At 33.3% G+C, this 131282-nt stretch overlaps 20 protein-coding genes and 1 pseudogene across 36 annotated transcripts; 5 read left to right on the plus strand and 16 right to left on the minus strand.

Annotated features, from left to right (window-relative positions):
• Nucleotides 1-1653: 1653 nt before the first annotated feature.
• Nucleotides 1654-7674, plus strand: LOC107929546 (serine-rich adhesin for platelets). Of its 3 annotated transcripts, none has more exons than XM_016860997.2 (9): nucleotides 1654-1872; nucleotides 2032-2892; nucleotides 3118-3491; nucleotides 3889-5019; nucleotides 5130-5288; nucleotides 5424-5739; nucleotides 5853-5923; nucleotides 6042-6164; nucleotides 6825-7674. In XM_016860997.2, exons 1-9 carry the CDS (start codon nucleotides 1863-1865, stop codon nucleotides 6828-6830), a joined length of 3051 nt encoding a protein of 1016 aa, XP_016716486.2. In that variant the 5' UTR covers nucleotides 1654-1862; the 3' UTR covers nucleotides 6831-7674. The 3 variants fall into 3 exon arrangements, with proteins under 3 accessions (XP_016716486.2, XP_016716482.2, XP_016716484.2); XM_016860993.2 differs by having other exon boundaries at nucleotides 6851-7674; XM_016860995.2 differs by lacking the exon at nucleotides 6825-7674 and adding an exon at nucleotides 6497-6815.
• Nucleotides 7675-8126: 452 nt separating this feature from the next.
• Nucleotides 8127-14696, plus strand: LOC107929557 (ubiquitin carboxyl-terminal hydrolase 9). Of its 3 annotated transcripts, none has more exons than XM_016861015.2 (14): nucleotides 8129-8243; nucleotides 8551-8720; nucleotides 8891-9151; nucleotides 9489-9633; nucleotides 9950-10009; nucleotides 10077-10172; nucleotides 10254-10646; nucleotides 10766-10906; nucleotides 11448-11618; nucleotides 12062-12319; nucleotides 12413-12561; nucleotides 13105-13623; nucleotides 13733-14003; nucleotides 14102-14696. In XM_016861015.2, the coding sequence occupies exons 1-14, from the start codon at nucleotides 8160-8162 to the stop codon at nucleotides 14264-14266; spliced, it is 2883 nt and encodes a 960-aa protein (XP_016716504.1). In that variant the 5' UTR covers nucleotides 8129-8159; the 3' UTR covers nucleotides 14267-14696. The 3 variants fall into 3 exon arrangements, with proteins under 3 accessions (XP_040939548.1, XP_016716504.1, XP_016716506.1); XM_016861017.2 differs by lacking the exon at nucleotides 8129-8243 and adding an exon at nucleotides 8250-8456; XM_041083614.1 differs by lacking the exon at nucleotides 9950-10009 and having other exon boundaries at nucleotides 8127-8243.
• Nucleotides 14697-14826: 130 nt separating this feature from the next.
• LOC107929558 (glucan endo-1,3-beta-glucosidase 11) lies at nucleotides 14827-17357 on the minus strand. Of its 2 annotated transcripts, XR_001692849.2 has the most exons (4): nucleotides 16783-17357; nucleotides 15600-16687; nucleotides 15253-15408; nucleotides 14827-15043 (listed from the first exon to the last, which is right to left on the minus strand). XR_001692849.2 is itself a non-coding variant. In XM_016861018.2 (3 exons), exons 1-3 carry the CDS (start codon nucleotides 16832-16834, stop codon nucleotides 15340-15342), a joined length of 1209 nt encoding a protein of 402 aa, XP_016716507.1. In that variant the 5' UTR covers nucleotides 16835-17357; the 3' UTR covers nucleotides 14827-15339. The 2 variants fall into 2 exon arrangements, 1 of the variants encoding a protein (XP_016716507.1); XM_016861018.2 differs by having other exon boundaries at nucleotides 14827-15408.
• Nucleotides 17358-21856: 4499 nt separating this feature from the next.
• On the minus strand, nucleotides 21857-25221 carry LOC107929513 (granule-bound starch synthase 1, chloroplastic/amyloplastic). The gene is made up of 12 exons (XM_016860950.2): nucleotides 24564-25221; nucleotides 24412-24492; nucleotides 24139-24327; nucleotides 24002-24065; nucleotides 23817-23917; nucleotides 23619-23728; nucleotides 23280-23523; nucleotides 23021-23197; nucleotides 22746-22937; nucleotides 22567-22653; nucleotides 22354-22482; nucleotides 21857-22257 (listed from the first exon to the last, which is right to left on the minus strand). Exons 1-12 carry the CDS (start codon nucleotides 24897-24899, stop codon nucleotides 22141-22143), a joined length of 1827 nt encoding a protein of 608 aa, XP_016716439.2. The 5' UTR covers nucleotides 24900-25221; the 3' UTR covers nucleotides 21857-22140.
• A 3162-nt stretch (nucleotides 25222-28383) lies between these two features.
• Nucleotides 28384-31129, minus strand: LOC107929515 (polyadenylate-binding protein-interacting protein 5). 6 transcript variants are annotated; one of them, XM_041083615.1, is made up of 4 exons: nucleotides 30724-31068; nucleotides 30523-30627; nucleotides 29544-29951; nucleotides 28384-28774 (listed from the first exon to the last, which is right to left on the minus strand). In XM_041083615.1, the coding sequence occupies exons 3-4, from the start codon at nucleotides 29928-29930 to the stop codon at nucleotides 28610-28612; spliced, it is 552 nt and encodes a 183-aa protein (XP_040939549.1). In that variant the 5' UTR covers nucleotides 29931-29951; nucleotides 30523-30627; nucleotides 30724-31068; the 3' UTR covers nucleotides 28384-28609. The 6 variants fall into 6 exon arrangements, with proteins under 6 accessions (XP_040939549.1, XP_016716444.2, XP_016716442.2 ...); XM_016860955.2 differs by having other exon boundaries at nucleotides 29544-29938; nucleotides 30523-30604; nucleotides 30724-31061; XM_016860953.2 differs by having other exon boundaries at nucleotides 30523-30604; nucleotides 30724-31057.
• A 1693-nt stretch (nucleotides 31130-32822) lies between these two features.
• LOC121211171 (uncharacterized) lies at nucleotides 32823-33876 on the minus strand. Its single transcript, XM_041083618.1, has 2 exons — nucleotides 33513-33876; nucleotides 32823-33165 (listed from the first exon to the last, which is right to left on the minus strand). Exons 1-2 carry the CDS (start codon nucleotides 33627-33629, stop codon nucleotides 33055-33057), a joined length of 228 nt encoding a protein of 75 aa, XP_040939552.1. The 5' UTR covers nucleotides 33630-33876; the 3' UTR covers nucleotides 32823-33054.
• A 5792-nt stretch (nucleotides 33877-39668) lies between these two features.
• Nucleotides 39669-42831, minus strand: LOC107929610 (beta-1,6-galactosyltransferase GALT31A). 2 transcript variants are annotated; one of them, XM_016861098.2, is made up of 12 exons: nucleotides 42449-42822; nucleotides 41671-41767; nucleotides 41526-41587; nucleotides 41212-41423; nucleotides 41062-41125; nucleotides 40893-40965; nucleotides 40618-40738; nucleotides 40438-40525; nucleotides 40235-40360; nucleotides 40050-40159; nucleotides 39791-39959; nucleotides 39669-39708 (listed from the first exon to the last, which is right to left on the minus strand). In XM_016861098.2, exons 1-11 carry the CDS (start codon nucleotides 42550-42552, stop codon nucleotides 39811-39813), a joined length of 1206 nt encoding a protein of 401 aa, XP_016716587.2. In that variant the 5' UTR covers nucleotides 42553-42822; the 3' UTR covers nucleotides 39669-39708; nucleotides 39791-39810. The 2 variants fall into 2 exon arrangements, with proteins under 2 accessions (XP_016716587.2, XP_016716586.2); XM_016861097.2 differs by having other exon boundaries at nucleotides 39669-39959; nucleotides 42449-42831.
• Nucleotides 42832-50924: 8093 nt separating this feature from the next.
• On the plus strand, nucleotides 50925-54776 carry LOC107929577 (subtilisin-like protease SBT3.8). Of its 2 annotated transcripts, XM_041083619.1 has the most exons (11): nucleotides 50926-51237; nucleotides 51318-51409; nucleotides 51500-51597; nucleotides 51683-51838; nucleotides 51925-52598; nucleotides 52694-52779; nucleotides 52868-53113; nucleotides 53191-53305; nucleotides 53384-53576; nucleotides 53667-54124; nucleotides 54558-54776. In XM_041083619.1, exons 1-11 carry the CDS (start codon nucleotides 51139-51141, stop codon nucleotides 54579-54581), a joined length of 2241 nt encoding a protein of 746 aa, XP_040939553.1. In that variant the 5' UTR covers nucleotides 50926-51138; the 3' UTR covers nucleotides 54582-54776. The 2 variants fall into 2 exon arrangements, with proteins under 2 accessions (XP_016716533.2, XP_040939553.1); XM_016861044.2 differs by lacking the exon at nucleotides 54558-54776 and having other exon boundaries at nucleotides 50925-51237; nucleotides 53667-54348.
• On the minus strand, nucleotides 54370-56134 carry LOC107929578 (caffeic acid 3-O-methyltransferase). The gene is made up of 4 exons (XM_016861045.2): nucleotides 55506-56134; nucleotides 55109-55419; nucleotides 54955-55019; nucleotides 54370-54844 (listed from the first exon to the last, which is right to left on the minus strand). The coding sequence occupies exons 1-4, from the start codon at nucleotides 55931-55933 to the stop codon at nucleotides 54542-54544; spliced, it is 1107 nt and encodes a 368-aa protein (XP_016716534.2). The 5' UTR covers nucleotides 55934-56134; the 3' UTR covers nucleotides 54370-54541.
• A 430-nt stretch (nucleotides 56135-56564) lies between these two features.
• On the minus strand, nucleotides 56565-58544 carry LOC107929580 (caffeic acid 3-O-methyltransferase). The gene is made up of 4 exons (XM_016861049.2): nucleotides 57834-58544; nucleotides 57438-57748; nucleotides 57254-57318; nucleotides 56565-57045 (listed from the first exon to the last, which is right to left on the minus strand). Exons 1-4 carry the CDS (start codon nucleotides 58241-58243, stop codon nucleotides 56743-56745), a joined length of 1089 nt encoding a protein of 362 aa, XP_016716538.1. The 5' UTR covers nucleotides 58244-58544; the 3' UTR covers nucleotides 56565-56742.
• A 1434-nt stretch (nucleotides 58545-59978) lies between these two features.
• Nucleotides 59979-61651, minus strand: LOC121203455 (caffeic acid 3-O-methyltransferase). The gene is made up of 4 exons (XM_041083620.1): nucleotides 61010-61651; nucleotides 60612-60922; nucleotides 60477-60541; nucleotides 59979-60386 (listed from the first exon to the last, which is right to left on the minus strand). The coding sequence occupies exons 1-4, from the start codon at nucleotides 61429-61431 to the stop codon at nucleotides 60084-60086; spliced, it is 1101 nt and encodes a 366-aa protein (XP_040939554.1). The 5' UTR covers nucleotides 61432-61651; the 3' UTR covers nucleotides 59979-60083.
• Nucleotides 61652-69744: 8093 nt separating this feature from the next.
• Nucleotides 69745-71005, minus strand: LOC121211173 (mitochondrial import inner membrane translocase subunit Tim13). Its single transcript, XM_041083621.1, has 2 exons — nucleotides 70656-71005; nucleotides 69745-70128 (listed from the first exon to the last, which is right to left on the minus strand). The coding sequence occupies exons 1-2, from the start codon at nucleotides 70770-70772 to the stop codon at nucleotides 69982-69984; spliced, it is 264 nt and encodes an 87-aa protein (XP_040939555.1). The 5' UTR covers nucleotides 70773-71005; the 3' UTR covers nucleotides 69745-69981.
• A 1369-nt stretch (nucleotides 71006-72374) lies between these two features.
• Nucleotides 72375-77608, minus strand: LOC107929502 (mitochondrial inner membrane protein OXA1). 2 transcript variants are annotated; one of them, XR_001692837.2, is made up of 4 exons: nucleotides 76498-77608; nucleotides 73419-73482; nucleotides 72929-72983; nucleotides 72375-72837 (listed from the first exon to the last, which is right to left on the minus strand). XR_001692837.2 is itself a non-coding variant. In XM_016860939.2 (4 exons), the coding sequence occupies exons 1-4, from the start codon at nucleotides 76515-76517 to the stop codon at nucleotides 72646-72648; spliced, it is 318 nt and encodes a 105-aa protein (XP_016716428.1). In that variant the 5' UTR covers nucleotides 76518-77589; the 3' UTR covers nucleotides 72375-72645. The 2 variants fall into 2 exon arrangements, 1 of the variants encoding a protein (XP_016716428.1); XM_016860939.2 differs by having other exon boundaries at nucleotides 72375-72824; nucleotides 76498-77589.
• A 9431-nt stretch (nucleotides 77609-87039) lies between these two features.
• Nucleotides 87040-89667, plus strand: LOC121202990 (B3 domain-containing transcription factor NGA1). Of its 2 annotated transcripts, none has more exons than XM_041083624.1 (2): nucleotides 87040-87244; nucleotides 87499-89667. In XM_041083624.1, the coding sequence occupies exon 2, from the start codon at nucleotides 87527-87529 to the stop codon at nucleotides 88757-88759; it is 1233 nt and encodes a 410-aa protein (XP_040939558.1). In that variant the 5' UTR covers nucleotides 87040-87244; nucleotides 87499-87526; the 3' UTR covers nucleotides 88760-89667. The 2 variants fall into 2 exon arrangements, with proteins under 2 accessions (XP_040939558.1, XP_040939557.1); XM_041083623.1 differs by having other exon boundaries at nucleotides 87088-87244; nucleotides 87454-89667.
• Nucleotides 89668-96994: 7327 nt separating this feature from the next.
• LOC107929583 (uncharacterized) lies at nucleotides 96995-101360 on the minus strand. 2 transcript variants are annotated; one of them, XM_016861052.2, is made up of 5 exons: nucleotides 101196-101345; nucleotides 100499-100947; nucleotides 98499-99946; nucleotides 97698-97859; nucleotides 96995-97578 (listed from the first exon to the last, which is right to left on the minus strand). In XM_016861052.2, exons 2-4 carry the CDS (start codon nucleotides 100920-100922, stop codon nucleotides 97710-97712), a joined length of 2022 nt encoding a protein of 673 aa, XP_016716541.1. In that variant the 5' UTR covers nucleotides 100923-100947; nucleotides 101196-101345; the 3' UTR covers nucleotides 96995-97578; nucleotides 97698-97709. The 2 variants fall into 2 exon arrangements, 1 of the variants encoding a protein (XP_016716541.1); XR_001692854.2 differs by having other exon boundaries at nucleotides 97698-99946; nucleotides 101196-101360.
• A 1921-nt stretch (nucleotides 101361-103281) lies between these two features.
• Nucleotides 103282-106679, minus strand: LOC107929555 (heavy metal-associated isoprenylated plant protein 30-like; annotated as a pseudogene).
• A 540-nt stretch (nucleotides 106680-107219) lies between these two features.
• On the minus strand, nucleotides 107220-111771 carry LOC121211174 (NAC domain-containing protein 14). Of its 2 annotated transcripts, none has more exons than XM_041083626.1 (9): nucleotides 111332-111771; nucleotides 110747-111024; nucleotides 110285-110566; nucleotides 109776-110174; nucleotides 109058-109594; nucleotides 108776-108982; nucleotides 108436-108642; nucleotides 108086-108286; nucleotides 107220-107929 (listed from the first exon to the last, which is right to left on the minus strand). In XM_041083626.1, exons 1-9 carry the CDS (start codon nucleotides 111495-111497, stop codon nucleotides 107624-107626), a joined length of 2583 nt encoding a protein of 860 aa, XP_040939560.1. In that variant the 5' UTR covers nucleotides 111498-111771; the 3' UTR covers nucleotides 107220-107623. The 2 variants fall into 2 exon arrangements, with proteins under 2 accessions (XP_040939560.1, XP_040939559.1); XM_041083625.1 differs by having other exon boundaries at nucleotides 108035-108286; nucleotides 111332-111764.
• Nucleotides 111772-113485: 1714 nt separating this feature from the next.
• On the minus strand, nucleotides 113486-117144 carry LOC107929597 (E3 ubiquitin-protein ligase MARCHF2). The gene is made up of 8 exons (XM_016861075.2): nucleotides 116879-117144; nucleotides 116120-116518; nucleotides 115246-115380; nucleotides 115120-115162; nucleotides 114605-114661; nucleotides 114384-114498; nucleotides 114144-114270; nucleotides 113486-113816 (listed from the first exon to the last, which is right to left on the minus strand). Exons 2-8 carry the CDS (start codon nucleotides 116434-116436, stop codon nucleotides 113801-113803), a joined length of 810 nt encoding a protein of 269 aa, XP_016716564.1. The 5' UTR covers nucleotides 116437-116518; nucleotides 116879-117144; the 3' UTR covers nucleotides 113486-113800.
• Nucleotides 117145-119662: 2518 nt separating this feature from the next.
• LOC107929470 (uncharacterized) lies at nucleotides 119663-120549 on the plus strand. Its single transcript, XM_016860901.2, has one exon. The coding sequence runs from the start codon at nucleotides 119829-119831 to the stop codon at nucleotides 120315-120317; it is 489 nt and encodes a 162-aa protein (XP_016716390.1). The 5' UTR covers nucleotides 119663-119828; the 3' UTR covers nucleotides 120318-120549.
• A 409-nt stretch (nucleotides 120550-120958) lies between these two features.
• LOC107929469 (WAT1-related protein At3g30340) lies at nucleotides 120959-123260 on the minus strand. Its single transcript, XM_016860900.2, has 6 exons — nucleotides 122909-123260; nucleotides 122723-122785; nucleotides 122527-122643; nucleotides 122027-122441; nucleotides 121395-121546; nucleotides 120959-121286 (listed from the first exon to the last, which is right to left on the minus strand). The coding sequence occupies exons 1-6, from the start codon at nucleotides 123097-123099 to the stop codon at nucleotides 121109-121111; spliced, it is 1116 nt and encodes a 371-aa protein (XP_016716389.2). The 5' UTR covers nucleotides 123100-123260; the 3' UTR covers nucleotides 120959-121108.
• Nucleotides 123261-125101: 1841 nt separating this feature from the next.
• Nucleotides 125102-126010, minus strand: LOC107929522 (uncharacterized). The gene has a single exon (XM_016860965.2). The coding sequence runs from the start codon at nucleotides 126008-126010 to the stop codon at nucleotides 125102-125104; it is 909 nt and encodes a 302-aa protein (XP_016716454.2).
• Nucleotides 126011-131282: the final 5272 nt, after the last annotated feature.

Genomic DNA, 131282 nt, shown 5'->3' on the forward strand with positions numbered 1-131282 from the left:
ATGGCATGTATAAGCTAATAAAGTAAATGTTAACGTGAAATGAATGTAAAGTTAGCCATTGGTATGGTTAACAAACCTGGTCTTGGTATGTGATGATGTTATCTTATAAATATACGTGAATCTATATACGTTAATCTATCTTGAAAATATGTTGAATTGGATTGGTTGATGTGATTGTTTTTGGTTTAAAATTACAGGGAATGTTAGATATCTATAAATGGGTTATATTGAGTTAAAAAAATTAATTCATAAACTCCGGTAATACCTCGTACCCTATTTCGGCAATGAATACGGGTAAGGGGTATTACATTACTAATGATAAGTGCGTAACTTCTCAATTATTTGTGATATTTCTCCTCTTAAATTATGATGTTTATGTTCTTAATTATATTAATATTTATACTTTTTTTTATTATAGATTTAGGGAATAATTGGAGAAAATGAGCTTAATGTTTATTTTTAGCAAGCCTTTGCAGTTTGGACTTTTAATACAGTGCAGTTTTAGTATTTTGATTATGACTTGAGCTACAAACCTCCATTTTGGGCTCATAATATACCGATTCTAAGTGAATTGAAAGATCTAATTAAATTTATTTCACAACTCAAGGCCAAAAATATTAAAAAGTCACAAAAAAACGACTTGAAAGTTCGACGCAAGAATTCCTACAAAACCTAGAAAAATTATGCTTTATATTCATTGACACTTTTGTATTTTCTCTTATTTTTACACTATAAATTAACACTAATAGGGGGAGGCAGAGACATCTCCGCCCTCAAGATTTTTTTTATTTTGCGTTTTATTTTCTTTATGGCTTACTAAACTCTTCTTTTCTAGTTGAAGTAATATTTGAAGTTTGATTCTACAAGTTTGTGAGGTCGATTTGCTTCTAGTCTTTCTTTGCTCTTTAGTATTTGCATGTCTTCTAGTTTAGATACAATTGTTCAAGTTTGTTAAATATTAGATCGGTATTTGATAGCTTAGAATAATTGCTTTGTCAATTAGATAATTAGTTGATCGATTGATTTCTAATATCTATGTCGAGTGCATGATTATTATTTATTCTATTTAATTTTTAGGGCACTTGAACCTGAGTTCGGTGTTGCAATAATTTTTTCATTTTTCAGAGAATTATTAGTTATTTTATTTCATTTCCAAAGCACTTGGGCTAGAGTCTCGTACTAAAATAATTTTTTTTGAAATAATTATAATAAATATTATTTTATTTTATTTCATTTTCAGTGTATTTGGGCTAGAGTCTAGTGTTGAATAATTTTTTTTTTATTTTCCGAAAGAATCATAATTATTTTATTTCATTTTTAGGGCATTAGGCTTGAGTTTGGTGATGCAATAAATATTTTTTTTATTTTTTGAAATAATTATAATAATTATTTATTTTATTTATTTTTTTGAATATTTGGGCTTCTACAGTAGTTTTTTATTTTCTAGAATAACTATAATAATTATAATTTATTTTATTTGATTTTTGGATACTTGTGCTTGAGTCTTAAATTAGTATGATTTTTTTCACAAGGATTAATTTGCTAATATTAAAATTGAGAGTAGAATGAGGGCTTTTCATAGTTTTTGTAACATAATTTCAGTCGCAAATCTGCTAAGTTAGGGGTGAATGGGCTCGGGCCACTAATCGAAAAGGGGCTTGGATATTTTGAAGCCGAGCCGAAGAGAAAAGAATGAGAGAAAAAGAGGCGGACGCCAAAAGATTTCATAGTTGTAGTTTTTTTTTCATATTTTATTCCCTTTTAGTTCCGGTCCGTACCTGCGCAAGGAACAAAGCCATTCTCGTCTACCCCTGCGAACGCCGAGAAAGTCCCTCAAACCATCGCATCAGCAAAGGGTTTTAATGTTTCCAGGTACTCATTCTTCAATTTCAACTCAATTTCGGCAAAAAAGGTAGCGCAAAAGATGTTAAATTAGCCCAACAGTTTTAGTTCAATGTAAATTGGGGGTGGTTAGGATAGGAATTTAGGATTTTTTTAGGTTAGGTCTTTTTGATTTTTTTTTCTAATTAGGGTTTAGGATAACAAGTATGAAAGGCCGGACGCAGCGGGCTGATACCCATGATGATTGGGGAGACGGTTCATGGACCGTGGACTGCATCTGCGGTGTCAATTTTGACGACGGTGAAGAGATGGTGAAGTGCGATGAGTGCGGCGTCTGGGTGCATACGCGCTGCTCTCGTTACACCAAGGGAGAAGAGTTGTTTGCCTGTGACAAGTGCAAGAACAAAAGCAACCGTAATGACAGCGAGGAAACGGAGGTGGCACAGTTGTTGGTTGAACTGCCAACGAAAACAGTTAGGATAGAGAGTAGTTCTACCCGACGGCCCTTTAGGCTTTGGACTGATATCCCCATGGAAGAGCGTGTTCATGTTCAAGGGGTTCCAGGAGGGGAACCTGGTTTGTTTAGTGGGCTGTCTGGGGTTTTTACGCCGCAACTATGGAAGTGTACTGGGTATGTGCCTAAGAAGTTTAATTTCCAGTATAGGGAATTCCCTTGTTGGGATGAGAACAAAGAAGATGATAACAAAAATGGTAAGCAAAATGAGTTTGAGAGTGGGAATCCTGCTGATAATGGTGCCGGAGTTCTATTTTCTTTGTCTAAAGAGAGGGTGTTTAGTGCTCCGATGCATCCAAAGAAGGATGTTTTAAATGAAGGGAAGAAGAGTGAGAGTGAAGATTTTGATGGAAAGCATTGGCAGAATGGAGTAAGGAAAGATAGGGGTGTACTTCAGCCTGTTACGGCACCCTCCAGTAAGCAGAAAAAAGATGAGCCTGGGGTGTTCAAAGATAGGGGTACAAGAAAGAAGTCTAGAAGTTCTGCTGAGAAAGAGGCTTACGAGAAGAAGAGATCTGTACAGCCCCATAAAACAGGTTATTTAACTTTGCAATTGATTTAATGCTTTATAAATATGTGCAAATGGAGAGATTCAGTTATTATATTTTTTATTATATCATGAGAAATGTAGTTATTTCTTCAATAACTCTTGTTTCATACCATTGGAATGAACGGTAATGGTGAGCCTCATCTTTACCAGAGTTGGCATATGCATGTTGACTCCAGATTCTTTCTGTTTTTGTTTGCATTCTTATTACTAGTGTTTAGACCCAGCTGTGATGCAAAACAATTGGAATTTTATGAAGACAGAGTTCCAAAGTCTTTCGCGACTGGTGTCCAGAGTGGAAAGAACAAAAATTTGAAGGACAGTGTGCATCAAGAGCCAACTTCAGATGGTAATCTTGCATCGAACCATGCGGTTGAAAGACCCAAGAACAACTCAAGTGGAAAAGAGCATGCTTCAGAGGTCTCCACTTCTAGCATGTCTGGACATGATTCGATTAGAATTGATGGGAAGGACGAGAAGGCCGATGATCAACTTCCCGCAGCTATAACAAGCACTCCAAAAACAGAAGATCTCGCTCAATTGCCATTAGGGAACAAATATACTGGGATAACTCCTATTAAAGAAGAGGTATCTTTGTTATGCTTTTCATTCATTGGTATCATGGACTGGACTTTGTTTCTTTTGTCATTTTGTCTGATATAATGGCCGATGGGTACTTTTTAAAAAAATATATATATATAGTGGAAGAAGTGCTATTAGTTGGTGTCGCTAGGACTGTCATGGCTCCACCATCTTTAATTTTCTAGAAGCAAGTGTCAGGTGATGTGAAATCAAAAGCAAGTCTCTGATGATGTTGTCAGGACCTTCAAAACTAGCATGTGCAGTTTCCATGCACTTTAAGGATGCATGCAATCCTCCATCTGCCTTTGTGTAGTAAAATATTAGAGGGTTATTTGACAAGTATTTCTGATATGCTTTTGGTTTCACTTAGCATTTTATATAACCTTCCTTATTCTTGCAACAGGGTGATGGTGTGGCAATTGACAAAGTAGATGGTGTTGTAGTAGAAGGTTCTACAAGAAGTCCTCGGGACAATCAGGTTGATGCTTTGGCTAGTACTGCCCTGAAAGTTCAGGGAAATAATATTCTTAAAGATTCTAATAGCGGCATCTCTTGCAGCTTTGATAAATCTGATATTGAGGTGAAAAGAGAAATGAATGATGATGATTCTAATGTTGTCTTAATTAATCAACGTTCTAATCCTGATGATACTAAAGACACAGAAATATCTTTTCATCAGACATCAGAAACCTCCCAAATGAATGATTTGGTTGGAGGATTTTCACATTCGTCTGACAGTAAGGCAAGAATCAGTGAATCAGAAATTGTTGCTGATTGTCATTCTGATAAAGCAAATGAGTTGTCTGGCCATTGTTCGTTGCTAAAATGCGATTTGGAGGGTTCAGAAGTTTCTGAGACTGTGAAGAAAATTTCTCCAGAATCCAACTGTATTCCTAGATCTTCTGAAGAGTCTAAACCAAGTATAAATGTTCTGACCCCTGAAGAACAGTCTAACCAGCGTAAAATGGTAGCATGCGTTGGAAAGTCATCTTCCACCTCATCCGCTTCCATATTTTCTGTATCATCTGTTCCTGATAGCTCTAAACCTACAGATTCTCAGAATAACTCAAAGCAACAAGTAATGCCTGACAACAATCTGAGCAGTAAGAAAGGTCACGCTACAAATGATGTGCCTAGGGATGAAGACAGACATGACTTATCACGTAAGGCAGTAAAAGAGCGACCAAAATCCTCTTATAGTTCTACGTCAAAAGTCCCACACCAAAGCAGGATTTCACATGCTTCCATTTCAAAAAGAAACATATGCGAGTCAAAAGACTCTGTGCCTTCCTCATCTTTAAAGGCATCTTTGATGCAGAATAGTACAGTTACGTCAGTCTCTGGTGAGTCTGCCGGCTCACTGCAAAGTCAGTCTGCTTCATACATTCAACAAAACAAGACATTGGCTTCAGGTTTCCCACAGAAAGGTGAAAAGTCCACTCAGTCAAGTTCCCAGCCAGCATCTAAGGCTGCACATGCATCATCAGTACATCCCTTTGCAACATCAAATTCCACTACTCTAAGTGATGAAGAGGTGTGAGATCAAGTTCCATCTTCTAATAAGATTTATACCTTCTCTTTCTAATTTTTTATGAAAATTTCAGGAGTTTCCTTTGACAAGATTTTCTCCCTCTTCAATTTCAGCTTGCTTTGCTTTTGCATCAAGAACTTAATAGTTCTCCAAGAGTACCTCGTGTTCCACGTGTGCGGCAGGCTGGGAGCTTTCCTCAGCTGGCATCTGCAACTGCCACAAGCATGCTAATGAAACGCACATCTAGCTCAGGAGGAAAAGATCACAGTATGGTAATATGTCTACTTCATTATCTTACATTACTATTCCAACTTGTAATTCCCGTTTTAAGTGTTAGTTGCATTGATAAAAGAGGTTTAGGAGAAGATTCTGCTTTGATGAATGGTTCTTAATTGATACATTTGTAGGTCCCTAGAAGAAAAAACAAGGATGCATCTAAAGATGGGTCCCGTGGATCTCGTGAGCTTGATCATGATGCTAAAAGAACTGATAAAGTTCTATCTTCACTTGATCAGAGACAAGATCTTGGTTCTGCCATGGATGCTTCTGCTAAAAGGAATGACAAGAATGTACATGCCACACCCTCCACAGCCACAAACACTGGCCCTTCTTCTTCAACTGAAGCTAATGAGCAAAATTTGTCATATGTACGTAGTTCACCTAGAAATTTATCTGATGATGACACAGGCACAGCTCGTGGTTCTGTACCTCGTACTTTACCTGGTAACTGCCTCTCCAAGCAAGTCTGGTTTACAAAGTTTTCTTGAATTGGGACCAATCTCATGTTTATTTGCATAGCATGTAATTAACCATTTATAATATTCTTCATATTTCAGGCTTGATAAATGACATTATGAGCAAAGGCAGGCGAATGACTTATGAAGAGCTTTGTAATGCAGTCCTGCCAGTATGTTGCTTCTCTCGTGCTGAGTGCCTACTGTCTGCTTTATGCCATCTTTCACTTCTGCTAGTTCTTGGAGGAAAAATATTGCTTCTCATTCATTTCTTTTCTGCTTTTATTCCAGCATTGGCCTAACTTGAGGAAACATAATGGAGAACGATATGCGTATTCTACTCATTCTCAAGCTGTTCTTGATTGCCTAAGAAATCGACAAGAATGGGCTCAGTTAGTTGATCGTGGCCCCAAGGTATGCACATAGGTTGTAGCTGAGCATCTTTTATTATTTCTTTTGTGCATTGTTTTCTGCTGAGAAAATCCTTATGGGACCCAAAACCATAAAATCAGTATGGTGTGGACTTTTCTCTGTGGTTAATAATCATAACTTGCTGCATGGCTTGCAATTTTTTCCTTGTGGATTGTCCTTGCTTTCTCCTTTTGGTTTAGCCAATGAAAAATGAGATGTTCTGAACAAAATGGAAAGAAAATGTATGCCAACGCAGCCTTTTGGAAAGTTTGAACTATCAATGTGAAATCTAAAGTTTATTCATCTATTGGCATGACAATGGCATGGCTGTGAAGGGAGATGGATTTTTGCTTCAGCTCTTGTGATTATGAGGTTTGGTGTTCTGGTCTTTTATGCCAGCATTGTTAAGCACTTTCAGTGATAATATGGAAGCCAAAAGTTGTATAAAATTAAACAAAAACTAATAGAAAGAAAGGGAGCAAAGATAAGGGGGAAAAATCATGGGGTCTTGTTGTGAATATCTCCTGGACTATGATTCAGATTTTCTATCCTGTACATACTAGAAATGGCGTGCGTTTGTTTTTGTTGTTCCTTCCATATACATAATTTTCACTGTTCTTGTAAGTTTTAAAGAATATTCTTATTGTTGGTTTTTTATTGAAGATCTAAATGACATTAGTGTGTACCAGACTAATTCAAGTAAGAAAAGGCGCAAGGCAGATGCTGAAGATTCAGACGATAATGAATTCGGCAAGGGAAGAAGTACGAAAGAGGTAGAAAGCAAAAGCCTCGAGTCACAGAAAGAAGAGTTCCCCAAAGGCAAAAGGAAAGCGAGGAAGCGCAGGCGATTGGCTTTGCAAGGAAGAGGAATAAAAGATGTCCGCAGGAGAAGGAAAGTAGATTTCAGTGATGATGATGCCGGACCCTTCTCTAACTCAAGTGAGGAGAGCATGTTCAGTGACGATGAGATCCAAGGAAGCGGAGCTTGCCCAGTGGGAAGTGACGCCTCAGCAAGCTCTGATGAGATAGGGTCCATGTAACTTAAAAGCCTATAGAGTCATGGTTTTCAACTGATTTTCCAAGATGAAGAAATGGACTCTTCGGCTTTAAACATTTGGATAGTGCTCTTCTGTTCCTCATCTCCTATCTGCAGATCACGAGATGATTCTTGTATTGTATTTGTATCCAGTGACAATCTTTTGTGCAGCAATGGGTTCATGCCAGATCAACAATTCCCTATTCGCCTTCGTCCATAATCAGATGCTTGGTCTGCTCACCTGTAGTTCCTGCCGGTTTGTCTATGGGTGTGATTGATATTTAGTCCTAGTCCTAGTTCTGTACATAGACGGATATTTTTGGTAGTATTATGTTAGAGACTGCCACAAGTTTTAGCACAAGTTCCAACAGCATTGGCTCCTTTTAATTATTATTTCCTTTATAACAAGTATAACTTGCTGTCAGATTTGATCATTCCTTCTTCAATATAATGAACAAAACACCAAATATTTCTAAATCATTTGTGATTTAATATTCTTTGGTCTTACTTTTGGAGTTGAACAATTTTTTTATTCTGTGTATACTGGAATTTTGAATCATTATTCGATCGTTTAATAAGTAAATATCCCAAGATGTGGGAGATGAATTTATATTTATAAAAGCAAATAATAATAATAATAATAACTCAAAAAACGAGAGAAATCGAAGTCTTATTTTAATTTTCTTTTCGACCAATCAAGTTTTATGTTTATTTAGATATATTCTTTTTTATTATATTGAAAATATAGAAAAAAAAGGAAAAGAACGGTCATTTTCTATAATTAGCAAGTGCAGTATTTGGGGATTTTTTTACCTTTCTCTTTACTTTGTTAAAACAAGAAGTTAAAATATATGATTTAGATTAAATATAATAATCTAATCTTCACAGGAGAAAGGAAAACAAAAACAAGAGAGAAGAAAAAAGAAATAAAAAGAAAATATAAAATAGTTTTTCAATCTATTATGATTTGGGTAATATCCCGTTTTATTGTTGAAGCCTATAAAAAGGTGAGTGACTCAGGAAAAGACAAGATCGTTGAAAAGACGGTAATTGGCTGCCTTTTGTCCAATTAACTCCATTTCTCCTCCCCCAATAATCCCTCTCTCATTTCCCGATCTGCTTTAGCTTTAGGGTTCTCCACAATATTCAATTTTCCCTTTTTTTTAAAGAAAGAAAGATATACTTTGTTTTCTAATTTTCTTACATTTATTCGTCGACGAACAAGCGATTTATCTGTGCTTTGATTCTGATCTCTCTAGGTGATACAAATCTGCTTGATTTTTGGATTGGAGATTTAATTGTTATAATTTTCTTTTTGGTTTAAAATGAATTTGTGATTTGGTTGATGTTTAGGGTGTTAATTCATCGATCATGACGATTCCAGATTCGGGATGCGTGATGGAGAACGGCGCGAGTTGCTTGCCGTGCACGCCCGAAGAAGAGAAAAAGATCGTTACTGATTTAAGAAACGAATCCGAACGTAATTTGAAAGAAGGCAACTTGTATTTCGTTATTTCTAGCAGGTACGTTTTAGAGGATTTTCGACCTTTTCTTCTTCTTTTTTTTTCCTGGTTCCTATCTGGAACTTGAAGAAATGATTTGATTTTTTATTAAACTTAATTACCTGTTTTTTTAATCATTGTATATTAATTAATTGTATGATTCAGCTTTTTTTCTCTTCATTTTCTGGCAGCTGGTTTCGAAAGTGGGAGAGGTATGTTGGAATAGACGGTGATGAAAATTTGATTGGGAACCAATCTTCTGATTCTCGGCATATCAATGGAGCTTCTTCGGTCGTGGCAGAAAGGCCTGGCCCTATGGATAACTCTGACATTGTTGAGAATGGAAGTGATAGCGATATCAAGGGAAATGACATACAGCTGCGGAGAATGTTAATGGAAGGGCAGGATTATGTTTTGGTACCACAAGGAGTTTGGGAAAAGCTTCACGGATGGTAATGCTTCACCTCTTCCAATTTCTTTTGCTAATATACATACTCTGGTTATAAATTTTCAAGTTACCAAACAGCGTGAATATTTATAGCCTTTTAATGAGTTATTAGCCTTTTTAAGTGGTATCTATTTGATGCATTCATGTTAATTGAAATGGACGGACATACAAAGGATATGTGCATGCATTATCTGCCACTGTAATTGTTTGATATTTTCTTCCTGGTTAAAGCAGTATATGCTACTGACCTGATTATATACCATACACCTGAATGTACCTATCTTTGCTTTACTTATTTGAGAAGATATCTTGTAAAATTTACTTTTTATTTTAACATGTAGGTATAAAGGAGGGCCAGAATTGCCTAGAAAGATGATTTTGCAGGGTGTTTATCATAAAAAGTTTGATGTGGAGGTTTACCCCCTTTGTCTTAAGTTGATAGATTCCAGGGATGAAAGTCAGTCAACTATATGGTTAAGCAGAAAGGTATGGCTTTCATTTGCATAAATTGGTGGTTTGTCCATTCTTTTGTTGCCTTGGTCTGGCCAAATGGAGGATAATAGTGATAAAGTATCTTGTTTAAACAGGTTTAGTATTATTGTAAGTTTTGATGTCTAGGACAAAACTGGAAATCCTTCCATTTCAAATCAATTGTTAAAATGATCTGGAAAAGCCTTTTGGTTTCTTAAGTCTTATTTTTTTAATGTCCTTGAAATTATGCATTGTTGTTTTAGTTAGGCCATGCAGGTTCTAACTCCCTTTTTTCCCCACTTCTATTCTTTTGGTTGGATGTAATGTTTAGGCTTCTTTAACTGAGCTTTTCCAGAAGGTCTGTGCACTTAAAGGAATAGAGCAGGATAAGGTGAGCATTTTTTTTTAATGTATTCCGAATAAAATTGTTTGCTTACATGTTTTGGTTATATTGTTAGGTTCGCATTTGGGATTACTTCAACAAGAGAAAGTATGCACAGTTGTCTGTTTCAAACAAAACCCTAGAAGAATCAAACTTGCAGATGGATCAAGATGTGAGCATCCTTTTGTTTTCCCTTCTTGTTTTGCTTCCTAATTGTTCTCCATTTACCTGTATGTTTGCTGAAACATTACAGATTCTTCTGGAGCTAGTTGATGGACATCAATCGTCAAAAATTGGCATGGATTCTACAGGAAATGACCTAGCTTTGGTTTCCTTGGAACCTTCAAGATCCCCCTTGACAATTGCTGGGGGCCCAACCTTGTCCAATGGCCACTCAGGTTACAGATCAAATCTGTATCCAGGAAGTTCCTTAGGCTCAGGATTAGCAGATATGGATGATGGTTTTGAAGCATGTAACTCTGCTAGAAAAGTAGAGAAGGGGGGCTTGGCTGGATTGCAGAATCTAGGAAATACTTGTTTTATGAATAGTGCTCTTCAATGTTTAGTGCACACGCCCCCTCTTGTTGAGTATTTCTTGAAAGATTACAGAGCTGAGATCAACACAGACAATCCTTTGGGAATGCATGTAAGTGTGCTTCTATCAATCAATTTCTTTTGTAGTTTAATGTGAATTATGGTTTGGACAATTTTGATATCTATTCTTGAGCACTCCACAAAGTCTCTAACATAAGTTTACTTGTGCAGGGAGAGCTTGCTCTTGCATTCGGAGACTTGTTGCGAAAATTATGGTCTTCAGGGCGAACTGCTATAGCTCCACGTGTATTTAAGGGGAAACTTGCTCGGTTTGCACCCCAGTTTAGTGGTTACAACCAGCACGATTCTCAAGTAAGTTTTTTCTGATGTTTGAATATTTTGTTCTTCTGCAATGTTGGGAATTTAGTAGTATAGAGTAGTGGGAATTGTATGTTAAGAGTCTGTTTAGGGTTTACCATCTCTGTTACATTGGGAAGACACTGGTACAGGTGCAATATATGTGTTGGACATGGCTTGGAGCTTTCCAAGTCGGCTTTTTCATGTTTTGGCTTTATTTTGTTGCAATCAAAAGAAGCAGCAGCAAAATAGATGAAGGGGGCTGACTTGTTGTAAGAGAAGAAGAATGGCGCATGCTTAAAAAAAGGAAGAAAAATGAGAAGTTAAGCGCAAATTAGGGTAGTGAATGCTTGAAGGATCCTAAGTAATTTTTAACTTCTAACTCTTCCAAGGCTTAGCATGGAGTATATATATTTTGCATTATACTTTAAATGCAACTTAAGAGTGACTTATGAATGTTGTTTGAATGGTATCTATATGTAACTTTTCAGGGTTACATTTTTTTTTATCATATTTATGTTTTGTTTTCCCTAATGATGGAGTGTCCCTTTTTTAGGAACTTCTGGCTTTCTTACTAGATGGGTTGCATGAAGACTTGAATAGGGTCAAACAAAAACCTTACATTGAAATGAAGGACTCTGATGGTCGTCCTGATGAGGAAGTTGCAGCTGAGTGTTGGAAAAATCATAAGGCACGGAATGACTCAGTAATTGTGGATGTTTGCCAAGTGAGATATTTCTTGTTTTGCTTGAATTCTTAGATTTAGAGTTGCATATAGTAGTCCTTTTTAAAGTTATGTAGGAGAGTCAATAGTGGTATCAGGGTTTTTCTTGGGAGATATAATTACTATCTACGATTTGTTGCCAGTGCCATTCTAAGCAGTTTATGATCAATTACTTTTTCTTTTTGGGACAAATTAGAAGTGCCTTTTTTTACATATCTGTCATTATATAGCTTTTCCCATTCTTTAATATTAGGTTATATCTCAGATTTAGGTGCCTAATGCTTTTATTGTTCCATGTTTAATATATCCCATGCCTATGTAATTGTTTTCATTCATCTAGCATATCTATGATACTTGACTTCAAGTTTCTGTTCCTAGCAATTAGGTTGATTTTCCACTTGGTTACTAACAATTGGAACATTGGTAATAATGCTTCTGCTCCTCAGGGTCAATACAAGTCTACACTGGTTTGCCCAGTTTGCAGCAAAATTTCTATCACCTTTGATCCCTTCATGTATCTATCATTGCCACTACCTTCAACTATCACTAGGACAATGACAGTGACAGTTTTTTATGGTGATGGAAGTCGTCTACCAATGTCATTTACGGTCTCTGTGCTGAAAAATGGTTTCTGCAAAGATCTCCTTTTGGCATTAGGTACTGCATGTGGTCTGAAGAGTGATGAAAGCCTTATGCTTGCAGAGGTAAACATATGTTGAATTGATTCTTAATTTATTTCTAGCTGTTTAAATTATACATTCTCTTGATTGGCTGAAGTAGTAAACCTTCAATATCAGGTGTATGAAAACAAGATTTATCGATATTTGGAGATGCCTTTGGAGCCATTGGCTTCGATAAAGGATGATGAGCAAATTGTGGCATTCCGGTTTCAAAAGAAAGAGATAGGGAAAACTAGGCTAGTAATTTTTCATCGATGGCAGGAAAAGTAAGTTTATTTCTTTGTCTCTCTAGCTATTGAAATTCCCCCAAGCAGATTGTATTCTTTCAATCTGATTTACTACATGCAGTATTTTGATATTTTAGAATACTAAGGGTCCATCGTTTCTCTATCATTGCAATTGTCTACTGATTATATATTATTATCTTTTTATTATTATTTCTCAAGTAGTGTTTATATCTGTCTACTCGGTTCATCCATTGACTGTGCACACCATGCGGAATGTATTTGTTTAAGAAAATCTGTGGAAGGGTTCATGACTTTTACAGCACACTAGGCATTGAGGAATGGACTTTTGTGGCTTCGTATTTTTCCTTCAAGTATTTGGGGGGAAGCTGAAAGTAGTCTCATACCAATCTGTAATAAGCTGAGAGAGAAAAGGAGGGGGGAGTATATTTCTTTTATGTTTTGGCGCATGTTTTTTTCTTTGAGGGAGAAAGTCATATATGAATATGTTGAATAAGCTGTATTCTTCTTTGCCTCTTTTCTGTCTTTGCTTAAGATTTTGAACCAATATATTGGACTTTCCAGGGCAGAGCTTTTTGGAACTCCACTGGTTACTTATTTGGTGGCGGACCAATCAAGTGGAGCTGATATTGAAGCCGCTGTTTCTAAAGTACTGTCACCTTTCAAAAAAATTTCTTCAGCTAAGGCTCATGTCGGTAAGGAAAATGGCATTCTCTTGGATGGGCTTGATGAAGAATGCAGCTGTTCTGATGCTCAGTCAGTTGAGAATGCAGAACTTGAGGGTACTTCGTGCAGAGACTTGTCAATTCCACTCCGTCTGACCGATGATAGGGTTATGAACTTCAATGCTTTTAAGAAGGATACCCTCTTTGAATCAGGAAAGATCATAGGAAAGCTCTTAAGGGTTGTACTAGATTGGACTGACAAAGAACAAGAGTTATATGATTCCAGCTACTTGAAGGACATTCCCGAGGTTTATAAAGCAGGGCTTGCAGCAAAAAAGACCCGGCAAGAAGCCATTTCTCTATCTTCATGTTTAGATGCTTTCTTGATTGAAGAACCCCTAGGGCCTGATGACATGTGGTAAGTGCTTAACGCTTGTTCAAATGGATTTCAGATGATAATGTTGCAGTCTCACATTACTGTAACCAGTACCGACCTTAATATGTTATGTCTTAAATTATTAATGCAGGTATTGTCCTCGTTGCAAGGAACACAGGCAAGCTATAAAGAAGTTGGACTTGTGGATGCTACCTGAGATTATTGTTTTTCATTTGAAACGCTTCACTTATGGCAGATACCTAAAGAACAAGATTGACACATTTGTGAATTTCCCAATTCACGATCTTGATTTGAGCAAATATGTCATGAGCAAAGATGGTCAATCTTATTTATATGAGCTATATGCCATCAGCAACCATTATGGTGGTCTAGGTGGTGGCCACTACACTGCCTATGCTAAGGTAAACTGATAACCTAGCTGATTAGTGTTTTATTCGAATTTACGACATTTGTATATCTAATGGTTATATTTGAGGCTTTGGTGTTTCCTCTTATCCAGTTGATTGACGAGAATAGATGGTATCATTTCGATGATAGTCACGTCTCTGCAGTCGATGAATCTGACATCAAGACATCAGCTGCTTATCTCTTGTTCTATAAGAGAGTTAGATCTGAATCCAAAGTGGAGGCAGGAGAGGCATCACATAGTCATTCCATCTCTTAAAGACCCCGATGAGTGCAATCTCCAATACTATTGCCTTATCGAGCTGCCTCCAATCAAGGATAGGCAGCCGGCCTCACCTGCAACAACCACTGTTATACTACGAAGATTTTTACTTGTCTGAGCAGAAGCCGAGGGAACCCTCAATGTTATAAAAGATACAATAGGTGACCCTAACTCCGGAAACAACTCACAACGAAGCAGCAACGCAATTCAAAGGTAGGGGCAACTATTATTATTAGTTCTATTAAATTTTTTTAATTAATTTTTTTTTAAGGAAATTTTGGGCAGAGAACTAGGTCTGCTTGCTTATATAGTTCTTAATTTGTACCATGAGCGAGTAATAGTAGCCAATACCCGTCTATAAGTATTTATTTAATCTTTGAAGCCTTTTAACGAAGCCATTTAATTATTATTAATTTTTAGGGATGCCTATAACTCTTGAAAGATTGCCCTTTACATAGTGGCCATCTTTTTCTTGTCAGTCTTGAGAATTTTGGACTTGTAAAAGAAGAAAATATAAAGTAGAGTCATCTAGAATCTTATTCTTAATGAAACCGCCCTCGACCAACTGATGATAAATTTATTGCTTTTTCTTTAATCACTTTAATATTATTATTCTGATGTATAGAATCAAATTCTAAATATGTAAATAAGAAAACCCTGAATGACAGTACATCCTGTAAAACTATAACCAAAAGGAAGAATGAAACCGTAATCTATACTAGTAATCAAAAACAGCCTGCAGTCCCTCTCTCTCAATCACCAAACCTAACATCCCTGCAAAAGACCAAAGGTGAAGAAAAGATACAACTTGAGTGCCAACTAAAAAGGATCAAAAGCCAACCAAAATCATGTCGTCAAATACCCACCTACCCACCCACCCACCATCACCCAATTTTGATTTTTCGGGCCGACATTGAAGACAAAGTTTGATGATATTCCCTATAAACCACTGTTGGCGTACAATCAAAGAAAAAGAATTTTACCTTTCTCTAACAACCAAGTTGATGCCGTTCATTCCCCCTTTTTCCCCTTAATATCTGATAAAATGACCTTTCGAAAGCTTTGAATTACTACACCAACGTTTTAATCAACAACAGTGACGCCATCATCAACGCATGTCCCACGAACTTACGTCTTCCCTGTTATCAATCAAACCACAAGTTCAAGAAAAAAACCCAGTAAATCTCATCATGTCACTGTTTGTCATTGTCAATAGGCAAAATAAATCCAATGGATCTCGTAAATCTTAATTACATAAAACAGAGAGAAAAATAAAACCCACAATTAAAAGCGGGGATTTTTAACAGTAAAAACGTGAAAAAGCTCTTACCGTCGCTGAAGAAATAGACAAATAACCAGTTGATGAACTCGTCGGAGAAAACGGCATGGTCACCCCATTCCCGATACTTCCACTGGCGGTATTGTTATTCGTAACACCAAGAGCATAGGCCGGTGTTCCATCAGGCTTAAATAACCCATAATTCCTCTCTGAAGTTGGACCTGGTTTCATATTCTCATTAAACAAAGCAAAAACATATATATTAAGATCCGAATCCGGTCTCAATGGAGTCCCTGCGTTTTGAGACATCAATTTAATCAAATTCCCATTGTATTTCTTTGCATTATCGGGTGTAGCCCCAGCTTCGTCTTCATCTCCCTTTGATGGCCACCCTGTTTCCGATATATGAACTGGGAGTTTCTTGTAACCCAACGAAGCTAAAGCTGAGTAAACGGCATCGATTTGAGCGTATAACATGTTGTCGTAGTGTAAATTCGTTGCTGGATCGATTACCCCTTGGTTTGGTTGAAACAGAACAAAATCCAACGAAACTTGCTTCGGGTTTCCTTTATAAGCAAAGAACGGATACGCATTGATCAAAAAAGGTGACCCTGTTTTCTGATGAAAGCTCAATGTTTGGCTCAAAATATCGACTAAATCCTCACGGAAAGCTCCGGCTGACGGCGGAAAAGAGGTTTGTAGTATGCCTAAAGAATGCGCTGTGGTTACTGTCACCTGTTTGTCGAGCCCGAGGTTTACAAGTGCCGTATGAACGCTTTGCATGGCCGGGACGAGGTTATCGGAAAGACTAGTGTCGTTGAAAGTGAGAACCTCGTTTCCGACAAAGATACAGGTGATTTTCGCGTCCGGTAAATGGGCTTGCACGTTTTGCTTAACCCAATCTTGAGCATTGTTCGGGTCTCTCATCTTCTCCAAGTCCCCGTTGCCTAATCCGATCATGAATTCAACGCCGGAGTTGGCGAATGCGCCGAGCACTCTCGGATCTGCATCGTAAAGTTTAACTTTGGTGACCCCAATAGATTTCACGAGCGGCACTACGTTTTCAGGGGAAGGAAGATTGTCTGCTATTTGCCCGTAATTGATCCCAATCGAATTAACCATAATTGGAAGCAAATAAACTGCAAATTCGAAAACCCAAAACGAGAAAAAAAATCAGCAAGATCCAAGTAGATAATAAAAAAAAACCAACCCCAGAAAGTAAATAACCCACTACCTGAAATCGAAAGAATAATCGAAGCATAGCTAAAAATTCTCATCAACTCCATGAAAACAGAGCAGAAACTAGTAAAGAGTGACGAGTGTGCAAGTAAAAGCTGTGAATTAGTCACCCAAAGCGTTTGAAGATTACAAGACAACGAAATAAAAAAAAAAAGTTTTTCTGAAGTGTTCTTTGCTTATAAGCTATGAAATTAGAACGACAACTGTAATGGAGCTGGTGGGAAAAAAAAGTTGATAAGAGCAATGATTGAATGAGAATTCTCGCACTGTTTTCTCAACAAGTGTTTTATGTCCACACGCAGTTGTTGAAACCCAACAAAAATAAAAACAAAGAACAGAACAGAACAGAAAAGGGGTTTAAGATCTTTTCTGTTAAGCTATAGTTTTCAAGGTCTGCGCCGATTTTGAAATCGGTGGGTACATGATGGATGCTTATAAATAAATTTAATGGAAGTGGTGGGAGATACTGTTAGAGGCGGTGAATTTTATTGTTCCACTATTTTGGTTTAGATTTTTTTTTTCACGAACCTAGATATATGTAAAGTCAGATATTTCTTTTCTCAAAAGATTTGATTGATATTTATGAATGAACGATCATTGTTTTATTGAATTTTTGTTTCGTGTGATATCTTTCTTTTTATTTTTGTAGCTTCAACATCACTTCTCGCTCAATTTCCACATGGGTCGGCCTTCTACTTTAGGGTTTAGGGTTTATCAAGAAACTTATTTTTCAAGTATAAATTATGGTTTTAAGTAGCTGGTTGAAAATTAGTTTTTAAGTATTAAAGTAACCGTCTGATTTTTAATGGTGTCGGAAACAGTTGTTTGAGGCCATTAAATTTGACGAGTATGCTCGTAAATTTTATTATTTAGTTTTTATGAGTCAAATATGGATTTTAAAAAAGTTTTTTAAATTGATAATTTGTATTTTATAATAATTTATTAGGTCAAGTAGTTTTAGAAAATAAGGTATCGAGATATTGTTTCTATAAACCGAACCGTAAATATTTTTATAAATATTTACGAAGTGTCATTAATGTAGTATTAAAGTTTTATTGAAAAATTTTAACATTTTGATAGTTAATTAATTAAAAAGTACTAAATTAAAAAAGTGAAAAACTTACTAATTATAATAATTAAGTGATTAAGTAGCATGAGTAATAAATGAAAAGTTGAGGCGGCATATGAAAAAAAAATAAAATAAAATAAAGCCATTAATGGTGAAATTGTAATTAAAGTGAAATTAAAACACCCAAATTGAATTTTAAAAGCATTTCTAGACATTTCTTCTTCAATTTTGGTTCAGACAGACATGGGGAGAGTTCCTTGAGCTGGTTTTGCATATTTGCTTCATTTGAGTCCAATTCTTACTCATTTTTTTATAATTTTTATATTTTTGAAATTGTTACAATTAAGTCCAACTAAATCTTACCTTAGTTTTTGATTTTGTTAAAGATTTTGGATGTTTCCATTGATGAATCTATATGATTTTTATGCTAAATGATGAATTTGAGATGTTAGTTGTTGTTTAAAAGTATTTTGTTAAGTGATTTTGATGAATTTTTTGATTAAGGATTAATTTGTTTAATTAGTAAAAATACAAGGATTTGTTGCGAAATTATTGTAAAAATGGGCTATATTGAATGCCATGAATATTCAGCTAGCATGGGTTTGCATTAAAAATTATTAATTTGCATGTTTTGGGCTCAGGGACTAAATTGAATAAAAGTAAAATTTTAGGGACAAATTTATAAAAATATAAAAATAACCAAATTGCAAGAAATGAATTATTTTATTGTCTAAATTAATATATTGAATGAAATTATTAATTTAGATTAAGGTCGAGTAGAAAATCGAGGAAAATAAAAATTTTCCAAAATGCCCCTAAATATTAGTATTCCTGCAATTTAACCAGGTAAATTCGTACGGTTATACTTTAAAAAATATATTAATTTGATGGCTGGTATTATGTATTTTTCTATTGTTGAGAATGAATTATTGTTGAAATTATAATTTGAATTGAATATTCAGATTAAATGGAACGCTGGATTTGAGTACATTCGTTTTGTGGCGCATGACAACATTGGGCGAAAATGGCGAAAAATTACCCAAGTAAATCGAGGTTCAACATTTGTCGCGAACTCTCGTGTTTTACTTTTCGTTTATCTCTTATGAGCTTCTATTTAACTTATATGAGTTTCCGTTCAACTCTTTTGAGTTTCTGTTCAACTCTTATGATTTTCTAGTCAGCTCTTATGAGCTTCTGTTTAACTCATATGAGTTTTCGTTTAGCTCTTACGAGCTTCTGTTCAGCTTTCGACCTTCTGTTAACGAAGTACTCAAATCCGTAAGTCATTCTTCAAATGGTAAAATATCGGGAGTTATCTTGGATGATATATGTATATAAAGGAATGGTAAGAGAATGATATGTATCATGATAAATATATTAATATCTTGATATGTTGATACATGGAAATTATGTAAGTTGAGACGAGTAATAAACTTAAGTGTGACATATTGAGATAATAAGATTATTGATGTTAAAATTATATGAAAAATGTTCAAGTACTCTAACAAGTGTTGACGTTTGATGCTTAGGCAAGTGCCAAGCTTTTGGTTGAATGGTAAAATGTTTAATTATAAGATGCACTGAAATGGTAAGTGCTCAAATGAAAATATACTTGTGCTCATGAAAGAGTGGAAAGTTTTAAGTTATACAATTTCTTATGGCTTAATATGTGATTAATTTGAAAAAGGCTATGTTTGCATGCACTAGCTTGTGGCTATGGTGGTATGATATGCTTATGACTTGTGTGTTATGCATATGGAATGGGTGTGATAAGTAAAGAAATACAATTGTGAATAAATAACTTTAGAAGAGTATAAAGTTGTTTAAAAACTCTACTATACTTGGGATAATATGTATAAGAGATGCTATGGATTTATTATTTTGTGAGTTGTTAAATATGGTTTCTTGAATCGTGTGGCATCAGTAAATGTTTATTCTTGATAAATGTAAATTTCATAATGAAATGAATTGATATGATTAAAGTTTATACGAGCTTACTAAGCATTCATTGCTTATTTATTTGTTTTTCTTTACTTTTCAGATTATCGGAAACTTGATTGGGTTGGAAGCTTGTCGGAGTTATATCATACTATCCATATTCTATCAATACTTTCAAATGTTTTTTATTTTGGTTATAATGGCATGTATATGTATTTTGGTTAATGTTGACTTGTATGTAATTTGTTGAGATTTGCCACTTATTTTGTCTTGTTTTGGATGTCTAATTATGACTTGTTGATATGTATAAAATTGATTGTAGGTTGATACAAAATTGGGTGAGAAATATGGCTTGTAAAATGACATATTTTCATCTACACGGGCAGAGATACGGGCGTGTGTCTCAACCGTGTGTGACACATGGTCGTGTGTCCCCTGTATCTTTTAAGAATGTAAGTCAATATGCTCACACAACCTAGCACATGGGTGTGTGACTTGGCCGTGTGAACCAAGTCAGTATACTCACACGGGCTGAGACACGAGCCGAGACACGACCATGCGTCCCTGTTTCGAATGCCCACACGGCCGAAGACACGGGCGTGTCTCTTGGTCGTGTGAGTCACACGGCCTGACCACGCGACTGTGTGATCCCTGTAGTTTTGAAAATTTTAAGTATTTCTGAAAAAGTTTTGAGTTTCCGATTTAGTCTCGATTTGTTTCTAATGCGTAATTTGGGCCTCAAGGGCTTGTATAAGGAATAATATGTATGATTTTGATTGGTTTTTGACATGAATACTATATGATATGTAATGTTTTCATTTTCAGTCTGTTTGATTTATAAACTCCGGTAATGCTCTATAACCCTGTTCCGGCGAGGAATTTGGATTAGGGGTGTTACAATTAATAGCTTTATAAAAATAAAAATAAAAATATTGAATTATATTAATTTAAAACAAATTAAATTCGTAATGATTAGTTTTTAAAATAGGTTAAATTTTATTATTCGTTTTTGTATTATGCATATGTTGTTAATTTAATTTTTATATTATAGTTTTGTCAATTTAAACAGCCTCAACTCAAATGGTAATGTTAGGTTAAAATCTACTATTAATTTCGTATCATGTGTAAGTTGTGAATTTAGTTATTATTCTTCAATTTAGTTAATTTTTTAATATTATACATTACAAGTTCAGCCTTAATTCAAAATAGTTGTTAAATCCATTAACTAAGACAACATGTATTTTTTATAAATATTTTTGTGAAAATAGCACTCTAAAATGACGTATATGTATGATATTATGTTTGTCACCAATGGTGGCAGAGCGTAGTGGAGACTAAGGGGTATGGTTCCCCCTTAAAATGATAAATTTTTAATTTATGCCCTATATAATTTATAAAATTTTAAATTAATAATGATAAAATTACACTTTAACCCCCCAAATGATAAAAATTTAATTTAATTCTTTAAAAATTATAAAGATATAGGCTATTAAAATAATAAAAATACATTTTTACTATCATAAAAATATACAATTTAATTCCAATCTCTCAAAAAAAATTATAATAACATGTATTAACTTAATAAATTTTCTTAGCAAAAAAAAAGTTTATAAATTTAATAACTACAATCCAAATCAGGATTAAAATTTGAAAAAATATAAAAACTCAAAAACCAAATTAAAATATAAGGTTTAAAACCACAATTTTCATGTAGAATAAGGACTAATAACAAAATTTTGACCTATAAAAGATATATATCTTTGCATAATATGTTTTTCTTACAAGTTGTTTTCAAGCTACTAAGTTATAAGTTTGAATCATTATTTATAAAATATTAAAAATTATATCTACATAATTATCTTAAATCATGTATATATAGATGAATTCCAATTTAAGTTTTGTGTATATAATTATACTAAATTAAAATTTAATACAACGAATTAAAATTTATTTATAAATTTAATATTTATCTCTATAAATAATAATTTGGCAAAATACAACTCATTTTATATAGGATCCAATCCAAATAAATAAAATTAAAGCACAATAAAAGTCTAATGGCACCACAAACGAACTAACTTTATTTGCTCTCAGACATATTCAGTGAAAATGGCTTCACCATTTTAGTCTTTGTGAAACTTTCACTAACACCCTGTTAGCTACTTAATATTATTTCTCTCTTTATACAAAAATCTCCCAACTTTTCACCCTCAACCATACCATTGAGTGCTTTATATCAGTCAATGCTAATGGCACCCCAAAACTTGACGCAGCTACTGGTTTGCATTTGCTTGCTTTAAGAACAATTCGATATCGAAACATTTTATTTAGACTCCGAAGGGCAGTTCATGGGGTGGCAACGTTTTCCTTGGCAAGTGGAGCAATCTCCTCACCTTCGTTACCGGGTTCACTGCCAGCAACCTCCAGGCTCAACAACAACTTCTCCCACAGCTTTGATGGTCCCTGCATTGATCAACAAATTTCCCATTGTGTTCATTCTTCCTAAAGCTACAAATGCGGGTTAGTGTGAGGTTCTTACGTGTTCGGCAAGGAACTAACCTTCCATGAAAGGTCTTGTGCCATACAGTTTCGGATCATTTCGTTCATGGTTGGAGTGCCATATGTTGCAAGAGCTTTCTTGACAGTCTTTGCCACCTTATCCAAATCACTTGGATCCACTGCATCACACTGCAACGCAATATCCCATAGAGATTAATGGCCCTTCTCATAAGGCTTGCCACAAAAGTAATACTTTTTTTTTTAAATACTTACTTCAACATTGAAAGCTCCCATTTGAAACCCTGTGAATCCTTCCTTGACGGTGTCGACGAGTCCACCAGTTGAGGCAACTATTGGCACCTGTACCACAGAGCAAATAGTGTGTATGAGGTTTATAGATTCACTGCTTATGCAAATCCTTGAAACCGAATCAGTTGGTCAAAATCATTTACGGTTCCATATCGCATAGCGTGCAACTGGATCAGACCGCACGGTTCGAATCGGCTGGGGATCAAAATGAAATCAGAACCAGCAATTATCTTATGAGCCAATGGGACATTGAAATTGGCTATTCCTCTAGCTTTGTCAGGGTATTGTGTCTCTAAATTCTCAATCTGTTCCTCCATGGCCTTTTTGCCAGTTCCCTGAAAGAAAAGATGTCACTGTTGATACCGTACTCATCGAGGCAACAGTAACAACTGCTTCAACATTAAAATTTGACACTAACAAGGATTACAATCTGACAATTTTCTCCGATGAATCTTGGGATCGCTTCTGCCAAAACATCTGAACCTTTCTGCTCTTCTAACCTACCGATGAAGCCAACCACTGGAACGTTCCTGTCACAATGCAAGCCCATTTCTGCTTGAAGAGTTTCCTTTAGTATAGGCTTTGCATCCATTACCTGCAATGAAAACTTATTATGGAACATGACTTTTAATACTCCACAAACAATAGATGAACTGGAAGTAATTCAAAGCACATACAGTTGAAGCATCATATTGGACATTGATGTGTTGGTCAGTGGCAGGGTTCCACTCTTGAACATCCATGCCATTCACAATGCCGGTGATGCCGGTTTTACGGATGATGTTATCAAGTTCAACGCCTTTATCTTCACCTGATATAAGCTCCTGGGCGTAGTATGGGCTTACAGTCAAGACCTTATCTGATTCTAGAATTCCAGCCTTCATCCAATTAATTTTCCTTCCCTTGATAGGCTTGGGATACCTAACGACCAAAACGATATCCAGCATAGATTTCCATGCAAGTGCAACAAGAAAAAAAAAAAAGAATATACATGAGAAGCATCAATGGTTTCGTACCCATCGAAGAAGTCAAACGAACTCTTGAACCGATCAGGCAGATTAAGAACAGAGAAATCCGAAAACGGAAATCTTCCCTGATAGGCTATGTTGTGGATGCAAAATGCAACCTGCCCATATTTTATCAAACACAAGGTAAAGTTTCAAGCTTTTCTGCATGATGAATCAAACAAAGGCCATCAAGGCATCAAACCATACCTTGGCATTCATGTAGATGTCCCTTGACTGGTACATGCTTTTCAAATAACATGGTAGAAGACCAGTGTGCCAATCATTGGCAATAAAAATAACATCTTCCCCTGCAGCAGATGGTAAAACCCTAAACTCTTAACTTTTATTAAACAAGTGTTGAAAAACTTACAGAGGGAGAGAGTCCTCCATACCATATGGTCCTGAGAAATATCTGTTGGTATTTAAATTCAGAACCTTGGGTGCTTCCAGAGCAGCCTGCAAACAGTGAAAACAGTGACATTACTGTGATAAAATCATAAACTACAGTTAAACATTGTACAATTTCTACCTGGCATAACAAGCTAAACCGCAATTGATTGTCTTTGTAGTCCACACCTGCATTAGGGCCATAGATTTTTGATCCAGTTTTGCCCCAAACCTTCTCGAGGAACATTGGGTGATCAACAAACACACGATCAACTCCACGTTTGTAACAATGGAAGAATCGAACGGTCTCGAATTTGTCACCAACTTTTACCTGCAAATTAAGAGCTGATCCTGAAGAATATAATCCAAAGATGGTTCACTTTAGTTGAATTTAACAGAATAAAATAAACCTTACTTCAACTAATACACTGGTGTCCCATGCATCCATGTACTGATCATATCGAGGAGACACTGTCATAACACGATGTCCATTGGCCTTCACAAATGTTCAACACAGGCATTTATTAGTATCCCATCAAAATTAAGCTAAAACCATACAATACTTACCGCCATTGCAGGCGGAAGTCCACCAAGGACGTCGCCAAGTCCACCAGTTTTGCTCCATGGACCACACTCAGCTCCCACAAACACTAAGTTCAACCCTTTGCCACAAATAATTTTTCCCCAAGGCCTGGGGTTTTCCTGTTTCACAGCTTGTCGGGCAACAGCCTTTGCATTGGTTCTCATCTGCAACCTGTCTAGCATGTTCAAAAACCTTAGACCATTGTGAGTAATAGCAGCTTGGTTCTTCATGCAAATCAAATTGGCGGCCTTAGTGTCTGCTCCATGGCTGTTGACTTGACAAACTGTAGAAACAAGGTGTGAGGCTGTCACTGTGGCCATTGCAAGAAGCTGAGACCAAAATGAAGATGATAATGAAAGTAAAAACAATTTTAACCCCCAAAATCCAAAACAACACAACTTGATTCAAAAACAAAAGAAGAACCAAGCATTATAAATTTTTTATATGGCATTAAAAACGTAACAAACTAGTTCGAAAATGTCTCGAAAGACAAAAAATATTAGAATAGTATAGGATGATCAAAGAAGCAGAAACATATGCAAGTGGTTCACTGAATCTCTCAAAATCAGTTAAAAGAAAAGAAAATCTGAAGTCAGGGGTCACTTCAGATTTCACGCCGAGGATCAGCTAATTTGGACTGATTGCACCACTGACCCTTACAAAAAGGCGTGGCATTACGAGAACAGTTGAGCCACCTTCAACAGTCCAAGTGCATCATCAACATCAGCTTCTTAAATGAATATGTTGCAAAAATTTGCCATTCTTCCATCTTAAAAGGGTCCAAAAGAGTTTCTTCTTAAATGAAAATGTTGGTTTCGCCGAGATTTTTTAAGTTTAGTACTTGGCATATAATTTTGTTTAATTAATTAATTGGTGGTGTTGAAGGAACCCATGGGAATGCCATCATAATCTATGTAATGTACTCGAGTTATGCACTGCAGGATGCCAACTTATTTGTGTGCTTTTTAGTGAACACCAATTCAATAATAATAAATTAAAAAAAAAACAAATTTTGAAATAAATATAATTTGCTTTTAGGTCCTTTTAGATTCCGTGAATAAAACAAAAAATCTTTCACTCCATCCACACGAATGAAACGAAATAATATATTAATATAACAAAATCAATAATATATTAAATAATCTTACATCCAAATAATTATAATCAAAATTAATTGTCACAAAACATGACTAAATTAATAAGCATAACATATTTAAACCTAAGTAAAAATAAATTTTAACTTGATCACACATATTGTAACTTAAATCAAAATAAATATAGACTAAGAAGAAACACATTGTTTACAAAGTATATAATTTAAGTCACAAAAACTGGAAGACCACAACTTTACTATTAAGTTAAAGCTTAATCAATAAAAATATAGTTTATATATATATAATGTCTATTTCTATTTATAAATCTATAAAAAATTGCACTTAAACACGTTTAAATTTATTATAACAGTATCGACTGATCTTGAATGAAAAAACAAATAAATTGTATTTATAATGTTGAAGGTTTCGTAGAATAATATTATTGGGCATGAAATAGAGATTCTAGACCCACTGCAAATATCAGTATATATCTCATCACATAATTAGTTCTCAAATAATGACGACCATCTTTATCAAATGGACTACCATGTTTTACCTAACCCTAAATAAATAAATAAATAAAAGGAGTAACATTTAGTTGTTTGTTGGTTTCACATCTCTTTCCGATGCCAATGGCTTTTACCTAATTACTAAATATGTTTTATATATAAATCATAGCTAATGGCTTATGTTAGTTTTCACCATAAAACAAACTGTCCCCAAAATGGTTTAAAATTTGTGCCTTTGCACTAAAGAGAAGAAACCATGTGTCTTAAAAAATAAAGTACCGTGGAGGTTGAATTATAAGGTATTCATAAATATGGGTTAATATTAATAAAGAAGATGACGGTAAGAAAAATGAATCAACATTAGATCTTGTTCATAGGAATGGAGAGATAAATTACAACAGTACTATTTTGTGAAACATCAAAAGAATAATTACTAGTAATTAAGAAATTAATCTTAAACACGTATTTCGTGAAGGAAATTCACTAAAAAATAATACATTTTATATTTTGAAACCGGGTCTTACTATCTTTTTATATCTACCTGATACATTTCTTCAAATTCCACGTAATGATTTTGTAATGGTTAAAATGATTGTAATTTAAATATTAATGGTTAACGAAAAGCCTATCACGGGTATATTCTTAATGTCATTTCAGAATATCTCTTTGTCACGTGCCACCTGCCCAGCACTTGAATTTATTGTATCTTGCTATTATTGGCTATTGAGTATATTTTGATTATTTTATGTATGTTGTGTGAGTGTGTATATATATATAAAATTTTTATTCCCCTCTATTTTAATTTTGTGCAAATTGATTTCTTTAAAATAATAGAATAATTTTATTTGTGTTAATTTTAAAAACGAGTTATGATATTTAATTTTTTATCAATTTATTCTATTTTTTGTTAATATAATAATAAATTCAACTTTTGAAGTTTTGTTATTGTTGATTTTGATTCTAAAATTTTTAACAAAATTAATCTTCATTAGATATTAATAAATTTAGAATTAAAATTAAATTGATAAAATTTATAAATGTGAGGACTAAATTTATTAAATTTCTTTAAAAATTAGAACTAATTTGGTAAGATATGTAAATAATGAAAGCTATTATACCAATAAAAATATTATAAATTAATAAAAGATATAAATATAATGATAAAAACTAAATTAATATGATTTTATTAATAGGAACCAATTTACTAATATTTGAAATTCGAAAGGGTGCATTCAAATTCACACTGCTCTTCAATTCTAGGGTGCATTTGGTTCGCTGTATTGGATTAGAGGTGTATTGGATTAGAGCTGTATTGGATTAGAGGTGTAATAGGAAATCAACTGTTTGGTTGAATGTAATGGAATAGAGGCGTAATAGTAATCTTGTGTTTGGTTGAATGGAATAGATGTGTAATAACATAATGGAAAAAACTAAAATGACTAGAATACCCTTAGCATAAATTTGTTTTGGTAAATGATTATTGTTATTATTATTTAAATTTTAATAAGATTATTATTATCAATAATAAATAATTTAATCACATTTAAAAATAATTATTTTTAAATATATTTTAATTAAAATATATAATTTAATAAAATTCTTAATAATTAGCAGAAATTTGTTTTGGTAAATTATTATTGTTATTGTTATTGTTATTTAAATTTTAATAAGATTATTAATATCAATAATAAATATTTTAATCATATTTAAACATAATTATTATTAAATATATTATAATTAAAATATATAATTTAATAAAATTCTTAATAATTAATATTCTTATATTAAGAGATCTCCAAACGCTATGAAAATATCTCAATCCAAGAATGTTTGATCCTATCCAAAAAGTCGTTGCAAGTCGACTGATTTTCCAAATTTGAAAATTGATAGATTCGGTGAATAAAATTTAATAAATTTCACCTCATTTGTGCATATATCACAAACTATGTAAAAAGATCAATTGTTAACAATAAAAATAATCAGACAATTACATGTAATGTACCACGTGTATCTCATGCCGACATATAAAGACCGGTTTTAACTATAAAAATGGATGAAATTTTAACAAAAAGATTAGTTTGCTCTTTGATCTTACGTACACGAACTAATTTGCCCATTCTTTTAGTAGAAAGCAAAATACAATTTTACTTCTAATATAAGTTATTATATTATATAGAGAAAATGAACCCCCAGCAAAGGCATAAACAAAACAAATACTCTTCCATCGCCAAACAAATGTAGAAAAAGTTGAGCGACCAAACAAATGTTACAGCATACAACTACACATCCAATGTTAAACCCTTCAAGTGTTAAAAGCAAAGTACTACATTTCTCAACCTTGAAGAAGAACCCTACTTGTGTACACTTCTTATCCACTGAGAGATACAACTAAAACTAGAAACACTGAAACCCCTTTGATTATGTCAGTCAGGAGGTAACAGCTGATTCTGTAGAGCCTGATGAAGACGCGCCGGTTTCACCTGCCACATTCTTCAGTTTAAGAGTACCACAGTTCGCTGAAGAGATAGATTCAGAGATATCACCGATATCCAATGTGTTGGGAAGAGTGTCAGAGGACTCAACAGTGTACATCTAACAAAGAGAACTATCCAATGTACATGAATACCAAAATAAGGGCAAAAAGGTGCATTTTTTAATCCCAACCATAAACTAATTCAAGAATCAAAATCACAAATACTCCAGAAATCACTTCCAATGAAACCAAAGAAAGAACTTGCCGTACAATGAGTAAACAAGAAGCAAGCAGCATGAGGAAAACATCCTATCCCCAATATTCAAATTAGCATACATTATTAATGGCATTATAGAATAGGTAAATTTCCAAACAAATTTATATGAACAAGATAACACTACACAACCCTCAGTTATAATATATTCAACTGAAAGTGAGGTGAATAAAAACAATAAAAGCATCTGAAGGTATACGATCCATAAGAACAAAATATGTGGGGAAATCATTGACATAAATCAATGTATAAAATCATATGAAAGTTCAAAAGGTGGGAGACAAAAATAGGTGGAAAAATCTCTATCATTTGCACAGAGAGGATTAAAACAAATGAAGAAAAACCATGGTTATGCTGAAATAGGCCTGAATGCAGACTAACATCCTTAACTCTTTGATGTCATACAGTTAAAAACAAGTGAAATATGTTACCCACAACATCAGAAAATTATTCATAAATTCAATTACTTCACTACTAGCACTTTCATAGAGGGACACTTGGAAATCTGCAGGATGGAACAGCAAGAGGAGCTAATAATATAGAAAACGAATCCAGCAAGACCACTCAGACAATCAAGTTATATAAATTATAAAATAAAGATAGGCAAAATTTACCTCAAGTTGGTTCAGCATGTCAATAGTGGCTTCTAAGTCTCCATTATTAGCCATGTAGACATCCAGAACAGAGTCATTGGACAAACCGGAGAACATCATGCGAAGATACTCCAAATCCATGTCGAATTCCTCATCCATAATCTGCTCGCCATTCATTTCACCCTGATTTTGCATCAAAGAACCATGACCAGGGTCGCTTTTCAGTGCAACCAGGTGGTTTCCAATGCCAGGGATTGCAGATTCAAGTGAAGAATTGCTACGTGAGGAAGGATCAAACCAAGCAGACTCATTTCCAGCCTTAATATCTTTAGCTATGGAACCCTCCCTTTTGGCAAGTGGTATGTATGATGCTGCACAGGGATTCAACGAAGAAACCTCTGGCTTCATTCTCTTTGCTGGAGAAGAATACTAATCATTTTAGCCCCCCATAACATAAAAACACAAATTAAATTAGATTACTAGGCAAAATCCTTCATTTTTTAAAAGAACAATCCAGAAAAATGAAAATCTAATAGCAAAAACAACATACTGAACGAAAATGAATATGAGCAAGTCTAATCCTAACAAGATAAAAACACACATAGAAAAAGAAAAAAATGATTGTAAATTGGAATAAACTGTGACTTTTCTTGCATTGATAGGATCATTCTGGATTTCTGTTTAACATGCAACTAAGCATCGAAAACCTGTCACGCAATTAGAACAAAATAAACTCCATGTACACAAGTTGCTGTTCTTCAAACAATCATAACAATAATCATCTAATAACGAAGTAGATAACTCAATTATTCAAAAAGAATTAAGAAGTGGAAAATTACCAATCACAAGGTGGAAAAATTATTGGAATGTTTTAAATTGAATTTTATCAAGAAAGTAAGGAAAATTCCCTTTAAACTTTCAGGTCTTTGATTCCATGAGGGCCGTAAAGATCAACCAATGAGAAAACAACCAAAATCAAAGATTAGTAAGAAATTTTTACCGAAAATTAAAGCAAAAACTCCAGCAAAAGAGAAGAAGAAACAAAAGATTCCGTGTTTCGATGAAGTTTATATGATCAGGCCCTGAAAGTGCAATGAAGAAGACACTAACAAGACAGCCATTAAAACTCAGTACAGAGAGAAGAAGAGAGTTAGAACAATTACAGGATAATTGAGAGCAAAAGAGAGTTAGAAACCTTTACCTTTCAGTAGCAGTAACCTGGAAACCCATCAATTGAGAGCAATCGAAGGAGTGACACAGAGAAAAAGAAAAGAAAAAGGTCGACTGGTTGAGAAGGCAAAACGAAAGAGTGACTGGTTGTAAAGAAAAAGAAAAGAAGAGGTTGAGAGACAGAGGAAGAGGCGAAGGAATGGGGAAGCCAATCGGGAGGCAAAGGTAGAACGAAGGTAGAACGAAGGAAGAGGCGACGGAATGGGGAAGCCAATTGGGAGGGTAAAACAGGGAGGGATTTGGATGCAGCACCTAATCTGAGCAAAAGGGCTGTATTACAAATCGATGGTTTTCACCGATTAGATCTGTATTGTATTACACGAGTATTAGAAGCACATTCAACCAAACGAAGGACTAAAGATGTATTAGGTGGAGCCCACCGATTAGGGGTGTATTGGCATAGCCAATACACCTAACCAAACATAGTTTTAATGTTTGGTCCGTGATGCTTTTATGATTTTTATTATTATTTTGCTTTATTAACTATTTTTCTACTTTTTCTTTAAAAACAAAATAAACCCCACTAAACAATAAAGAAAATTACCGAAATGAATGGTTGATTCAATGTTACGTGGCAGTTGTGGAATGAAGCAAGAATTGCAAACATTGGTGGTTTTGTCCCTACGTTTCAATTGAAGTTATCGATTGACGTTCATAAATGAAAGTAGGGTGATTCTTGCAAATGATTGAAAAGAAAAGAATATGCTATTTTATGATTTTAACTTCTTTTTTATATTATAAATGTTTTAATTTATAATGTATAGCTTTTTAAAATTATTTATTTCGACTTTGCCACTTTGATATACGTTTTCAATTTTAAAAATAGATCAACAATAACAATTATAATTCATCCAACCATGTATAATTTTTACCAAAAATATATTTAATAATATGTTATGTAATATCATATAGAAATCCTAAACGCACATCCTCAAATTTAAAAGCATTTTTTCTCCTTGGTTTGTTTCTACTCTTGTTACGTTTTTATGTAATGAATTATGATTTTAATTAAATGTGATTATCAAGAAAATTATTTACAACCTTTAATATATATTGAAAGGTATTGTTTAAAATATTAAAAAAAATTATTGTTTGAATCATTAAATATTTTTAATGATAATTTATAAATGTATTCTTATTAATAAAAATAATATTTATATATTTAATTTTTATTATAAACTTTATTAAAAACAAATATTTGGATTAAATATTTAATAATAAATTTCAATTGATAGTTTTTTAAATTATTTTTATTTTTAATTTTAATTGAAAGTAAAATTATTTCAAATTTATCTTACATGTATTTTTTAAATATAATAATATATATAAAATCATGGATATATATAACTTGTTTTGGAATAAATAAATAAAATACTTGAAATCATGTTTTGTTTTAGCTAAAATCTAACCCATAGAAATATAAAAAAATAGTTAATTGCTCTGAACAAAACTACAAATAATTACATTATAAGAATATAAAACTGTAGGCGATCTAACATACAATTTATATATAACTCAAATGGAACAATTCTATTTATAATTTGCAAAAAAAAAAATATTCCATGAAAAATACAAGTGCTAACTTAAATTTATAACTGAAAATAATACATATTTGCAAAGAATCCCAATAAAAATAACAGAAAAAATCAAGTAATAAAAAAAGGGTAATAACTACTACTTTTTTATATTTATTAATAAACTAATACCCTAAAGCAAAATATATACTATGTTTCATTTTGTCTTGAAAAATTCCATTATAAAAAGTAAATTTCTCTTTGTGAAAAAATTACTCATCATAAAAAGTTAAATTTCAAATAAATTAAATAAAATTTCACATACCAAACATAATCATTTTTCAACTAATTACAATTTCAAAAACGTAAGTATTTACCATTATACCAAACGCTACTATTGCAGATACGAATACAAATTACAAAGTCGACAACTCATAATTTTAATGTGTAACCTTTAGATTTATTACCGTTATTAATTCCATTATAAACTAAAAAGCTGAATTTTGATTATAAAATAATTTATTAAAAAAATACAGGAAATCAATAGGCCCTAAGGTATTGGAAATTCTAATATCGACATCAAAATTAATCACAATTCACAAAGGGTACGAAAACGACATGAAGTTATAAAACAAAACCACAAAACGGCACTCTAATATCCCACATCATATTTCAAATATATAACAATTAAATTGAGAATAATTTTTTGGGGATGGGTTAGCGCGACTTTTCGAAAAATGAAAAACGGAACGAAAGTACGGCGTTTTTTTGTGTGTCTAATCTCTCTTTTATCTGTGAGCTGTGACCAACGTCTCTATGAACCTTAAGCCATCAAACCGTGGCGCGAATTTCTCCCTTTCTGACGCCGTACGATTCCTCGACGAACTGTTCTGAGACTCCTACATAATCAATTGTTCCATGTTAAGATCAAGAACTAAATATTTAATTTAAAATTAAAGTAAATGAATCATGCTCCTAAAGTGAAATTAAATGAGCAAATCTAGATCCAGAAGCAAGGCACTCGAATTAATAGATTTAAGCAGCCAAAGTTTCCCAGTAATATATCTACAAAATTAAAGAAAAAAGAAATTTGAACAAAAACTAGAAAAGAAAAATCACGCATTAGACATTGGAAACGGGAATCAGTAAAATATGTAGTAAATTTGAAACGAGAAGAAGCATTTAGGCCAAATTTCTAATTTCTGAATGAAAAAAATGCTCTAATTAAAAGGGGGGGGGAATAAACCTGGTTGGAGGAGGTTGGAGAAAAAGAAACATGTTGGACTCCCGCGGATGAAGACGAAGTGAGAGCCACCGTAGACGCAACGAGCACGGTCGCAACAAGAGGTCCAGATCCCTTCATTTTCCCGATTCTTTTCTATATCTGCGATCGAAACTCAGATAAAGAGTTGTTTTTTTGGAAGCTCCGATGACGAATGGGTGAAATCCGACGAACTTCGCCGGTTCCCGACCACCTGCTTTCCCTTTTTTTTCTCTTCCCTTTTGTGAATTCATATTAACTTTCTTTAAGAACTGAGGCCCTTTATATTTTTCTGAAATTGCCACAACGTCCCAGCTTCTTCGATTAACGGAATTTAATTTTACTCTTAGGTCCGATATTATTTTCTTTTTTTTAAAAAAAGAAAAAGAAAAATCAAAATTGTGTAGCTTGCTCTGCCACGTCGAGTATACGGCACCCTCAAATCTTCTTAACCAATAGGGAAGGAGCGCGTGTACTTAATATTGCCAGCTTGGCATGCGGAAAGTGACGGCAGCCATTGGATGATATAAAAAGGACGGTGGCCTATACGTCTTTCCTAGTCTACCTTTGCTTTAAATTTTAATTAATTTATATTTATAAAAGAGAGGTGCGTTGATTGTAGAGAAAGGTACTGGAATCGAGCAGGCTCGTGTTTTTGAAAATAGGTGGTTGTTGTTTGCTTAAGCTCGATACCGTCCGTGTCTGACTCAGTCAGTCAGTGAGTCAGTCAGTCCATCCCCTCTCACCCCTGCCTAGTGCTCCGTGTAGACCGCTCCTTTAATTAACTATGATTTTTATTGGATATCTTTATGGTTAAATTCTTCTATTAGTCCCTGTACTTTTCAATTATTGTGTATTTAGTCCTTATACTTTTATTTGATCGATTTTAATCTTGTACTTTTTGAATTTATCAATTTTAGTCCCTGTACTTTTCAAAATTTTAAATTTTAGTCCTAACCCAAATAGTAGAAATTAAATATGTTTGGTTAAATTTAATTACTAGTCTTGTAGTATTCATACAGTTGTAGATTTAATCTATTTTCTCCAATTGAATCATTCTAAGTTCCTATACATTTCTAAATTTGAAATTTCAGTCTTAAAATAAATACAATTTATTAATCCATTAGTTGGATTTTTAATGAGTAATATAGAGAAATAATTTAATATATGTCAATTTAAAAAATAGCAAATAAAGATAAATCACAACAATTAATATTTCTCGTCAATTGTAAATCATTTCGATTGATACATCAAGCCCTCAATATTTTATATATTCATCTTAATTTTAAAAGAATAATCTAGAAAAATATATAATAGACAAAAAAAAAAGTGTAAACTTTGAAAATATATTAATATTAAATTAAAAGAAATTAAATTATTCTAAATTTTTTAAACGAAATAAAAAAAATTAGAAAATTTATTTTTCCTTTTAAAATAATCATATTGCGATCCGGTCAAATATTACTGCCTCAAAAATGCAATTATTGTAAGCTAAAAATATTTGTAGAAAGGCCAGGTTTGGATCATATATATCCATATTTGAATAAGAATTTCTGTTTACTTATTATTCTAATTCATTATTTTTACGCATTCATATTGGCATCAAAAAGTCAATTAGTACCGCCTTTTAATATTCCAACAGTTGCGGTTGAAAGGATGGTCTCCGCGGCGTGCCTTGATTCTGCACGGAATATGGACCAATTGACATGTTGTATATGGACTTACAAATATTCAAATTCATTAGCCAAGAACTTTGGCCGTATGAGATTATATTGTAATAATTGCGATGGCGCTTTCTAAGTATCTTCCTTGAAGGAGTCACCATCGTTTCTTAATTATTATTATAATAATAATATCAAGTAATCAAATTTTAGAGGTTTAATTTTAATTTAATCATCTAAGATTTGGCTTAGAATATATGATGATCTTACAACTATAATATGCGGTCTCCATATATTTCTTACTTTAGTTGTTTATTGTTTTAAGGGTAAATTATACTATTAATTACTAAATTATGGATAATTTTTTTATATCACTTAATTAAAAAAATTATAATTTAGTTATTAAATTATTTAAAATTTTTTATTTAAATAATTGGGTTGTTAAGTTTTTTTTTTTAAATTTCGTCAACGAGCTTCAAACGATAATTTGATGATCTTATTAATTGGTACTTGAGTTTGACACTTTTTTTTAATATGGTATATATGTTATTTTTTGGTCAATGTGGTACTTGTATTTGACAAAAGTTATATATTTTGGTACTCAAAGTAACTATGTTAACCCTTTAGTGTTTGGTTCGGGTTTTAGGTTTAGTTTGATGAAAATTAATGGGTTTGAATTTTTCATGATTTTGTTATTTGTCAATATATTTACTTTTGCATTTAATTTGCCAAGTATAATTCGATAGACAAAGGCGAATCTAGAGGGGGACTGGCATGGCCCCTGACCCCCCTAAAATGAGAAATTGTTGTTTAGGCCTTCTAAAATTTTTTAAAATTTTAAATTAATAAAGGTAAAATTACACTTTTGCTCCCTAAAACTATGAAAATTTAATTTAATCTTTTAAAAATTATAAAGATATAGACTATAAAAAATTAAAAATTCATTCGGCCCCCCTAAAAAATTGTTTTGACTTTGCCCTTGTCAATAGATATGATTTATTTCGGGTTTTATGGTTAATTTAATGAAAGTTAATTGCTAATGTTATTAGTTCATTATGAATTGTCATCAAATTAACTCTAAAACCTGAATTAACCACTAAAAAATAACATTATTATCTTTAAATATCTAAATATATAACTTTTATCAAATACATATATAACGTTAAAAAAACACAAATGTTACATTAAAAAGAATGAGAAACTCAAGTTTAGCATAAACAAATGTAAATATTTATATATATAAACGATTTTATTTATTTTCATATAAAATATTGTTGTATTCTAAAAGTAGGAAATTAAAGGATAGATATTAGATTCTAAGATGTCACGTGACCTATATACATTTAAGACATCGTGCATCTATCATATAACTTTTAAGACATTATTCTTGGCACACAGTTTTTGAGATTAAAAGTTGTTTCTCTATGCTAAAAGTCAAAATATTCGCATTTATTTATTTCAAGTTATATTTTAGTTATTTATATTTAAAATATTATATTTTAGTTATTTACGTTATTATTTTGTTATAAAATGGTCACTTTGCCGTTAAGATATGTTATCTCCCAAATGACAGTCCCACATGACAGTTAAAATAAATTTTAAATGCCAACATGAATGTCTAACCATGTAAATTAATTGATTTTTTAATCAAATAAATTTAATTAATTAAATTTTCTAAATTAATTACAAGAAAATATTAATTTAGTTTTCCGAAATAATAAATACTAATGCATCAAATTAATCTTTCAATTGGAAAATAAAAATCATTGATCTCCACTTTCTTTTAGTTTTCGTTTCCATTTTGAATGAAAAAGCCATCCATTTTCATAGTCATCTTTGTTGAATCGAAATAATAGAAATCAAATTGAGTGCTCCATCAATCGGTTGTATTTTTTATTCAAAATGGAAGAACAAAGGATCGATTCAATGAAGGGTCCAAGCATGAATTACAATAAAAAATAATTTTTTTATTCTTTACCTGAATTTTGGATTCAGATATTATGTTTTTTATTTTTTATTTTTTGCAAAAAGGTGATCCATCTTTTTATTTTATATGCGACAGATGAAAAGGATATGTTTCATATTTGTTTATTTGTGTATTGTGGGCAACCACAATAGCACACATGTATAGATATTGGTGCATGCATTTCTTATTCTTCTTCTATGTCGTTTTGCTATTCTCTTCTCTTTTTTTATGGTAACAAAAAAACTCAACTAATACTTCTTTTTAAACCGAAAAATTTTGAGTTTTCGGGTAAAATTTTGTATTCTATTTTTATTAAAAAAAATTAACTTTTCTTATCCCAGCTGGACATCCACATTGGTATTTAAAATTCATTTTAACTGTCACGTCGGACTATTGTTTGGTGGATAACAGATCTTAACGGTAAAGTGATCATTTCGTAACAAAACGATACCTTAAGTGACTAAAACGTAATAATTCAAACATAAGTAACTAAAATGTAAGCTGAGACAAACAAAAGTGACTATTTTAAAATTTACCTATTAAGTAATGTTAAATGGGTGAAATATTAGGGTTTTTGTTGGGTTTGACAAATCAAATTAAGAGAAGGTGCAAGTTTGACTTTACAATGAATTGATTTTATTATCCTCAGACGTATAAAATTAACCCTAATTTGTGCTAATTATTTCGCAAAAGAATCTAAACAAAACTTGAGATCACCAATTAGATTAAGATAAAATCAGAGAGATATTTATTCGTACCTTTATAGTGCAGCGGTCAAAAAAGAATATGGTTTTGCTTTAATTAATGAAATTAGCACCGTAGAATTTGGGACCATACACTAATCAAAGAAATGAAAAATACTTTCTCAACAATATTTAAAAAAAAATTCTTAAATACAGAAATTCTTTAAACAAAATTTAGTGGCATTGAACCCTATGTGATGGCTTGATGGTTAAGGGTGTTTATCGCCCCAGGTGTAACTTGAGTTCAAGTCGCACTAATCGCGTTTGTTATTCGATCTTTATCTTATTATTATAATTCACCAAAAATAACTATTGGTGGCATTAGATTAATTAAAAGTTCCATAAAGGGCTAAAAAATTCTTATTTTAATTAATGAAAGTTGAGAGGTGTGCATTGAAAAGTTGAATATAGAAAGACCTTTACAGCAAAAAGATAATTTAGGCGAAGATGAAAGGGGTTGAAAGGGTCCCTTAAGTACCTTCATTTTGACAATTAAGATTTGATGGCTCAATTTTTTTATATATATATATTTTTAAACTTTTACTATTTGTGCAATATTTATTTTGGAATTATAAATTTAGTGTTTAAACCTCATTTTCATTAATTAATATTATTTTAATTTTTCTATTTTTAATTAATCAAATAATTTTTATTTTTTTTTACATATGCAACTATATGTTTATATATTTGGATTCGTTGGATAAATCTAATAATTTTGTTAAAAAAAATCTAAAAACAATCTATAATATTTTTTTCAGTTGTTGTTAATATTGATATTAAATAAATCAATCTTTCTAAGAAAAAAATTGGAACTATTTAATTCGTATTCATTTTGAAAGTGAGTAAATAAAAACAATTAATTGCAACAATTAATGCTTTCCGTCAATTGTACATAACATTTATTGATATGCGAACAAATTAAGTTCTTAATATTTATATATTCTTTAATTTAGTTCTAATTCTAAAAAAATACTATCTAAAAAATGTATAAAATTTAAAGCTCTTATCACACACCCGGTTGACACAAATTACAACCATGTTATCCCCATCTTCTACTCCTTATATTGTATAAAAAGAAAGAATATACAAAAAAAAATTATCTTCAAATTATATAAATACATAAATAGACATAATGTATAAACTTTGAAGGTTAAATTTATTATTATACCAAAATAAAATATGTAAAATTGTCAAAAATAATTAATGTTGTGATTAATTATAGTTAGATGCTTATTTTCGGATTATCCACTTTTACTTGTTGATTAATTTTCCTTTTTACCTAAAAGTTTTTCAAAATAGATTTTTTTAGGCAAGGATTTTAATTCCTAACATAATTTCAAGGGTTAATTTTTTTTTCTTAAAAATTTACCTAATGGAGAATGATCTAGAATTCATTATAAAGTTTCAAGCTTGAAGCTTTGGAAAACTGTACATGTCGGTTCCCTCCTAATTGTGAATTTGGTGATCCATCAGCATCAAACGGTCCTCTCAAAGGGCTCACAAATTTTGAGAGATGAGTTATCTTATCAAAGATGTAACCATGAACCCATGAACTACGAACTATCCGTGCCATATGGCGACTTCTAATAACCCTTTCTGGGCCCGACCAAGCAACAGCTTCAAATGACAAGCCGATATCAGTCCACCACTCGTAGCTGGTAAGGATAACATTGTAGCATATACCAGGATGTGCTGTTTAAATAGTTCTCGTCTAACCTTCTAATGCTTCAAACAGTGTAAAACAATGGGAAACCGCTTTCGGAGAATGATAAATGAGAATATGTGCGTTAATTAATTTAATCCTGTACCAACTGTCCCGGAGACAATATGATAGGCAAAAATCAGGGCAGATGGTGCTTTGATTGATGCAACATACACAAACATATTACTAACCAGGTTAGTGACAGTGTGTTTTAGAAGCTTGTATGCCATATGGCATCGTCGCCCTCCCCGCATCGCTGATGCACTTCCTGCATCCTCTCCACGGACTTGCAAATGCCACTGCAGCTCCAATCAAAAGATGCACCACATGGATTCCCTGCTTGAGCTTTCCACTCGCAATCTATTGAACAAATGTAAGACATTGTCATGAAAAGATCGTTTCAATGCACAACTAAAATCTGGCACACTACCATGAAGATTCAACCCTTACCCAAGAGAGTACCACAGCAGAGGCTTCGTTCGTCAATATGCTCAACATCAAGACCAATAAACCAAGAACCTAAAGAGACATCTTCGTTTGCATATCTATGAAGTATGTGCCTATAAAGAAAACAAACATATAGTTAAAAAAACATCATGTAATAGAATAGCATACCAAAAAAAAAAAAAAATTACCGATTGACGGAGATGTAGGTTGCCAAGTCTTTGGACACTGCGTATATTTGTCCGGTTGCATGCCTAAAGTATTTGTTTCCCTCCTCACCAAATTTCCAATATTCTGGCTCATGGTATTTGACCCCTCTATAGAGGTAAGCACGGTTAGATGAAAAGAAGCAAATACACAATTAAAAAAAAAACTAAAAATATTTAATCCTTACTTCTGTGCTAGAACAGGTCCAGATTTCATGCAACCGATATAAACACGGGGTTTTGATCTGTGACGGGCCAATGTAGAACCCACCATACCTGTAGTATAGTCCATATCAATATGGTAACCCTGTTACAGGTCTGTTCAAGAAAAAAATGTTGTACTGAAAACTTAGAGCCGGATCACTAACCCAGATTTACATGTACATCATCGTCAACTTTAATATAAAAGTCTGCATCCCACTTAGCAACAGCTGTGGAAAAGTATATTTGGGTTTTCGATGATAATTCATGGTAACCTTCTATGTGATTCTGCCCAAACAAAATAAAAGATGAGAATCCGTGTAAGCTTCTAAATTCTTTAAAATTATAAATATTGAGCTCTTCACTTTGTCATGCTTTTGTACACTAAGATTGGAGAAAATAATTCATGAACTTGCTCCAATGGAAGAAAGCATGAGCATACCAGGCGCAGAAAATCCTTGTATTGCTCCTCTTCAGCTTCAATCCCTCGATCCAAAATACCACCCGGGGTTGCACTGAGAACCGAATGTACATGTTCAATAAGAATATCATTCAAGAAAGCTAAGTAGCACATAAAAGTTGAATGCTTCGAATTGTCCATTTGAACTTACCTGTGTCCTATGACAAATCGCATTATAATTCCCTTCTCTTTCTCCAACCTCTTTAATTCCTCCCCTGAGAACAATAAACCTCAAAAAATAAATAATTGACTAGATCCCGGCGAGTGTCTAATAGAATGCCAAAACAGTACTGAATCAAACCTTGAGGCATCCAAGTTTCCCTGATCGAGTCCCTTCTTTTCCTACTGCTGAATGCTGTTATAATTCCCATAACAAAGAAAAGTTTCGGGCGTTCCTTCAAGTTCTCGATTCCAGGTCTTGTAACCATCGGAGATCCTTCATTACTATCTCCCTTGGCAGCTCTAGCAGCAGCTAGCTGGACCTCCAATGAGGAGATTGTTTTGTCTAATGTCCTGAAAGTATGTATTGTGCGAACACTCTTTTTAAGTTCTAAACAAATTTTAGACACCAAAGGCTAACTTGGGGAAATTAGTCTAAAAGACATAGAAACTTACATAATTACATCATGAGTTTGTGAAACTCGAGAAAGAATATCACCTGCCTCGACAGAAGTATCCTGTTGTAAATAAAACATAATCTCATCAAGATTATTTGTATGCTATATAAGCTTTATGACAACTTTATATTCTATGAACTTGCCTTATCACAATTAACCAAGGGATGAACTTCCTTTCTCCCATGTGTCTGTACAGAAGAAGCCTCATTGATTTTGACAGGATCGGAACTAGTCCACAATCTGTAGAAAAATGAAAAACCCCATGCACCACTAGTCAATGCACACTTACATATAATACTACCACTCAAAAAATAGGCAACAACATACAGAAAGACCCTTTTTACATAAAGTGATAACTCATAGATGCATTAACATCAGATGACTATTTAATGGCCGTGTTTATAGGCGATGTCCCGACTTCCCCTAAACAGTTTTTTTTTTTCGTTTTCAGGGATCTCTTGCACTTAGCTGCTACCAGCTTATAGCTTTTGATACAGAGCATAAAATCAACTTCCAAAAAACCAGCTTTTAAGTACAAAGTACAAATTCCTCATACATCACAAGTTATAAAACCAAATTCAATGAGATTAATCTCTTTTCCCACAGTCATGCATTACTAAATCTGCTACTAGAAAAGAACCAGCATACCAAGTAAGACCCCCCCCGGGGGGCCCAAATCCTGGACACTGATAGATCTAGCAAACCTAAGACCTAAATCTATTCATACAGAGGCATTTTGCTTGACACCTTTGCAACAAATTAACAAGATCCTTCAATGTAAAACATAAAGGAGCAAAAACAGCAGAGAAATGAAACAATAGTTAAAGCTTCTAATTTTATTTTTCAAAGCTTAAACTTTGTCATTCAAAACAAGATCTCGATCATTCAAATTCCACTAAGAGAGAGAAAAAAGAACAGAACCTGTTGATAACAAGCACACCCAAGAAGAAGCTAGCAATGCAAAAGAAAGAAACCCATCTGGTAGAAACTCCATTGGCAGTCTTGTGAGCTCTACTCAAACCCATTGCAGAAAAAAAAACCCTAAAGAGCTTCAGCCTTAAGGAAGCTTCCTCTTTTTTCTTCCTTTTTTTCTCAGAACTTTTTCAGTGTCAGAGACAAGAACCCATCAAGAGATAAAAAGAGAAAATCCTTAACAGCAACAGGTAATAACGACAAAACATTCATGGAACCAAAACATATAGGAATTCAATTGGATTTATGTTCATATTTGGCAGCAATGGAGATGTAATATCAGCTGGCTTCTAAATCATGTTATTTGTTAAGCTTATATTATATGCTCCCCCCTTTCATTGTTTTTAATAATAAATATTTTTTAAAAAGTCACGACAACTCTTTAACTTCCTACAATACCCTTTCATTCCCTTTCCTCTCGTCTTTTTCAAGCCCTTTTTTTTTTCCATTTTAGATAATTATCCACTAATATTTTTATTTAAGTTCAAATTATCGACAAAACCTTCGAAATCAAATTTCTTTTTTTTTTCATTTAAATTTGTTGGTTACTGAATATTATTCCCAGGTGCCAATAACTTTCTTCAACCTGTATTTTAAAAATTCTCAGCTAAAAATTGTGGATCAGCTTTGACAATTTTGCATTTAAATGTTGATAACTGCAAAACCTTCAAATACTGGTTCAGGTATACCCACCCAAATATAGCAAATTTGCTTGTTGCAATCAATTTTTATTGGAAGCAATATCCGGTAAAATTACATCTTTAGTCTCTCTTAATTTTAATATTGATAAATTACTCCATTTTAAAAAAATTCGAAACAATTTAATCTTCGTTAATTTTACATAATTTTAATTGATATGTTAACAAATTTGGTCCTAAAAAATTTACATATTCTATATTTATATATATATTCTTCAATCTAAAGTTTTTTATATTCTATTTTTTAATTTGTTTTAGATATTTTAATTTTTTTATATTTTTCAAATCATTTTTTAGAATCATGACCAAATTGATAAAATATATAAATATTAAAGATTTAATTTCATATTATATCAATCAAAGTTATATACAATTTACTGTAAATATTAGTCGTCGTAATTAATTATCCTTAATTGCTTATATTTAAAATTAACAGATTAAATTACTTCTATTTGAAAGGGACTAATTTCTCTATATTTAAATTGTGAGGGATAGAAGAGATGTTTTAACCAGCAATATTCAAATGCAATTTTATTTTTTTTATTGTGGGGACTTTGGTTAGCCAATCACATACTTTATTTAATTCCCGTAAACTAAACTAATTGACGATGTTAATTTAAATTTTAGTGGCTCGATGTATTCGTCCACTAATGTTCCCATGTGAAAAAACAATATCAAAATTTTGGGTTTTATTCTAACAAGCAATCAACGAAGAAAAATATATTTAGTTATTGTATTTGTAATCATATGACGATTATTAGTTGATGTTTACGTTTTAATATATTATTAATTTTGTTAATGTCAAATCGATTAATTAATATTTTTATTTAATAATATTTTTAAAAATATATTAATTGTTTAAAATAATGATTGTGAATGTTATAAAGTTTTCTTTAGTAGAAGGTATTTAATTCTGTTAAAAAAAAAATAGGATACGGAAGAACAGAGGGATAGTTTGGTCCAAACAAGACAAAAGTGAAACTTGGTTGCCTTACTGTAGCATAACTTTATTGGAAAAATTCAAGACAAAACATGTTATAATAGGTCCAACTTTTTTGTTTCAGAATTTAGAGTAGGTTTAATAATTATTTAATTATTTTTTATTCAATTATTAAATTATTAACAAAAAAAATTTAGTAGCTTTAAAAATTAGCATAATAACAACTTTAAGCCTTAACATCTATATATTGCGTCAATTCAATCTTGATTCTAAAAAATTAATTTTAACATTTATACATTGTGTAATATAGTACTTGTTTTTATAGTTTTACTTTTATTTGTAACATAAGTAGTTAATTTAAAAAAAATAAAAAGATAAAAATTATTATATTAAATTTTTAGGTGTTTTTATTTTTTATATATTTTCGACCAAATATAATTTTTACTTTTTTTAAAAAAAAAATTTAAGTGATAGAGTCATAAAGTAAAGTAAAGTAAAATTGAAAAAAAAAGACCAACTATATAATGTATAAATAGAGGATTAAAGTTGCTATTTTTTCAATTTTAAAAGTTAATCTTTTTGTAAACCATTTAATGGAGAAATTATTGTATAGGTCCTTCCCACCTCCTAATCTATGGGGCTATGGGCCCCACATCATTTATTTTCCATATGAGATTTGCACATAAACATAATTTTTCAAAATAACCAATTGAATTACTTTTTTTTTTATTCATGGTCGTCACCATCATCAACCAAATGCAGAAACTATTTCTAAAAAACAGTATAACCTGGAGTTCATGAAAAAAAAAAAATAGAACAACTTTTATGAAAACAATGGAGAAACCCAGAACTAAAGTTTTAATAGAAATGAAATCCAAAAGGAAGCTTTTTTTTACATGATCTCATAAAAAAAAAAGTGAATTTTGATTTCTTGGATTTAAAATTGAAAAATGAAAAAAATCTTGTATAGCGACATAGAGAAATCCAAACGGACCTAAATTCTTTTTACATTATCTGAAATGTCGACTCTTAGGGAGTTTACTTTTCAATTTTTTTTCTCCATTGTTGAGTTTGATTCTTGATCATACAAAAATGGTTGTTTTTGTTTGGGTTTTTTTATTTTATTTTATTATCTTTATCAAAATTTTCCTATCTTGATCCAAGAGCTTTGACATTTTTTTGTCAAATATTTTTTTTAAAAAATACATACAATTATTACCTTTCGTTTGGATTTGTTTTTATAAAAAGCTAGGATTTTTACTAATACTTTTAGCCGAGTTTCAATAAAAAATCCATTTTTTCATGAACAGCAAAATGGTGTTATTCACCATTTGCTTGAATGATATTCAAAAATGGTTTCTCCATTTAGTTGGCAATGGATGCAATATATATTTATTGCAATCAGGTATTTTGAGGGGAAAAAAAAGTTAATTGGAGTTTATATTCTTTTGTAAATATGGCATGGAAAAAATAAATGATGTGGATTAATTTTATTAATTAGGGCTCATGTTTTTACATGGTTGAGAAGTTTTATACAATAAATTTTTCATTTAACGATTCATAGGAAAAGGAAATTGAATAATTAAATGATTATTTTGTAATTTTTTATAGTTGAGTAACCAGAAAAAAGACTTATCAATAGTTAAGTGATAATTTATCCAATGTTTATTTTAGTCTAATTTAGACATAATATTATAAAATAAAAAATATATAATATTTAAAGAATGTTTAAATTCAAATATGTAACTTAGGTTATATAATTAATATTTTAAAAAATAAAATCCATTAATGAGAAAAAAAATTAAGACAACAAGTAGACTGATGATACAGACAAACTAAAACTCGAGCCAACAAGCTCACTTGATACATCTGAACCTATCATCCGCACTCTCCAACCACATTACCTTTAGTCACAGACAAAATATTCTCATTAAAAGAAACAATGGGAAAGTCATCTCATTTCATGTGGTTTGCATATAACAAAGTTGCTCGAGCTAAGGAATAAGCCTCCTTATTGGTATATTGACGAGTCCAATAGAAGGACAGGCACTAAAACAAATTCTTCATCATTAAACAATCACGTAAAAACACACTTAGTTCAGAAAAATTAGATGATGGGCGTAACAGAGCCGAAATTATAAGCAAGCAATTTGACTCAACTATAACATTATTGAAGATGAAATATTTTAACAATGACAAGGCTTCCCTAATGGAAAAAGCTTTAGCAATGGAAGGACTAAGACAAGCATAAATTAAAACCAAAAAAACTTCTAAGCACACAACCCTTAAAGTCTCGAACTACAGTCGCATACCCTGTAACCCCCTCTTGCTCGAAACAGGCTGAACCAACATTACATTTTTGTAGGCCACTGTATAATAACGTCGATAATGGTGGTAGAACAATCTCAAAGCAATAAGAAGAGAAAAATAAGAGCACTTTGACTACATCTATTTAAGGGTTGAAAAACCTTGTTCTAATCAAAGTCAAATAAAAGAAGTATAATTCTATATGGACTCAACTTATGCGGTATGATCCGTATTGCGGAGGCTTCGCCCACGTACTCACAATCGCAACCCCAGTCCTCTTCAACAAGCATTGGGATTCAAGTCACATAATCCCTAACAACCACCTTCCAAAGGTGCCCAACCAGCCCTTCCCCAACCACAAGTTACTCCATCCCAGTCACCACTTGCATCAACTGTGATAAACTCCCCTATTAATTACCACCAACGGGTCCAAAAAGCATCAGCAACCCAAACGATTGATGTCGCGACCACATCTTCCCCTTTTCAAACAAAATAATTACGACTAGATTATATCATCCAACATAACACCAATATACGTTATAGATACTCAGGAGTTGCCAAGTCAGGAAACTTGCAAAATATGTCAGTCGTTATTGACTGATCGAATGAAAAACCAGCAGCACTCCAAACAACTTGCGCATTGGAAAAAGTAGCAAAACATGATCCATACTCTCGACTTCACTACATCAGCTACATTAGAGAGATAGTGAAATACCCTTCTCATTCAAACGAACCACTGTTAGTAAAAATCACCTCAGACAACTCTCAACAAAGTCCTTAACCTTTAAAGGAATCTCACACCGTCATAGCTTTGCCCGTTCTCATCCAATAATAGCCGATCCAAACACATTAAGAGCAACACAATATGTCGACGTCGCACTATGTTATGATATGAAATATATAAATTTAAATCATAATCGACATCTTTATTTTCACTAGTCTTTATTATTAGCATGATGTGATGCTATTATATTTTGGTATTAACAAATATTTGACTTAAATTACAATACAAATGTAATAAAATGATTTATAGCAACTCATTATTGATATTATGATATGTGATATATAAAATTAATTTATTAATATTTAGTACATTGATAGTGTATTTTTTTATTCCATAAATAATTAAAAAATTATCATATATATTTTAATATATTTTTATAGGATACCTGTCAACTTTCTAACTCTATTTGTAAAGTCTAAAAACTCCATTAAAATGTATCAAATAATTTCTCAAATTTAAAATACTTTTTTAAGTAATTAATATAAATTATTTATAAAATTTAATTAAAATATTTAAATCATATTCAAAATTTATAGTTAGAAAAATTTATAATGTTTTTAACTTTTTTTATTAAACTTGAGAAATTATTTCTTTAACCTAAACTTTACTTTAATTGATATGAATTATTTTTAAATTTAATTTGAGTGGATTTATAAATTAATTTTATTATTTAAAAAAAGTTTAAAATTACTTTTATTAAATGAATATTCAAACTGAGCTAATTTGTAACCCAGAGTAGAAAGGCTAAAAGAAAAAAAAAGTAAAGGGACATTATGGTCCATTATAGACAGCGTGACAACTCCAGAACAAGGGCGGTGGCACTGAACATGCGCCTCTCCCGCATGAAAAAAATAAAAAATAAACAGCGAAATTTTAGACGACAAGACGTGATCAAATCTAATCATTTAAGGGGTTCAATTTTTTCTTTTCTTTTTTTCTCAATTAATTGGTTCAATGAATCAATATTCGTGCTAAATAATATTGTAACACAGGATGTTTTGCCTCACTGGCTTTCTCTTCTTTTTTTTTTCGGTCGAGCCTCACTGTCTTACTTTATTACTTTCTGAAAATTATTATTATCCCCATATATATTAAAAACATCTGTTCTCACTTTACATTGCCTTAATTTAATTTTTAATAGTTTTTATACAAAATAAAATGTTAATTTTATACAATAAAATAAGATGCGACGGTTTGATATACATTCTTTAGAAAAATTAGAATTTTTTATTTCTAAATTTGATAAGTAAATTTATTTTCATACTTGTATTTTTTTTTGTTCACTTTTGTATTTAAATTTGATATCTTTCATTTTGACCCTTCACTTAAAAATTATAAAAGTTTGATGATGTGTCATTTTAAGATTGTGCCACATCATCATTTGAAAATTTATATATTTTTTTAAAATTTTAAAGTGACTATATGATTAAACAAGTCAAACCATTTGTTCTTAATTCAACTGGTTTAATCGATTTATCAAAGAATGACTTTGGTTATAAAATGATTGAACAATCGGGACCAATTTACTTACGATACTTAGTTGACATTTATAAAAAGTATATAATGAATTATGAGTTCAATACATTCTATTTAGCAGAAAGTCAGACATTTATAAAAAGTATCTAATGAATTATCAGATAATCACTTATTCACAAACTTTTTGTAGGGCTAATAGTTTTCATTTCTCGTCTCGTGGAAAATCCTTTCGCTCCACTTAGCCCTATCTCCCTCTAGGGGTATTTTAGTGATAGGTTTTATAGGAACCAGATGATCCTATTTGGTAAAATACCTAGTGACAAACTTCTATGTTCCTTTCATTACAATATTTCTAAACAAGTTCTTAGATAACAAGCTTAAAGATTTTCTTATTGATGATATCGGTATTGATACTAGTGACGCTATTAATTGTGAACTTGATACGGAGCTGGAGATCACTAGACAAATAATAATTAAGAATTCATAACAAAATTAAAAGGAATTATTAAATTGGTTGTAATTTTGCTCCAAAATTTTACCATTTTCAAACAATTTCTAAATTAATCAATTTAATTTGTTCAAAACATTGTATAAATCAATTTTTAATTTTTGATCACGGATACTTCAATTGGTTAATCACCGATAATTCTAAATATTCCACTAAGAATTATTTATTTCGTTCTTCATTATTTTTAAATTTTTTTTTTAGGTTCATTATTTGATTATGGAAGTTTAAGTTTTTGCTTACAATTTAGATGACATAAATTTAAACTATGTCATCTCCTCATTACCATTGTTAAAGCAAAGACTTGGAATCTAAAGGGTCCATCATAGAATGAGATGAGGCCCATGAAGTAGGATAGGCCACCGTACAATTGATGAGTTGAGACTAGAGATCCTCCACATGTCCATAACATGGCCCATCAAAAGTTGATCCTATGTCGAATTGATTAAATGATTCGATTGAATTGTTGATTTAATAATAATTAACTGAAAATAATTAAAACATTTTTTATTTCAATTTTCAATTTTTTTTCAGTTTATAGTAATAATTGTTGATTTTTTGTTCAACAAACCTGTCCGATTCAATTCTCGAGTCACTTTAAAAATCCACAAGAATTAATCCATTCCGTGGACGAAGATAATAAAAAAAAATCAAATAATTAGCAATAAAAAAGAAATGTATTGCTTTTTTAATAAATAAAATTTTAATTTATTAAAAATAAGAGTTGACGGTTGACTTATTAAATTAATGTTTGCATAAATTCTTTCAATTTGTAGTTGAAAGTTGCATATATAGATTTTTTATTTATTTATTAAAAAGTGGTTTTTATAATTATATAAATAAATCCATATATTTTAATGTTTTGTTGTTGAGCTTTCTCTACACCAAATTCATATCGGACCCAGATTGAAAACTATACCCTAATGATCATTGGGGTTATCAATATCATCAAACAATCATCAGCATACCTTTATGTACTATTGCAGGATAATAATTTGACTTTGTAATATTTAATTATTTATTCCCATTCTTAGATATTCATTTCGTTCAGTCTTTGTCATCATAATTCGGGAGTAATAACAGTTGTTTGCAACTTGTTATTATATATATATATGCTTCAGCTGATGTCAGATGTCATTTGGTTGTCTTCCATTAATTTCAATACTATTTTCTTTATTTAAGGTTGGAATTTAAAAAATATCAAAGTATGAAAAAATATAGGTTAATAAAAAATTTTGCATTTGATGTTTTAACATTTTCTTGTCACAAGACACAAAATTGATAGATTGGAAAAATTATTAAACAAGTTTCTTATAGAATGCCACCATCCTAATCCCTGTCTTTCACACCAGAGCCAAAATTTAGTTCATGAATGGGGTTAAAGTGGTGATGAAGTCAGCCCTTTTCTTTATGTCTGAACTTTCGGCACATATAAAAATAAGTCAAATAATATTTTATAGTCTGCTGGAAACAGGACATGCTACAGAAATGTTGATTGTCCAATTCCAATGTCAAAACAATGAGGCCAAAGCACCCACCTTTCAAAAGTGCCTTTTGGTGAAGATGTGGGAATCTCTACACGTGTTTCTTTCTGTAACAATTTTAATTCAGGTTTATTACCAAGTAAACCAATGTTGTCCTGTTGCCTTCATCTAAAAGTGCGTACACAACACTTTCTCTAATGTCGATGAAGTCTAATTTCTCCTTCCCATTGCCCCCATGTCCCATCCTGTGTGTATATATATATATTTATTAAGTAATGGAAAAGTTAAACAGCAGCGTAAAGTTTGACTTTCTATTGGTTTCCCAGTTCCCACAACCTTAAGTTGCCATTTTTCAACCCTTTGCAAGCATAAAACAGCCATTTGTATATATGACACCCATAATCTAGTTCCTATGATCCATATATGCGTTGGATGAGTAAACAGTATGGGATCAAATCCGTTGCCATCCTTTGTTATTGTTTTAATTCTCTTGGTTCTTAATGGCCAAGGACCGATGACTGCAAAAGTTGAAGCCAAAAGCACTGTATGTATATTTTTCCCTTACTGCTCATTTTTCTTTTTAATTTCGAACAAGTGCTGCAAATTGTACTTTTATTCTAACAGGTTCACATCGTTTACCTTGGAGAAAGGCAACATGATGATCCGAAGCGGGCTACGGATTCTCATCATGACTTGCTTGCTACGGTGGTAGGGAGGTATATACTATATAGCAATAAAATTATGTGTTTAATTAGTTATAAGTTAATCATGAATCTTAGTCTTGTAAGGGTATCATGGTGATGCAGTAAGGAGATAGCCTCAGATTTGATGGTTTACAGTTACAGACATGGCTTCTCCGGGTTTGCAGCCAAGCTTACAGAGTCACAGGCACAAAAACTCTCAGGTACTTGTTAATGATTAGTTGAAGTGGTACAAAGTTATATGATTTGCTTTTGTTTTCCTCATTTTGTGCAAATGTTTGCTTTTAGAGTTGCCTGGTGTTGTTCGAGTAATACCGAATACCCTTCACAGACTGCAAACAACTAGGAGTTGGGATTTCCTTGGCTTGTCTTCTCATTATCCTAATCATGTTCTTCAAAACAGCAAGATGGGTGATGGAGTAATCATTGGTGTCTTTGATACTGGTTTGTACTTGCAATTCTTCCGTGTCTCCGTTTCGTAGACTTGTAAATGAATTAAGGAACTCAGTGAGATTTTGTTAGCAAAACAGGAATATGGCCAGAGTCTAAAGCATTTAGTGACGAAGGGCTTGGACCGATCCCATCTCATTGGAAGGGTGTGTGTAAATCTGGGGACCAGTTCAATGCAGCAACTCACTGCAATAGGAAAATCATTGGAGCTCGTTGGTTCATCGATGGATTTCTTGCTGAGTATGGACGGCTACTGAACACATCTGATGATCCTGAGTTCTTGTCACCGAGAGATGCTAATGGACATGGAACGCATACATCTAGCACAGCAAGTGGTGCTTATGTAAGAAATGTTAGCTATAGAGGACTTCTTTCCGGGACAGTAAGAGGTGGTGCGCCGCGTGCTCGGCTGGCCATATATAAAGTCTGTTGGAATGTGCTTGGTGGACAATGTGCATCAGCTGATATTTTGAAAGCCTTTGATGAAGCAATACATGATGGAGTTGATGTTTTATCACTTTCAATTGGGTATTCATTACCTTTATTTTCAGATGTCGATGAACGAGATGGGATTGCTACAGGCTCTTTCCATGCCGTTGCTCGGGGCATCACGGTTGTTTGTGGAGCTGCAAATGAAGGACCTTCAGCTCAAACAGTGCAGAACACAGCACCATGGATATTAACCGTTGCAGCAAGTACCATGGATCGAGCTTTGCCTACACCCATAACGCTTGGGAACAATAAAACCTTCTTGGTATTAACTCTGTGATTATGTTGGCTATTGAATGACTCAAACTTGATTCATAGACTGCTGATGCATATGATTTGATTTGTGTAACACACATACAGGGTCAAGCCATTTTCACAGGAAAGGAGAAGGGATTTACCGGCTTGACATACCCAGAGGGCACGGGGCTCGACCCTACTTCTGCAGGGTAACTATTTATCTAAGACTACGAGTTTAAATTTAGAAGATTCCAAACAAAAAACTTATCTCAATTGGTTAACTATATTACCTTGCAGAGCATGCCAATCTCTTTCACTTAATTCAACATTGGTAGCTGGAAAAGTGGTACTTTGCTTTGCCTCAGTCACCGGTAGAGTTGCCATAAGACTTGCTGCGGCAACTGTACAAGAAGCAGGAGGGATTGGGCTGATTATTGCTAAAAATCCAAGGGATGCCTTGATTGAATGCAGGGATGGCTTCCCGTGCATTGAAGTTGACTATGAAATTGGCACCCGAATACTCTATTACATTCTATCCACAAAGTACTATTCTAGTTACTCTCCTAGACTCCTTTGATATCCTTGGTCCGATCATGATTCTCAAAATTTATTCAAAACAGGTCCCCCACAGTGAAATTAGGCCATTCAAAAACACTTGTAGGCAAGCCTGTATCAGCAAAGGTGGCCTTTTTCTCATCAAGAGGCCCTAGCTCCATTGCACCAGAAATTCTCAAGGTAGATTTATCCCTGTAATTCGGGTGTACTTATACTAGATATCCCGAGATCATCTTGTTAAATTTCCTCTGGATGCAGCCAGACATAACTGCACCTGGAGTGAATATACTAGCTGCAACTTCTCAGCTGGATCAGTGGATGGATGGTGGATATGCCATACACTCAGGCACTTCAATGGCTACTCCTCATGTTTCAGGCATTGTTGCACTTCTCAAAGCAATACACCCTGATTGGTCTCCTGCAGCTATTAAATCTGCATTAGTCACAACCGGTATTGCCATTACCGAATCTTTTTATTGCTTTTCCTTCATGAAATGTAAGTGATTTAATTCACTTATCGATTTCAATTCACATATTGCAGCAAGAACAAAGGATGCATCAGGTTTCCCACTCTTTGCTGAGGGATCACCTAAAAAACTGGCTAATCCATTTGATTTTGGAGGTGGCATTGTAAACCCCAATGGAGCAGCAGATCCTGGCCTAGTATATGACATGGGGTTATCGGACTACATTCATTACCTTTGTGCCATGGGGTATAATAACTCCGCCATCAGTCGACTTACAGGGCAATCTACAGCGTGTTCAGCTGAAAAGCCTTCCTTTCTAGATGTGAATCTACCATCCATAACCATTTCAAGTCTAAGAAATTCAGTAACTCTTACTAGAACTGTGACAAATGTGGGGTCCCCTAATTCAATTTATAGAGCTGATATTGAGACTCCAACCGGCATGACTGTAACAGTAAAGCCTCACATCTTGGTCTTCAACTCTAGAACCAAGAAGATCTCCTTCAATGTTACAATATGTGCAACAAAACAGGTGAATACAGGGTATTTCTTTGGGAGCCTGACTTGGAGAAATGAACAAAATGCTGTGAGAATTCCATTGTCAGTAAAAACTGAGATTTTACAATCTTATGCTGATGATAATTAATTGTTACCTTGCAGTCCAACATTGCATTTTACTAAATTTCAAGAAACTTATGTAGTCTAAATCAGATTGCATTTATTTATATGAGATGTTAAAAGAGTCTCTTCATTGGATGAGATTGTGCAAGTCCATCATTAGCCAAAACCAGCAAGAAAGAATAGTATTTATTCATATTATTATTTCATACAGATTAACATTCTAAGAGATTGATAACAATGTAAGTGTAAGTAACGTAATTTTATTTGAAATTGCTAACTATTCTTTTCTATGCTGCTGCTGTTTTGCAAATTTCCCATAATCAAAACCTCACATGTTTTTGCAGAACTCCAAGACTGAAAAACCATAGACACAGCATGCCACTCGAAGACGAGAAAAGCCTGCATCCTTCGCCACTTTCTCGAATTCTTTTTCTGTCCTTTCCTTTGCGCCTTCGTTCATGGTTGTCGACAACAATTCAAACGGATACACACTTTTACATAAGGGGTTGGCATCAGGGCCTTCAGGGATTACTGTTTGCACCGCTATCACTTTCCCCCTCGCCGGTAATGCTTCGTAGCAGTTCCTAAGTACCTCCACGCATTGCTTGTCCTCAAAATGATGGAGTACCCACTGCATTTTTTTCCCACATCAAAGAACTGAATGTTAATCAATAATTCCTTGAGATGCTAAAAGTAAAAATCAACTAACAGGAAAGAAAGAGATTGTATATCAAGCTTAACCTTGGTGAAAATGGCGTCTCCTTTTGGTACACTCTTGAAAACATCTCCAGCCACATTCTCAATTCCTATAACACAATTAAACTTGTGAATGTCAAACATGCAAAACAATTTACAACTCCATAACTCAAATATAAAGCTTGTATAATGATCATACCAGGATAGGAGGGTGACTTGTCAATAACATGTGGCAGATCGAAGTTAATACCCTTAATGGTAGGGTACTTGGAAACAATACTGTGGAGAATAAAACCATTGCCGCCACCTACATCAACCAATGAATTCAAGCCATCAAAACCTCGGTAACTTTTCAACATCTCTTCCACGAAAAGCTTGTTGTAATCCATCATAGCGGCCTTGAAGATGCTTCCAAACCTTGGATCTTTTTTCATATACTCACTGGTCTTTACTCCATGTGCCTTGTTAAATGGACTCCCCCCTTCTAAGACTGCATCTTTCAGGTGGTACCTGTTTTGATTTCCAAAGAAAAGTTTAAGCAATAATGAAAGAGGAGGGAAAATTGGAGGCAATATGCATTTGTCCAAGTGTTTTACCAGGAATCCATAGTGACTTTGTCCTGATACAAGTCTAACATAGGCGACAAGGATCCTCCACTTGGGCTTGTAATGAAGTATTTGGCAACAGGTGCCAAACCATAGAGCCTGTCAACCTGGCCATCTGCTTGGTTTGTTACAAGAGAGTAAGTGAGGATGGAGTGGGTAGCTAGAAGGCGGAGGATTCGATCAAGGACCAAAGGGGCTTTCGGATTAGCCTGAGATGGAAGTTGGGATGCAATCTGGGAAGGTGACAGCAGCGCACTAGGACCAGCTCTTTGTATAATCTCAAACACACCAAGTTCAATAGCTGCTTTCAACACCATGGGCACCACCGATGAGCTAACCAGTTGCATGGCATATTGCTGGGCTTGTTTGTCTTCTTCATCGGTCCATGTTGTGGCTTGTTGGGTTTCTTTAAAATTCATGGGGTATTTTGTCTTGAATTCGAACAGTACAAAGGGTAAGAAAATGGCAGCTGAAGTTGAAGATCACTGTAACTGAAGTTGAGACCCTTGTGCGTCTATTTTCAGTTTAAATATTTGCATTACAGAGGAAGATTCAACTTTGGCAGACTTGATTAGTATAACTTTGCCATAACAAAGATCAATATCATCCAAAAAGAAATGATGAAATTTTGGTTGTGAGATAATATAAAAATAACCTTCCGTTGTCCAAATGTCATGGCCAAATTATCAGTTCAAGGCCACGTTTCAGGGGGCTGCTGGACTTTTCTCTACCTTTTGTCAAGGAGCTCCATCTAGACAGACTTTTATCAGGACTTGTCGCTCATAATTCTTCAAATTTATCACCTTTTAATCTAATAAAATATTTTGCTTTCACATGTATTTTTTGTCGCGCAATTGTTGGGAGATAATATTACCATATTTCGTATAAGAAAATGCTAATTAAATCACAACAAAATTACACTGATAGCACTTAATTAGGAATATAATGATAAATTTCAAAATAATCTCATGAAACAAAATATTTTATTAAATTTAACATTTTTCAACGATATTTATTATGAACAAAGTTAATTTATTATTAATAAACACGTAATTTAATCTATTTATTTTAAAATTAATATATAATTAAAATTTAAATATTCAAGTTCATCATTGGCCACAACCACCAATGAAGAATCCTATTTATTCATACAGATCAACACCTTTAAGAGATTTCTAACTATCTTTTTCTATGAATGCTTCTGTTTTGCAAATTGGTTAATCAAATCTCACATCCTTTTGTAGAACTCCATGACTGAGAAACCATAGGCACCGCATGCCACTCGAAAACCAGAAAAGCGTGCTCCCTTCCCCAAGCTCTCCAATTCTTTTTCTGTTCTTTCCTTTCCACTTTCATTGATGCTCATGGAGTACACATCAAACTGATACACGCTTTTACATGAGGGACTGGCATCAGGGATTTCAGGGATGACCGTATCCACTGCTATCACTTTCCCGTTCACCGGTAATGCTTCATAGCAGTTCTTGAGTAATTCCAGGCATTGCTTGTCGTCCAAGCAATGGATTATCCACTGCATTTTTTCCCCATCAAAGATCTGGTGTAAGTAACATAATAGTTCCTTTGACTGCTAATAGTAACATCAATTTACAGAGCTTTTTAGTTATGTAAGTGAAGGAGCAAAGATCATTGCCAAGGGAGTGATGGGGTATTCAGGACTTTCTGTTGTCAAATTCACAAGATGATTATTAGCTCAGAAAGGAGATTATATGAAGCCTAACCTTCATGAAAATGGCGTCTCCTTTTGGTACACTGTTGAACATATCTCCGGCCACATTCTCAATTCCTACAGAAAAATTAAACTTATGAATGCCAATGCCAATTCCAAGTATATAAATCTGGACTTATGAATTGTTAATTTTAATAGTGCTAATTACTTTTTGTAAGCTTGTATAATGATCGTACCAGGATAGGAGGGTGACTTGTCAATAACCTGTGGCAGATCGAAGTTAATACCCTTGATGGTAGGGTACTTGGAAACAATACTGTGGAGAATAAAACCGTTGCCGCCACCTACGTCTACCAATGAATTCAAGCCATCAAAACCATGGTAGCTTTTCAACATCTCTTCCACGAACAACTTGTTGTAATCAACCATAGAGGTCTTGAAGATGTCTCCAAACCTCGCATCTTTGCTCATATACTCACTGACCTCTACTCCATGTGCTTTGTTAAATTGACTCCCCCCTTCTAGGACTGCATCTTTCAGGTGGTACCTATTTGATTTCACAAAGAAAAGTTTAAGCAAAAATGATAGAGGCGGGAAAATGAAGGCAATATGCATTTCTCCAAGTGTTTTACCAGGAATCCATGAAGACTTTCTCCTGAAACACGTCTAACAAAGAAGACAAAGATCCTCCACTCGAGCTTGTAATGAAGTATTTGGCAACAGGTGCCAAGCCATACAGCCTGTGGCCATCCTGTAGCTTGTAGGTGAGGATGGAGTGGGTAGCTAGAAGGCGGAGGATTCGATCAAGGACCAAAGCGGCTTTTGGATTAGTTTGTGATGGAAGTTGGGATGCAATCTGGGAAGGTGACAGCAGTGCACCAGGACCAGCTCTTTGTATAATCTCAAACACACCAAGTTCAATAGCTGCTTTCAATACCATGGGCACCACCGATGAGCTAACCAGTTGCATGGCATACTGCTGGGCTTGTTTGTCTTCTTCGTCGGTCCATGTTCTCCCCTGTTGGCTTTCTTTAAAACTCATGGTGTTTTGTCTTGAATTCGAAGTGCAATGGTTAATGGCAGATGACGATCTTCTGTAAGACTCTAACCCAAGTTGAGACCCTTGTGCATCTATTTTCAGTTTAAATATTTACCGGCAGAGGAGAATCTGGGGAGAGTGCCTGAGCCTAAAATGAACTATTTAAATAATTTAAAATTTTTTTAAATTTTAATTTAATAAAAATAAAAATATATTTTTAACCCTTTAAAACTATAAAAATTTATTTAATCTTTTAAAAATTATAAAAATTTAGAATATTAAAAATTGTGAGATAATATCATCTAGGAAGAAATGATGTTGTGAGATAATATATAAAATAGCCCTCCGTCGTTCAAATTTCATTGTCAAACAGTCAAGTCAATGCCCCTTCTGGGTGGCTGCTAGACTTTTCTTTAGCTTTTGTGAAAGAGCTTCATCTGGACAGACTTTTATCCGTACTTATTTGATAATAAATTGAATTTTGAGTTAATTAATTAAATAGAGTTTTTTTATATAAATTAAATAAATAATTTATGTTTTGAATTTGATTTGAGTTAAATTTTATTATTTGAATAACTTAATTTTAATGATTCAAATAATAGATTAGTGTAAATATCATTTTAGTCCTTGTCAATTTTAAAAATGAACAAATTGGTCACTCTTATTAAAATTTACAAAAAATCAAAATAATTTTAAAAATACAAAATGTTCATGAAAATTCCAAATTTATATTTTTTAAAAATTTATAAAATTATAAAAAAAAATTTATAAAAGAAAGTTAAAATTTTAAAATTTTTTTAAAATGAAAATTTTGGGATTTAAATAAGTTAATTCGAGTTTATCCTAAAGTTTTTTTTCTTTTTTTCCTTTGAAAAAAGTTCTCAAATATATATTGGTCTAAATTTATGTGCTTTAACATGGAATTAGTTATACTGTAATAAGATTTTAATTGATTTATTTAATTTTTTAATTTATCTCGAACAATTTCATTCGAATTGACTTGACTTGAATTTTATTTCACTCCATTCGAATCCAAAAAAATTTAAATTAAATTAGCATGATAAAATAAGACTCGTCAACACAAATAACTCAAAAAAAATTTACTCGATTCGATCAGATGCTCATCCCTATCCGAAATTATAATTTCCCTATCAAATTTTGAAAATGTGATGGCAAAACAAAGTGCAATTTTAGGTTTTTTTACTTGTATAATGCAAATAAAAAAAATTTAAATACTGAAATAATATGCTAATACCATTATTTATCAAAATGGTATGTTTGAAAAAGCAACAAGGGGTGGAAGAAGAGAAATGGGCGACACTTATAATTTTTCTGATACACTCGTTGAATCATCGTTACAAAATGATATGTGTTTTAAAAACAAAAAATTTAAGGATGTAGGGGAGAGATGTCCTTTATTACTGGTTCAAACATACCATTTTAATAAATAATGATATTGGCATACCATTTTAATATTTAATTTTTTTATTTGCATTAGACAGGGAAAAGAGCCGGAAATTTAACTTATCCTTGAATTTTAGATTCTGTTAAAACGTTAGCAGCTGACAGAGATGAATTTTCAAGAGAAAAAGGGGTGTCGAGGAAGGGGAGCAGCAAAGAGAGGCTTGGAAATAGGGAGAGAAGAATGTCTGTTTCTCGTCCATTTTTTTTGCTAACTTAGTTATAATTAGTGCTTGAGACCTGTTAGTATATTCAACTTTAGACAAACACTGCAAAATATACCGAACTGCTCTGATGCATTATAATTTATTGTTATATGGTGTTACAAAGATCATTGTAACATTTGAAACATTGTCACGCTTAACCTCTGTTCAACCAAATCTCACATGTTTTTGTAGAACTCCATGACCGAAAAACCATAGGCACAACACGCCACTCGAAAACGGGAAAAGCCTGCTCCCTCTGCTAAGTTCTCAGATTCTTTTTCTGTCCTTTCCTTTCCGGTTTCATTCATGCCCATCGAGAGAAAATCAAACTGATACACGCTTTTATGTAAGGGGTTGGCATCAGGGCTTTCAGGGATTACCGCATCCACTACTATCACTTTCCCATTCACCGGTAATGCTTCATAACAGTTCTTAAGTAACATCAGGCATTGCTTGTCGTCCAAATGCTCGAGTATCCACTGCAATCAAATAAAGGGTTTTAGTCAATAATTCCTTGATCAGCCAAATGTAACGTTGAGTATATAAATGATATATATATGGAGCCTAACCTTCAAAAAAATGGCGTCTCCTTTTGGTACACTCTTGAACATATTTCCAGCCACATGTTCAATTCCTACGATATAATTATATGTATGAACGGAAATGGCAAACATAAAGAACAATTTTGTAGTAATATTACTTACCAGGATAGGAGGGTGACTTGTCAATAACCTGTGGCAGATCAAAGTTAATACCCTTAATAGTAGGGTACTTGGAAACGATCTCGTGGAGAATAAAACCGTTGCCGCCACCAACGTCTACCAATACATTCAAGCCATCGAAACCCTGGTAGCTTTTCAACATCTCTTCCACAAACAGCTTGTTGTAATCTATAAAAGAGGCCTTGAAGATGTCTTCAAACCTCGCATCTGTGCTTATATACTCAACGGCACTCATTCCATGTGCCTTGTTAAATGGATTTGCCCCTTCTAGGACTGCATCTTTCAGGTGGTACCTGTTTTGATTTCACAAAGAAAAACTTAAGCAGTAATGGAAAAAAAGGAGGGGATGGATGCAATAGCCGTTTTTCAATGTGTTTTACCAGGAATCGATAGTGACTTTGTGTTGATACAAGTCTAACCAAGGAGACAAAGATCCTCCACCAGGAATGAAGTGTTTGGCAACAGGTGTCAAACCATAGAGTCTGTCAACCTGGCCGTCCTGGTGTTTAGTTACAAGAGAGAAAGTGAGAATGGAGTGGCTAGCTAGAAGCCGGAGGAGTCGGTCAAGGAACAGAGGGGCTTTTGGATTACCCTGAGAGGGTAGTTGGGATGCAATCTGAGAAGGAGACAGCAACGCACCAGGACCAGCCCTTTGTATAATCTCAAACACACCAAGTTCAATAGATGCTTTCAACACCATGGGCACCACCGATGAACTAACCAGTTGCATGGCATACTGCTGGGCATGTTTGTCTTCATCATCGGTCCATGTTTTCCCCTGTTGGCTTTCTTTAAAATTCATGGTGTCTTTTGAATTTGAAAAGTACCAGGGTGAGAAAATGGTAGTCGAAGATCTTCTCCAAAGACTGTAAATGAAGTTGACACCCTCCTACATCTATTTTCAGTTCAAATATTTGCCTTGAAGAAAATAATTCAACCATGGCTGATTCGACATGAAGAAATTTTGGTTTGGTATAACATAAAATAAACTTCCCTTGCCATAAATTCAATGCCAAATTGTCAATTCAAGGCCACGTTCTGGGTGACTGCTTGACTTTTCTCTTGGTTATTGTCAAGGAGGAGCTGCATCTAGACAGACTTTGATAGTGACTTTTAGCTAATAAAATCTTGGCATAATAGTAAAAAATACCCTCAATTTTATGGGTTTTTGGCTTTGAGCTCTTCACCTTTTTTTTTTAGATTGATACCCTTAACGTTATAATTTTTTCAAACATTAGTTTAATTTTAATGGTAAACTTGAGTTTACCTTCAATCAAACCGCAAGTCAACAAAATAGTTTATGTGGCTGTCACATCAAAATTCTTTATCAAATTTTTTTTTCAATTTGTTTCCATCTTTGCTCTTCTGCTCTTTTTCTCTTCCCCTCTAGTTGTTGGAACTATTGTGTCCAACCATCAATCGATTAGATTTTCAGATCGACTTATTTATTATAGTGTCTGAGAGAGAAAAATTACAACCATAGATTTCTAATCCTTTTTTTCCTCTCTCTCTATTAGAATATACCCCATACCTTGCCCATACCTTTCCCATACCTACCCATACTTTGGAAAGGTCAAAGTTATGGGCACCAAATATTTATTTAGTGTTGGGCATGGGAAAATAGCAATTTTTGGTCCCTAAGTGAATAGTGACTTTGCAAGGTGGCCCTTGAATCTCAACTATAAATAGGCCAACCATTGCTCATTCTCATCATCCCACACTTGCCATTCTCTACTTAAGGCAATTGTTCTCTCTCCCTATTTGTAAACTTTCACTTGTATTTTTGGAGTGAAATATATTTGGTAGTGCCCGAGGACGTAGGCAAAATTTGCTGAACCTCGTTAAAATTCTAGTGTTCTTTATTTTTTGTTCTGCATATTTTGCAAGTGTCATTGTAGTAATTTATTGTGCTATTAAATTACGATAGAGGGATATTCTGGCTAGGAAAGATCTGGTATGTAAGCGATCCTCGTGATCCACCTCTCTTTCCTGGGAATTGAACTTAGTGTGATTTTTCAGTACAATAATTTTACTCTTTCACACGCTTCCGCGCAACAATTGGTATCAGAGCTAGGTTCGTACTTGGGGAATACGACCGTTTACGGTACTATTCACGTATACAGCACTATTCACGTATACGGTACTGTTCACATATACAGTAGTTGGGATTGAGGAGAAAAATGGCAGTAGCATCGTCATCAGCAAGGACTACTGTGACAAATGCAAAATTTGAAGTAGAGAAATTTGACGGTACCAATAATTTTGGTATGTGGCAATGTGAGATCCTGGATGTCTTATGTCAGCAAGAGCTAGATATAGCCCTTGAAGAAAAACCTGACAAGATGGATGACAAGGAGTGGGCCAAGATCAATAGACAGGCGTGTGGTACAATCCGCCTATGTTTGGCCAAAGAGCAGAAGTACTCTGTCATGAGGGAGACATCAGCGAAGAAGTTATGGGATACACTGGAAGAAAAGTTTCTAACGAAAAGTCTTGAAAATAGGCTTTATATGAAAAAGAAACTTTATCGATTCACGTATGCACCCGGTATGTCGATGAATGACCATGTGAACTCATTCAATAAAATTTTAGCAGACTTGCTAAATTTGGATGAGAAATTTGAAGATGAAGACAAGGCATTATTATTGTTGAATTCCCTTCCTGATGAATATGATCATCTTACCACCACATTGCTTCATGGGAAGGACACGATCACATTTGATGCAGTCTGTAGTGCGTTGTATAGATCTGAGACTCGAAAGAAAGATAAAAGAGATCACAGAGATACAACCGCAGAAGTCTTAACAGTAAGAGGTCGTTCACACAGCAGCAAACCTGGTAGAAGGGGTAAGTCCAAAGGGAGACCCGCCAAAGATGAATGTGCCTTTTGTCGTGAGAAAGGGCATTGGAAAAAGAATTGTCCTAAGTTACAAAAGGGCAAGTCTATTTCTAATGCATGTGTAGCGGAGCATGATGAGGAGTCAGACTTTAGCTTGGTTGGCATGGCAATGGCATGTCAAACGGATGAGTGGATATTGGATTCGGGATGTACTTACCATATGTGTCCTAATAAGGACTGGTTTTCTAGTCTTGAAGAACTAGAAGGTGGAGTTGTTTTTATGGGCAATGATAGTGCCTGTAAGACAATGGGTGTAGGTACAATCAAATTGAAGAACCATGACGGCTCAATCCAAGTTCTGACAGATGTTCGCTATGTACCCAGCTTGAAGAAAAATCTCATCTCATTAGGGGCCCTAGAATCTAAAGGGTTCACAATCACTTTGAGAGATGGATTACTAAAGGTAGTAGCTGGGGTATTGACGGTGATGAAAGGCACTAGAAGAAATAACTTGTACTATTTAAATGGAAGTACAGTTATTGGATCAACATCAACAGCTTCTGCGAAAGATGCAGATTCAGAGGCTACCAGGTTATGGCATAGGCGATTGGGACATGCTGGTGAAAAAGCTTTGCAGACTTTGGCGAAGCAAGGCTTGTTGAAAGGTGCAAATTCTTGCAAATTGGAATTCTGTGAACATTGTGTTCTGGGCAAGCAGACGAGGGTAAAATTTGGTTCAGCAATTCACAATACGAAAGGAATTCTGGACTACGTTCACAGTGATGTGTGGGGACCTACCAAAGTGGCTTCTTTGGGAGGTATGCACTATTTTGTCACTTTTCTTGATGATTATTCAAGAAAAGTATGGGTGTATCTAATGAAAAGAAAAAATGAAGTTTTGAATGCATTTCTGAAGTGGAAGAAGATGGTGGAGACTCAGACAGGTCGAAAGGTCAAACGACTTCGATCAGATAATGGTACTGAGTACAAAAATGATCCATTTCTACAAGTATGTCAAGATGAGGGCATTGTGCGACACTTCACTGTTCGAGATACACCACAGCAGAATGGGGTGGCAGAACGCATGAATCGGACTATACTGGAGAAAGTTCGATGTATGTTGTCCAATGCTGGATTGGGCAAGGAATTTTGGGCTGAGGCAGTTACATATGCGTGCCATCTAATTAACCGATTGCCATCAGCTGCAATAAATGGAAAAACTCCGATGGAGATGTGGACTGGTAAACCTGCTACTGATTATGATTCTTTACATGTTTTTGGTTCCACTGCATATTATCATGTAAAAGAATCTAAGTTAGACCCAAGAGCAAAGAAAGCATTATTCATGGGTATAACTGGTGGTGTAAAAGGATACCGTCTCTGGTGTCCTGATACAAGGAAGATTGTTTTCAGTAGAGATGTAACTTTTGATGAATCAACCATGATGAAGAACGAGGATTCACAAAAGGATGACAAAACCAGTAGTACTTTGCAGCAGGTGGAGTTTGAAAAGGTTAATGATGATCCAGCTAATATTGAAAGAACAAATGATGAAGAAGTTTCGACCCAAGAACTTCTACAGCAACAAGATTCAATTGCATATAGGAGGCCAAGAAGAGAGATTCGTAAGCCTGCTCGCTTTGACGATATGGTGGCCTATGCACTTCCAATTGCAGATGATGATGTTCCTTCCACTTACACAGAAGCAATAAGTAACTCTGATGGTGTAAAGTGGAAGCAAGCTATGAATGAAGAAATGCAGTCTCTTCATAAAAATAGGACTTGGGAGTTGGTGAGACTGCCCAAGGGAAAGAAGGCAATTGGATGCAAATGGGTATATGCAAAGAAGGAAGGATTTCCTGGTAAAAATGAAATTCGATACAAGGCTAGATTGGTAGCAAAGGGTTACGCTCAGAAAGAAGGAATAGACTACAATGAAGTGTTTTCTCCAGTTGTGAAGCATTCGTCTATTCGAATTTTGCTAGCCTTGGTTGCGCAATACGATCTTGAACTAGTTCAGCTTGATGTGAAGACAGCATTTTTACACGGTGATTTGGAAGAGGAAATCTATATGACTCAGCCTGATGGATTCAATGTTGCTGGAAAAGAAAATTGGGTTTGCAAACTGACAAAGTCGCTTTATGGATTGAAGCAATCTCCGAGGCAGTGGTACAAGCGATTTGATCAGTTCATGAAAGGGCAAAGGTACACAAGAAGTAAATTTGATCATTGCGTGTATTTTCAAAAGCTACAAGAAGGAACTTTCATATACTTGCTCTTATATGTTGATGATATGCTAATAGCATCTAAGAGCAAAGTTGAGATTGAAAGATTGAAGACTCAACTCAATCTCGAGTTTGAGATGAAAGATCTAGGAGAAGCTAAAAAGATTCTCGGCATGGAAATATGTAGAGATAGAGCTCATGGCAGAGTTAGCTTGTCTCAGAAGTAGTATTTGAAGAAAGTACTACAGCAGTTTGGCATGAACGAGCAGACCAAACCTGTAAGTACCCCGTTGGCTTCTCATTTCAAGCTTTCTGCACAACCATCTCCTTCGACGAATACGGAACAAGAGTACATGTTGCAAGTTCCGTATTCTAATGCAGTGGGTAGCTTGATGTATGCAATGGTGTGTACAAGACCCGACATTTCACAGGCAGTTAGTATAGTGAGCAGGTATATGCATAATCCTGGAAAAGGACATTGGCAAGCTGTGAAATGGATTCTACGGTATATTCAGAAGACCGTGGATGTTGGATTACTGTTCAAGCAGGATAATACACTTGGTAAAGGTGTTATTGGGTACGTTGATTCTGACTATGCCGGTGATTTGGACAAGCGAAGATCAACCACTGGTTATGTGTTTACACTTGCTGGAGGACCAATAAGTTGGAAGTCTACACTACAGTCTACAGTTGCATTGTCAACCACAGAAGCCGAGTACATGGCTGTAACAGAGGCTGTAAAGGAGGCTGTTTGGTTACAAGGTATGGCTAAAACCTTGGGGTTGGTTCAGGAGTATATTAACGTGTATTGTGATAGTCAAAGTGCTATTCATTTAGCAAAGAATCAAGTCTATCATGCACGTACAAAACATATCGACGTACGATTCCATTTTGTGCGGGAAATTATTGAAGAGGGGAAAATTTGTCTTCAGAAGATCAAGACTGCAGATAATCCCGCAGATATGATGACCAAGGTGGTAACAGCAACCAAGTTCGAACATTGTTTGAACTTGATTAATATCCTGCAAGTTTAACAGTTGAAGAAGGCACTATCAAGTATTGTTGTCAAAAGCAGAAAAAATTGTGTGAAGATAAGATTATCCTAATCAAATCTTCAAGGTGGAGATTATTAGAATATACCCCATACCTTGCCCATACCTTTCCCATACCTACCCATACTTTGGAAAGGTCAAAGTTATGGGCACCAAATATTTATTTAGTGTTGGGCATGGGAAAATAGCAATTTTTGGTCCCTAAGTGAATAGTGACTTTGCAAGGTGGCCCTTGAATCTCAACTATAAATAGGCCAACCATTGCTCATTCTCATCATCCCACACTTGCCATTCTCTACTTAAGGCAATTGTTCTCTCTCCCTATTTGTAAACTTTCACTTGTATTTTTGGAGTGAAATATATTTGGTAGTGCCCGAGGACGTAGGCAAAATTTGCTGAACCTCGTTAAAATTCTAGTGTTCTTTATTTTTTTGTTCTGCATATTTTGCAAGTGTCATTGTAGTAATTTATTGTGCTATTAAATTACGATAGAGGGATATTCTGGCTAGGAAAGATCTGGTATGTAAGCGATCCTCGTGATCCACCTCTCTTTCCTGGGAATTGAACTTAGTGTGATTTTTCAGTACAATAATTTTACTCTTTCACACGCTTCCGCGCAACACTCTCTTTTTTTTTTTGCTAGATCTAGTAATATCTAAGTTGATTTTCTTTTGCTTTCGTTTTGAGTTCTCTTGAGAACGCAAAATGGGAGAGAGGAAGCTTTGTTGAGCGTTGTTTTCTTTTTATTGGAGGTTTTAGTTATATTTTGGAAGAGTTAAGGAAGGCTAACTAGTGGATTTATTTCAGCTGAGTTTGATTTGGCTTTAGTATTTCCATGGTATTTTCATGGATTGGATCGCAGAAGAGCAAGTTATACTTGAAAATGGGTTACAACGAGTCCTCTTTTTGCTTTTTTCCTACAGACTTTGACAACAATGGTGATGTCGGAAATTTTGGGACCGTAATTGTGAAATCTGATCACAGATGTAACACTCACAATCAATCATCGTATTTGTTTAAGCCTTCACCCAATGAGGGCTAGGATAGATGGACTGGACGTTGATGGATGATGGATGATGAGGAGGAGGATAAAGATGGAGAAAGTTTTGGGACGTTTATGGTAAGATTGACGGTGAAGAGTGAGAGGGAATAGGGCGATAGTGGGGATTGGCACGTGCAGAGAGAAAGGAAAACAGAGAGTGCTTCTTGGAGTTGGAGATGAGCAAACTGCGAGAACAGAGAGAAAGAAAGAAAGAAATGAAAGAAAGGGTAGGCATCTTGAAAATTGGTCAAATATCTTTGATATGTGGGTTTTTTACCAAACTAGGACAAAAAAAATAAAAAATTCCGAAATAATGCAAATGAAAAATTATGTACCAAAATGGTACATTTGGGGTGGTGCCGCCTATGGCAGAGGCATGACCACCCCATGTCCAATCAAAAATTACTGTTGCTGTCTGTTAAATTGCGGCTCAGGACTAAAATATAATAATATAATGTATTCAGGGACCTTTTATGGAATTGTTCCATTTGAAATGATGGCTGAAAAAAAGGGTAAGGGTGCCGCCTGTCAGTGTGGCGGCACCAAACTTAAAATATGGCTAATTGCTTTGTTAGCCCTCATTATTTGTTATTTTCTTTTTATTCCCCTTCAACTCATTATATTATTTTTAAACAAGCCCTTAACCTATTTTTGTAATTAAATAACCCCTTAAATTATTGTTTTCACTCATAAAGGCCTTTCATTTTAATATTAAAGGAAATATATTTTACCCAAAGTAAAGTTATTTAAAAAAAATATAAACTAATTAACATTTTATGTTGATGTGAATAGTTTATTAAATAAAAATAAAATTTTAAAATTTCTTGAGAGTGCTTATATACATGAAATTCTTAACTACTCTTTCGAAAATTTTGACTACTTTTTAGATTTTATATTGATGTTAAAGTGTATATAATTTTTATTGCAAACAAAAAATTAAGATAAAAGCTTGAAATTTAAAATATATTTACTTTAATATTAAATTGAAGGACTTTTATGAGTAAAAATCATAAGTTAAGGGGTTATTTAACTACAAAAATAGGTTAAGGGCTTGTTTAAAATAATATAGTGAGTTAAAGGGGAATAAAATAATAATAAATAATGAGGACTAACAAAGCAATTAGCCATATTTTAAGTTTGGTGCCGCCACACTGACAGGCGGCACCCTTACCCTTTTTTTTCAGCCATCATTTCAAATCGAACAATTGCATAAAAGGTCCCTGAATACATTACATTATTACATTTCAGTCCTGAACCGCAATTTAACAGACAGTAAACAGTAATTTTTGATTGGACATGAAGTAGTCATGCCTCTGCCATAGGCGGCACCACCCCAAATGTACCATTTTGGTACATAATTTTTCATTTGTATTATTTTAGAATTTTTTTATTTTTTGTCCTAATTTGGTAAAAATCCCTTGATATGTCATCAACCTACGGTTGACTAATGGTCAACTCATGTTTCCTGATAAAATTGAGTTGATTTCTAAAAAAATCGTAACTTGAAAGTGTCAATCCAATAAAAAAAAAGTTGAGGGTTCAAACCCAAAAAACCCATAAACATAGACAATTATGCTTAAAATCTTCAAACCCATTGACAATTTGCTTTTACACTTTCAGATTTGTCTTTCAAGCTTCTGCACTTTTGTAACTTCTAAGGTATATAGCTCGATTGCAAAGCTGTGTCATTCATCATGGCCAGCGGCCGCACTCAAGGAAGTCCATCACCTTATTTCATCTTTGTCAGAGGGTGGCCTCGAAAGATTCTTATACTAAGGCAGCGGAGATGGTAACCCGGCTCCAGTCCTGCTTGAGCTAATCGTTAAACCAACAAGGCACACATAGAGAGGCAACGGTTTGATCATATCATCACATAGGCTCTATATTGCTAACAGATCCAATAATCACAATTCGCAGGACGAAAACAAGAGATGATAAGGAAAAGGAACAACTTAAGGAACATATAATAAGCAAATAACATTAACCATGTAACATCTCACGGAGGTTTCTGGGCAAGTACAAATTCAGAAAATATTTTATGCAAAGTTATAATGTTCCAAGTCAAATTTAGAAAACGTCATAACAAAAAACAATGTTGCAATTCTCACTCATCCTTGAATTTGAGATTTCCGTTTCCAAACTTTAGCAGCTAGCTAACATATTCTTCAAAAACAACAGTCTGGGTTTAAGAATTTCAGCGCGATGTGAAAAGAGCTCTGCCAACAATACCGGTGGCCTCGATGTAACGATCCACACATCTAGAGATGCAACTACTTTCACTTCCACTAAGACTTGTTCCTGGCTTTGAGATACACTTTTCAAAGCACTTCCCCCTCACAGTCTGTATGACCAGAAAGAATATATGCATTTAGCCCCAAATAATGCTTAGAAAGCATGATGAAAATCATGTGATGCTGTAATCAAATAACCAACATCGCATTCTTATTCTCAGAAAGCTGACATTTTATAGCAACAGCCAAGATTGCATTATGTTAATATGAAGAAACTAAAGAATCTGAATTGGGTACAAATATCTAAGCATAGAGATAAACATACAAACAAGCTATGATAAACAAACTTTCTAGAGATCAAGTTAATCAGTGATAACCTTAGTCAACAAGCTCCTACCAAGCATGCTTTTGTGACAAACGAAAATGAACTATTGAGACATGCTAAGTCAAATGGGGTCGATGGGTTTAAACCACTTAATAGAAACCTTAGGATGGTGGCTGCTTTTCTGGGTTTCAATGCAACCTAAACATTAGATAACTATGGAAAAAAGAACTTGTAAATTCAAGATTTTGATAGTTCACATAAAGTTGCGAAAACCCCAGGAACGGAATTAAGAAAGAGGAAAGAGAGGGCAACCTCGAGGAACTCTTGAGCATAAGCCTGGGCAAGTTGAGCCTTCATCTGGTCCCTGAATTCATCTGTTGAAATTTGGGGAGATCCTGTTCCGCTTGAACCAGTTGAAAAAGAATCCATCTTTCCCCCTGTATTTAGCTCTCTCTTTCTCTCTCAGCCTTCAAAGCAGATCATACAAACTGATAAAATACACTAAACCCTAACCATAAAATAGAAGAGCGATAGGAGAAAGAAGACGCTAAACCCCTCCACTTAAAGGATTGGGTTAGACCCATTTAGCCCAGGACGATATTCATCTCACATTGGATTTAAAAGAGGCTCCTTTGTCGTAATGGGCTTATAGATTTGTGCTCAAGTTAAATTGGGTTTAGGCTTTACCGCTTTAGTTAACCACTTCAAATCCCTAAATTTCACAATTTATAATAATATAATCCCTTCAAAAAGAACATAATACTAAAACAGCAGTTATTTTTTAAATTTAAATAAATTATTTATTCATTAGATAGATAAAAGATAAAATTTTGTTATTAGTCCATGTACTATGCGTAAGTCATAGATTTAGTCCATATATTTCAATTTGGTTATTTTTAACTCTTGTATTTTTTAAATTTTGAAATTTCATTTTTGATCAAACGATAGCCGTTAAATTCCTCACCTTAAATCCTTTTTTTTTCAAATTCTTATGCGACAAACATACCATTGTATGTGTATGTCAAATTGTTATTTCCACATAATATTTAGGGGAGTGCAATTCTTAGTTAAAACCGAGAAAACCAACTAAACCAAATCAATCGATTTCAGTTTGTGCGATTTGGGCGGTTTTTTTGTTATGGGTTCAATTTTGTTATTTATTTTGATTGATTATCAGGGTTTGAATTTTCCAACCCACCCAACTGAAAAACTAACTTAATTTAATATATTTTAAAATATATTTATAATTTATAAATTAAATATATATCATTCAAACCCACTAACTAAAGTCAATTGATTGGGTTAACTGATCAAATCGATCGACCAGATCGAATTTCGTAGGTTATTGTCGATTAAGTCAATTTGATTAAAAAAAAGATAGAGCCCTCTAAGAAAAAACCTCGACATTTTAATTAATAGATTTAACAATTATCATTTCAATCAAAATAAAAATTTTAAATTCGAAAAATATAGTTAAAACACTAATAAACTTTTTAAGTAATTGCATCATATAGTTAAACACTGGAATTTTTTTTTAAAATTATAAAAGAAAAATTGGAAATCAGAGGGATTTAATATCATTTTTAATTAGTAATCTTCCACATAAAAATTTTTAATCATTCACTTAAAGCTGTGGATTTAAAATTATATTAATATGATTAATTATTAAAATAAAAGTGTATTGTTAACCAACCATGCTCTGCCTTCCAACCGTAATGATAAAAGATAGAAGACTTCCAACATTTTTAATATCTAAAATGATTAATGAGCTAAATATTTGGTTTCAGTAAATCAAATATAATGGAAATCCCTCATTTGCATAAAATAATAACACTACAATTTGAATAATAAATACATTACATTCGCATTGAATTCATAAGTGAAATTTAAATATTATTCTAATCCGCTCAATAGTATCATTTATTTTTCTTTCACTACGTAAAGCACAAATGCAGCGAATATATCAGTTATCCGGTACAGACAAAAGTCCCCAAAGTCTGGGGACAATAGAAAACCTCAAAACTCCCGAAATGCATATAAAATAGTTCACTGTCATTTTTATTTATATGGCCCCAAAATGTAAGGACTACAAAAATTAATACATGAAGCAATTTTCTAATATAAATATTACTATTACTCATTAATTATAAAACTAATATCCTCAATGCCAGTTCAATTTCCGGAAGAATAGCTTTTGTCACCTCTTCTTGTTTTTCCTCCTTCCTTTTACTTGTTTCTCTAAATTTCTAAGCCTCTGATTGATGGTAGAAGACGAAGAAGATGAAGATGAAGATGATGTTATTTAGCTCGCAACTTCTGTTGGATCAATGGGCAACGAGGTAGACTGTTGTGATGCGGTTTTGGCTTGTTTGAGAGTTTGTTTGAGAGCCGTATACAGATCGATAGAAGGCCGTGTAACGACTGGTTGCTTCGGTATTTCGGGAACGCCTAAAGCCTTCTTCACTCCAGGAACCTTAAGCACTGAAAAAACAAACTATGGGAAATGATATATAGTCATATTCAGAAATCTCGGAAAAGCAAATCAAATGTTTAGTCGATAGATAGCATGAAGTTTACGGACTCACCTAATCCATATCCAAGGGAAAATAAATTCGATGTGATCCAATAACAAAATATGGTCTGTTGAATAAATGAGATGAAAATGATCATCATTAAGTAAATATTCAGAGCAATTTAAATCTCCAGAGAAAGTTGTTTTCTGTCAATCTCGCATTGCGCCCAAAGTTTCTAGACTTCTAGGAGTTACATAGAGCTCATCAACGGCACCATTTGCCAAAACCAGCAAAAATAGTGCATTAGCTTGTTATAGTAGGCAATGCGAACATACTATACAAGCTTGTTAAGGGAACCGTTATAGAAAGGCCCAGATGACATATTCGAGTAGGAAAAATATTACTGCTATTGAGAGCTGATGGCAGACACAAGAATGTGCAGAAGCCAGCAAAGGAAGTGTACCTTTGGGAAACTCATGGTAAAAGATATAATTCTAAATGCACTATATGCAATTCTAAGACCAAACCAGTAGTATTTAAGGAATAAATGTTGCTATCTTACAGCCATGAAAAAGCTGACAAAGATGGGGCCCGGAATATATGGAGTAAATGGAGTCACGCCATGTCTGTAATTATTTAAGACAAACAACGAAATTGTCAGGTTAAAAAAGAAACAGCTAGAGAAAGACATTTAAGTGAACGACTATATCAAGCACATTTCTGATCATCCAAAAAACTAGAAATTACTACCAAATGAATTATCATCTAAAACAACTCAAGTCTAATATACATGTGCTTCTAACCTCAATATATATAGAAGAAATCCATTTAGTATCCTCCAAGACAGATTTTAAGGGAGATGCTAACATTAACAACCTACCATGACTTCAGACTAAGACGGAAACCTGGAGTTTGGCTGTTACTGAAAGGGATAAGAGCACTATAAATAAATAAATTAAAAACACATTTAAATCAATGTGAAGCTCCCAGCATCTTTTACATCAACGATGTCGAAACCACCTCTTTTCGAATATTTTAAGATTTAATGAAAAAACGGGGAATTGACTTTTGAAAAAAAAATATGGAGTTGCCACCAATCTTTTTGTTTCGGTGTGATCGGATCACCTAATAATTTGGTTATTTTAATAAAACATTTTTGATTTACTAAAACAACGATTCTGGTCTACGAAAATATGAGAAAACGGGCTTGGGAGTCGGTTACGTATGAGGAAGGATTAGCACCCTCATTACGCCCAAAATTGATACCAATCGATTAAATACTATCCTTATGTCTTAAAATTAAAAATATTTTTGAAATATGGTTCTTGTTAATAACATTTGAATAACCCAAGTTGGTTGTCAAAAATCTTCTTGTTTCGACGTTCGAAAGTTTATAATTTGAAATTAACAAAAGGATGCCCAACTATTTGGTCCAACAAAAAACCAAAACCCAGAACAGTAGGGCATGATTCCTCGAATTTCAGAACATCGAATATTGCCTCACCTTAGAAAATACGAGTGAAACTCCAAAGAGATATTCGATTATTTTGAACAAACGGGAAATTGTATTCCAGCACGATAGGGTACTATTCCCCGAATTGCCAAACATCGAATATCGCCTTCGTTTTAAAGGGTTTTTAGAAAATGTGAGTGAAATTTCGAAGGAATCTTCGATTGTTTTGAAAAAAACGGGAAATCACAACTCAACACGTCAGAGCACGATTCCCGAATTATCAAACACCGAGTATTGTCTTCGTTTTGGAAGGTTTTTAATAAAAGCGAGTGAAAACCTAAAGGAATATTCGATTATTTTGAACAAAAGAGAAATCATAACCCAACACGATAGGGCATGATTCTCGAATTATCAAACACCGGGTATTGCTTTTGTTTTAAAGGATTTTTAGAAGAAATGAGTGAAATTTTGAAGGGATATTTGATTATTTTAAGCAAATTACCAAATGGAAAATTGCAACCCAACACGTTAGGGCACGATTCCGCGAATTACCAAATGTCGCATATCGCCTTCGTTTAAGGGATTTTTAATAATTGTGAAACTAGCTTAAAACGCATTAATACGATTTGAAATAAGACGAAATTAATCGTAAAAATTCTGATTTTATAAAACCCCATTTCATAAACCGAGTGGAAAACCATGATATGGGATAATGTACGCATATAAGATACAATACTCGACAAACAAGAATAATGTGTCTTATTTAATCAACTAACAAAGTAAATAATTAAATAAAATAACCTAAAAAATATAATCCGACTGCAATCATGCATGGGAAATAATTGATATATGATACAATAAAGAAAATAATAACATAACAACACAACACCACAAAACAATAGATAAAAACATGCCAAAATAATATACATAGCATGATATAATAAATTGATCATAAAAGCTAGCATGTGCTAGAATCCGAAATATTTTATAGAAACTAGGAATGTATATATGCACAAAAATTTGAATTAGAACATCAAACAATAAAAATATAGAGTAAGTAATATATACACTTTAATATATAAATGAATTTCAAAAAGAGTATTATTAGAAGCATTTTGAAAAGAAAACTATACCAAAAGATTTAAATTCAAAACTTATCGATTATATACAATATACGTAAATATAGTAATGGATGTCAACACGAATTTTCGAATCGATGGCGTACATCTTAGAAAGTTTTAAGACAAATAGATTATATGAGTATAACCATATAAAAATATTTAAAAGACTGTATATGAAATACTAACTATGTAATATGAAACTAGTGATTGTACAAAAATGATTTGAAACAAGATTTATTCATCCACAATAATTAATGTCCATGAAGTAAAAAGCTTAATATAAACAACGCTTATACAAAAGGATAATAATATAGGAGAATATTCGAAACAAACAAAATATATAATACCAAAATTGGATTTAAAAGAAATAAAGAATATATATAAGTAAAATAAAAAAAATACGAACATATTCAAAAGAGGATTTAAATAAGTAATTCGATTTAAATCATGTACATGTATATACAAATATTGATATATGAAAATAAAATTATATAAATCATCTAAACATAAAATTACATTAAGAAAATTTTAAAATGATTATATGATATAATAATTCAAAAAAATGTACAAAAATGTTTTTTTTAAAGAAATACCAAAATAGACCATACACATATAATAAAGAATGTAAAAAAAAAATATGAAAGGTTTTTTTTTTTTTTAAATAAGACAAAAAAGGTATGATAAAATATGTTTTATATACGTAAGGTTTTAATATCTATTCAAATAGATTCGAAAGAAATAATATATGTGAAGTAACATAGAATTAATAAGATATATAGAATAAAATCTAACTTTATCATGAGCTATACATATTTAATAGTATATAAGAAAATTTGGAAGATATATTATACAAAATCTTTAAAACCACACAATATACAAAACTACAAAATGTCTTGATAACTCAAAGATATATACATTCATATATAAAATAAGTATTAAGTAAAATAAAAAAATGAATGATAAATAAAAGAATTAAACAAGTCAAGAGGACCTAATTAAAATAAAATTAAACCAAAAGGGCAATTAATAAATAAAATAAGCTACTGAAATTAGAAGAAGGACCAAACCTTAACGCGTGCGAATACATAGGGACTAAAACCGGCAATATACCAGATCCCCAAATTGCATCACTGAAGCGCGGACCAAAACGCAAACGCGCACAAACTAAAGGGCCAAATTAAAGAAAGAAAGTAAAGGAAATAAGACGCAATCGGACCATAGTACCCGATCCTGCCATTGAAGGTCTCCGACCATACTTAAAAGGATTTGGTAAGTTATTCGACCTTCTCTGTTTTTTAAAGAAGCCTTCAAATTGTTTTTACCCTTTTGAAAACCAAGCAAAGATTCGAAGTGAAACTCACGACCCTCGCCCGTATCTCTTCGTTTTCGAGATATTTTGGGCTTTTCATCGGTATCGATTCACATGTTAAAAGGGAAATCGAGCCAAAAAAAAGGGAAAAAAGAAGAAGAAATAATCGAAAGAAAAAGAAACAAGGAAACTTGAAATCACCTTCACTATCCTTTTTTATTTCTTTTCTTTGTATTCAGTATGCAAATAGTGTGCGTGTGTTTGTAAAAAAGGAGCCTCCTTTACAATTGAAAATAAAAAAGGCTTTATAGCCGAAATCAAAACAAAAAATACAATATTCTTTTTTTTTTCTATTTGCTGCTGTCGCTCTCTTGTTTGCTTGCAGGTGTGGAGGTACAGGGCCAGCTGTGGCGTACGGCTCGTTGTCGTGGAGGCGTGGGCGTGGCTACTGGAGGCTAGCTGCGGCACTGGCGTTAGGCTAGGGTTTTAAGTTTGGTTTTTTATTTTTGTGTTGTAACGGGCCGGGCAAATTTTGGGCCTTACAAATGAAATATCAAAGTGAAATCGCATTTAAACCAGGGCCCTTGTTGACCAAAATTACCAGGCTTTTGTGGAGATTGAGGCTCGTTAGAAGGATGAGTCTTACGGTCATCATCATGGAAAATGTAGGCAAACGATGGTCGATACCGTCTAGCTATTAAGGTTGCTCTACTGGAAAGGCTACGGCTAAACGCCATTGATACGAAGAATAAAAATTCCTCTAATCATACGAAAATAAGAAAAAAATAATATAAAAATTTAGCCCAGGACGATAATCATTTTACGTTGGATTCAAAAGAGGCTCCTTTGTTGTAATGGGCTTATGGATTTGTGCTCAACTTAAATTGGGTTTAAGCTTTGCTGCTTTAGTCAACCACTTCAAATCCGTAAATTTCACAATTTATAAAGATATAAGAAAATAATATAATAAATTTGAAATAAAATATTTGTGTTTTTTTATAAAATAAAACATTTATTTATTTTTTAAAATCTAACTGGAGTTGTGATGATTTAGTCTAACTTTAATTACTCAAATGTTGATTTCCACCTTATTCAAAAGATTTTACCATGTCAAAGAAGTTCACTTACTAGAAACACCTCAATAGTGGTATGGCAAGATTTTTAGTCTCGCAATTTATTTGACATTAGACAATTTCTTCGTTTCAAATACGTCTAAATTAATTTAACTCTCAACAATTAAAAATTTTTGGCCAATTTATATAGAGGAAGCAACATAAAGCCAAAAGAAAACTTTAATAACAAAATAAGTTCTCTATTTATAATTGAGTTCTCCGAATTCAACGGTCTAGCTAACTGTACATCAATAGACGAGATGAAGCCTATCCCTAAAGGATTTATAAGATTACATAATCAAATCAAATCTTATCAAACATGATTCCCTACATTTTCTAACTTTAGTTTTCCTATTTATTAAGCTAATTTAATTTTTCATAGCTGCTTTATGGGGCCACCTAGGCTTTAAATAGATAAATTTTTTCAACAGTTTTTTAAATCGAGTCAGCTCTCGTGGGTTAAATGATCTTTATCTAATTGATAGAGCTCCATGAGATATATTTTGTGCGATAATCATGAGCTTTGTACATTGACCCGTGACCCTACATCTTACTTTACATGATTATCAACACTTATCTCATGTTTTGCACATAAATTTTATTTTCGATCCATTTAAAATAATTTATGAAGACATACATTTTATAACTTTCGAACGTATCCAATGTCCACCAACAACTCAATAGTTCTCTTATTTAATGGGATAGTTGACTTCATGGGATCCAAATGAAAGAAATCATAAATACAGTACTCCATCGACCTAGAGACAACATACATACAGAAATTACAATTGTTATTATAGCTAATTTTCACTTGTATAAAAAGAAAATTGTAATTATAACTTTTTCTTTAAAGAAAATCCCACCTGTGCAAAATCAAATTTATTATATAGCCATATTTTTTTAAGAAAAAATCACACGTGAGTGTACATTCCGTATAAATATTCCTAATGCAAAAGTCTATGAAAAAGCTTGTGGGGTTTTCGTTGGTGGTTTTCAAGCCGAAGTGCTATCTTATGTTTTCACGACGTTACGATAATATTATTCTTCGATTACTTTTCTTAGTTTCTAATAGTAAAATCATATTTTTTTTTATTATATATAGCTTTATCATCTTTCCATATATTAATTAATTACTTAATTAATTTAAAATCACATAGAAGGCAATTAATTACAAAGAAGGCAAATGTATCCACATGGATACATATAGATATATGGTCTAATTATGTTCACTACTTTAATTTTATGAAATTAATTTTTCTATTAATAATTGAAATTAAATAATGATAAACATTTGTTTAATTGAGTTATATACATTTCTAAAATAAATAAATTTAATTACTTAATCAATTTAAAATCACATAAAAGCTGAACTCCATGTGATGATTAATAGTGTTCATCACTTCAAGTGTGGCCTAACTTCGTGCTCTGTTATTATAATTCACCAAAAAAATCACATAGAAGCTATACAAATAAAATAGAAATTGACTTTTACCCTTTTTCTCTAACACAATTTTGAAGAATGTTACAATTCCATATTTAGAATTGAAAAACCTGACAATTCCAACTTTTTGATTTTTTTAAAAATTCCATATAATCCAATTTAACCTAATTTCTTTTTTGTATTATAAATTGTACTTAAATTATCATATTAAAAGAAGAGAAAGACTAAATTTAACATAATTAAATACCTATGAACATTAATCCTATAAATATCTAAGTTGAAGTTCACGGGGAGCATATATTGTAATTAATTTATGGTGTCATAATTAATTTTGGTCACTACTGTCCCCTTCCCTCCCACTTAGCAGAAATGAGGACGGCAAGCTGTCCACATGATTCACGAACTACATATATTAGCTAGCAGCGTAAAAGTTGAGACAAAAAATAAACCACATGTGATTACTTAACTCACACATACATAGATAAATAGATAGAAAGTAACAGACAAAGGAATTAAATTGCTGTAAGATAATAACAATAATAATGCTAATGCATGCAGGCAAGCAGCAGCATATCCCCCCCCTGAGGGCTTATCATTGTCTCTTTCAATATAATTGAGGAAAAACGCCTTCAATGTCAAAGATGATTTTATATCTAGGCCCCAATACAATCCAAGTTATCCAATCGTCAATTGATCAGGAGAGGAACCCCCTGGGCTACTTTTTTTCTTACACGTCAACTTACACTCCATATGTATACAGAAGCCGACAGTTGAAGCATGAAAACAAGACATAGCAGCCGCCAACTGGACGGTAGGGAGGCCACAATGGTCCAGTTGAGATTGGAAGGTGTGGTGGTCCTGTAACTATACACTTCTATTACAGAAACATATGGACCGAGATGTATCTACTCAATCTACTATATATCTTCATATTCTTTTTTTGTTTTTTGTTGGGTTTTCTTTTCTCTTTCACCCACCAAATGCTTTTTACCAGAACTAAATGAAAATGTATATAATTAAGCAGTCCGTGTACAGTATATATATATAAAATAAAAACTATATAACCCAAAATATAAATACAATTAATGCAGAGGCTGTTCCACCTTTTTGGTTTCCTTGCATTCACATTCTCCATCTCTCTCTATGCAGTCTGCAACCACGCTATAATATGGTCCTAACTCTTTAGGTGTTATAACATCTACCCTTCCAACATTTCTTTTATATTTATATATATGACATCATATATTTACTGTCAGCCGAGCCTACGATGCAATGTCAAAAAACTTTCGTTGATAATGCCAAAGAGCAAGGAGTATTGAAAGTCGATAGCGACCCTTTTTCTTTTTCCATGAGCCCAACTTAAAGCCTCACGTCTCTCATTGATGTCTCTGCTACTTAGCTACTGTTACAAGCAAGAACATCCAACCCAACTGAATATTTCAACACAAATCTTTTATTGCTTTACTGATTATTGGTTTGAACTATAGATGACAATATTGTACTCTTTGGGGACGCTTTATATTTGGTAGATTGAAATTGAAGTCGTGTAATAATATAATACCTAATAATTTGTTTAAAAGTTGTGGACTGGATGTAGATGGAAAGTTCCTCCTATCTTTAACTGGGATATATATGGCGCGGTGTGAACAGAAGTAGGAAAAAAATTTGTGATGTGATTAAAACTATAATTTAACTCAATTATTTGACCTCCACATTAATTAAACCACCCAAAAAACGTAAGATCTATCTACAATATTATTATAATCTTACTTTATATATCCTTACTGCCATAGGATAGAAAAAGCCTATTAACAAAATTAACTTTTTTTTTTCTAATATATGTAGCTAATAATAATCATAAAATATCCTCTCTCTCTATTTCCAATAATATATCTAGTCTAGTTGATAAAAATATGTCATTGCTTGCTGTGAAGAGAGCAAAAGTTTGAGCATTAATTAGGTCTAAATTTGAGAGATTTCGACATCAAGTGGACCCAAATTTTGGGGATTTCTTGTTGGTTCCTCCCCCCTCCCTCTTATTACAGTATCTTCTTTCCTAATGTTGTAATTAATTAGAACAGATAACAACAAAATATAATAACACAAGAGTAGCAAATTACTTGAACTTGAGCTTAAAGTAATGGTTTAAACATATATAGCAAGTTGGCCGAAACATTTGGCTTAATTATTTTCTAGGAAGTTGCTGCTTATAATATGCCTTCCAACTATTTATTTGGCTCGGGTTTGAGTCCTAGAAATGATATCATGAGGGAGATATAACCATAAAATTCGAAAAAATTAATTTTCATGAACTGTAAAATAAATATGAATGATACGTTAATCATATAAAAAATTTATTTTATTTAGATTATTTTAAAAATATATTTATATTTGACACTTATTGGAGAATATAAGTTTGAAATAATTTTTTCAAATATATGTAAGATTAAACATACTTGTATAAAATATATAGTAGGGATACATCTCAAAATAACACATAAATTTTAATCTAATGTGCAACGTTATACATGAATTTTGATTTTGAGCAAATTTATACATGACATTTTGAATTTATTTGATTCAATTTTCATAAACAACTAACATCGATCGTTATCAATATAACACCGTTTTATGTTGATACTTTACAACACGAATAATTATACTTATCCAATATAAAAATAAATAAATATATTCATTTATTTAAATGTGTACAAATACATTAAAATTAAAGTTGTATGTATATATTTGAACCAAAATCAAAATTTAATGCTTATAATTTCATAAAATTAAAGTTAGTGTACAACTTTGATATTTATCCCTATACAGTATTTGTATATATTTGATAAATTTAACCTTTAATATTTACTCAATTTTTTGCTTTGACTCTAATTGATTTTTTCTCATTAAGATAGATGGTGAAAGTGATTACAAAAAGATGACTTTATCAATATCAATTTGATATCCTCCAACCCTAAAAGCCTTATTAGTTGTGTCGTATTATTAATCATAAGTTGATTTCAACATGATTGGAGAGCTTTGTTTAGAGGTAATACATAAAATATGCTACTACTAAATGATGAAACACTTATATATATTAGTATTTACAAGGCTGGCTGGCTGGCTTGGTGGCTCCAAAACATACACACAAGTGGGTGGTAGAAATTAGGGCAAGGGAGCTCATTTGGCCCATTGTTTTTTTATTTTATCTTATTGTTGTTGTAAGTCAATAAAATTCTGAATAGAATAATTCGTCAAATATATATTCATATTCATTACAACCGATTCCATTCCCAGCATTTTGATTCGTTCAATTTTCAATAAAAATTATTTAAATATCTCCAACGTCACCCTAATCAGGTGAGGTGACGAAAGCATCCTCTTGAAACCAATGAAAGCTTCATGTTACTCCTTTGGCATTAATATATAGATTTATTCGTTTTAAGAGAAAACAACAATGTCGTGTGTTACAATTTATATAAATACAGCATTCTCCCAAAATTTCGAAATTGGGTCTTTTTACCTTAATCCAATAACAAGACCGACAGATCGATGTATTATTGGGTATTTGTGTATCACAAAATTTAATATGTTTTATTATTTATAATACCTGTTCTATCTTTAATTTTAAACGAATAATAAATTAAACTAATTAGCTCATGTTGGCGTAAACAAAATAACAAATATGTGTACCATGTTCCATGTGTTAAGTTAAAAAAGAAATTCATTGTTGTTTTTTTTTTTTTGTAAATATCTTTTTGTCGTTGCTTACAATTTATCAGTGTAGCAGCCCTTGTTTTAACTTTTATTTTCTGAACAAATTATTCCTTTGATGTGATGTTGGTACATAATTTTGTCAAGTTTTATTACCTGTGATTATATCTATTTGTTTGACAAGCAATCATTAACTTTGGAAATTAAAAAGTTTAGCATATGATGAAAACGTTAATATATTTCCTCTTTTCTGAATTGTATATACTTTTTATTGGTGTTAGAGATTCTATTATGTGTGCATCTGGAAACCCAAATTTAAAATATAAATTTTTGTCTAAAAATTATATATAATAAATAATAAAATGTATAATTTTAAATTAATTAATAATAATTAGATTAAATTGTTTATTACGGTGTTGCAATTAATTTTGAGTAGGTGTGGAGTTAACTTATGACACAAACTCAATCAAATATATTATTAATATATACAACTGATAAAGGTAATAAAACGTGTACAATAAAATTAAAATATATAAAAAAAAAGCTTTAGTTGAATGGTGAATTAAAAGTTTTATAGATGAAATAGGTGTGAGTTCAAGTAAAAAGACTCAAATACCCTTGAATAATATTACTTATTTTAATTACGGAATGACATTCTCATAACTTACTAACCAAGTTGGTAACCTAATTGAGGGTGACACTGATTCAGTCAGGAGCTTAAATAATAGCATAAATAATAAATTTAGTCCTCAAATTTTATACATTCAATTTGGTTTTGATTTGACAAATTTAACTCTCAAATTTACATATTATTTCAATATTTACACAGAATACATAAATATAAATGGCTAAATTAATTGATATCATACCAATTAAAATTATATTTAATTGATTAAAAATGTTAATGTCATGATTAATTGTCCTTAATTGTTTATTTTTAAAATTGATAAAAATTTAAATTATTCTAATTTTTTTTAAAAAGCATCAATTCACCGACCTAATTTTTTCTAACATAATCACCCACAGAAAACATTACCTCAAATGTTTGTGATGGTAGTCCTCGTTATTACAGTTTTAATACAAAGACCGACACTGTTCCATTGCCCGTGCCTCTTGATATAGTTGAATCAAATAGGTAATTTTGATTGGATAAAATTAAATCTCTCTCACACACAAAAAGATCCAATATGAAATTGAGTTTCATCATATATCAACAATATATATAATGGGTGTAATAAAGGGGTAGGGGGGTGGGAATTGCTTAATGTCTAACAATTTAGGAATGATAAAGATGTTGCACTAAAATGGAAGTGGTACCAATATGTGTACATCAATGTAAACCATCCACCAGCTTTAATCGATGTACATTTAATTCATTCACATCATAATTTCCCAATGCATGGTATGGTGGCCTTTGTTTTATGTGTTGAGGAAGCAAAGAAGCGGCAGGAAAGTGTGGGTGGGTGGACCAGTTATGGCCTTTGCCTGTGCATCCCCTGGACCAGATCGGTCGACTTCTCACTCCAAACCTTCTAAATTAAAACCCACACATAATGACGCAAGTGTTAGATGTGAAGATATATAATTTAAGTTTTTGTTACTTGAAATTTTTTCTTTTATCACATGTTGATTTTAAATGTAGATCGTATTTAATAGAGTCCCTGTATTAATGAAGGATAAAGTTGAACTTTTTTAAAAAATGTAAAAAATGTATTGAATATTAATTTTTTTAAAACTTTAAATCTTAAACAGGATTGAAGGGGCAGAACAAAAAATAAAAAGCGTGGCGAATAGATGGGTCCCTTGAGGACCGCAGGTGCTGCATTCTGTGGGGGAAAAAAGCATATATTTAATTTATAAATATATATATTTCTCTCTCTCTCTTTTTCTTTTTTGCATTTTATTTATTTATACTTGATTTTCAGAGAAAAGTCTATAAATATCCTTTTTCCATTCTTCTTCTGGTTGGCCACCACACCCCTGTGGATCAAATTGAATGACTTTTTCAAGTCAAAACCCTAATCCCGGTTCTAGTTGGACAATTTACCAACAATTCATACATAGAATCCAACTTGAAAATTTAAAATCCTTAAACCTTCAATCTTATCATCAAATTAAGATGTCATTGGTAATTAAAAAAATTATTTTTAGATTAATAATTTAATGTATTGTCAGTTAATGACACATTAACATATTTATTTAAAAAATAAAAGATAGAATAGAATAGAATTATATACTCTGAGTGCATAAAAGATTAATCAGTAATGATATAATTTATTTAGTGAGTAACAGATATATTAAAATTGCCAAAATTGCTTATTTCCCTTCTTCGAATCCTATGAGGAGAGAGGGTGTTAGTTAGCACGTAGGTGCCCATATAATTAAGTTATATTGTTGGAGTAAATTAATGAGAAAACAAATTTATTACTACCCCTACTAACATTAAACAGTTAATGCAAATCATCTTAACATTTTTGGAGCAAAATTCCAAAAAGGAATCAACAAAGAGACAAACATTATCAACTACAAAATCACAACAACTAAGAAAGAAATGGACCAACATTAATATAAATATTGGTTCTTATTTAATTTTTTTTAAAAAAAATTAAAAGATAGAATTGAATTAAATATGAAGCTCGTGCTCTCAAAAACAGCTGGCTTTAGAGAGTAATATATCTTACAAAAAATATATATAAATTAATATGCATACCACCCAGGATTATGACAGTGACAAGCTCACATGAACCCAACCAGATAAGACTGGGTCCCTCATTTCTGAACAAATAATATAATAATGATATGGAGAGAAATTAGGGTTTCATTTTGTTTAAGAAAATGACTTTTTTTTAAAATAATAATAATATTTTTATGTATTTATGTTTGTTTTATAAAAAATTAATTTGGTAACATGACTGATCAATAAAAATAATAATAAGGTATATATATTTTTAAAAACCATCTTCACATTAAAAAAGAAAAAGAAAAAGAATAAATATAAAAAGAAGTTGTTAAAGGCCAGATAGAGCTGCTTTGCCAAGATCTGGTAAGTTGAGTTTGACTGGATTTGTGCCTTATGCTTTTTTTTAGGCTCCATATTTTGTTTTCTTAAAAATGATTTTTCTTTTTTATATTTAAGTGACTAAATAAAATCATTTTATTTTATTTTTCAATAAATATTGATATAACCATTTCAATATATTGTTTATTATCAAACTATTGTAACTATTTTGGCACAGAATTTTAAATATTTCATAAGAAATTATTATAATAATATTAAATAGATAAAAATACAACTACTATTAAAACATTAATCATATTAATATTTAAAATATTATTATAAAAATAGTATTTCAAGTAAAATAAAAAAATGAAATAAGAAATGATTGAAATTATTCAATCTGTTACTAAAATAGATATTTTATATGAAACAATATTGATTATAATTTTTATTCATTGTTTATTGAAAATAATATAATATACTAATTAAAATAAAAATATTTGTCTAAAATTATTTAAATTAAAAATCAAAAGACATAACTTGAAATATTTATTATTTTGAAAATGATTTAAAAGGTTTTTTAATTAATAATTAAAATAATATTTCAAGTCAAGTAAATGTTAAATCCTGATCTAAAAATATTCATATGAGACATTATAAAGTGAGAATATATTAAGAAAAAGAAAAAGAGAAAAGAAAATTGAAAAAGAAGGGAAATATACTACACTTGCCTAACCGTTGAAGGTTCGAGGGAGGTGCAACCTTTGGGAATATATTAACACCTTTCTTTTTGATCTAACCATTAATCTCATCCTTTCATTTTATGAAAATTCAGAAATTAGACTCTCTATTTTAATTTATTAAAGTTCAGTCTTAATACTTTATGAAAATTTAAAATTATCCAATTAAATAACATTGCATGCCTTGTCCTTAAATTGCTAACCTATTGACAAACGGAGTAATTTTACATTTTTCATAAATATGACAGATGAAAATAGAAGAATTAAATTTATTTTTAAAAAATTAGAATAGAGGGATGAAATTGGTAATTTAACTTATTTTTTTATTTCTCTTTCACTCTCTCCTTTCAAGGTCAACAAGATGCTGAAGTTGCAATATATCTGTGTTGAAAACGTCTAGGAGGGGTTTCATTTGTTGTTCAACTCTAGTTTTCGTGTCGGGGTCTCTCGTTCCTCCATGAACAAAGCACCGACCTTTTTTTCTCACTGTACTTGATAGAAAGGTGAGAGATGTTATTAGCTTCTTCAGCTAAAACCAAATCACAAAACACACACGGCAAGTGAGAGAGACAACCCTTCGTTCTTCCCCTCTCCTTTCGAACAGTGTTTCAACCCTAGCAAGTCCGAGAAAAGTAGTAGTAAAAGCATGACAAAGTTTATGGTGTTCTTTGTTTGTCGGTTTGTTTGATTTTCTTCCTTCCTTTTTTTTTAGGTTTCTTTGGGTTTGATTTTTCTTTGCCTCACCTTCATTGTCTAGATCCCTCCATAAAAGGTTAGAATTGGTCATGGATTTTGAGTCTAAAGAAGAACAGATGGGTAGTAAAGGTAAGCTTCCTTTTTCGCACTCTTCCTCTTCTTCTAATTCATCTTCTTCACAGTATAAAACCCAGTTGGGTCCTTTCGGTATCAACAATACCCGATGGGAGCCTCATCACCAGCAAATGAGTCCCAACTGGTTAGGCAACAGGTACGAAGCCGAAGAAGATAAAGAAGCAACCACCGCCACCACTACCGTCCCGGCAGCAGCAACAGCAAGTGAAGGTAACTCTACACGCGTAGACTCAGATTCAACGCTTGAGCTTAGGAGTAGTGCAAGTGGGAACATCGAGAAAGAACACATGTTCGACAAAGTGGTCACCCCAAGCGACGTGGGGAAACTCAACCGGCTTGTTATCCCAAAACAACACGCTGAGAAGTATTTCCCATTGGATTCTTCCACGAGCGACAAAGGTCTTCTACTGAATTTCGAGGATAGAAATGGAAAGCCCTGGAGATTCAGGTACTCTTATTGGAATAGTAGCCAAAGCTATGTTATGACCAAAGGGTGGAGCCGTTTTGTCAAGGATAAGAAACTCGATGCTGGGGATATAGTTTCTTTTCAGAGAGGAGCCGGTGAGTTGGGTAAAGGTCGTCTTTTTATTGATTGGAGGCGGAGGCCTGATGCACCAGACCCGCAGGTTTCTTTTCGACATCACCATTTCCCTTTGCACCGCTCGATCCCATGGAATCCATTGCTAATGCGACCGCCACCAACAGGAAGGGATCACTTGCACTTGTCGCAGATAAACCCTCTTAGCCGAAATACATACTACGGAGGTGGAAGCAATTTGGTGAATCCTGGTGGTACGATGGGGTCGGTGTTTTATTTGAGATCAGCAGTGGTTTCGACAGCCCCACAAATGGGAATGGGAATGATGGAGTGGCAACAGCACGGTGGAGTTGTAAAACCAGTTGCGTTCGAATCAGTACCTGTGGTCCAAGGCCAGGCAGCAGCCAAGAGGTTAAGGCTTTTTGGGGTGAACATGGATTGCCCCATATCGGAATCCGATGAGTACGACGTGATATCTACAACCACCATAGCAAACGCCACAATGGCAGCATCGCAGACACGGCCTTCTTCAACATCGTCTCAGCATCCTCTTCAATTAAGGCTCTACAATGAAACCCCACTTCCCCCTACTGACTTCCTTAACACCAACAAAGGGAAGGCTTCCATGTCCTTGGATTTGGATATCTGACACATAACAAATCGATTCCACTTTCAATTACATTTTGCCACAATCAACACCACCACCAACAAAATGGCTGAATTGCAATGCTAGCTAGCTGCTAATAGGCTTTTTTTTCTTTTCTTTGTTAAATTTACCACTTTCTTGATTCTTATATGAGGGAGAAAACCCACCCAGCTGCTCAAACATACAATGCTGCTTTATCATCGTATCCTTATAATCAATACTGAATAAAAAGGGATATTGAGTGGGAAAAACAAAATATTCAGATCTCAATGTTTACAGCTTAATTTAATACAGAAGGGGATACATAACAACCATAACCCAAAGAGTCTTTTTGCCCTTATGTATAAAATATATATAAAAGCATAATACACATAGATAATATGCCATATTGTAGGGCCTGGTGTCGACTGAATGTACCACCCATCCCATTGTTTGTCATTGAATTAGATCCCAAGTAGTAGTATCTTTTATTCCCTTTGGCTCTCAACTGCATCTCTTTCGTTAATCAACAACCTTCCTTTACTACATCCCAGTAACTGAGCAGCAGAGTGTTAGCTTAGCCATCTGATGTAATGTAACCCCAAAGTCTTTTTTGCTCTCTTTTGTTTTTTACTTTGGTAGGTTTGTTGTTGTTGTCACTGCTTCGTTGGACACGCCCGCAGGTTGTGCAGAGAAATTTTTTTGCAGGGACCTTTAAAAGGTATATAGGAATTTACCTCAAGTTTCTTGGACCCCCTTTTTCTTCCTTTATCTGTTCCCATAAATTCTTTTCTCACCTGTTTAGCCCCTCCCCTTACGCATTAACTTTGTTCCATTTCCCTTCACAAATTCACTTCACCCGCATAGGCATATGCTACTAACTCTCTTAGAGAATGCAGATGGCATCATATATAAATATCAAATTTATTTTATTCTTTTTGTTCTAGTTACCCTGGTTAGACTCTACTACTGCATGCTTTCCATTTCTTTACATATATATACATATCTCTTTGCTTAGTTAACAATTTCATTTAAAGATTGTAAGAAGGTGTTGGTCTTATTTAGAAATTTTAATTGAACAAAACTATGCATGTTGGCAGTAATAATTGACGGGAAGTTGAAACTGTTAAGTGACAAACACCAACAGTTTTCCTACTTTATTTTCTATATATAGCTTGAAATCTTAGACCTAAAAGGACCAAAATACAGTATCTGTGAATTAAATCCCGTGCAGGTACAGTAGCAAAAGAGCAAAATCTACATTTTCTTTAAAACTTGGTCTGTTCTTTTAGGAGACTGAAAAAGTTAATTAGATTATCCTTCAATGGATTTTAATGTTCATCACATATGCTCTTTATCATCATTTTTCTCTCAACACCAAAACCCTAGATGAAACTTGGAACTATATTACTCCGATCATATGGACTCACCAAAAAAATGTAGATGAATAAGTTAGCAATTCATGCTTATGTACTTAAATATCACATTTTTTTGTTCATTCGTCACCTAATTGGCTGCAACTTTGTCTCTTTCATCAAATTTCATTTGCATCTTCTTCTTTTTTTCCCTCGTATGAAGCTGAGTAGAAAACTTTTGCTTGGACTTGCCCTAGATGAAAACTTTACTTGATATCTACTTTTGGTTAAACCACGAATAGAAAATACTTGTACATGTGGTTATGTTAATAAGAGTTCGATTTATATGCGTGATTGTTTTCTTTTATATATATTTTGAAAGTTGAAGATGAAGGTCATACGGTTGATACCTATGTTGAGTGTTTAAAAAAAAAATTTAACTACTATTCTATACAAACCAAGACATATCGCACGGTTGCTTGCATGCATACTTATATACATGTTGGATGTTTAATTATCATGTTATATATTACATTTTCCTTTTCATAACACTTTTCTATGGGTATGAGCATTCAAGCAATGTAATTAAAGTCTTCTGTCTATCTAATTTGTTTTTAAAATTATCTGAGTTCACTTCGAATTTAAGTATAGAAGCTTATTTCATGGTACCGTAATCATATTGGTTTGGGGAACCAATATTTTGACTACCCAATCCTTGGTAATGCAGGGTTTTTCCATCATCTCTCAAATGAAAAATGGAAAGAAATGTAGAAGAGTAATAAGAGAAGAGAAATGATTCTCTTGTCCTAAAAAAAAAGATTCAATATATATTATTTTTACTCAAATCATGTCATATAATTAAAATTATATAAAAATTAACCAAATTATTAATACATTGTTGAAATAATTTTTCATAATTTAATTATATATAATTATATAGTATGATTTGAATGAAAATGATATATGTTGATATGACTATTTCATACATTTTTTTTAGGGAAATCATAGTCTTCAACTGCAAAGGAAATTTCTTTGAAATAGTGAATGTACAGCGGTAAAATCAACTGTAATTGAAATCAAATGCCCATATTTAATTGTCTCCAGTTCATCATCTATGAATATATATATATAATATTTTTGAAGATAGATTGCTCATATATTAATCAGGAGGGAATTTTTCTTACTTTTTTTTTATAATGATTGATTTGATTAGATCTGCAATTTTTCATTAAAATGTAATTTCTTCATTCGTTAGTCTGTTGAAAATTAATTAAATCGATAGAAATTGAATAAGAATATGTAATTTTTTTTAATAATCTTATTATAGATTCTGATCATATTTGTTTTTTTTTGACACAATACCTAGAACTACTCAAAGTCCCTCTTCAACCTATAAATAAGAGGATAATGTGCTTCAACACACTTAAGCCCTCGTCTTGCATTGACAATAATGCCCATACCAATTGAGCTAAGATTCAATAAATAAAAATAAAAATATATAATTAAATCAGTTTGTTTCGTTGCTAATCTTTTATGATGGTATTTGAATTCTTATATCGTTAAAATTTGATGTGAATTTATATATATATACAACAATAATGATGTGAATTGAGCACAGGCTTAATTTAATGATGAAATCAAGTTATTTATATAAAGTAGATAGATTCAACCTTGGACAAAGTATTTTCAAATTCAATATATTAGCGACTTAAATTAATCTTATATAAAGCAAATAGATTCTACTATTGGGAATATGAAATTCAATGTCTTTTTTTATTATTAATAAAATTGATTTTTTTATTTAACCTGAATATATATTATGAAGTTAATTAATTTAGTATAGGTTAATTTATAAAAATAAAGGTTAATATTCGTACGCAATAGGTATACATTTCATATAATACTATATTATATACTTTATACCTAGGTAAAATAAAGAAATTGATCTCAATTTTTGTTACACTTCAATTAATTAGAATCCTGTTTAGCTAAGACATGGTATATCCATGAACCATTAATATTTTAACAATTTTATTCAATTAATTAAATCAATCCTTATATCTGAAAACAAAATAAAAAATAAAAAATTATAGGTATATTGAAACATGTGTAAAAAATTACACCGTATCTCGAAAAATAGTCTTATCATAAAAATACATGTGCTGATTTACAAATGCAATGATACTATATTATCATTTTATCAAGGAGAGATGTTAAATTTTGTTATTAGTTTATGAAATTAGTTTACAAAAGTTGTGGATTTAATTTCTATACTTAATTTGGTTATTTTTAATTTTTTAATTTTTTGGATTATAAAATTTCAGTTTTCCTCAAACAATAATTGTTAAATTCATTAAGTTATGCTATTTTCAAAATCTAATGGAACAAACACATTATCATATGTATAATATAATGCTAGCTCGTTATTTTCATATATTACTCATTAAAAATCAAATTAATGAATTAAAAACTGTCATTTCCATCAAAACAAAAATTTTAATATTAAAAAAGTATCAAATGCTTCTATTTAGAGAATATAAACTAAATTTATAATTGTATACGTAGTATATGACTAACAATTAAATCTAATCAAATAAATTTAACTCTTACTAATCTAGTTAGGACTAAAATTGAACAAATTAAAATGTAAACTTAATCCAGAAAAGTATAGCAAAAACGAACTTATTTGATATTGGGCGAAGTTACCATCCACGGAAAGAAAAGGGTGGGAAATTAGGAAGTGGGTAAAATATGAATTCGGGAATTGCGCATTTTTTTATATTATAATTTGAATAAAATATATTAAATTTCAATATTGTCATGAAAATTGGATGGTGTGAGTAGAGAAAGGCTAGAATTTGCCGTTTTAGTACAGAAGCTATGGGAAAAAGGGAACCCAAAATCCCAATTCGATTGTGTAAAAGGAGCAGAGATTATGGGGTTAGTGTGTCGTTTAACCATAGAAAGCATGATTGTGGTTCGGCAGTCAAGCTTTTACAATGACAAGCCACTGCCATGTTCCCAGTGCCAATCGACCTCACTCATCTTCTTTTCTTTTTCATTTATATAAGCTATGTACATGAATTATGGATTATATTTAGGACAAGACAGACACTCTCTTCACTACTATTCACATGTTTACGTGTATATGTTAGATTGGGCCCCTTTCATAAGTATGTGAAAGCAAAAAACAACCATAGAAAAAAAGAAGAAAAAGAAATAGCATCTAGAATCTATGGTGATAGGCTGGTGGTATCGCTTGCAAGTGGCAATCCAAACAGCCAGGCACAGTATAGCAGTAAAGAGAGAGACCCTTCAATGAATGGCGTTTATTTGTAGGGCTGCTGCGGCTGTTTTTGGATGCTGCTGATACAGCAAACATACAACAGACAGCCGTAACGATATCTCGTGTCAATGCCAATTTATCCCCCCCCTTTTTTTTCAAAGTAATATAGAATCTAGTCTTTTCACCCTATTTTTACCATTATTTTATGTCCTCTCCCATACGTATAACTTTTGCTTGAAATGACCTCATGACCCCTTCTAAGTTTTAACCCTTTTCTATACTCTATACCCTTCTGGGTTCCAGGGATTTTTTACTCTCCTTTCCTTCCTTACAGGCAGCCAGTCAGAAGAGGGTTCCACCATTCAAACACCACCTTATAACCAGATACTTAGGAGCGAACCTGACGGATCAGGGACAAAACCAAGTTCCGACCCTACTGAAAGATATTGTTGGTGAATAGGATTGTAGGGTTAAAAAGATAATAGGCGTAATCAATGACGACAATAAAGAATGAAATATATATACAAAAAGAAGAAATTTATATAATAAAACTAGTTTTTATTATTTTCATGTTTTGGCTTTGATTTGATGTAAATGAATCCCAAAAACTTTGCCAAACAGATGAGGACAGCGTGCAAACTACTCCCACTCCCTAGACTGCATGCATGGACCACGTTTTGTAATTTTTATTTTTTTGATATTGATATTTCCTTTAGGTTTAATGTACCTCGTTCCCGTGATACCCTTTCACTATATTCCCTTTCGTCTTTGCTTTGGGCTTGGCATGTGCTCTATTTTGGACGATTTTTTTCAACGGTGAAAACTAATGAATTCGTTGTTTCACTCATTAACACTCTCGTAAACATTAGGGTTCAAGTCTCCTTTGATGGGTGATATGTAAATACTACTTTTAGTCCTAAACCAAAAGTTAAAAAGAAAAAAAAGAAAGAGAAGTAGCACGTTTCCCTTCCCTTCTTTTGTCCCAATTCTATCACTCAACATTCCTTTGTCTCTAAAAAAAAAAAGTGGATGTGGACAATGGATTTGTATCACCCTCTTCTCATTTCTCAATGTTTTTGGCATCGAAAATGTCAAACCATGGACGGCTCTGATTAACTCTCTCGAGATCGTAGTATGAGAATAAAAGGAACATATATATATGCATGTTACAAATATAGAATCACAAACTCAATCAATGTTATTTCATAAACCAACAAAAATTAAAGCACAAGTTCAAGCTCTTTCTTGGTTTTATTATGTAGTAATTGATTACATGATGGAATGACGCTATTATCATGCAGAAAGCAAGTGAAATATATATATATATGTATATATATATAAAGAATAAAGTGCAAAAGAGGCCGAAAAAGAAGTAGAAAGCCTGCAATAACAAAAAGAGGGAGGGATGGGGGGGTGGGGGCCTAAATTATAATAACAACACAACTACTACTGCTTACATTTCATAATACTAATAATAAAGCATCCTCTTTATCCATGACAAAGCATTAACAATCAGTGAAAAGGAGGGTCAGGGTGGCAGCAAACAGGCAGCCGATCCCATAACACAACCGCAATTATAGAGAGGAAGGTGACTGACAGACAGTAACAACTCAATGGGGGAGGCGCAGGCTGCTGCTGCACACATACAACTTCCATAACAGCCGTAAAGGCTAAAAACATCAGAGACTCCAATGTTATATACTAATGTTTTTATGAATATATTATCTAAAACTTTTATGCTTGTAAATAGTTTACGAAGGGGAAGCTGAGGCTCAGCTGACTGCGGAATTTTCTGACCCACCTGTGATGCCTGATAGGGCTGATTTTCTTTTGTCCCTCAATTTAATCAAAGGGTCCCCAGATTGTTGCTAAGGTTTATGTTATGGTCTCCCTTCTCTTATTCTATATCTTGATATCTTCTGCTGTTAGGGTTTTACCCTCTTTTTTTTTTTGTAATGAGAAAAGAGACACCATTATTCTGATTTTCATGCAAGATGGGATGGGATGATTTTTGTGGGAGAGGAAGGTGAGCATGGAATTTTCGTATGATTTTATTTATTTATTTACAACTACCATTGGCATAAAATAGGTTGGGAAATAGGTAGGGGTCCCCAACCTGGATGAGTGGTCAGTTTAGGCTTGCCGAGATGATGGATGTTACGTGGGCTGTCTCTGCACTTCTAAATGGGTATTCCAAAAACCTAAGCCTTTCGTGGTAACCCACTGTCGACGCAGTAAATGAGAATTTAATGACCCCTTTTTTCCTTCCTCTCCAACCAAACTACAAGGCAATCAAATAACCATTTACTTTCTTTTCAACTATTCATTTGTATGTATATATTGCCTTATGGCTGGGATACACGAAATAGATTATAGTATCTAAGTTTTTGCTTCCTATTTTCTTTCCGTTATTATTACATGTTTAATGAATAATGATGATCATTGTATTTAATTTTTAAAAAAAATAAATTATTCAATTCAACCAATATCACTAGTACACCGTAAACCCTACCGTGAGATAAATGCCATGGGGGATGCTAATTAAGATTTACCCACTCACGCTTACAATGGGAACAAAAGAAGAAGAAAAAGAAACAATGAAATTGCTGCAGCTTCAGTTGTTCATTTTTCTCTCATTCAACCCTCACACTGATCAATCAAATTGTAGAACATCTTAAGTACGGTTGTGGAAATAAAAGCTGACAACAATAGGTTATGAAGGTTGCTTATGTTACACCTCTGTCCCACCAGAAATAATCACTCCTAACTTCCTTCATTTTGGTACATCTAAATCATTTGGTTGAAATCATGAGATATGGTGTTGTGCTCACCTCATACTTCAATTATGTGATTGGAGGTTCAATCCCATTTCATGACTAATCGTTTATTTTTTCAAAGAGTATCCGTAGTGAGAAAATTAATTATTATTATCAATAATAGATACCTTAGTTACAAAAAAAAAAATATAACGTTGAGATTTTAGTAAATTTTGAATCTCAAATCCGAATCTCATAAATGTGTTATTTTTCAAATTCATTTTAATTATAGTTATTTAGTTTCAATTTAGTCAGTTGTTGAAATGATTAGTTGTAATGATGGATTTTGATAAAAACTGTTAATGTATAAGCATTTATTTTAAAAGCCTTGAACTTCTGTTCAGGTTATTAACTGAAACTACCGAGATTCTGGTCCTGACCAATAGAGAAAATGGTTATAATGTATGTACGCAATTTTGACTAGTAATAATATTAGCCGATTTTTCTAACTAGAGTCAATGCCGCCTTATTATTTTTAGTTCTGGGTCCTTGATAATCTAAATTTAGGTCCTACCATGCCTAATTGTCGAGCAATGCGTAACCAAGGAAGAGAGGGCCTTGGCCCTCTTGGCTGAATGGTACCTCTTCAAGTGTAAATTAGTCAATTTAATCCCTTTCAACTTTTTAATGGAAAAATTGGTCAAAAGTTCAAATTTCACTCTAAGCCATTTTAATACAAAATATGTAGCTTTGACTGCCCTAAAGTTTTTTAGTTTACCTCAAAAGCCCCCATCACATAATTCTTGATTTCATGATTGTGTATACATCTCTTGTCCTACTTTATAATTTCAATTGTAATGTATTTGTGGGCAAAACTAGGAATTTAGCTTAATCCTTAAATGTTTACATACGTGGACAGTTACGAAAATAACAAAACCAAGGCACATACAGTACAACAACGCATTTGATGGTATAAAACCCATCAGGTAAGCAGCCCAAAACGCTTACTCGGATACAATGGGCCTAGTCGCGGATACAGCCAGTTTAATATTAGTACACCAACCATGAACTGAAGTATGTTACAATTCTGCCAGGATTTAGCTACAAGCTGAAGAGTGTATATCCTCTAGAATGGTGAACCTTGAGGGTTCTTTCGTTATGCTTTGTAAACCAACTTTTCTGCCCCATATTGATCCCAGGAACTCAGAGATTTGGTGTATAAATGACTTTAAAACAATCGTTCAACCTGGTCAGGTAGCTTGCAGGTCTTGAATCTTGCAAGTCCAGTACAGGAGCTTCCATCCGAAGGCTTCACCACATTCTGAAATGTATTCACTTTCTATACTTTAACACCTATGCACAATATACAACGCTTCCAACAGCACGTTGATTCATCAACCCCACATTTTATATTCGGGCTCAAGCACTAAAGAACCTTCTATTCCGCTGCCAATATAGTGAAAATTGGTTATGTAAACAGTCCTATAAGTACATGTCTACTAGCCAAAGCTTCCTACCATCAATAGAGTCTAGAATACAACAGTGTAGAATGGTAAAGGAAATACCCCTTATTTTGATCAGCATTTCTCTGGTTCTGGTTTCGTGTGTGAGCCATGCGCTCGATACTTCATTAAGTTAGAAGCTTCTTTAGCCTCAAGCCACAGTTGCCTATAAAATAAGGCTTCTGGTGGAATTTCATGCTCCTTCTTATTAACCTGGATCTTGTACTGAGAATAGAAAAGTTAAGAGCACCTTGCCAATTAATTAAAGCATCAAATTCAGTAACAAATTATCAGCTCATTGACCTACTTGCAACCTTCAGCATCATTACTTTGATAAAAAGAGCATAGCATCCTACTTTTTTTTCTTTTTAATCATTACAATATTGGGGGAAGGGAAAGGGGGATAACAGGGTTTGAACCAATGTCACAGCGCCCTACTACTTAACATAAGAACAGATGTTTCATGCATTTTCTGATAATGTAAAACAGCTTTATCCCTCACCTTTGACACTTGAAAATTTGTATTATCCACTGACAATGCATTATTTAAGGTTTTCAGAACCTGGTAAAGCTCCTAGGATGAGATTGTTTACATGTCTTGTAATAGAAAACAACTATTCATACAGAGGCAGCAAGGGGGTCTAAGATCATTCTATCTCAGGTCAAATGCTTTCAGTCTCAGCATATAAGAGAATAATAGTTTATTTTCTGATCTAGGCATGGCCGGTGAAATGTAAATCGAAAAACAGATGCAATAAGGTTGCAATTATTATCATAGGAACATAATAACGTTATCTTTAAAACATTAAGCAAAATGACGCATACAAGACCAAGAATGCGAAAAAAGATATAAAAGTACCGTACCTCACGGTGATCAGCTGCTTGTCTTTTACCATATAAAGTGCTCAAGTGACTTGATTCGGGCCTTACACCTCTTTCACCAGCCCAATGTCTGATAACACCATAAAGGTTATTAATTATATTAAGGATCTTATCATGCTCATACTCACTCATTGAACCTAAAGCAAATGAATAATTCTGTAGAAGCAACTCCGACAAAAATTGGATTGTGTTAATCATTAAATTAACATCAAGTTTGGGAGGTGTAGACTTGGATGGCTCTTGAAATCTTTGAGTTAAATCAGAAAAAACACCATCTCCAATTGAATGTGAAGTCAGGGAAATTTCTGTCGTAGGGAATGAGATGCTAGAACTTGGCCCAGCCTGTGCCATGTCCGCAACACTGTCTAGCGCATTATATGTTGCATTAGCAATACCCTCCATGCAGCCAGCAACATTTTCAAGCTGACTTTCAGAGATAACACTCTCTTTCCCAGGAGGTTGAAAACTGCAAGGACTGCCATACTCGAGTCTTGAGTCATGGGCATCAATAGAAAAATGGAATCCTATATCATTGATCCTTTCTGAAGGACATGTGCCTGCTCTAGCAGAACCCAATAATTCATTTTCTCTTGATGAAGAAATAGCAGCTAAAGCTCCAATATTCTGAGAAGCGAGAGAATTATCTCCATGACAATCCTTCTGAAGATAATCGGCTTTTTGTTTAGAATTTCCAGGAATAAACACAGGTGCCAGAGGATTTAAACTATTACGTGCCACTTTTTTGTTCTTAGAATGTTCTAATTTCGGAGACACTGAAACTCTGAAAGGAGATTGACCCTTAGAATCTTCTGAATTCACAGGCACTGAACAGCTAAACGGAGACTTATATGCCTGTGTTCCTGGCCAGCAAGGTGAATCTACATCCAAATCATCACTGTTGGTGGAACATTTATCATCAGCTATGCCTGCTTTAGCATCATGTTGTTCTAAAGCCAAGTCTTCATGAACATTGGGACAAGCAATTTGAAGCTTGGATTTTTCCATAATAGAAGGGCTTTTAGTCTCATTGCAGGCAGGTTCAACAATAGTTCTCAATAAAAGGTCTTGGCAAGCAACCTTGTCTAGAGGACTCTGCATTATATCACTACCAATCATGCCAGGCATGACATAGCCAAAATATGAATCCGTTTTGCTGAGTGCATCAGTGCCACCATAAGCCACATTCTCTAACGGAACAGGATTAACAATTGGTGGATTGTAACTAGAACTTGATGGTTTGAAAGTTCGAGCTGAATAAGCAAAATGCTTTGGTGCACATGAAACCAGAGTTTCAGCAGCACAAGAGGCAAGATTGGGAAAGCATCTCTCATTGTTAATAATAGTTGAATCACAATGACTCATACTCAGCACTGGCGCTGAAGACGACAGTTTACTCTGAGTATGTTGAGGTCTTGAAGAAAAGATCAAACCTGATGATATTGAACACGACTTCGTCAAACATATATTTGACAAATTTACTTTGGAATTAGCCATTCAAAAAACACTGCTTTCTGTAAGTGTTTTATCCTTGTATTCTGGTCTAATTCTATTATCTCTTTCATGCAAAACAGAAGATGTTTCACTAACAAGTTTTGATACTTCAATAATAGTACCTAAACAAAATCATTAACAGTTTGAGCCCTTATTGCATGGACACTAGAAAAAGAAAAAATTGATTGAAATATGTTTCCTATTTATTCATCTTTGCATCTACAATTAATCTCCGGTCAATCCAAGATGAATAAAACCCTAAGATTCATAACTTATATAACTACTTATCCTTTGAAGTTACTAAATTTCAAGTATTAGAAAGTCACAAACTCACAATTGCTAATACCTAATGACAGTAATGAGATTGTCGTAGTTTATTTCTAGTGACAGAATACAAGAATATAAGAACAAAATCAGCACCAATGAATCAATTATAGCAAATTATTTAGTTCCCTACGAACATGAAAAACCCTGTAAGAAACTGAAAGTACCTTGCTGAAGCAGGTTCCCTTGTAACCCGTGATGATTTGTAGCAGTTCCCAGCACTCCACTCTCTGGGTCCACATTGTTCAAGCTTGAAGAACTAGGAGTGAAACTGGTTTGAACTAGAGGATCCACGAAAGGGTTGTTTGTAAAACAAGAATTAGGCTCAAAGTCAAGGTCATTGACAAAAGGGGTAGCAGTAATTGCAGTAGAGTCAGAGTCGTAAGCACAGTAGCCTTGTTGACGTTGACCACCCAAATTCAGGTAAGGAAAGGGTTGATCAAGACCGGAAGTAGAGTCAAGCAAAGGGTCAAAAGATTCATGGCGATTGAAAGGGCTGGTGATGGTGAACGGACGAGCCAAAGGAGACAAACGAGACGAGGGTGTTGGGATTGAAAAGACATTCATGGCCGCTTTACTTCCTTCACTCATCGTTCTCCACACCAAACCACACCCACTTAAAAACACACACACACACAAAAACCTGTTAAATTTTTAACATTACATAGACACAAACAAAACCGAACAGAAAATCATGAACTAATGATAAGTGGACATGATCATCATGCTGTTATTCTTAACATGATTTTTTTTCCAGTGGTAGATGAAAAAAGGAAACAGTTTTGATCTTGAAGTGGTAAAAGAATAATTGAAGAATGCATATTGAATATAACATGAATGGATGGACTATTTCATATTTCTTACCTGAAAAAGAAATTATTGAAGCTGGTTTTTTTGAAGAAGAAGAAGAAGAAAAAGGGGGGGGGGGTTGGAGTTTGAACTTTTTTATTTTAATTTGTTTGGTTTTATTCTGTAGGAAGAAGAACACGGAGAAACTCTTCCTCTTCTATTTGATTTTTATTTGAACATGGACTTTTTTTTTCTTAATGACAGTTTCCTTAATAAGTCATTGACCAATTCTACACTAACACGTAGGATCACCCCTCGCTCTTTTTCCTATTTATGATTTAACCCTTTAACTTTTCCATTTATTTTCTTTTTTCTTATACAATTACTAAATTACGCCTATAGCAACTCGATTACTCTAATAGTAACCGTGCTAAAAGCATGTTCTCTTTGTTCGCATTAAATTTATTTATTTTTATAAATAATTAATGTAAAATTAAACTAACAATACGAATGAAGTTGAAATTAAAAGTAATGCTAAATTTATCACTCCAAATTGCAAAATTTAGTAAGTAAAATTTGTTAAATGATCAAAGCTATATGAATAGGATAATAAATGAATTAGGGGCTCGGCCCCCTCTGATTACATGAGACTTGCTTTCAGAACGAAAATATAAATCTATAAAATGACAAAAAGAAACTGGCATTTAATTAATCTGTCAAAATTGAAAAACATATTATCATTTCATGTAAATTAGGAAGAGATGAGGGATTCATTTGTAATTAACACAAAATGAGGGACGTTGCATATCCTATTAGGTAATGGATTAAATAGATGGCTTTCCGGGAAACTGGTAAGAAGTAAGAACCCAACTACCACGAAGAGAAAAATGAAATTACCAAATTATCAATTGAAATTAAGTTAATTAATTTATTGTGTCTCTTTTTTTATTATGTATTAACAATATTTTAAAGAATATAAATATACCAAGAAATTAATAAATATTTGTGTCTTAATAATTTACTTATAAAACTTAATAGTTTTTTTAATGGCACGTGGAACACGGCTTTTGACATTGGCAACTTGGTAAGAACTTCAACCGTTGGATCTTTCTTTTTGGGAAATACCAAACCAATCAAACGGTCCAAGACAATTTCAATGAGTTTCCTACCTTCTCGATGAAGAAAGGGCACTTTTTTTTAGGGAAAAAAAATGGTTCAATTTTATTAATTTATTCTTTCTAGGAAGATACAAGGACCAAAAGGAAACTTTGATTAATTTCTGGGAAAATGGAGCTAAGTAAAAATTTAAATTATCCAAAGTGACATCATTGGTATTTTGACATTAGTAGAAAAGATTTTAGTAAATGCATTTTTTTTAAACTTTAGTTATATCTTTTATTTGTCAATATTTGACGCTGGCATAAGATTTGTGAATAATTTTTTTTTTGTAAAAAAGTATTATTTATATTAAAAATACATATTTATCCAGACATGCATTAAGTATTGTTTTATATATATAAAAAAATTCTCTAGTAATTGTATTCACCAAGATTACTTTGTTTATAAGTTCCAGTGTTGGTCCATTTGTATCAAACAAAAAGAAAAGTACATTTGACCTATAAAATGAAAGAATAATCTATTAATATCTTATCTAAATATTTTAGTTTGTATAGTATATTGTAATATTATAATTGTATAGGTGTGATGTGTTCAGAGGTGGAGTCGGAAAAAAAATTTGAGGGGTCGGAATTAAATTATATATTTTTACGATAGTAAAAATATAATTTTACTATTTTAATAGATTATAGTTTTATAGTTTTTAAAAGATTAAATTAATTTTTTTTATTATTTTTAGGGGATTAAAGTGTAATTTTATCATTATTAATTTAAAATTTTATAAATTATAAAATACCTAAATAAAAAAATATATTTTAAAGGGTCGGGCCCTACCTGCCCCCCTTGGCTCCGCCACTAGATGTGATTGTTATTCACTTCATCTTTTAATTATGAGGCTAAAAGTTTGATCCTTGCTCGTAGGAATGGAGTATACTTTGACAAAAAAATTACTTTTATATCTTTTTAAAATTTAAAACATAAAGGTAATATAGTAATTTCAAATTATCAGGACAAAACGTGCAAACAAATAAATATCAAAATTGTTAAAATTCATTTAAAATGGATTGATTCAAAATTTATCCATAACATGTCTGAAAATGGAAAAAATTCACAAATTACCACATGCACGATAATATACCTTCATGACCAAGAAAACAGTAACGCGGCAAGCAATGGAGCAGATTCCAATCGAGTACATTCACTCTTTACAAACCCCAAAAGATGAAATATATATATTACTTTTAACAAAAGCTACATATATTAATAATTAAATCCACAATGATGAAATTCTTTTCACACTCAGTTATTGATCCATCATGGTGAATTAATGTCACAAATTCAATTTACATATACATTTATTGCTACATGAGAGAGCAAGCATTCACATTGTCATCGTTGAACAAGTTACTGACTTTGTCGTCTCCACGAATCGTTACAGGTATGTTACCATGCCTGTGTCCTAAGTTGTATCCATGCCTGTAATAATTATAACTCTCTCTGTACTCATTGGTCGTGTCTTTATAATATTCAGCGGTTGTGGTGAAGTACAAAGGAGGATCAGGGTAAGGCCAGAATTCAGCCCTTTTCCCTGCCCTCCTCACTCGTTTCAGAACCTTGTTCCGATCAACGTATCCGATCACGGTCACCTTCTCCATCTCTATGTCGACTTCCACCGAATCGATCCCTAACATCATTAATAATGATCCTATGAAAAGGAATCATTCCCTTAAAGAAAAGGAGAACATGTTATGAAATATACCTCTAAGCTTGTAAATGGCGTTTTTGACTACTCTTTCGCAACCAGTGCAGCACATCCTGACTTTGAGGTCCACCGTCTAATAAAGCAAAGATTTATAAGTTTTAACAGTGAATACTGAATAGATTATTCTGGGTTTATGTTCATCTTTTTTTCCTTGTTCAAAAAGGCCCCTTATGCTTTGTTCCTTTATGTAGCTATAGGAAACTTGAGGGATTAAGAAACCCCTCCACCATGTTTAAACTTAATTGGTTTTTGGAGGTTCTTGAACCCAATCAGACCAGGAAACCTATTCCTAAAGCTGGTTCAAGAACTATATACTAAAAGTTTACTGCACATTTCACTGAAGTTTAAGGCTTTATTTTTGTAAATTTTGAGAGAAAAAAAAAAGATTTTAGCACATGGTTTTATAGAGTTAATAACTTCCAAACATAGAATGAACAGGGTTTAAGATTGGAGTTTTTACAATATTTTCTTCAACCGGTAAAAATTAAGAGTTAAATTATATTTTATTATTTTTACTTAAAAAATAATAAATTAATCTTTATATGTTAGATTAAAAAGTAATTTGATCATTTTTGTTAAAAATATTTTTACTATTAAAAACTAGTTTAATTAATGAAATAATCAGACAATTACACTTGGCGTGCAATGCTTACCTCATGTTGACATACTGAGACAAATTTTTAATAATAAAATGAATGAAATTTTTAATAGAATAACAAATTTACTCTTTAATCTAATGTATAAAGATTAATTTACTTATTTTTTAAATAAATAAAATAAAATACAATCCATTTCCTAATAAAACCTCGTTTGGACGTTTAAAATTTAACCAAACAACAAAGGAACAAACATAGCATGTTCAACAAGCAATATAACCTTTTTTTCTTTGAAGAAAAGCATGTAGGTTGTATATTCAAAAATATATTCTCGTTATCATATCTAAATATGTATCAGATGCAAGAGATAAATAGCCGTCATGTATACATTCATAAGACCCATTTTTTTTTCCATTCATTGTCATGACAAGTCGGCGAAGGCAAACAATTAAGATACCTAGATGGATTCAAAAAAGAAGAACAAAATATACTATGGGGGGATGAAGGGAAACCTGCAAGGAAAGTGGTCGAGCCTTAGGCATGCTGTAGTAATTGATGTTGGTAATTATGCCTTTTTCTTTTCTGTCGATCACCAAAGAAACAGTAAGCGATGGCCGATTTAATGGAACCAAATGCTCTTGCTATTAAGGTAGCCATTAGAGACAAGTCAGCTCCCGTTTATAAAGACAAGAAAAAACTTATCAAAGACGTTGAATCCAATAACCCTTCCCAGCCCCAGAAGATATTCCTCTATTGCATATAAACCCAGAGTTGTGACAAACCATTTCTTATATATGTTTAATATACATATAAACACATTGGAGCTTACACATAGGTATGGAAATTTATAAAATAAAACCCTTTTGGGAGAGAAAGGTATCGAAAAAAAACATATGTTAATGCTTGAAATGTGGGTCAAGCTAAACATGATTATCGGTGATACACTCAGAAGAGAATGTCGGCTGACTTTGAGATAATGGGATGGGTTTAATTAGTAGGGAAAGCCAGGTTTTGATGCAAAGTGATCCTCCACCATCTTTTCGAAAATCCCAATACAACATACTTGCAACAATGATCTATATAGAAAGGTTACCAGAGTTTTATTCCCCACACATTGGTTTTATTTTAGGTTAAACCTTACAAGTTATTTATGTTTTCATGGAATCCTAAAGAAAATAAGAAAAGGGTTTACTGGAATTTGAATCCCGAATCTATTAGATATCATTTTTTAAAATTTGAAAATATGAATAAACCGAACTAAACTCTTGAGTTTTTTAAGAAAGGTAAATTGCTTCCATTAAGATCTTAACTATGGTTTCTAAGGGGACAAATACCTAATTATACGATAAAAGAAGGGCTACCTTAGATGTAATCATATCTATAGTTTGTATTTTATGGGTTTGTGCTACTCATACCCTACTGGCTACTTGTAATATATTTTGTATTTTTAACACAAAATAATGTTATCCATTTAGATTTATGTGCCAATGTAGTTTATCTTGAGCAACTTTTGGTTACTAATTTTTTTGTTCACAGGATTCGATGTTTTCTTTTTATATTTCTGTTAGTGACAATTCAGTGATTATCATTGGAAGCATAACTTGTTTAAAGAAAAAGAGAACAACTTTCTTTCCTGCCATTAACTCACAATTCTAGAGATGCAAAAAGACAACAGTATAACATGAAGAATGTCCTTGAATTTATAATTGGAATCAAGAGCTAGCTTTCTGCATTTTGATTCTGCATGTTTAGAGGTTCCGTGGACCATAACTAATTTAGCATTTATAATATAGCACCTATTGTACTTTTAGAACAAGAATTTTCATCTTTCTGTAATTAATAATTTGCTCATACCTCATATTTAGATACTATCTATCTGCTACTTAGGATCCCAATAACAGGATGAGGCACTTTATCAAAGAAGGGGGGCCTGTGATCTCATTAGAATTTTAAAAAATCTGGAAAAAAAAAAAAAGATGACACAGCTGCTTTGATTTCCAAGATACTTTCTGAAGCAACATTGCTAGTAGTTTTGTGCCAATACATTCAATTATATCAACATTTACAACGAGATGATATGAACCCTGGTACCTTTTATGCAAACATCTTTTTCCTTCTCAGTTTGCCTATGGCCTCCCAAGTGCGAGACTTTGCTCCGATTACTCTGGAAGATGCCGCATCACTTGATGGTCCTTCTGCAACACTGCTACTTAGTGGTTCCAGAGGACTTTAGCTGAAATCCTGATAGCTATTTGCTTGGTTGGAGAATTTTAACTAATACCATCAAAGCATATATGTTTTGCATATATATATATATATAGGGACCACCAAAGCATATACATGGAGGTTCTTATGCTGAGAGTCCATGTTAGAAATGGTTGTGATTGGGAAACATGGAGCATTTTGAAGAATTTCATTCCGAATGTTTCTGGTTTCAAAGGCATCCAAACAGAATCCATAACGAGCACGTTACGTCAGTGGGGTATGCCCTACTTTTGCCATTTGGTGTGGGGTTGGGCCATTAAGCCATTTGATGGGTAACAGTTGAGGGTTGAGTATTTATGTAAACAAAAAAAATATCTTAAATGACTATAACGCAATTAAATACATAAATGGATAAAAAAATACAAAAAATTGCCAACATTTTCTTTTGAGATTAGAAACTTCATTACTCAACCGTACAGCTTATCTGGATTTCAGCTAATGTTACCAGCACTGAATATGTTACCGGCCAATTCATCTACAATAAGGTTTTGGCATTGTTGTGGTGGAGATTGATGGTAAAAAAGAACACTCTTTTCCCTACATATTACACATTAAGACAACTCTCTAGGCCAGCAGTAAAACCAAAGGCCATTGTGCAACATATTATACAAAGTATTCTCACGTATTCTTCAAAGCATGTGCATACACATCGGGCACAATGTACATAACTTGATCATATTTCCTACAAGATACAAAAAAGGGGGCAACAGTCTACCTACCTACATACGGCCTGTTTGAACACCATCAAGAAGTCAAGATCCAAGTCATAACCATATCCCCATGAAGAGAGCGAACAAGAGAGTAATAGTGAAAATGGCTATACCAGGAACTAATAGGGAGTTTGGGCGATGAAGTGCAGGAGCTGGCTTTAAGTGCAATGATGGACCCTTTTCGCTGCAGCTATGTTTCTCATCTACCTGTTTTACCCGCAGCCTTGGTTTTGAATAAGATTCATCAGCAATATCCCTGCTGCCTTCAAATTTGAGGAACCGGTTCTCTACTTCTGACTCATCAGAGCTAGAAGTCTTGCAAGAGCTAGAAATCTGTCCTGTAGCTTCATCTTCTGTGGCCTACATTCAAAGCATTGAAAGATATTATTCACAGTTTGAAAGGCCTGGTACTTCAGTATATTAACATTATACTTTAGACTTTTGCCGAAACAAAATGGAAGGTACCATGAAGAATATACGAATCATGCTAAAATTAGCTTTTCCTAGTTCCTCTACCTCAGTTAGAGCAGACTGAACTTCTTCTTTACCGAGGCCAGGACTTGTCATGTTCCCACCATCGATACAGCCTGCAGAACCATTCATTGGCCCAGTAGAAAGTTGCAAACGTATTCTTCTAGGAGCAATGGCTTGGTTTACAATATTCATCTCTGACTCATCAGAGCTAGAAGTCTGTCCTACAGCTTCAGCTTCTGTGACCTGCATTTAAAGTATTGGAAGAAATTGTTCACTTCAAGAAATGTAATTCAGTGACTAGCATTATATTTTGACCTTTGGCAAAAGAAAAGGAGTAAGATAAACAGTGCATCAACAGCACTCAAAATTAGCTTTTTTCCTGGTAACTCTACCTCGGTTAGAGCAGACTGAACTTCTTCTTCAACGAGGCCAGGACTTGTCATGCTCCCACCATCGACACAGCCTGCAGAACCTTTCATTGGTCCAGTAGAAAGATTAATTTGCAGGCTTATTCTTCTTGGAGCAGTGCCTTGATTTACAATATTCTTCTCTAACTCATCTGAGCTAGAAGTCAGTCCAGCAGCTTCAGCTTCTGTGACCTGCATTTAAAGTATTGGAAGATATTGTTCACTTTGAGAAATGTATTTCAGTGTACTAATATTATAATTTGGCCTTGGCAGTAAAAACAGCATATCAACAGTGCTCAAAATTAGCTTTTCCCGATAACTCTACCTCAGTAAGAGCAGATTGAACTTCTTCTTCAACGAGGCCAGGACTAGTCATGTTCCCACCATTGACACAGCCTGTAAAACCTTTCATTGCCCCAGTAGAAAGTTTCGTTTGCAAGTGTATTCTTCTTGGTGCAGTGACTTGATTTACAATATTCTTCTCTGACTCATCAGAGCTAGAAGTCTGTTCTGCAGCTTCAGCTTCTGTGACCTGCAAACGAAAAAGATAAGTAAGATAAACAGTATATCAACGGCGCTCAAAATTAGCTTTTACTGGTAACTCTACCTCAGTTAGAGCAGACTGAACTTCTTCTTCTTCAACAAGGCCAGTGCTCATCATTTTTCCATCATCGACACAGCCTACAGAACCTTTCATTGGCCCACTAGAAAGTTTCATCAAGCATATTCTTCTGGGAGCAGTGCCTTGATTTACAATGTCTGAATTTGGTTGTTGCTGAGATCCACGGGTCCTAATCTTGATTCCAGCTCCACGAGTTCCAAAATTTTCTGAGTTTAACTGTTTTAGTGGCTGGCATGTTCCAGTCTTCATTCCAATATCACCACCAAGATCACCACCACTATTCACATGAATTTTCAGACTGGTTAACTGTTGCAAATTATTGATATTACCCATTGCAGAATCAGTAAAAGTTCCTTGGCCAACAGAATAATTTCCAAGACCACTAATATTCCTGGTTCTGTACTCTTGGTTATAAAATGCTGGTTGAGTATGGGTAGGTTCGAAAGAAGTTTGCATTTGCAGTGATTGATTGTTATCAATAGGCCCACCAAGCCACCTACGAGCTCCAACCTCCGTACCAAACTGTTAAGAAGTTGAAAATATAAAAAGAAGTTAAAACCCAAATCTAAGTGCCTTACAAGTGAAAATTTAATACAAAAGAAAAAGGGCTCAAACCAAAGTAAAGCTCAGAAATCTAAAGCGAAAAAAGGCTACAGGCTACATGTATAGGAACATAAAAGCTAGTAGAAAGTTATTTTTTTACCTGTAATTTTGGCATTTCAGTGTCCGTGTCAGCAGGTCTGCCATTTTCTTTGAGATATGAGATTTCTGGTGGTGGTGGCTTTGAGATGAATGAATCACCAAACAAGGGCATCTCTGTTCCATCAACCAAGTTCTTTTGAGTGTTTGACTCTTCACAAGAGTCATAATGGTTACTCAAGATGTCATCCAAGAAAGGAAACGATACATCTTGTTCACTAGTCCCATCCTGGAAATGAAATCCATTTTGATCATGACCAAAATCATTTGCATAAGGAGAATCCACGAAGAAGGACAGATCTTCAAAAAGTTGCGAGTTCATTAGTGGTGAAAAGACTTTGGAGTCAATTTCACCATAATTGGGCTCATACAAATTTGAATTGCTTCCCAGGAGCGGATATTTCTGTATTAAAAAGCAAGATAAGTCATTCGCCAAGAATCACAATATAGTCAAGATAAAATAACGATTAATGCAACAAGTCCCAAATCATAGATAAATTATCCACTTCACACCTCCACCATAGTTTCTTCTGTGGCATGATAATCAGCATTAGAAGTCATATGACTATTGCAGCTGCTGGTATCACCTGTTATTTGATCATTTTGCATTAAGTTATCAGGCTTTTGAGCTTGCGTATCGGATGAAACAGTATCTTGGAGAAGATCCGATGAAGTATCATCAGGAGATGATTTTATCATGGCAGGGGAATATCCTGTTTGTTCCACTTCATCATATTTCACAATATCATTCCTCCCTTCTACTTTATGAAACAATCGACACAAAACAAAAGCACTCTGCACCACACACAAAAAAGGGTCCAAGTCATATAACCATTCCTACTTTCCTTTTAACTTCTCTTTCTTCTTGGCTTTTCAATCAAACAAATAAAGCTAACAATAGCAAAACTTTAACACCATGATAATAATTGCAGCAACTTAAACTAAAAAAAAGAAGTAAAAATCTAAAAAGAAAACCTGGCCAGGAGCAGTGCCATCAAGTTCCCTGGTAGTGGGGCGGTATTCGTGCATGATCCAGTTAGTACGCTCACCCTTGGGAGCCCGGCCCTTGTAGAAAACCAGGGTCTTCTTCATGCCGATAAGTGACTTTTTGGACTTGATGGTTCGATCCTTCCCCGTGGCTTTCCAATAACCTTTATCCGTTGCTCTGTTGGAACGGTGGCCGTTGGGGTACTTCCTGTCACGAGGGCAGAAAAAGAACCACTCCGGATCGTCCGATTTTATTACCGATAATCCTGAATTTAATTCAAAAATCCCATTTTTTAATTTAAAAATGACTAATTTCGCAATATAAAGTATTTTCAGCATAGTGAGAGGAATTTCAAAAAGGAAAATAAGTGAGTTTACGAGAAATTTCCAGTTATAGAAAACAGGTATAAAATTTATGAACTATATATGTCTTTCAAGTGTAGGGGAATAAAGGAATTTCAGGTGACGCACGGTATCAAAGATTCAAAAAAATTCTGCACCGAATAATTTCTCTTTCTTTTTTCTTTTTTTGTCTTAACAAGAACTAAAATAAAAAGAGAGAAAAAAAAATACCAGGCAAATCCCAGGGCTCCCATTTGCAGACATCAATTTCAGGAATGACCTCGACTTCGGAATGACGACCGTTGATCTTCAACCTAAGGTAGTGATTGATAAGTTCTTCATCAGTCGGCCTGAATCTAAATCCTAAAGGTAAAGTTTCCATCGTCAACACTTCCATAACTCCCTTCAGATAAACCCTAACCTCTAAAACTCTTTTACAACTACGCCTTTTTCTTTAAATAATTCCAGAAAACATAAAAAAAAACGTCGAATCCTTGTCCACTGTAAGTACAATCGTCTATCTTCGTCGTCTTCTTCGATTACTTAACGAAGGCTATTTTGTTTTTGTGGGTTTTTTTTGTTGTTGTTGTCGTCGACAAAGATATTTCGATTACTCGTCGTTATTTTGATTGGCTATTCGCCTACTGATATTTCTTGCTCAGCTAAATTTTGTTTATTTTACTGTGTTCTTTTTGTACAAATGGACTACGGGGGTGATCCAATCCAAGCACATCACGTGACTCTCGCGTGATATTGGGAGCTTCGGTGTCGCTTTATCATTCGTGGGATTGATTAATCATTTAAGCGCCCGTATAATAAGGGAAAGAGCTGCGGCGTATAATATAATCACCAAACGTGGACAGTGATTTTTCCCTTTTGGTTCACCGCGTAAAAATGTGGTACCAGATAGTTTAATTATTGAAATGCCCTTAATTAATGGACAAAAGTAGAGATAATAGTTAGTGGGGGCTGTAATAATAGAACACTGAGCTTAGCTTCTCCCACAAGACTCTTCTTCTTACCGTCAAAAAGGTAATCTCAGTAGTGCTACGCTTTTTGCTTTTTAGCTTTGTTTTCTTTTTCTGGGTTTTGAATTTGATTAAAAGAAAAGAGCACTTTACTCGTGCGCCAGCGCCACTGCTCTCTGTTTATGAATTTTTTTAGTATTTTTTTAATTATTTTTTAATATTTGCTTCAAATATTTTTGTTCAATTCATATTTTTTTTGTTGTATTAAATCACAAATAATCGCTTTTGATTAATGAAATTCATTTTTTAAAAAGAAAATTTCAAGGCGCATACAAATTTGTGTGTTAATGCTACTGAGCTTGCCTTTCAAATGAGTTACGTTATATTAACATATATTTTTCACACTAATAAAATGTTAAATTGAAAAAAAAATTATTATTGAATATAATTTTTATATATTAAATTAATGTATACCTACTTTATGAATAAGAGAATTATTTTGAGATGTTGATATAAATAAATATTTCAGGTTTTGTTGAATGGTAAAAGCTTAAATTATAAAAAAATTAAATTATACGAAATCAAATATAAATAAATATTTGACGTAGTAATTTTAAATTAAAATTAAATTAAAAATATAATAAAATCAAATTATAAAAAAATCGAATTGAACTAAAATAGAACCTTTTCAAAATTTTACACTTTCTCTGTCTCAATGATTTTTCATTTTTTTGATGCACTTTATTAACTGTTAGATAATTTTATTTGTAATCCTTTACCATTTTTTTTACTAATTTTTTTCCTAATATTTAGATTTCACATTTTATTTAAGTTTTTTGTTATAAAAGCTCACCCATCATTAATTATTTTATGCCAAATATATAAAAAGAAAAGAATGAAATTATTTTTTTTAAAAATAATGCATAGGTTTTGAATTATGTGAAAAAAAATCAAAATCAAGATTTAAAAAAAGAAATAAAAATGTCACCAAAATCTGGCTTTTGTGTTCAAAAATAAGTTTTAGATGAATTTTTCAATGATTTCTTAAATTTTTCCATCACCAAAAAATTCTTGAATAAAGAAAAAAAAATGAATATGTTCATTTTTTTTTAAAAAAGTTTAAAGGATATAAATTTAAAAAAAAAAAAGTTAAAAATTGCTTTATATCATAAGATGATTAGCTAAAAGATGTTTTTTTAACAATTGAGGTAATTTGAATAATAAAATTAGTTTGGGTACCACTCTAGGTAAGGTAATAAAATATTTTTTAAATACAAAATTGAAAAAAAAATTTAATATCACTTTTGACAAAATACCATTTGTGAAAAGGATTTAACTGCAAGCTTTGAAAAAAAAATAGTTACCAACTTGAAAAAAAAATCATAGTTTAAGTACGGATTAAATTCTCTTGATTTTATAATAATTTAATAAATAATTTTATTTATTCCCATTATAATTTCAACCATGCAGGATATTATATAAAAGTAGGTTGAAGTTGACAATGATTAATATAACTTCGATGCTCGAAAAAGATTCCATCAGCCTTGGAAACCCGCACAACCTTTATTCGCAACCCCACATGTCTCCATTCCATTCACCAAAATCACAACAATATTTACAACAATATTTACTAATAACCATTTTCTTCATTGAATAAAGAAGTGAACCCAAACAAACTATTAAATCTGCCAATTCATACCTCATAGCAGCAACCTAACCTTGTTCAACATAATCAGGCTCCACTCCACCTAAGTCAAAAGAATGCAGCCTCCATCAAAAGCAGTGGAAATGGAATTTTCATACTTTTTAGCTTGCCATTCCAATACAAGTTATCAACATTTGAAGACAAGCAATACAGGAAATATATAGAGTTACTCATCACCAAAGCTTGAAACCATAAGGTTCATGTCCAATTTGACTCTATAAAATCTCAAACTATTCAAGGGGAATGTTACAAACTGTATCATGGTGTATAGATGTGAGCAGTAACAAACAATGAGTTCCCTCCTGAATAGCATGCCGAATGTCATATACACAAATAACGCTTGAATTTTACTATATACAGATTTACCTACAAAGCAGGATGATACTGGAGAGTCGCATTTACTTCTACCCTTTGCATGGCTCTCCTAATACTCCACTCATGGCAGAATTCGAGGGCAAGTCGAAGGGCTGTTCCAAGTCCTAGGACAACAATAACACCTGTACAATGTCTCTTCAAGTTACAAGATCATGAAGAATAAAAGCTATTTGCTAAGAACGTTATTTTTTTTTTATAAACAGGTATGGGAAAAATATGACTGAGGTGTACGTACCAATTATGATGTTAACAGGTAGTGCCGAGACACCAAGAGTAACGGATATTAACACATCCAACAATAAACCACCAATAAGGATCGAAAATGCCACCCACAGAGGACTAAAACAACCCTGTCATAAAGAATGATTTGATGCGAAGTTTTAAAAAAAAAAACAATAGGAAGAATTTTTCAAGAATAAGTAAGATCCCAGTAGACAGGCGCAGTTATCCACTTACCCTTTGACGTTCATGTGGTGTAAAGCTTGGATCAGCTCTCCAAACCCAGTAATTTGTCTGCACCAAGAAACGTGTTTTAGGATCAATATAGGTATGACTATGAGATCTACAAGTAAACCGAAAAACATAGTTTTCTATGTTTGCTGTGGACTAAAACTCAATAACATCACTTATGCTTTTAAAATGCTAGAACCCAAAATCACAGAGACCATAATGGCTCTTTTACCTCTCTCTGTGCCTACAATTGCACAGGGCATGCATAATAGTAGCCGAAGGAACAAAATAATACCCAAACTCTACCACATTCTATCCTCGACTTTGTTTTATTTTCCAGCTTTAGATTTGATTTGGGCAACGAAACCTCTCTTTTTGGCAAAGTAAACCACCAGTGCCACCACTCAAAAAAATGATAATATTGAATTTCTAGCATCTTGTAGGCTATAACTGAATAAAACAAGCAAACTTGTCCTAAGGTTTTTATTGCTAGCCCTTTCACTTAAGCACAGAATACCTACACTGGGCTGGGACTCTGGAGCTGACACATTTACAGCTACTGCTCTGCACAACAACAGTGAACTGAATCATGTATGGTTACAAATAATCTAATTTTAATACGTGAAATCATATTTTGAATAATTTACTGGCATATTTTGCATTTGTTGGATCCTTTTGTACGAAACCAAGTGTCAATGCAAGATCGATGAGCTTTTGCAAGACCACCTTTACATTGGCACCCAAGATCTATAAGACCTTCTTCCTTCTCCTGTTGACAAACTCTGAAGGATAATACAGATAATAATGAGTAAAGAGTATTCAATACTACAGATTGCTTTCAAGATTAATCTCGGAAAAACAAGCCGATGGCCAGGAAAGGGATGGTACATTTAAGATTGCTAACAGACCGGCCAATTGAGTACTAGATCAGTTGGCACGCATGCATATATATTGCTACTGAAAGACTCGGAGGATGAGCATTGGAGAGTGCTTAGGCACGTAAGGTCCTCCTCTGGTGGAGATAGGGGTAGATTAGGAAACTCAACAAAGAAAAAGATTGTTGACTGACCACAATATATTAAGATGATCTGAATGAAGCATTTTATTTTTCTCAAGCCTAATCTTATTCCTATTCCTAGGGATCTAACCTCACCAAAACCTTTATGCAGCACATTCTTTTGGCAAATTATAACAAAACAGTACAATAAATAAACACTCATTAGCACATAACATGATAAGAAAGTATAAACAGGACAATTAAGACTACCCACCAGACTAAGTGAAATGCTTAGGGCAATTAAGTGGTTAACCTGAACATATAAAGATTTTAATCTATGAGGCTTCAGTGAACATAGCTAACAGATACTCAAGACTATGTGACGATCTACACTCGTATGAGGAGTCCATCCTATTCAACAATAATCAAATATCGGAAACAAAAAATTTCAAAAGGTGCATAATAAATGAGAATACAGGATGTATGAAGTAAGACTGGTGGAAGATGAAAAAATAATGATATACCTGCATTCCTCATCAGAACAACTGTTCCTCAAAAAATAGCCCTTTTGAGGAGCCACACGAGGCAATTCCTCCAAAACGCATTCCATAACTTTTAATTGAGCTATCGGCTGCTGAGTTACATGAGACTCACCCTTCGTTACTACGATGGTTAACAATGTGGGACTGGACTCACAGGCTGAACCCCTAACTGAGCCTGGCAGTCCTTCATCCTGAGGCAACACCTGGTTGTTTCCTTGCTTCTCAAGGTCAGGTTCAGGTAAATTACTGGAGTGGTAACTAGCTCTGGTGCTAGTCTCATTTGAACCTTCATTCAGCATCTGATTATAATTTACAGCGTATAGACTTATCTCCTTTTGGTTCTAAAAGATTCAATTCTCGTGAATTTCCACAACACCCTCACTGTTAATTTAAAAAAATAAACCCCCATCAAAATTGCCAGTCAATTCAAAACCCTAGAGGTAACTCAGTTTTAACAAGAAAAACTGCAAAAGACCAGGCTTAAACCCTTCAAACAGAATGCAACAGATAGTTCCATAGTTTCATTACTTTAATTCTAAACTAGAAAAAATTCAAATAAAATACCATGAAACCAAAAGCAACCCATCATTGATAACCCAATAACAAGATGCACTACTTAAAATTTCAGCCTTAAAATTAGCTCAGAAAAACTGAAATTTCAATATTAAAAAAAAAACAACATAAACAAAAGGAGTAAAAGTGTCGTTTAAATTTCTATACAGAAAAGTGAGGAGACTGTACCTAAAGAATGCTTGTTTCCTTTGAATCACTGATGAGTTTGCTGACAGTCGAGAGTTGAACAAACAACAGCAACATTAGGAACAAGAAACCATAGAAGAAAGTGGGAGAGAGAAACTATAAGATACTGATTAAATACAGATGACGGTTTTTTTTCTTCATTTTTTAAGAAATTTACGAATTAATAAATACAAATTGGGTTAACCAACAGACGAAGAATCTTTCGTTTTTAATAACGCAACGCAACGGGGTAAGGTGGACCGGACCGACTCCCTCCATTTCTTGTTGTTCTAAAATATTGAGATTTTCTTATTGGTTAAAATATGATGTTAGTCCCTAAACTTTGACAAAATTAGATATTTAATCCCTATACTTAAAAAGTTAAAAATTAAGTTCATCCTCTCTTTTTTTCAATTTCAGTCTAATCATTAAAATAGTAAATATTTTCTATCAAAATTTATTAATTTAAAATTATGATTACGTTGTTTTCACTTCTCATATGAGGAAGCATATGATTAGCAAAAATATTTTTAAATTGAAGCAATAAGATCTAAGGATCAAATATCAAATTACAGGTACATGGACTAAAAGCAAATTTTAGCCTTTTTTTTTTCTCTTCTAAAAAAATCTATTCAACTTCTTCTTATTATGAAATTAGAGATTTAGGTAAATCACATTAAATTTCGATATATTTATAAAATTTAAATCCAAAATTTAAAAGATTAATAAATAATTTTTTTTATATAAGAGATTTTAATTTTAGATCACTGACTTAGCTTTCCACGTTTGTTTGCTAACTTATATCAGTGGCTAAAAAAATTTGCGGAAAGCTGGCTTTTTTTAGAAGGAAAAAAACCCCGAAAATGACAGTGAAAATGGTGTTACTCTAACTTATTGTTAAGGGCAATCAAATTTGGTACACAAGGGGAATGAAGGGTAGCTATCAACCCTTATTAAATGTAGATTGCATGTTTGGCATGTCAAGGCATTAAGACAGGCAAGATATTTGTGAGGTATTCCATCTCTTTTTTTAATCATCCATAATTAGCATTTGGGACAGCCAATAATTATCTGTATTAAAGAAGATTTGGAGAGTGAAGACTTGGATGACTGCTCACCTTATTAAAGAAGTAGATGTTCAATACTAACATTAAGTTCATAGGTATAATGTCTGTCCTTGTTAACGTGAGATGTATTATTCGTTTCATAATTTTATTGATAAAAAGAGTCTTATTTTATTTTATTTTAAAAAATTTAATTATTAATTAAAAACACATGATAATATTTTTGAAAATTAAAAAATATATATAACATACTATATAATTTTCTAAAATTAATAATGTAAACATTTATTTAATATATAGTTACATTATTGGTACCATTATTATTTTATGGACTAACATAAATAAAGATAAATGAGACATTAATTTGTTGGTTAAAGCAAATGTCTTGAGTCTCTAATAAATTTAGGTTCTGAGTTTTATTATGCACATTTGTGATATGTGAGTCTTTATCTCATTTTGTGGGTGTGTAGTACTGTGTACACCTAATCATTAGTCGAGTTACTTATCCAGGCTTGAAGGCTTACTCGAAAAGTAGAAAGATTTGGACAAAATTATACCTTGTAAAATAGACTTGGACTAAAAAATGAATAAGGTTCATTTTTTAAATGGGCTGGGCCTCGGGTAGAATTTTTTTGGCCCAAATTAAGCTCGAATCAACATAAACTTCACATTTGTTTTTGTTTTTGCTGTTATTTCACTACTATATTGTTAATATTTTGTTATTGTTTGAATATGGTATAACTTTTGTTTTATTGTTAATTTTGCAACTATTTTAGAGAGATTTAATGATTAAGTTACAACTATCTTAGTACTATTTAAGTATAAAGTATTTTTGTAATGTCTTTTCAATTTACTGAGAAACATTTCTTTTACTGTTTTTAGTGTATTTTTTGTTTTTAAATTTGTTTTCATATAAAAGAATAATCTTAAAAAAAAATTAACGAGTGGGCTTGGTCGAACTCAAGTTTAACATTTTTAATCTGGGCTGAACTTAGATAAAATTTTAGACTATTTTTTAAGTTGGACTCAAATCTAAAATTCTGTATTAACTTCGACTCGACTCATGATCAAGTCTATGCATGTACCGTCTGCGAGTTATTTTTTATTCTTCGTTCGCTGTACTTTATACTGTTGCTGTGTTTGTTGTTGTACCGTCTTACATTATTCACACCTTAAAAAAAAACACTACAAACAAGTTAGAAAAACTACCTTTTTTTTATTTTAAATAATTATATATTCATAAGGGCCAATACAGGCCCAAGGAGTTCTTTGACGTCCTGGTGAGACATAAGAATCAGTACAAGCTTTTGATGCAGCCGTGTGGATTTGTTCAATGACCGATAACCCACCCAAATATCCAATACCAAATTAATGCTATTATCGGATCCAAATTCAGAAAATTTAATTGGAAACAGCTCTGCCCTTCCCGAAGCCGATCTTTTATTTTATATATATATAAAAAATGAAAAATCCAAGCTCAAAGAGAACTTCAATGCAGAGAACGGTGTCATGTTCATGGCTTTAGAGTTATCATGAATACTAGGATGGAATGGCACGCTTTGACAAGTGCCTCTACCACTATGATTCTTTCCCTTCAAATCTCTTCAATGAAAAATAAAATCATATCAAAAGAGCGTAAGAGTGACAAAAGTATATATAATCTGTATCAGTTTAACCAATACTCAAGTAATCTCTCTGCTTTAATCTGAGAATAAATTGAAAAAAAATATATCCTTGAATTGCCATGGAAGGCACATCTTTATTCCCTATCAAACAGACCTTTTGTTCCTACACCTATTCTTATATTTAAATGTTTTTTTCAGTTTCAGCTCCATACTCCAAATCATAATTTGCCTTGCTTTGTTTTTTTTTCTTTGTTTTGCTAAATAATGCCTCTGGAAACATTCAAGCCTGACCATTCCTCTGGTGAAGGAGATAAGCATACTAGATTACTTGATAAAGAAGTCAAAGACATGGTCTCCACCATTACTCGCCGTGTTGTTGGTATTCATAAACCGGGATCGAGCCACGTCAGAGACGATGGTGATGACGATCTGCATGGTGTTGGAATCATCACGCTTGCAGGAAGCAATGCCGGGGCGACAATGCGAAGCGAGGTGGATGAGAAATCCAGCAGTCCTCATGGGATTTCACTTGGGGGGGAGCCTGATGAATGGAGTACCTATGTCAACAGCAATTTCCAAGCTGTTAACAATTCGATCATGTTCGAGAGCAGCTATAACGCCAACGATCCCGGAGTTCATTTGGACGTCTCAGATGTTCCCGAACGTGAAGGCAAGAAGTCAACAGATAAGCATAGGAGGGGAAAGAAAATAGAAAATGATTCCGCCAAAGCCAAACTTACCGATTCCGATTAACATGGTCTTGTCCCAATATACTTTGCATACTATAAATCTTTGTATTGTTTTACTATGCTTCTTCTCGTATTATGTCTTTGATTATATACCATTTTGGCTGTTTTCTGCATTATTGTTAGCCAAATAATGATAGTGTGTTTGAACTTTCAAGTTCATACTTGTCCTCTTGTGTCTTTAATTGCAATAAGAAGGCCTATTGTGATGAATAAAATGGTCTATCACTTGTTTCTTATAGCCCTTCTAAACTGACATTTCCAGCACAAAGATATCAGATACCGCAAAGTCTATGAACCCCCGGTATGCGATCGGGATTCAGTTGAACCGAGGAATGAACAAGTCTAGATGGTGCATTTCAATATCAGTTAATTTATTATAACAATGTGTAGGCTCTGAAGGAAAAGCTACCATCATATATACCTTAATTCAACATATGTAGCAGTCATAAACCGATGGATAAGCATATTACTCGAGTGCCAGAGATACCGTATTTGATAACAAGGTTTATCGCTCAAGCATGGTTTTTCCATGTGAAACAGCACTATGTAACTTGAAGGATCAAATTAAGTTAGTCATAGGGTCAGGGTTATGTTTGAATTTTCTTTTTTAAATTTCCTTGATAAACTTTATCATCCATCACAAACTTGTTAAAAAAAAGTAAAACTTTTTTTTTTGTTGATTTCCTTGTTGTGGAACAATTGAACAAGGGAAATTGGAAACATATTTGGTGGTATTAATTAAGAGGGTTATTTGAATACCACAAGAAATGAACTTGAACAGTAGGCAGCAAAAAGCTACTTGGTCTGGGGATAACTTGAATCGCAAGCAACCATGATGACCGGTAGTTGAACCTCTTGTTCCCTAATCTCTTTGGCTTCTTGTGCAATTTTCAAAGCACAGTTCTGCATCTCTCTGTTCTTGCCCCAAAGAAGAATATACAATCCGAGAATGACGATGATCGAACCCAACAAACTGTTCGTTGGAGTGTAGCAGGGAAGAAAGTTAGCAATCGAGCATTCATAAGCTTGCAAGTACATAAGCAAATATACTGATTAATTGGGACATGGGATAGTTAATTACCTCCCAAGATTTAGTTGCTCATGGAGTAACGGGATGTCAAACATGGCTGCCATTATCTGGACAAGTGGACTAAATGCTGCAGTGAAGACCGGACCCCTCTTCTTGACACACCACGCCATGCCGACGTACGACAAGCCAGACCCGATCATTCCCTGCATAAACAAAACAATAGCATGAAATTCGGGGAATGGAAAGTACTGATTTTGTTTGTAATGTTCTCCATTTTTGGTCAATGGATTCTATTTGGATTGTTTATTCAGGGACTGGAGAGACACTAATGTTATCTGTACTGCAACCAGGAAATACAAAATTACAAAAAAAAAAAAAAAAGATGCGTAGAATTGAAGCTTGGATACGTAGAATTGAAGTTGGAATCTATGCCTCTCTTTTTTATAATTTTGGTTGAATGGTAACATGGAAAAAGATGTGGTGAAGAAAGCTAGCCTAACCTACAAGACAGCATATACCTAGGCCAGCCTTTCGCCTACTCCTCGACCCAAAACCGTGGTTGGGTTAAAACCTCTGTTTCTCGGACTCTTTATTTTACCAAAAGTACTCATGTTCGGCATATATTCAAACACGAGTATATGGTTAAAACTTACTGAGTTTGGATAGCATAGGTTAAAACTTACTGCATAGAGGACAGTTATGATTTCCACTTTTCCCTTCAGTACCCACATGGAAAGGTCCCTGCTTGTAAACAAGCTTAAGGCAGCCGATTGAATGGCACCAAAGAAAGACATGATTGCAGTGCTGGAGAATTGGCAAGGGTATCTTCTTCCAACAAATGATTGAATGATAAACCAAGAAGACCACAACAGGGTTCCCACTACCAGCGCTAAGCAACCAATAGTCCACCTCTGTGCCCTTCTAGAAGGGCTCAGCTTGACGACATTCGCCACAGTTTGAGCCACGACGTGTGAGTGTTGGTGTTTGAACAAAGGCCTTCCTTTATAAAGTGTTAGTAGCAAGCCTCCGCCAACACAAATCACCGAACCGAGTATTTTGGCTCTTCCACTGTTGCTTTTGAGGTTCACAGTTTCGATCCTGCAGTACAAGAGAGGATTGGTGGCCAAGTTTTGCAGAAGAACACAGTACCGGTTTAAAACAAGAGATAAATTCGCATCGATACCGGAATGGTAATGCCATTATAAACGTGACAACCGGTACCATGTTGACGAAAGCGCATGCGAATGTAGCGGATGTGTATTGAATTCCAAGGAGAAAGAAGTACTGCGTTAGTGAGGCCCTGCAAGGAAATTACTAAGTTAGATTTTCCTGTAATGATATCCATGAATCTATAGTTGAATAATGAAATATAAACTAACCCGACGATTGCACTGCAAAAGAGGTAACATAAAATGCGCGGTGTGAGCTTTGGTCTGGTGTTCCTGCAAGCAATCTCAGTGCTTAATCAGCTGCTGAAATTAATGAAAAAAGTTGGAAAAATTTTGTGAAAATTTATGAAAAGGAAAGGTAAAGGGAATAATGGAGAGTGAGAGAGCTTCATATACCTTTCCCAAAAGTAACCAATGGGGGCCAAGAAAATTGTAGAGATTGACAACCGGAATGTTATGAGAACCAAATGGTTCATCCCATCATCAAGGACTTTCTTAAGAAGAATATTCACCACAGCAAAAGAAAAATCTATTGCTATCATTAGGAAAAAGGGGTTCCATTCATTACAGCTTTTCAATTCAGCCATTGAATCAAACAACACCAGCGATCAAGAGAACTAAAGGTAAGAGCAACAGGTGCTACCTCTCTCTTTGACTGTTTTTGTGTATGAAATGAGAGACAAATAGAAAATCTATAGAGCTCTAAATAGATGGAGTCTGGAATAAGTGGGAAGAAAGCAAGATTAAAATTCTTCAAATCACATCAATGCTTTAAGCAACCAACTTTAGCAATAGTTTAATAAAATTATTCTCATCTTTCTTTCTTTTTATCACTTTTGTTTGAATGATCCTAATGGAGATTAGTTTGGAATCCTCCTTTGCCAGGCCCCTGGCGAGATATATCGAAAAAAAAGAATCGATGCATGTCGACCAGCTCTTCCTGATCTTCATACTAGTCAAGATTTTACGATAATATTTCATCATATTTCATCATATAGGGGGGCATATTCTGAAATTCTGATTAGGGGTGTAGGAGAAAAAAATTTATACTCTCATGCATGGCATCAAATACTTGATCTTTGAAACAGGAGAAGAGACCCTACAACGTGGGACGCAAGAACAATGTGTCAAATCTTTTGTACCCACTGATAGTTGAAGAGATGGTGATATCCAAGAACTGGATGCACCCCCCCTCCCCTCATCTTTGATTTTTTATTGAAGTGAAATAAATCTAACTATTTGCTCCTTAAACCTTTCTTCAATTTCAATCCAAGTGCTGAGTGTTTTTTCAACTTTTACACGTTTACTTTTAAATGTTCTTTTATCCAATAAAGGCTAAACATCTTTAACTTTAATAGTCCAATCTCAACAAATTGTTCCCACCGAGTCTTTAACTAATTTTCCATCTTTGTGTATTTTGGATAGTTGGCATTTATTCCAGGTAAAATGCTCTAAAAAAAAGAATGTTCATCATCCCTGCATTTAGTATTTAATCATTCTGCACGTTGAAATTTACATATTCCACATGGATCATAAGTTAATTGGGTTAAAGTTATCCCAGAATCAAAAAATTAAAGTAGCCATCAAGCCTTCATGTTAGAAAACTAGTGTTATTCTGCAGATTTGGTGGTTTACATGTAAAAGATCACGCAGGAGATGCTTTCGGGTTTCGGCTTTTAACCGATATTACCGGATTTAGGTACATGTCTAACACGAGTATTTAAAAAAAAATGAAAAACTCGGATAACATTTTCTACTGAGTTTCTCCACCCTTCCTACTTTCCTTAAATTATGCAGGCATTGAGAAAGATATTATGATTCTAGATGCCAAGAAAACAACTTTGCTATGACCACGACCATTCGTTTATCAACTTTTGTGACTCACCACACCGTACTGCCTATCTTAGAATGGCAGCTAAATTGGACCCACCTATCTCTCTTTTTGACCTTTTTATGCTATGGAATAACATGAAAAAATATAAAATGTTTAAGGAAATAGCAAAAACTCCTTGGTCCACTCATTCAGTACCCTTAGACATTCTCAAGCAACTTAGAAATCTAAAGGAAGATTTTGACTATATTTGTTCCTAAAATATTGGCAAAAGTATTTCTATATTCTGTTTCTTTTTCCCTCTGGTTTATGCCTCTAAATCTAGCATTAGTTCCCTCAGCCACGTTTAAGAAAGAATTTGATGACTGTTAGTGACCCTATTGATAGTTTCATCCATACCTTTCATTATTAAGGAAAGTGTCTCGAAGTATAAGTTCTGACACCTTTTCGTTCACCCGATAGAAATCAACAAGTTTAGTAGAGTCATGTAATTCTACACATGTATTTTTTCATATAATTGCATTTATATTAGAGGAGGGTTTTTTCTGAAATGAAAGATGTCTTATTAGTATTTGATTATTCATATTCTGTGTCTTTTCCATGAAAAGAAGCATTCAAATTGCAGCTTAATTGAGATTCAATTAGCACAAAGTAAAGAATGATTAATTGGTGAATGTTGTTGTACAACAATTTATAAAGAAATAGAGAATGAAAGAATTGTATTAATCATGCATGATGAATCTGTGACTGGATTGACATCAACCAAGCACAGAGGAAACATACAAGTAGGGATCCCCCCAAGAGCCAATAGGACCACTCAAAGTGTCAATGTCACATTGAAGAAACTGCTGTTCCGATGACCAAACACTTTCCGTAGTTGTTCCATTGATTTGGGAAATCGGCATGTTCACCGGCAACTCTATTTGGCACTGGTTTGGAAACGACAAGTCCATCGTCGATACAGCTGTCCCTGGTAGTGACCATGTTGATGTAGCAGCAGTTAAAGTAGAGATATCGAACAAGCCATTGGGAGGGACTTGGTTCATCTGTGCACCCCATGTTGCAGCTTCAAATGAAGGTTCATTGGACCAAATCTTGCTTGTCATAGATGGTGTTTGGCTTTGAACAGGTTGATACCATTGTGCCTCAATATGACCTACTGCAACTTCACCATCAGGCTTGCTGGTAGGACCCTGAACGAGGTTCATGTTTCCAATTCTTTGAGGAGGAGGAACCACAGCAGGATTAGCAAGTGAAAGGACTTTAAGCCCTTTACGATCAAGCAACTTGGCCTTGAGTGCACCAATAAACCCATCACCATCATCACTTCCTCCCTTCCCACAGGCTTCTTCAAACGAGAAAGGCTGAAGTTTATCAAATGAAAAGCGGTTGGTAGACGAGCTAGAAGCCAACTGAGGACCAGCTAGTTCGAAGTTGGTACGGGCATTAGCCCCACGCAACGCCCGAGCAGCATCGTCGTAAGCTCGAGCTGCTTCCTCGGCGGTATCAAAAGTTCCAAGCCAAAGCCTGACTTTTTGCAAAGAGTCTTTGATCTCAGCCACCCACCTCCCTGATGGTCTTTGCCTAACTCCCACGAATCTATGGTGTCCTCTAGACGATGACTTCTTTTTACCACCCACTACATCAGCACGGATGGGAACTGACATAGTTAATTTCTTCTTTTTATCGAACCTCTGAGTAGCCGAGGTTTAGATTTCTTATAACGGCGGGTTTCCAACGGGAATCTTTGGTATGCCATCAGTCGACAACAAAGAAAATGGCAAAACCCGAGGCTTAAAATATTGGGATGACAATTGCGGCAGGCCTAGTTTATATCGACGCAATTACTAAAAATACAGTAGCCAGTAATTAAAACATGAATTTGTTGTATTGTATTCTTGTTACAAGTAGAATCAAGTTAGCAACTCCAATTTTAAAATAGAGCAGTAAAAATTGGGATTATTTTTTTTTATAAGGGTTAGAAGTACGTGTTGTCGAAATTAATATCAAGCTTGAATATAAAATTTTTAAAGTAATTATATATATATTAAATTTGAGGCTAATATTTTAAAAAAAATTATTCTCTCGATATTTTTTTTTGCTCAGTGAAAATTATGGGGTAACTTTTTTTTGGTAAATTATTGACTAATTTATTTTCATTTTTGAAATTTATTGATAATATTTTATGTTTTAAATTTATTTAATTTCATTGATCCTGTATTTGTAAATATTTATATATATTAAATATTTTAGAGACATGAAAAATGAAAGAATGGAAACCTATTTTTTCTTAATCACTTTATCTTTTAGGTGTTAATCACCATAGGTAGTGACTATGATTTCCTTTTTTTATGATTTATTTGTTTTTTGTGATTTGTCTTTTAGTTTGTATATTATAATTTTAATTGCTATATACTTGTAGACCTCAGAATATTAGATAAGATTAATGGGTTAGCTACGCAATCTATATTCGTTCCAATTATTTTACAATTTGTAATTATCATTTTATCTTTCACCTCATTTATTTCAAACCAAAAGTATTATAGATTTAAAAGATGAATGTGTGTTTAAAAATAACATATAATAGTCGATTGGGTCTTAACTCGATTGGTATAGACATTGTTGCCAATGTAGGAGAATATGTCATCAAGTGTGTTAAAACACATTATCCTCTTATTTATGGGTTTAGGAGAGGTTATGCCTAATTTTAGATATTGTGTCAAAAGAGCAAATATGATAAAAAAAAAACTAATGAAATGTATGGATTGAAACTAATTAATCATAATTTTATTGGTTTTTTATAAAGTGAAAGGACTAAAATATCCTCAAATAATATTACTTATTTTAATTACAAAAGGATGTTCTCGTAACTTTCTAACGAGTTGGTGAACTGGTTGAAGGTGACAACAACTCAGTCAGTGATTTTATTAATAGTAAGTACAGATATACAACTGATAAAGGTATTAAAGTGTGCATAATAAAATTAAAATATATAAAAATATTAAAGTAAAACTTTAACTAAGTGATAAATTAAAGATTTTACTAATATAATTAGTGTGGGTTCAAATCTCACGCTATGCATATTTTTATTAGTTTTTTTTATAAAGTGAAAAGATTAAAATACTCTCGAATAATATTATTTATTTTAATTATGAAAAGACACTCTCTGAACTTCCTAATGAGTTAATGACCCGGTTGAGGGTGGTATCAACTCAATCATTAGAGTTTGCTACACCTCGAATTAAGTTAGGCAATATTTTAATTCAATTTAAATAGGAAAAGTATCAAAACTTAACATGAACTTTTATTTAATATTTAATGTGCAATGTCATATATGAACTTTGATTTTGTGTGATTTTATACATAAAATTTTAATTTGATTCAATTTTCACAAATCACAAACAATATTATTAAATTAACACCATTTTATGTTAATATATTGCATACACAAATAAATATATTAATCCAATATGGAAATAATATATGTATTCATTTCTTTAAATGTGTATAATTGAATCAAAATCAAAATTTCATGTATACATTTGAATCACAATTCAAGTGTCATATGTATAATTGTACCAAACTAAAGTTTATTTATCAAAATATCACATTAAATGAAAGCTCATGTATAAATTTGATATTTATTCCATTTGTGATAGCCCACGTGTTTGAATAAAAATATAAAAAAAAGTTATTAAAATTTTAAAAGATAGTATGAATTGACACGAAAATTATCGTGTAAATTGTTATATTTAAAATTTTAATGTTATCAGTATTTTCATTAAAAAAATATAATTTAACTATTTTTACAAAAATGGTCATTTAAAATGTTAATGGTGAACATTTCATTCATTTCAATCTTATTGAATGGACTAAAGCATGCAAAGTACATACAATGGATTCTACAAACTATCAAACAACAATAATTTCTTATAACAAAAAAATCTAATTTGCGTCTTCACAACCACCTTCTGAAATGTATATTCTTACTTCTTAATTCTTGAAACAAGGCCTAAAATCCTTAAAGATAAAATTTTAGAGAGCGAAAGATCAGACAAGCAAATCTCAAAAATGAAATAATCAAACCAAAAGAAATTAATTAATATTATAAAAAGAAAACATTTTAATTACACAAAATAACAAAGCATTTAAATTACAGAAAATAGCATTTTAAAATAAAAAATTCAAATATTCATATTATAATAGGAAATGGGATGGATCATAAGTGCATCACTGAGGAGGGCTATTCTCTTTGCCACCACCGGCTCCTACATGACTGCCTCCGCCACCAACAAATTGGAACTGCCGTTGGGACCGCTGTTGTAACTGCATCATGGGTTCCAACATCCTCTGAATGTTACACAGTGTCTGATTCATTTGCTTCATCTGCGTCATGATGTTGGAAACATTAGACTTCATTGTTTGCACTTCTTCAGGAAATTGTTGTGTCGTCGACGACCCCTGTTGGGAAACTGTAGGAACATAAGGAGTGCAGCTCGCTGTATCTGAATGGCAGTGTGAATTGCTGGTCGAAGGTGAAACACGTGGTCTTGGTCTTGCACCACACCCAATAGCTTGAGACCAAAACCCATCGTCAATATGCCAATACTTGTACGCATTGTCCCGACAAGTTTTCTGCAAAAAAGAAGAAAATAATTTTCCGATTATATATATAGTTAGAGGACACGAAGATGAACAATTATTGATATAGTTAAAAAAAATCACAAAACATAAAATAATGATAAACTTAAAGACTTACTTTGATAGCTTTAAGCTTTTTCTTGTTCATGTAATCATCAGAACCCCTAACACGTTTATTGGAAAGTTTCGCGATTGTCGATTCAGGGTGCAAGTCTTGTGACTATATAAAAATAAAATTTCAAAATTATATTAAATAAAATTTTTAAAAATCTAAAATGTAATTTAATTAATATTTGCATAAAATAAATTTTAACTCGAATGTTATCAAACGAGACGCGATTCACAGACGAATTTGAAGCTGACTGAGGCAGCTCGAAGTTGGTGTGGGCATTAGCTCCATGCAATATCCGAGCAGTCTCATCGTATGCTCGAGCTGCCTCCTCAGCAGTATCAAAAGTTCCAAGCCAAAGCCCAACTTTTTGCAGAGAGTCATCAATCTCAGCCACCCATCTTTGGTGTCCTCTTGATGTTGATGTAGCAGTGATCGAAGTAGAGATATTAAACAAGCCATTCAGAGGGGAAAGGGTCATCTGTGAATCCCATAATGCTTCAAATGACGGTTCATTGGACCACTTAGAGCTTGCCATAGATGTCGGTTGACTTTTGAGTTGATGCCATTGAACCCCAATTTGACCAACTGTCGATTGACCATCATATGCTTGATCATGATTTATGGCAAGGTCAGGCTTGCTAGAACCCTGAACAAGGTTCATGTTTCCTGATTCTAGGCCTAAGTTCTTGTTGCTGAGAGGAAGGTCAGAAGCAACGCTAAGTTGCAAACCAGCAGAATTAGCAGCTGAAAGGACCCCATGCCCTTTACCAGCATCAAGCAACTTGGAAAGTGCACCAACAAGAAGCCCACCAGTATCACTCCCACAGGCTTTCTCAGATGAGAAAGGCCGAAGATTATCAAAGATTAAACGGTTGGTAGACGAGCTAGAAGCCAACTGAGGACTAGGTAGTTCGAAGTTGGCTCTGGCATTAGACCCACGCAACGCCCGAGCAGCATCGTCGTAAGCTCGAGCTGCTTCCTCGGCGGTATCAAAAGTTCCAAGCCAAAGCCTGACTTTTTGCAAAGAGTCTTTGATCTCAGCCACCCACCTCCCTGATGGTCTTTGCCTAACTCCCACGAATCTATGGTGTCCTCTAGACGACGGCTTCATTCTACGGCCCAATTCATCAGCACCGGTGGAAGCTCCTGATGCCATAGTTAATTTCTTCCTTTTTATCGTACCTTTGAGTAGCCGAGATTCAGGTTGCTTATAAAGGCACGGGTACATCTGATATACCACTAGTCGACAACAAAGACAACTGCAAAACCTGGTCTTAAAATTGCAGGCCAGTTGTTTATATCGACGCAATAACTAAAACAAAATATCAACTACTCAGAGATTATCTTCAATTGCATTATACAAATATATAAATAGTTCACTAAAGGTTGAAATATAAGCCCGAAAGCTACATTTAAGCAAGTCCCGCTTTTCATAAATTGCCTTCTGAGAAATTAAGAAATCAAACAGACAACACACACACAAAATCGCACAAAACCCATTCTTTCTTCTTCTTCTTCTTCTTTCTTTCATTTCTTTTTTTTTTTTTTGGTTTTATTTGCAGTATGCATCTAGTTGAAAAAAACCATAAATAGACATACTGTAGGATATGCCGATTATTCTACCCTTTTTATATTAATTACTTGGGTAAACTATTCATTAATTTACTAACAAATTTTCATTTTAATTATTTAACTTTAAAAATTATAAAATATTATTAAACTATTTTAAAATTATCTTTTTAGTCACTAGTGGATTATTAACTTCCTAACCAATTGCTTGTCTGGCCGTTAAAATACTGTTTGACACACATATATAATACATGGGTAAACAACACAATTAGTTTAGTGATTATGGGTAAGCTTTAGTCACTTAACTAAAAAAAAGTTACAATTTCGTCACTAAATTATTTGAAAGTTTTTATTTAAGGTATTGAACTGTTCAAAAAAATTTATTTAAATCATTGAGTTGTTAAGTTTTTTTTTTAAAGTTCTACCAATGATTCTTAATTAATGATTAATCAATACGGTGGATCAATACCCATCTATCAATAGAAAAACATATCTCAAATCCAAGTCAATCTGATGGTCAATGTCGGAGATGAGAGAAAAAAGTTATTTAAATTTTGGTTTGTAAATTCGTGATGTCCAAAATTGTTTTATAAAAAAAATTAAACTATAGAAATGAA

This window comes from Gossypium hirsutum, chromosome A12 (assembly GCF_007990345.1).
Source record: "Gossypium hirsutum isolate 1008001.06 chromosome A12, Gossypium_hirsutum_v2.1, whole genome shotgun sequence".
Lineage (NCBI taxonomy): Eukaryota > Viridiplantae > Streptophyta > Magnoliopsida > Malvales > Malvaceae > Gossypium > Gossypium hirsutum.

Excerpts from the sequence above, each read along its gene's own strand:
- LOC107929546 (XM_016860993.2), top strand. Across the intron at positions 3,492-3,888 it reads TAACTCCTATTAAAGAAGAG|GGTGATGGTGTGGCAATTGA; the intron begins GTATCTTTGTTA and ends TTCTTGCAACAG. Across the intron at positions 5,289-5,423 it reads GAGGAAAAGATCACAGTATG|GTCCCTAGAAGAAAAAACAA; the intron begins GTAATATGTCTA and ends ATACATTTGTAG.
- LOC107929557 (XM_016861015.2), top strand. The coding sequence starts at position 8,160 with ATGATTTGGGTAATATCCCGTTTTATTGTTGAAGCCTATAAAAAGGTG. Across the intron at positions 10,010-10,076 it reads AAGGAATAGAGCAGGATAAG|GTTCGCATTTGGGATTACTT; the intron begins GTGAGCATTTTT and ends TTATATTGTTAG. Across the intron at positions 13,624-13,732 it reads CTAGGGCCTGATGACATGTG|GTATTGTCCTCGTTGCAAGG; the intron begins GTAAGTGCTTAA and ends TTATTAATGCAG.
- LOC107929558 (XM_016861018.2), bottom strand. The coding sequence starts at position 16,834 with ATGGAGTTGATGAGAATTTTTAGCTATGCTTCGATTATTCTTTCGATT. Across the intron at positions 16,688-16,782 it reads GATTATTCTTTCGATTTCAG|TTTATTTGCTTCCAATTATG; the intron begins GTAGTGGGTTAT and ends TCGAATTTGCAG. Across the intron at positions 15,409-15,599 it reads TGTCTATTTCTTCAGCGACG|GGAAGACGTAAGTTCGTGGG; the intron begins GTAAGAGCTTTT and ends GATTGATAACAG.
- LOC107929513 (XM_016860950.2), bottom strand. The coding sequence starts at position 24,899 with ATGGCCACAGTGACAGCCTCACACCTTGTTTCTACAGTTTGTCAAGTC. Across the intron at positions 24,493-24,563 it reads GACTTCCGCCTGCAATGGCG|GCCAATGGACATCGTGTTAT; the intron begins GTAAGTATTGTA and ends ACATTTGTGAAG. Across the intron at positions 22,654-22,745 it reads ACGCTATGCGATATGGAACC|GTGCCAATAGTTGCCTCAAC; the intron begins GTAAATGATTTT and ends TCTGTGGTACAG.
- LOC107929515 (XM_041083616.1), bottom strand. The coding sequence starts at position 29,930 with ATGAAGCCAGAGGTTTCTTCGTTGAATCCCTGTGCAGCATCATACATA. Across the intron at positions 28,775-29,543 it reads ACATGCTGAACCAACTTGAG|ATGTACACTGTTGAGTCCTC; the intron begins GTAAATTTTGCC and ends TCTCTTTGTTAG.
- LOC121211171 (XM_041083618.1), bottom strand. The coding sequence starts at position 33,629 with ATGAAGGGATCTGGACCTCTTGTTGCGACCGTGCTCGTTGCGTCTACG. Across the intron at positions 33,166-33,512 it reads CTCCAACCTCCTCCAACCAG|GAGTCTCAGAACAGTTCGTC; the intron begins GTTTATTCCCCC and ends TTGATTATGTAG.
- LOC107929610 (XM_016861097.2), bottom strand. The coding sequence starts at position 42,552 with ATGGGTTTGAGTAGAGCTCACAAGACTGCCAATGGAGTTTCTACCAGA. Across the intron at positions 41,126-41,211 it reads GGAAACTTGGATGCCTCAAG|GGGAGGAATTAAAGAGGTTG; the intron begins GTTTGATTCAGT and ends TATTGTTCTCAG. Across the intron at positions 40,966-41,061 it reads CGATTTGTCATAGGACACAG|TGCAACCCCGGGTGGTATTT; the intron begins GTAAGTTCAAAT and ends TTCGGTTCTCAG.
- LOC107929577 (XM_016861044.2), top strand. The coding sequence starts at position 51,139 with ATGGGATCAAATCCGTTGCCATCCTTTGTTATTGTTTTAATTCTCTTG. Across the intron at positions 51,238-51,317 it reads AAGTTGAAGCCAAAAGCACT|GTTCACATCGTTTACCTTGG; the intron begins GTATGTATATTT and ends TTATTCTAACAG. Across the intron at positions 53,577-53,666 it reads ATCTGCATTAGTCACAACCG|CAAGAACAAAGGATGCATCA; the intron begins GTATTGCCATTA and ends CACATATTGCAG.
- LOC107929578 (XM_016861045.2), bottom strand. The coding sequence starts at position 55,933 with ATGAATTTTAAAGAAACCCAACAAGCCACAACATGGACCGATGAAGAA. Across the intron at positions 55,420-55,505 it reads AAAGTCACTATGGATTCCTG|GTACCACCTGAAAGATGCAG; the intron begins GTAAAACACTTG and ends AAATCAAAACAG. Across the intron at positions 54,845-54,954 it reads GAGACGCCATTTTCACCAAG|TGGGTACTCCATCATTTTGA; the intron begins GTTAAGCTTGAT and ends AAAAAAATGCAG.
- LOC107929580 (XM_016861049.2), bottom strand. The coding sequence starts at position 58,243 with ATGAGTTTTAAAGAAAGCCAACAGGGGAGAACATGGACCGACGAAGAA. Across the intron at positions 57,749-57,833 it reads AAAGTCTTCATGGATTCCTG|GTACCACCTGAAAGATGCAG; the intron begins GTAAAACACTTG and ends GAAATCAAATAG. Across the intron at positions 57,046-57,253 it reads GAGACGCCATTTTCATGAAG|TGGATAATCCATTGCTTGGA; the intron begins GTTAGGCTTCAT and ends GAAAAAATGCAG.
- LOC121203455 (XM_041083620.1), bottom strand. The coding sequence starts at position 61,431 with ATGAATTTTAAAGAAAGCCAACAGGGGAAAACATGGACCGATGATGAA. Across the intron at positions 60,923-61,009 it reads AAAGTCACTATCGATTCCTG|GTACCACCTGAAAGATGCAG; the intron begins GTAAAACACATT and ends AAATCAAAACAG. Across the intron at positions 60,542-60,611 it reads CAAGTCACCCTCCTATCCTG|GAATTGAACATGTGGCTGGA; the intron begins GTAAGTAATATT and ends ATTATATCGTAG.
- LOC121211173 (XM_041083621.1), bottom strand. The coding sequence starts at position 70,772 with ATGGATTCTTTTTCAACTGGTTCAAGCGGAACAGGATCTCCCCAAATT. Across the intron at positions 70,129-70,655 it reads ATGCTCAAGAGTTCCTCGAG|ACTGTGAGGGGGAAGTGCTT; the intron begins GTTGCCCTCTCT and ends CTGGTCATACAG.
- LOC107929502 (XM_016860939.2), bottom strand. The coding sequence starts at position 76,517 with ATGTATTCGCACGCGTTAAG. Across the intron at positions 73,483-76,497 it reads ATGTATTCGCACGCGTTAAG|ACATGGCGTGACTCCATTTA; the intron begins GTTTGGTCCTTC and ends AAATAATTACAG. Across the intron at positions 72,984-73,418 it reads TTGTCAGCTTTTTCATGGCT|ACCATATTTTGTTATTGGAT; the intron begins GTAAGATAGCAA and ends TTTATTCAACAG.
- LOC121202990 (XM_041083624.1), top strand. The coding sequence starts at position 87,527 with ATGGATTTTGAGTCTAAAGAAGAACAGATGGGTAGTAAAGGTAAGCTT.
- LOC107929583 (XM_016861052.2), bottom strand. The coding sequence starts at position 100,922 with ATGAGTGAAGGAAGTAAAGCGGCCATGAATGTCTTTTCAATCCCAACA. Across the intron at positions 99,947-100,498 it reads AGGGAACCTGCTTCAGCAAG|GTTTGATCTTTTCTTCAAGA; the intron begins GTACTTTCAGTT and ends CAATATCATCAG. Across the intron at positions 97,860-98,498 it reads AAGCAGCTGATCACCGTGAG|TACAAGATCCAGGTTAATAA; the intron begins GTACGGTACTTT and ends TTCTATTCTCAG.
- LOC121211174 (XM_041083625.1), bottom strand. The coding sequence starts at position 111,497 with ATGGAAGTGTTGACGATGGAAACTTTACCTTTAGGATTTAGATTCAGG. Across the intron at positions 110,567-110,746 it reads ATGGCACTGCTCCTGGCCAG|AGTGCTTTTGTTTTGTGTCG; the intron begins GTTTTCTTTTTA and ends TGTGTGGTGCAG. Across the intron at positions 108,643-108,775 it reads TTCAATCTGCTCTTACTGAG|GTCACAGAAGCTGAAGCTGC; the intron begins GTAGAGTTATCG and ends CTTTAAATGCAG.
- LOC107929597 (XM_016861075.2), bottom strand. The coding sequence starts at position 116,436 with ATGCTGAATGAAGGTTCAAATGAGACTAGCACCAGAGCTAGTTACCAC. Across the intron at positions 114,499-114,604 it reads CACCACATGAACGTCAAAGG|GGTTGTTTTAGTCCTCTGTG; the intron begins GTAAGTGGATAA and ends TCTTTATGACAG. Across the intron at positions 114,271-114,383 it reads ACCTGTTAACATCATAATTG|GTGTTATTGTTGTCCTAGGA; the intron begins GTACGTACACCT and ends GACATTGTACAG.
- LOC107929470 (XM_016860901.2), top strand. The coding sequence starts at position 119,829 with ATGCCTCTGGAAACATTCAAGCCTGACCATTCCTCTGGTGAAGGAGAT.
- LOC107929469 (XM_016860900.2), bottom strand. The coding sequence starts at position 123,099 with ATGGCTGAATTGAAAAGCTGTAATGAATGGAACCCCTTTTTCCTAATG. Across the intron at positions 122,786-122,908 it reads ATTGGTTACTTTTGGGAAAG|GAACACCAGACCAAAGCTCA; the intron begins GTATATGAAGCT and ends GATTGCTTGCAG. Across the intron at positions 122,442-122,526 it reads ATAATGGCATTACCATTCCG|GATCGAAACTGTGAACCTCA; the intron begins GTATCGATGCGA and ends CTTGTACTGCAG.
- LOC107929522 (XM_016860965.2), bottom strand. The coding sequence starts at position 126,010 with ATGTCAGTTCCCATCCGTGCTGATGTAGTGGGTGGTAAAAAGAAGTCA.